The 144,179-nt window shown below is 41.4% G+C and overlaps 2 protein-coding genes and 1 long non-coding RNA gene across 4 annotated transcripts; 2 read left to right on the plus strand and 1 right to left on the minus strand.

The window, feature by feature from the left end:
• Nucleotides 1-13,632: 13,632 nt before the first annotated feature.
• LOC146363272 (uncharacterized) lies at nt 13,633-15,154 on the minus strand. The gene is made up of 2 exons (XR_014799306.1): nt 15,028-15,154; nt 13,633-14,925 (listed from the first exon to the last, which is right to left on the minus strand). It is a non-coding gene; the product is annotated as an uncharacterized LOC146363272 (long non-coding RNA).
• A 647-nt stretch (nt 15,155-15,801) lies between these two features.
• hivep1 (HIVEP zinc finger 1) lies at nt 15,802-82,299 on the plus strand. Of its 2 annotated transcripts, XM_084920238.1 has the most exons (9): nt 15,802-16,168; nt 17,179-17,319; nt 68,940-68,993; nt 72,144-77,920; nt 78,017-78,150; nt 78,238-78,413; nt 78,935-79,036; nt 79,737-80,260; nt 80,521-82,299. In XM_084920238.1, exons 2-9 carry the CDS (start codon nt 17,280-17,282, stop codon nt 81,616-81,618), a joined length of 7,905 nt encoding a protein of 2,634 aa, XP_084776364.1. In that variant the 5' UTR covers nt 15,802-16,168; nt 17,179-17,279; the 3' UTR covers nt 81,619-82,299. The 2 variants fall into 2 exon arrangements, with proteins under 2 accessions (XP_084776364.1, XP_084776365.1); XM_084920239.1 differs by lacking the exons at nt 15,802-16,168; nt 17,179-17,319 and adding an exon at nt 56,875-57,127.
• A 3,808-nt stretch (nt 82,300-86,107) lies between these two features.
• edn1 (endothelin 1) lies at nt 86,108-89,363 on the plus strand. The gene is made up of 5 exons (XM_084920124.1): nt 86,108-86,541; nt 86,746-86,896; nt 87,192-87,341; nt 87,509-87,613; nt 88,825-89,363. The coding sequence occupies exons 1-5, from the start codon at nt 86,481-86,483 to the stop codon at nt 88,961-88,963; spliced, it is 606 nt and encodes a 201-aa protein (XP_084776250.1). The 5' UTR covers nt 86,108-86,480; the 3' UTR covers nt 88,964-89,363.
• Nucleotides 89,364-144,179: the final 54,816 nt, after the last annotated feature.

Raw genomic sequence — 144,179 nt, forward strand, 5'->3', positions numbered from 1 at the left:
TTTTCTTTAAAATATCCAAGAAGGCTAAACCTTGTTATTGATTTAAATTCATCTTTGATATTGCTCTTTGTTTAACACCACTGGGGCTGCAGCTGGAAGAGTAAGGTAAAAAAAATGTCTTATGGACATCTAAGCAACATGTTAATTTAATTGAGGACAAAATTATTACAGTCGGATCCTGCTGTGTCTGTGATGCTGATACGTGTGTTACAAACACAACACAGTTGCCATCTTTTGTTGGCTTCAATTTTGGCTTCAAATCGGCTAAACTTTGTTAATACTAAGAAAAACACTTGAAGGACACACACATTCATACACTTTTCCTCTCGCCCTCACACAGCGCTGATTTGTCTGCAGCTGCTGTGTTGCTTTGAGCCTGTAGCGAGTGCGTAACCTTCATATTTTCCTTTTCTAATAGCTTTATCCATCCATTTTCTTCTGCTTATCCAATCCGGGTCAACGAATGTATTGTAGCTGTCATAAGGCAAAAGGTGGGGTATGTCTTGTGGACCACCGATCTACATCTTTGGGAGGGAGCTGGAATGCCTGTTGAGAATCTGTAAACGCCACACAGAAAAGCCCCAGACAGGATCCGACACAGGATCTTCTTGCTGTGAGGTGACAGTACAAACCACTGCACCACTACGTCAACCCTAACAACAAAATCAGTTGCTCTGCCATCGACAGACCTGCCTATGTTTCTGATTGGTCAGACGCTGCCAGTGCTACACCTTTATCACGAACCTGAAACCCCGGGTTGACTTCTGTTGTCTAATTTCTGACGTTAGGCCAAGTGAAGCCCCAGTCTTTGGTTTAGTGGTAGCTATGGCTCTGTTTACAAACACTTCTGTCAGAATATATATTTATTTTTTGGCTTTGAGTCCTCTAATGAAGTACAGCCCTCTTTAATATGTCTTTCTGCTTATGTTTGGATGGAATATCTGAGTGTCTTCTCCTGCTTTCCTCTCAAAATACTTTATATATACTGTCATCTGACACTCAAAGCATTTTTCCTCATTAGTACTGCCTGGCCTTCTTGGCTGCTGGGATTTTTCCCTCTGTGGCAACGTCACTGGAAATGTTGACACAACACAAGGCTTCTCCTGAAAACACTCTTCAACTTAAGGATCCAGGATTCCGGTCTGGCCTCCCTCACCCCACATCCTACTCGGCGAAGCCGCTGAGATGTTGTCACGGCCCCGGCTCGGTGTCGTGCGCCAGTTTGCAGGTTTGTTTCTGCAGCTGAATGGAAAGTCTGCCAGCGATTCACTGGCAGGGACTCAATAAAGGGCAACAAAATCCGAGAGAAGAAGAAGAAAGATGTTGGCCGCACTTTAAAGACTGGCTTAAAAAACATTTGATGTTTTTTTTCCTCTGGACTCATATGTGTCCAAGGGAACAGTGAAAAAGGAGAATTTATTTTTCCTAAGGGCTCTTTTTGCAGTTCTGTGGAGCCTGAAGAGGCCACAAATACAGCACTTACCTCAGCTATATATTTTCCAAGGAGGGCTGTGTTTAACGCTGGCTAAGGTGATTTCTTTGTCACCATGGATTAGAGCAGAGTGAACAATCTCTGTGACATCTTTCCACCATCAACTCCACATGCTGTACAACGCTTAAAGTCAGCGTAAAAGGTGGCTTTCACTTGAGGTATTCCCAGCTTTAACCAAGACGGTTTGCACAAACATTTAAATAGGTAGAGACGTCAGTTTCTGACCACAGTGCTCGATTACTCTGAGCTGTCTAGCTTTGAGACGCTTATCATGCAATCACTGCGCAGCTCAGCACACCATGATGGATGACATAGGTATACTGAGAAAAGTTCAACTAACATAAACTTAATTTTTAATGGTGAATATTTCTCCACAGAAGTCCAAAGAAACACATGTAGACTGCTTGGGCAAATTACCATCCGCCTTCAAATATTCTCAAGAGGATAAAGAAACTGCATTGTTGCTCCTGCATCTGAGGTTCAACTAATCAACCAAGGTTCAACACCCTTAGAGTTAGGGTAAAGCGCTCAGTCATTCAAAGGCTACTCTTCCACACTGAAGGAGAGCCAGTTGTGGTGGCTCGGCTATTTGATGCTTCCTGGGCGAGATGTTGTCGCGATGTTCTACTGGAACGAGTCCCCGGGATAGACCCAGGACACACTCGAGAGATTATATCTCTTGGCAGGGAACGCTTGGGTGTTTCCTCGGATAAACTGGAGGAAGTGGTTGGGGAGAGAGAGGTTTTGGCTTCTCTGTTTTTCATGCTGCCCCCGCAACATGGCCCCTGATAAGCAGAAGAAAATGGATGGATGATAAATATTTTTGGATCTGTGAATGAGACTTTTGGGAGAGTTCAATTAGAAATTGCCAAGAGATGTCTGCAAAAGCAAGACAATCCCAGGGTTAATTTCTGTTTCTGTGAGACAAATTACCTATATTCCACACAGGCCAAACAGAATATTAGCAGAGGAGAACTAATTCTAACTTGATGAACACAGCCACCACGCCATCCACCTCTGGTTCCTGTTATGAAGCCTGGAGCTGAGCGGTTTTGCCATTTTGGCATTTTGAAAACCAGACGAGTGAGGGATGGATACTCATGTCCACCTTTTATATACAGGCTGTATATTGTGTTATTGTCCCTTGTAAGAAACCTAAAGTAGCTTGGTAACACTTCATATTGCAGCCTGTGACTTATTGTGTAAATTCCCAGCATTTGTAATTCTTCTGCATTCGTGGTGCCATTTTCATTACAAAAAATTCCTGATGATGCTAAAGATGTAGGTTAGTGAGTGGGAAAAAAGGAATAACAACTGGTGGTTTGAAAGGAAAGCAGAAACAAATCATGCTCCAAGTATCTGTTTGAGTAATGAGTACCTTTTGGGTTGTTGGGTTTTTTTTTTTGTTGTTTTTTTTTAAAGGGACGGGAGTGGGGGTTTGCTAATTAGATCATAAGAAAGAAAGTGATGGGTAGTTTTGGAACATTTTAAAAGGAAGGACACATGCCATCTTTTTAGTGTTGGGACTTGAGTAAAGGAGACAAATGTACCTTATTTTTAAGATGTGTCCTCCAGCTGTTGGCAGCTGTGTGCCAAAGCCTACGATTTCGCAGATGTGGCCCTCTGAAAGTCTTTGGTATTACTATCGAACAGTCCACAGGCTCTAAACTTAAAGTTAATTAGATCAGTGTTACTGATTTTTATCCTCACGTACTCTCAGTATCAAAGTTGCTGAACAGATTGCTTCATGTCAGGTCTGGGGTGAATTATAGCCTCATATAGTGCTGTGAGTAACAGGAAAAAATACAAATCATGGCATGTAATAACAAAATAAAACTTCCTTCCTGCCAGAGTTTTTTTGCTATTAAAAGGGAGTTTTTCCTTTCCACTGTCGCCAAAGTCATTGATCACACAGGGTCATCTGATTGTGGGGGTCTCTCTGTATTATTGTTGGTCTTCAACTTCAACTTTAATATGAGGCGCCTTGAGGCGACTGTTGTTGTGATTTAGTGCTACATAAATACAGTTAAATTCTTCTAAACACCAAAAGGCAGCACAAGTTGTGGATGTAAAATAATCCATATTGATTAATAGATCAGTTTGCTTACAGATATCATTTTCTTATCCTTACATGTCTTACATTTAGTAAGTCGTTTCCACAATTTTTTTTCCTGATTTATAAATAGCTCTTTAGATTGCATTACATTTATTATTTTTCGTATACTTTTATGGTATTTTATTTAGATTTTTAGTTATTAAGAAGCTTTCTTTAATAAAATTTTTATTACTGAGAATTTTTTGCATTATTATTTGTATTTTTTGTTATAAGATGTGTTTAATCTGTTTGGCCGCTGTGTCACAGGAATTTCCTCACTTTTCAGATAAAATATATCTTATCTTTGCTGTGTCGGGCTACATCCTGGACAGGTCATTAGATTATCACACAGCTAAAACAGGGAGGAGGGAGAACCAGTTATGCTCACATCCACGCTTATGGCCATTTAACCAAACAGAACATCTGAAATGAGTATATCAGAGGGACCAAGAGGGACAGTCGATATAATGGACAAAAAACACACAAAGGACATGGAAGGAGTATATGCAGAGGGTCGGCGTGATCGAGGAGGAAGATGATCTGCTGTGGGAGTCCCCAAAAGGAGCAGCTGAAAGCAGAAGAAGAGGAAGACCATGATAGTGATTCTCAAACTGTGTGTGCTGGTGTGCAGACAGAGGACAGCCTCCAGAGTTTAAAAGTGAAGCCAACACTGAAGTGACAAAAACTGCAAAACTGAAAAAAAAGATTGAATTTCCATAGAGTCTAATGTTAAAAGTGCAACATCATAGCATTAAAAAGCATGTTTACAGCCTAATAAAAACACTTCCGCCTCTATGGAAAGTTTTCCCTTTCAAAACAACTCAGAGTTGCTAATCGACTTATGGGTGTGCCTTGCTGTTTGACAGGTCTCCTGACACACTGGCAAGTGAGCTGATTGGCCTCATTCACTGGATTGCTGCTGGAGCCTTTTGGAGCGTGTTAATGGATTATCTCACTGGTATTATGGCTCACTATGGGGAACAGACCATCCCGGAAGATTGTACTTTACTTTTGGTGAGAGAAGTTCTGGGATTTTTTTTTTCAGTCTAAAACTTGGCAACTTATTAACAGATATGTGTGTGTCTGTGGGTTACACCTGTACAGTTTATGAATGGAGCTGGCAAGTGTTAGCTGATATTTAAGAGCTCCACACTTTATTCCATATAAGGTAAAATCTACCTCCAAAAAAACAACATGCCGATGCTGAAGCTTCAAAATGCGAGTTCAAAACTGGTGGTTAATGTCACCATGGCTGTTTTTGAATACCCTCTCTTAAGGTTTTGAAGTCATATGATGGCTAATCACATGACCACTAACCATGTCATTGTTTAGACCCTCTGAAACCTTCAAAAATTCATCCACATCTCAACATTTTTAATTTATAAATTTTAAATTTTAAAACAGTAATTCAAAGTTTCAAGCTACCTCTGCCAATCAGGAAGCTCTATGAAGATACATCATTTCCTTGTTTCCTGGAAGAAGTAGGCTGAAAGCCTCAACTGTCCAACAGTTTGACATGAAGACATTGATCCACACGTTTATGCTGTTATGATTTGTTAGAAGGTATTCAAAGCTGAGGAACCTGGCACCAAGTTGTTCATGTTTGCTATGCATTGGTAGCTCGTCAAGGATGATTCTTCTATAAGTGCCCTGCTCTGCCTTCAAAGTAAAAGTTGCACATTTTGAAGAACACTGGTTACTGCACTGAGACACAACTTTTATTTCAGAGTTGAACATGCTCCGTTTGGCTGGTATTTGGCGAGTGTTTACAGAAAGGTCGACGTCTTCCATGCAAACTACAGGCAAACGCAGCAATCCGCTTGCAACCACCAGAAACTATTTTCCAATAACCACTTTTCCCTAGCAACTGGTTATTATGCATAACAATTAATTGTGTTCACATTTCAGCTTCCAATGAAATGTTCACTGCATAATCTACTGTAAGCTTTAAGCTCTCATTGTTTGTATTGTCACTGCTGCAGTCCAACATCGTCTCTTATTTAAATAAGCAGGAAGGCGATAAAATTACCAAGCCAAATCTCTCTGGACAGACACATTACAAACAATTTTTAAAATATGTCAGATGTGATCAAAACTTTGAGAAGCCCGACTCCATGGGGAGCGGGACCATTGTAACCTGGAACAGAAGCCTTCTTGCTGAACTGTCAGACGTGAATGGTGCTTTGAGACAGTGCTGAGAGCTGAGAGAGTACTCAGTGCTGTACCTTTCAACACAAAGAGACAGCTCTTATGTGGGGAAGTCTGTTATTGTATGGCTCAGGAAGCCAGGAGTGCCTCCCTGACCTTGAATTCATCTGGCTGAGCTGATTGCTTACACACAGTAATGAAAGCTGACACACACGGTTGCCATTCACCCACTGACAACACGCACATTGTACGGGTTGAGAGCTTACATCACTTTTTCTTTTCTTTTTTTTGTTCTGTTGGCTGTGCTCTGGTTAAAAGCCATAAATAACAGGACTGTTCCTGCGCAGGTAGTAAAATGTGGTGAATGTTTAATTTGTTTATCAAACAACACCGCGGTGAGCCATCATAGCGGAAAGATGTTTCTCCTCCGGGTGACTGTTAAATATCTCTTAGGAAGGAGGATTTCCAGCCACCAGAGAGAGGCCGTCTTGTTAGTAGCGTGGAATGCCATGGATGTTAAGTTGTGCGGTCCTGTTAGTCCAAAAAAGTGTGTGTACGTGTGCATGTACACATGTGTGTGTCCAAAGTCTGGTTGGGTAGGGAAGGGGTGGAGTCCTGCAGGTGTTGCCGTAGCAACAGCCTCAGTTATGTAATATCATATGATGTGTTGTAAACAAAGCTTCCAGCAATGTGCACACCCCACCTTTTAGTAGTGCTGTGGAGGATACAAACCAGTGAGTTACATTTAAAACCACCCTGCTGTGCCCAAGGATCCTGCATGGACACATATTAGTCTGAGAACAGGTGACATTACAGCCTTAAAATTTGCCTTTTACAACCATGCATGGCACCTCTAATTGAAAAATCCTGAAATGTAGATAGAATCATTTGCACTCTGCTTCCTGACTCTGTAATGTGCTCAAGTGCTGATATGTGTGTGACGCACAGCTTGTCTCCACAGGACAGCCTGGGTGCCAAAACCATTGTACTGTAGTTGTATAGGGTGTTTATGTGGAAATGGGAAGTGTACTGAGAAATGAAGAGGGGGGGGGGGGGGGGGGGATGAAAGGACAGCAACCTATAAATACTTCAGCGACATAAATCTTTATCCAAATGCCTCTCTGTGTGCCAAGAGAAATGGGACACTCAGGCATTCCCTTATGAATACGCTCTTTCTTTGGAAGGTTGCATTCAGTAAATATCTATTTTTGATACGAAGAGAAAGAAAGAAAAACATCTCAAGAAACCCCATGAACATGGGTTACAGAAGGACACACACAGCAGTGCCTTCCCTTTTCATAAGAGCCTATTGTTCAGGAGGACAGTTGTGGGCAGCTGTGCTTTTATTTATTTTTTTCTAGCCACTCCAGGATATTAATAGCCCTGCCGCCATTCACTAACACTGATACAGGAGCAATTGAAGCAGTCTTATTCTTTTAATATAAAGTGTAATCATCCTACTAGCCTGTCAGCGGTTGATCTGACTTGGCAGAGTTTGGGAATGTCAGGGAACTCAAGCTACTTTGGGCTGCTGCCTCATTCACAAGGGGTCAGCACAGCAGTTGGCTCAGCATGTTTCATTTGGCAGGATTTTATGCTGCCAAATGAAACCCCACAGCGAATACGGGCAAAAATAAATAAATAAATAAAAACTGTATTTGATAATTACATTCAGAGAGATGGAAATGAGACAGAAAGGGAGCCTGCTTGAGTCTTAGATCCTTCCTGAGTTGATTTGCATTATCTTTAAGGTATGTAGGGTCAAGTTTTCAAACTCTGTTTCCTTCTGACCTTCGATTTGGCTAAGGAAGGACTATCTAGCCGGTAGTACTGAAGGGCAAGGAACTGACATTCAGAGTGAGTTTCTTGTTTACACCATGATTCAAAGATTTCTACAGCCAAATAGGGTTGTTAAAAAAATCAATACTCAGTAACTTTTAGTATTGATTAGTGTCTATCAGATACTCATTTACAGCATTATCGAAACCAACACTGCTGGCTATGCTTCCTCCAGCAGAAGCACAACTTCCCTGGCCACACCACTCGCTAGCAGCTGAAAGTAACATTCACAACACTAAACAACACTTTATGAGAAATTTTGTAAAGTTCCTCTTTCAGCATCACTGAAGTATTTGTGAGGCTGGCTGGCACACATGTTACTGTCAGCCATTTAACTGTTAGCAGATATCCAATAACCACATTAGCCATCTGTTAAGTTGTCAGTAAGGTGGCAGCTAGTGATGTAGGAGTAAAACAGCCGGTAACAGCCCTGCCTTTTTGTACCATTATTAAATTAGGAAAGCATGTTTCTGCTAATTAAACATTTTTTGGCAACCCAAGAGTCAAAATGTCAGTTTGGTATTTAAACATGTCAATTTAAAAATTAAAAATTATTTTCACATTCCAAGTTGTGTATCTTGAAAATTAGACTAAAAGCCATTACACACTGAGTGTGTCGTCGAAAAGCAACACAAAATTCAGAAATTTCCAGATCAGATCTTTCTGTCGAATGTAAACACACACACAAAAAAAACCCCACTGTGATAAAAATGAAGTCAACATCAGACCACGATGAGCTCATCCTGATTTTTTTTTTTAAACAGGAAAAGCAAGAAACTGAGAATCTGGGTCCAATTCACAGGAGAAGGCCATTACTCATAAGTAGGTGCAAATTTGGAGTTACTTAGTCAGGAAGTTAAAATATTGAGATAAGACTTAGTTAAACCCGTTTTTCTTTTTTAAACTGCGTATACAAGCTTCCATAATAGGTGTTATTTTACCATGATAACACAATTATTACCCTATTTGACTTGCAATGACAGTTACACAGCATTACCTGTTTATTTTCTTAAAATTGTAAAATATCTTAACATATTTGTCACATATAATATACACAATCCTGTATTTTGTTCACCATATAAGGCAACATATGAAAACTGCTGTCATTGTTTGTGTTATTCTAGATTTTATAGAAGACTAGAACAATGCAGACAATGTGTGGCATCACACATGGTATTGAGTATTTTCTTGGGTTATGCTATCAAGTTTGAAATGCTACTATAATGACAACCCTAGAGCCAAATATGATGTCACACAGCCCCCTCTGTAGTTTAACTAACCCATGTGTGATCGGGTTAGATGGATAATTGATGCAGTTTTCACCTAAAGGAAGCATGTTTAACATAAAAAGAATCGGCCCCAACACAGCACCCTGTGGATGCCCATGATTAACTTTTGTTTAAGAGATGATTCTCTGCTAAACAATTGTATATAAATTGGAATCTATCAGCTAAACAAAAAGAATAGGAAACAAACAAAGCTGCCCATGTCATCATTTGCACATGCCTCAGTTTCTATCTGTCTAGAAAAGCTCAAACACAAATCTTGGCGTTTTCAAACAAAAACAGGGTCAGCGGCGCTCACAAGCTTGCTTACAGTCCTGTAAAAACCCTTTTCCTCATGATTGTAGGGCCTTTTTAAAGCGAATGAACCAAACAAGTCAATTCACACCTAATCAGATAGAACCTACGCTACAAGTAGATTTGCATGATGAATTTTAAGCTTTCGTGACAATACCTTGTAATTGTGAAACTGTGCCCCCTCAGAAAAACTGACTAAGAAACCCAAGGGGGGGGGACTTAGAAGCAGTTTTTCACTATAGCCAGTGCAAACCTCTGTCGGCACGATCAACTGTCTTTACAAGCAGATTACATACAGTTCAATATACTTAATCCAGCAGTCACAATTCATTCAGGTTTTTATTTGTTTAATAGGTCTGCAACAGCGATTTCTGCCTTCACCCGTTGTAATACTATAAATCTAAACAACCTTCCAGGCTAATAACACATTTCTGCTGATCTTTCGAGACACACGTGGATCGGCTCTAGCTACAACCACAAAATTATTATTATTTTTTATTGGATCCCTGCTTGCATTGACTTTGGCTAACACGGAGGCATCTGAGGGCTCAGTTCATAAACAGTTGTTCTACTCTTGGCGTTGGGTTAGCTCAAACCAAACAAGCTATCTTCTCAGGAAAACTGTGGTTATGTAAACACACACACACACACACACAATACCCTCCTCGCTATATTCATCTTGAGCTGAAAACCCCAAAACATTTCAGTTTTAATGAGAGTGTACAGACAGCAGTCTCATAGAGAAGAATGAGAATCCTTTGCAACAGCAGCCGCTGCCATTTTAGCTGATGTTAATTGACAAAAAGCCTTGTTGTATTCGAGAGAGAGGAACCGAATCACCTTCACGACAGCCCTCGTGCATTCACAGAAGATGAACCGCACAGAATCACTGCAGCAATTTTCAGATCTGACTGTGAAAAGACAACAATTTGTTCCTCTCCTTGCAGAAAAAAAAGTTCCACTATTCAAATGTGCCATTTTAAGTTGTTACAGTTGAAACAGGTGAGTCATAAAGCTGAACTGAGCCAGGAGTCCTACTCTGCAGACTGTAGGAAGCCTGTGATATGGTGGTGGGCGGCTGTCACAAAATAACTTATTAATGGGTAGATTTGCCTCACTGCAGCAAAGTTTCTTCGAGTGGTGGTGTGTTTCTCAGAGACTTTTTGCAGCATATGCAGCTACTGACATATTGAACAATGAGTTCAAGATGCATTTTATCTCATTGTCATCTTCTTTTTTTAAATACACTGTTGCAATAGGATGGAAATTATACCAGGAGGCTTCTTAGACGTAATCTTGCTTTCCTAATGCACTTCAAACAACTGGTTACCGGGCAAAATCATTCATTTTATTTATGCATTTATCTGAGAGCTATTTTGGTGCATGGGGTAAAAAAATAAAAATAGCATGACCTTTTGCATTCAGTGATGTATCACTGCTGGGCTGGACCAACTCACACTCACCGTGACTGTGGAGCCAGGAATACAGACATGAGATAAAAATAACAACACCAGTGCACCCAGGCAACTGCTGCAGAGCGTTCTGCTGCGGATCACGTTAAAACACCCACAGCCTAATAAATAATAATAAAATATATCATTAGAGTCGTTTTAACGGTTTGTGTTGTTCCACAGACCTCTGTGTGTGCCTGAGTGGGCTGTGAGAACATGTAGCATTATTGTTTCATGCTTATTAAAGGAAACTGAGCAAGAAGTAAAATTTCCCTACATGCTTGCAGGTTTCTCGTCACTTAAATGGCTCGCAGAGATGAAGCTGCAGCGGAAAATGTGAGTTAAAAGCTGTGTGTAAAAGAGAGCGTGGAAACACAAAGGTCATGTAAGACATAGCACATTTGACACCGTAGAGAGAGATTTGTACGTTTTGTATTATTTCTGTTAAACAAACACAAAGACAGTAGTTTAACTGACAGTTCCTGTCAGGTTCGGTCTCATTAGGTCACATTAGCTGTTATTGTTCATTAACTGCATTTAGTGAGGAATTTAACTCAGAAATCAACAAAAAATATTTATGGTAAGAATATTTTTTCATCTTCTTTTTAGTAATGCAGTTTATTGCCAATGTATATGAATTTGTTTAAAAAAAGAGAGATATTCCTTAAATCTCTTGGTTGCCTTCATTAGCTGGTGGACTGATTTCTATGCGACGGACATGGGTTGAATTTTATGCAAGGAATGTGACGCCTAGTGAACAATTCCAAGTGAGGTCCAACGAGCTCATGTTGAGGACGAGAAAATAAAAAACAATATGTATTTGGGTAGTTCTTCCCCCGTGATAAGTTTAGCATGCTAGGGTTAAACAAGAGTTCAGCTTTAGAAGGAAATGGGTGGCCAAAAACACAGGATGTTGATGTGGTGATGGGGTGTGCGCATTGACAAAAGGCTGGCAGAACTGGAAGATACAAACAGCCTTTATACAACAGGTGGGTGAGCAGGCGCTATCTCCTGAGGAAGCTGAGATGTTTAAAAATATGCAACAAAATGCTGGAGATTTTCTGTCAGGCAGGTGTGGAAAAGTTTTGAAATATTTTAATTTGTTATAGTTTTTTAAATTTAAATGTTCACTTTCAGTACCGTGCAAAAGTCTGATTTCTTTGTGTTATATTAGGCAGTAGCTTCATTTTACAGCACGACAGTGAGCCCAAACACAGTGCCAGTAGAGTAAAAGCATACCTGAATAGAAAAACATACAACGAAACACTATCAGTCGTGGATTGGCCAGCCTGCATCTCACCAGTACTGAAGCACTGTGGAGTCATTTTGACAGAAAACAGAACAAAAGGCAGACAAGATTCAGAGAAGAGCTTTGAATTAGCTTCAAGAAGCCTGGAGCACTGTTCCTGAAGACTACTTAAAGAAATGACAAGGAAGCTTAACTAAGAGCGTTCAGGCTGTGTTGGAGAGTGAAGGAGGTCATACCAAATATGGACTTTCAAGCTCATTAGGATTATACAAACTCTGTTTTTGCCTTTTATAGTGCATTTCCATTGATGTTTGTACATTAAATTAAATAGCTAAACCTAGTTCTCATTTTCCTGGTGAAAATACAGTACTGTACATATACTGCTTAAGCCCTGTTCACATATACATGGATAATTTGTTAAATTTTTTTTGGTGACCAAAAATTATTCTTCTTAAAACTCCTTCCAGGGTGAAGATTGTTAGAAACTTGGCATGAGGAAAAATGAAAGTGTGCACCTTTTTTGATTTATTATTATTTTGTTGTAATGTGTGTCAGTATTATTTGTGGGCTTCTGATTGACCAACACTTCTATACAGTTAGGGTTATATTGCCACCTGTTGCTTTGGCATGTTCTTTACTGTGCTCAACATCATTTTTGAGTGTTTAATGTAATTAGCAATTAAACAAAAAAGGCAGAAAATCTGTTTAAAAAAAACACATGTATGCATTATTTAAGCTATATGGTGTAATGGTTAACATATTCAGCTAACTTGCAAAAATTCCCAGTTTAAGACTGAGAGATATAAACTCTCCTGGTTTACTCCTAATGCTTGTCTTAAAGCCTGGACAAATGGGAGGACTGTGTCAGGAGGGGCTTTCTGTGTAAAATCAGATATGTGAATCCATCAGCTATGGTGACCCCTTGCTAATAAAGTTCCTTTGCTTTGTTGAATTGAATTTTTAACTCCTGTAACAAAGGAATTTCCGACTTTGATATAGCTAAGCCATCCAGCCTAAATATTATCTAATCAATTAGTGGTGAAACGCCTTCACGAAATGTAAAGAAGTCCAGTGCTTTCCAAGCTTCTTATTGGAGAGAACTACAGTCTACATCAGCGAGGGTTTAATGGAGGGAGCGTTTAGTTTTCAGGATCAAATCCAACCTTGTTTTTCTTTAAGCTAATGTTAGCTAATGCTAGCCCACCTGTTAGCTTTCCTGCTGACGAACTGCCGGCTAGCTCAAATAGCTAAATACAGTTTTGAGTGGATAATGTTGGGTAATTAATCCAAAAGAATTACTTTATGAACTATAATCTGAAACTTTAGTGTCTGAACTGAATATATATCGTGTCTGTAGTACGCATGTTATCGAGACTTTCTAGAGGGAACGCATCAATCCAAAAAAGAAAAGCGGTGTCACAAATTGTGATACATAGACATTACAGCATTAATTGGTTTGTTACGCTTGAAAACCCACAAGCAATCACATAAAAACAGCAAACAATCAATTAAACCCTGAATATTGAACAGATGAAAACCTCCCAGCAGAGATGAATTGTTTATCAAACTTTTCCCTGTCAGCTCAGGAGAACTGTGGTGCTTTTTTAGGTTACTGTGGAGGAAATCATAAGTCACATATAACAAGGGCCAGTAAAACTCTTACTGGCCCCTTCGATGCTACAGCTACAGACTTAGAGTACATATCTGGAGAGACATGTTCATATTTCAAACAGACATATGAACACTAACCGAAGGAAGGACACACCTGCAACCACTGATTCAAATCACATTTAACATTTTACTCACTCAAGTGCAGCAGCAGCACGCTTCCTGTTTTTACACAATGTTGTTTTAATTTTTGTACAGCAATGTCATTGTATTTGTGCTGCAGAAAAGGGGCCTTTAATGAAACCCTTTAATAGTTTTAAAATAACAATATGAAATCAAAAGAAGTCCTAAAAATAGATTTCTGCCCTGGAGTAGTATAGGACTATTTTCTTTATTATTTGTATTCGTCAGGAGATCAAGCACAAAAACTAACACTGAATACAAAATACAGATACATAAATATGTAAATATATTATATTTTTAGATGTTTTACATTATCGACACAAATAATTGAGACCCATCTGCAAAACAAATAAGAAAGACGCATACTAAAAAAATAATTTAAAATTTAAAGTATCTGTAACTGATAAAAAAATTGTACAGAGCATGCAATAACAAATAAAGCTTGCAGAAAACGAGTCACTATATATTTTAATTATATGTAGGAAAAGATTTTCCAGATTTTCTATCTTTTTGAGGCTTGTGGAAAATATTTAATCTATTTTTTTTATGTTTTAAATTACATAACAGGCTGAAACCCGATCTCCCACAGTTTCAAATCTGATTTAGGTTTCAGATGGAGATTCCCAGCCTGGGAATTAAACCCATATGAGGTAACAGAATCACTTGGTTTGTAACTGGGAACCCAAAGGCACCTGAATATCCACACTTTCACTGGTGTTTGTGGCTTTATATGTTAGTGGAGGAAGAAATCCCATAAAATAGGCCTTCTCGGTGAGTCATTTTGAACTGTATGCATTTCAGAGGCTGTTCGGCACCCGTGCAGGCCACGGTTTATCCCTCTCCTTTGTTTACCGCCACGGACAGCGGTCCTGGTGCACGAAGTCCTCCCACCCCCCCGTTCACGTCCGTGCAGCTGGATCCGTGCACGGGGAAGCCCGGCCGGTAGTGGCGGAGGGGCACAACGTGACCTGACAACAAGGAACCTCCGGGAAAACCGTCAGTCCTGAGCTATGTGCAGAGGAGAGGCTGAGTGGGGGTCCGGCAGGGGGGGTTGCAACAAGCGACGCGGAATGCGGCGTCTCACCTGCAGACGTGGAGGGAGCGAGCACAGGGAGGAAGAGGAGGAGGTGCGGCTCACTGAAGGGGCATCGACGAGGAGGCGTCGGGGCCTGCGCTAACGTGGCGGCCGTCGGGAGCCCCCCGCTGGCCTGGGAGGACACCCCTCATGGCTGGGAGGCGGAGACGGGACCCCCGCTGACGTCAGTAGGCCTGTCTGTTTCCTGCAATAGAAAGTGAGAGAGAAGGTGAAGGGAGAAAAAACAGCGGATCCCCTTCTTACTCTAAAAGGTGTGCTGCGGCCCTGACACGAGCCAAACCCGCACCTGTGAGTATCACCGCGTCCCGCGCGCTCTCTTTGCTCCCCCGCGCGCGTTTGCGGCTGCTAAAGGTCGAGCTCGGCTGCTGCAGCCGGAGACAGTCCGACATGCTTTTATAGCTGTGTGTGTGTGTTGCCCGGTTTTAGCCCGTCGCTAACTTTGAGTGGGGGGAGGAGGAGGAGGGGGAGGAGGAGCAGAAGGAAGGGGGGGGTCTGTTACTGAGAGAGGAGAGGTGTGAGTCTGTTTGTGCATTTATTTTATTATTTGTTTTTTGCGCAGTGTTGTTTTTGGACCCTGCAGCACAGAAAAAAAGAAAAAAAAAACTTGCGCTTGCCGGGGTCGCCTCTCTGCGCAGTGCCCGCTGTTGCACTTGGAGGTAAGCCAAGCAGCTACACCTGCTGCTCCTCAGTGTGTTTGTGTGTCCGCTGTTGCCGTGACAAACGTGTGTATTTGTGTGTGTGGCTGAACTGGAATCTGACTGCATTTTGTTGGATAAAGGGAAACGTCCCATTCGAGCGCTGTTGCAGCGACAAGCGAGGGGTTTTCCCTGGCTCCTCCCTCCCTCACAGGGCGTTCACGTGTTGCAACAGGCACAAAATACGCTATTCCCACGCATTGTTTTTGCTGACTTCATTGCACACAGTTAAATGCCAGTAATGCCCTTTTTTTCTTTTTAGCTCTGCTGTGCTTCTAATGACTGCACTGCATGAACCCGGAGCACACATGCTCCTGCAGCCCGCTCTGCATCTAATGCTTAATATTTCTCAGTCTTGTGATTAACGCACTCAGAGCCAGTGGGGGCTGCTTTTGCATTTCGCCCCTCAGGTGTGAAATCATCACTCTTTGGTCACCTGAACGGGACGCAGCATTGTATGTTGTTCTCCCTCGCTCTCGTTCTCTCTCTCTCTCTCGTGTTAGTATCGGGGTGTTTCCTCGCATATCTGTGCGCGCACAAACACACAGGCAAGCAGTCAGGCTGGCTGGCAGACGGACTGACAGACAGACGAAACGTCTCTCTCCTCCTGCTCCTCTAGCTCGTCCGCGCCGTCGACCCCTGCGCTCAAACACCACCCGGCGAGGAGCCCCTCTTCATGCGTCTACTGAAGCCGAGCTTGCATGTGTTTTTGTGCGACCTGCTGCAGCGAGTGTGAGTACCGTGAGATGATGTCATTGCTCTAGCGCCACATGTACCAACTGTATGGAGACAAAATATCACCATCATCATCATCATCATCCAGTTGTAGTAAGTGTTATGTAACATTGGTGAGGAAGAGAGGAGGGGGGAAGAAACAAAAGACTTGATTCCTGAAGCACTGCTGCTCACTGCAACGTGCACGTCTCCTGCAGGGGTAAGGGGGGTGTTTTGGGGACACGGTGGTGGAGATGATGCAAGGGCAAAGGAAGGCTAATGGTGCCATTAAATGAGAGGTTTTATTCATGATTTTTAGTGATTTCCTGTCTGCGCAGAGGGGGAGCATTTGCTCTGCGGTTGCTTGTGCATGTCAGGTAGCTCTGTGGGTTTGACATCTGGGTAACATTTAACTTGAACACCCACCTTTTTCTGTCAGCCGGAATTTGCATTGCAGCCATAATAAGCTTCTAATCTTCCATTTAGGGAAAGGTCATCGATTGATATCAGTGCGAAAACAATCGATGGAGGGTGCAGACCTGCAAGACTGAACTTTGACAGAAAGATCTCTGACACTTCTTTGCCTGATGCTCAGAGGGGAGGGGGGTTGTATAGTTTGCATGATTTGAGATCCACGCTGACGTTCGTTAAAGTGATGAGCAGTAACTCTATCATTTCTGTGTCAGCCTCGAGATCAGAGCGGCAGATAGCAGCCGCTGCAGGGTTATGTTGATATCAACAGAATGTCTTCACACCTCCTCCCCTCTGACGGCAGAGAGCAGGCCGAGCCTCGCCGCGCAGCACTGCACGTAGTTTCAAGGCGGCCCTGAAATGGGGGAAAAACTCCGACCCGGGCACCTGTTTGAGGAGCACGCTCAATCAGCCGCTCTGTCCTGGACTCCCAGACAGCTGCCAAGTGGGAGCAGGAGAGGCTGCACAGTGCCTCATTGATCTGTGGAGCTCATGTTTGGCCTCTGCAGACTTGATGTATTCACAGTATATGTGTGTGTTTGTTTATTCCCCTCTAGATGTGCCAAGACTGCTCAGGAGTCGACTCACCGCAAGGTTAACAGCCACTCCCCCCCCCCACCCCACCCCTCAAGATGCACCTGTGAACTGAGGCGGAAAGATGCCGCGCACCAAGCAGAACAACCCCAAGAACTTAAAAGGTGAGTTAGCGACCGTCCTGCTTCGAGGTTTCCTGAGATACTTTCGGCTATAAGACGCATTGGTTTGGATGGAATTTTTTAAGGGGAAGTGCTCTGTTGACTCGCCACCTGGTTGTATTTCTTCCTTCAAGATGTGTGATTCGATTGAAAATAGCATCTTTATTTCCTGAAATGTCAGGCGTAGAAGAAGAAGATGAAGAGAGGAGCAAGGCATGAGCTGAATAAGAGGAACTACAGCCTTGCTGGTTGTTACTGTGATAACATTATTTATGCTTATCTGAGAACTGAGTGTAGTGTTGGAATAACTCTCCAGTGTTTGGGTTAAGTTGTGCTGTTTCTCCTTGAACTCCTCCAGGAATTTTTTTTTCATGAGATGGTGAAGTAGTTTTGGTTCCTCCATTTGCTGTTATCGTCTTCGTGCTGCGTACAGACGTCAGTGCGCTTTGTTGCTGTTTTTCGGGCTAATACGGTCGCCTTGTGAGAGTTTAATTTACAGTCTTTGTGCTCATTTGCTGCCTAAAATTTGAGATTTTCTGCAAAGTTGGCCTGCTGACAGCTCGTGTACCGGAAAAGTAACCCTGATGCTGGTTTTGTGCTCTGTGTTTCTAGACAAACAAAATAACCTGTGTAGTTTACCAGTGCACACGTGGTACATATACCTGCACTCACAGCGTGCACAGGTCAGCAGTTTGCCTTTACACCGATCTCCTGATTTTCTTAGTAATGTTGCTCTGCAACCATCAGTGCAGCTGAACAATTGTGTTGCTTTGATCTCAACTTTGCAACTTGGCATTGGACGCGAGGGGACGTTAAACCCTTTAGAGCACTTCTGAAGACGAGGCTTTGGTGGATAAAAGGCTCAAAAGCAGAACTTCCTCCCGCGTGAGACTGGGCATTGTGTCCCGTGTGAAACCGAAAGCAAATATTAAAATTATTATTTTCAGATGTTACGCAAAAATATTTTGAGTTTTCAGTCACACTCTGGTTTAGCTGAGGCCACAAAACTACTTGGTTAGGTTGAGGAAACTTGTGGTAGGAAAAATAAACACACAGGTTTGATTCTGTTCATGGAAACCGCCACAAAGCTAATCTCGTAGGCTCCGCCCTGTGTTGGTTGGAGATCTCAGAGTATTAGTTCTTATTACTCAAAGATGAAAATTCTGCAGTAGGATATAGACTTAAATAATAAATAATGTCGTCAGTAAAATTCATCTTTAATTTTAATTTTGTGTATTTTTGTAAATTACATTAAAAGTAAAAAAGAAAAGGGACTAATCTAATAAATATAATAGAATTTTAAAATATTGTATGGTTATCTTTATGTTCCAGTGATATGATGATTGTGTTTCTGACTATCCCGGTTACCCTGATCAGGCCTTTTTCTTTCCTCTCTCCTCCACCTTGCTTTACTTCATATTATGGATCGAGTTTAAGGTAGATGATACACGACTTTTCAGTAGTGGCTACTTTATTGGAGTGCCCTCCCTCTGGTCACTGCAGCGAGACAAACAGAGAGGCTTACTTTATCGCCGGTTGGTTATCGGTTCACCTGAGACACCCCGGTGCTCCCTGCCACCAAACGCTTCATGTAAAACTTGTATCCCCATTTTCATTTTTTTATTTTAAATTGTGATGTGATGTATTTTTGCTTTCACATCTTTGTGTCCCGAGTTCATTAATGTAAACAGAGAATTGTGGCTTTTGTTTGCCTTTCAAAGCGCAGTATTAACATAAAGCCAGTGTTTTGCTTTTAATCTCCCTCAGTGGCTTTCATGTCCTCCAGGGCCTGTCACCTCTTACACGGTTTTTGGCGCTTGTGAATGTGCAGATATTTACTTGAATACATACATTTAACAAAGTTGAAGATTAAAGGCCTGATGGAGGCATGCTTAAGTCAAAGCATCCTCCCGCGGAGCACCAATTGGCTTGAAGGATTCCTTGTTATGTCGAGAATTGACAGATTTGTGTGTCAACAGACGTTTGCAGTTCACAGATCGACAAATGTGCAGCGTTACATGCTGGGTGTGAAAATGTGCATCACTGCCATTCCCCAGCAGTCAATCCTCACAGATTTGTCCACGAGCAGCCAGCCAGAGTCCCTCTGTTTATCTTATAAACACTTCCTCTGTGTGTGTGTGTTTTGTTTTTTTGCTCCTCGTGGTGCCTCTTTGGACAAACCACATAAATAATTGAGGTTTACAACAGTTCATTACTTTGCCCTACAGAGGACGATAGAAATGGCGGTCGAACGATACTCGAGTCTGTTTAAATGGTGTTGGTGCAGACGACGGTGCTGCAGCTGCTGCAGTGTTTGTGGAATTTGAATTTCAGAGTTTCAGAGGATGATTAGCAGAAATTTGATGAGCGCAGCTGATCGTTGTTTCAGGGGTGTGTTTAGAAGCTCTTGAACGGCCAGAATTGTTTTTATTTTTTATTTTAAGGAGTAAAAATGTGCAAAGAATGAAATTCTTGTCTTCATAGTTGTGTTTTGGCTTCTTGAAGTTGTCCTTGAAGCAGAAGGTGACCTGAACCTGATGTTTTTTGCACACGTATGACTCAGATCTGTTCTATCATGACTATTTGAACACCACAAACCACACCGAATCTGATATTTTTCACTTCTGATTAGGGTCGTTTTCATATGTGCTTCTTATATTAGTTGTATACAGAACACGTGACCTTTCCATCGCTCACCTGAGTGTTTTGCCACGAGTCTTGTGGCGGAGATGCTGACATGTGTGGGTAAAAGTGACCTTTCACTTCATGAAATTTTGGTTTCAGTAAAGCCATTTGTGTCACAGTGAAACCGCTCCCGGCTCCAGCTCCTCATCCACACGCAGCTCTATATGGGAGAAGCTCGTAAGTTTAAGTTGACTCTGTTTATCCTCTTTAATCTGAATCAGCTTACAAATGAAACCGTGAACGCTGGTTTTGCCTGTAATGCTCTATTATTGTGTGAGCTCAGGAATGTTTTTAAAAACAAAGGAGAGAAAATCAGACCGGAGCAGCAGTGTGAGGGTAGCCTGCACTTTTTTTTTTTCTTGCCTTGTTAAAGTTGATTTGTGGTTCTTTGTGTGAAAGATGAACTGATTGTGGAAATCTGAGCCGATACAGGTGCTTTTAAAGAAGCTGGCTCACAGCTGATGCTGATATTGATGTTTTTAATTGATTTGTGTCTGTGTGTTTTATCAGCTCTTCATTTTTCAGCATTTATCCAGTACAAATGCTGATGTTCGTTTTATCATTACTGCCCAGCTTTGTGAGCATATTTTTTATATTTTCTTTTAGGTTTTCTGATCATTTTGACTCTTTGTGGGTTTGTTTGATGTATTCAGCCCACTTTAGTTGATTCCCAAAGTTCAATTTGCTTTTTTTTTGTACAGCAAATGTATGAAATGTGAAGTTGTGGCTGTGATATTACAGAGATAACATTTGGCAGTGGTGCAGCTTTTCATTGTTTGCTAGTAAACTAGGAGGAGTTTCCACAGATTTGGATTGTCCTTATAGCAGATAGTTGTTGGTGTTTTGTGCATGTGTTGTAAGAAACATAAGTTTTCCTCTGCAAATATTTCAGTCTGAGCCCCAACTGCACAGTCTTGGGCTGCAGGTGGAGACAGGAGTCCCTGTTCTGCTCTGCAGCTTTGGTTAGCTCGGCGTAGCAGCGCTCTGAACCAGCCTCTCCACCTGCTGTAGGTTGTGGTCAGAGAGGCCTTCAAGCTCATAAATTAATCACATACGGTGCTGGTCTGAGCCTGCCTAGGTGAAGTCTATGTGTAATTTCTGAATGAAAACTATAGCCCAAGACGTTGTTTTATGGCAGTTTGCTCTAATAAACTGTACATTAGAAAAGGCTAAAAGGTTTTTACTTAAATGGAAATGTTAGTTGTTCGGTGGGTTTCTGTGGCTGCTCGGCTTATTTTTGTTCAGTAGGAAGAGAATTAACTGTTTTGACATTTTAATGTGGACGCAAGTGTAGAAACAACTGCGCTGTGGGAGAATTTTTACATAAAAGTGTGTTGAAAATTTACGATTTGGCTCTTTATTTTTGGTCAGATGTTCTGTTGTGGTGGTAAAATCAAACCTTACAGTTTAAATGCAACTCTTTACTCAGTTTAAAGTAAAAGTCTCTCTGTGTTTCTCATCTTTTAAATGCAGTACAGTGTCAGCTAAGTGCTGACTTATTTCCATCCTCCGTTCTGGTGACATTTCTGAACATCTTGTGGGGAGTACCCACTTCACTTCCTCATCACTCGATGACTTGTTGGCGTCTCCTCGTGCCTTTTGACCCAGTTCATCACCTCTCCTCAGGGCTCTGCTCTCAAGGGGTTTTCTTTATCAGACAGGAAGTGCTAATTGCATGGCGTGCAATCACATGCTTAAACACTGCTGTGGAGAATTTCTTTTTCTGGAAACTCAAAGAAGCCTCTTCAGACTGCCCTGAAGCTGTCACATGATGATGCTCAACGCCCAAGTTTTAAAAAACACCCTGCTGCCTTTAACACAGAATTTCCTTTGCATATTAACATTGCAGTAATTCATCAAGCAAGGAGGTGCTGTTTAATTCTTTTCTCAGGTCCTCTCTGCCTTACAGGCTTGGCAGCATCTGCCTGGGATATAAAAAGAAGCACAGTAAAAAATTTTCCTTCCAGTCAAGTGAAATCTGACTTGACAAACATTATACTGTTAGGAAATGAAGAACGAATGTTTTCAGAGTCTTGGTTACATTATTTCTGTTTTCTTAAAGTTAGTTTTTATTGTTTTAAGCCATATTTTACAGAAGTGTGAGCCCCGTGGCGAAGCTTTTAGTGGAAAAAGAAAAGCGAAGATCAGTTTTAAGCCTCATTAATTTATATTCTTCAGAGAGGAGGTGTTTTTTGTTTTTGTTTTTTTAAGGCTAAGGCTCAGGTGGTACGACATGCTTGCGACTAACCTCAGTTTAATGGTGGTTTTGTCCCCGCCTCTTCCACATGTCAAAACGTCCTTGTGCAAAAACCCAAACTGAATCCCAGGTCTGCTCTCTGTGTGTGAGAATAACTGAGAAATGTAAACTACTTTAAGCACCACGGAGGTAGAAGTGTTCTAAAAGTGGAAACCATTAATCATATCTGTTGCATTCCTTTGCGTGTTATCTTAAGGTTAAAATCTAAAAAGACCAAAGCATGAGGATTTATTTGAAAAAGAAACAAGCACACCTGAGAACAACATTCCTCCTCCAAGGCTGAAAATGATCCCCCAGCTGTGCATGAATCCAGATTAGTTTGTGCCAATTTGTTGAAGTTATGAAGTGGTGTTATGATGGCAAATGTCCAATATAGCCTTTTCTTACAGTGGAGATGAGTCCACATCAAGATCCCGGTAGACTGGCCCAACTTAAAAGTGATTAACTTCAATCTCTGGTTAAATCCATCCATAACTTTTTGAGTAATCCAGCCAAGCAAGCAACCCACCCACACACACACACAACCTTCTTGGCGGAGGTAGTTATAGCCATGTATCAGTGATGTTTTTCTGTGAGTGAGAATTACCCGCCAGTCGAAAAAAGATGATTTTTTTTCATTTTAAATTGTCTGTCAACTCATCTTTTCAACCCACAAATGTCCAAATCTTCAAAGTCGCAGTTTCTCTAGTGGCCACTTGAGGCTCGCTACAAAAATGAGCTTTTTCCCACTGACTTCTGTTTTAAAATGTCAAATTTGTTTACAGCAAACGTACAAAAAACAACCTGGTATTAACACGTAACGCCCTCTTAGAGTTTTTCTTGCCCTCACCTCTGCTTATTGGAGTCACAGAGCTGGACTTTTTGACTGTGTTTGTGCCTTTTGTAGTGCTTTCAGTGAAAATATCTGACCAATAATACGGCTCGCTGTGTGGTGCAGACATCCAAGAAGTCCGTGCTTTAGCGTTTGGCGATTGAAAGTTAAATATTTTATTGGTTTGTTACTTGGCGTGAATCAGCAGGTATCTATGTCTGTGCCGTGCCCATGCATAGATGTTCAAGCTAGCGAGCAATAACTCAGAGACTCAGAGTATGGGTGCAACTACCATGATGTCATCCGCTGGTTTCTGAATTTCTGTTATGACCCCTTTGAGTTGAAGGTTTCTGCTGTGGCCATATTGATTGTAAGAAACGGGACGTGACAATGAGGGGTGGGTCTGGGTTGGAAACTGCTTGCTTTTTGGCTGACAACTTGTGACTGACAAGTTGTCAGCCAATGAGCGAGTGGAAAATTTAACGGCTAATGCTCCTTAAAAAAATAAAACTGAATACTGAATAAAATGGGTTATTCAGTATGACCCCAAATCAGTGACTAAGCCTGCAAACTCAGCAGCAAAGTGTTTCCAGAGTTCAAGAAAGAGACATTTAATTTTTTTCAGAGGCCTTTTATAGGACCTGAAGTCTTTTTGCAACCACAGCTATTGCCATCTGGTGCCTTTCAGACAGAATGCAGGTTTGAGGGATTTTCACATTGGCTTAATTTTTCCAAGCAGGAAGCAACAACCATCTAACTTAGTGGTCTACCCTCTTGTGTGACATGACCACATGACCGCTCAAAAAAACCCCAGCATGCTAACTTTCAGTCCAGACACCAATGAGTGATGCCACAGTGGCTACATCCTACTTTTATATGCAGTCTCTGGCTACCACAATCTATTTTAAACTTTAAACGACTTAAAATGTCAGTTAATCATGATTTCTATTGGCTCATTGTTACTAGGATTTTATTTTATTTTTTTGCTGCTGTTGCCAGGAGTTCAACGCTGGTGTCAGACTGGACTTTCAGCATTAAACTGGATAAAAGTAACAACCAACTGATGTTCAAAGCAGGATCACTGATGCTTAATTTCTATAAATTACTATTATTATTATTATTTTTTGTAGAAAGAGAAAAATCTTTCAACACTATAAGGACAGGGTGTTCAGTTTAAGATGAATAAATACTTCCAGAAGCACTTGGAGGACCTGGAGTGACTGATAAACTGGTCACTTGGTGTTTAACTGTGGGACTGAATAAGAAACACGCAGATCCAAACAAACGGCCGAGAGGAAGGAACTGTGAGTTTGTTTTGTTTCTGTTGAATCTGTGGGCTGCTCTGGGAGAGCGTTCGCTGGCTGTATTTTTGTCTCAGTCATAACAAACCATCGCACACAGAGCATTTTTCCTCCTGTGAGACACAAAGAAGGAAAACCCTGGTCCCAGGTGAGCAGTGAATCATTTACCCTCATGGGAAGGCTTTAAGATTGATTAAAGAAGCTGAACTTCCAAACTAAATATTAACTTTTTAATTTTCTTTACTGCCAGGGTTGCATCAGGCTCCCTTCAGTATATAGATCATGTGTTTGTGTGCGCAGTCAGGAATGATCTCGTGACGCAGGTTGTGGGTAACAGTGCAGGAAGTTAGGAACTCCTGTCCTCCCTCCTCTGAGTCTTTGTTTACTTTTGTCAAACAGCTGCTCTCTTAGCTCTGCTGCAGTGGTTTCCCCTTCAGAGGAACACACACACACACACACACACACACACAGAGAGAGAGAAACGCAAGCAGCAATACAAATAACAGTTGGTGTGCTTAGTTTTGTTAACGTAAACAGTACAAGTGCATTAACCTCAATTTATCCACTGTGAATTTATCCTCAGCAATTAAAAGTGACTTGCATACTGGATTCATGCTCACAAGCTAACAAACTAAATGGAAGTAATGCCTGTGCACTTCTGCTGGGAGCTTTACTCACTTTTTTGTATCATGTGCACAATTTTCACATTCAAATTGGTCTGTGGTTCGCAGCTTAAATAGATGTTTTCAAACTGTGATACTTTCTGTTACATATCAGCTGTCACAGTGGGAATACTCATATTAAACATGGCCAAAATTTCAGCTAATCAAGTCATGTATAAGTAATCACTGTTAGTCATTAGCTCAGGCTTTAAACGACGCTAAAGACTCAAGTTTTCTTCTCTCTGGACTCTGTGTGATGTAGGTGAAAGCAGATGTCCCCAGTATGGTCACCTTGGGCAGCTCTGGGTTTTAGCACAGAAGCCCCATGTTTAGGCTTTCTTTTTTCTGTGGGGCAGCTAATCAGGAGACAGATCTAAAGAGAGAGTAGATAAAGCAGCTTGTTTCAGACAAATATTACCTCAGAGGCTCCAGCAAGGCCTGGTGTAAGAAAAATAAGGATTACTTTGAACTTTGAGTCATGCAAAGCTAGTCCAAACTAGAAATGAGCATGTATCATCTTTAAGCTTGTGTTTACAGTTGAGCGATGGCTGGTGAGGAGAAATATTAAAATTCAGAATATCATTTGAGCCAAAAGAGTTCATACATCTATAATAAAGTGCATGTAATACTAAAATGTTTAACATCAACCTACACCGACTGGCCTATCAGAGCTTATAGGATTGAATAGGACAAGCTTGGTAGCATCCAGTGTAAGGTTTCTGGTGCTTCAGATAAAAACAAATAAAAACAACAAAAATGTCGTAACTGTAAGATGCAGCTCGTCTCGCACTACGTTGAGGCGTCGGCCGCTTCACCCTTGGTGGTCTGTTTTGTTTTGTTTTTTTTCCAGACCTGGTGAAGAAGCACAGCCACAAATGTCCTTTTGATCCTCTGCAATGACATTAGCAAGGAGGGAGGTCGACAACCTCAACAGCGCCACAGCGATGAGGAAAATCCTGCACCATCTTCATGATATTTTTGCACTCATGTAAACAGTCGGGGGCAGCGAGGCTTAAACGAGCAGAGCTACGACTCCAACCTCAGACCTTCAGTTAAATCTGGACACTTTAGTTTAATTGTGCACCTATGAGCCTTCACTTTAATAATATTCAGATTTAGAAGCACAATAAAATTCTTAGTTGGTCATTAAGTTATTGCATTCGACATTCCATCGTATGTTTCAAGACAACTGCCTTTTATTTTTAAAAGTTTTAACTTTTAAGTTAGTTGCTTTAAAAAAAAACAGCACAAACAACGTTATCAGTTAGATTCAGGTCATAAAATGATCAATGACATTTAAGATACTAATTAATTAAATGTGATAGAGGTTTTGTTTTATAAATTTATACAATACAGTTGCCTTCAAACCCTTTATAATGTTGTTTCACACTGTGTACAGAGTGGGAACCAGGAAATGTGAATAGACAGAAATAGTTTGTGAATTTTAGCAGTTCAATTACAAAGTTAGGTCTCTGACTAAAATGTGATCTATACATAGCATCCCTTTCTCTAAAAGACATATGCTATATGAAAGTGTAGCACAAAAAAAACAAAAGTGTAGAGAAATAACAAAAAACATAATACAAAAATGTTCGTTTGCTTTGGCGTTTGTTGCACAGTGTACCTAAACTTGATATTTAAAGTTCAAGGAGGTGGGTGAGATATCCTGTGCTCTATACTGGGAACTAGGTTGACCGTCTACATGTGAAAGTACAGTTTTAAAATAAACACCTTCACCTGAGCGACAGCTGTGAATGTCAGCTGTGTTGTGCGTCTAAAATAGGATGTTTGACCTAGTTGCAGTGGAAAGTGTGGCCTTGAATTCAACTTGCTGATTGAGAATTATTATTATTATTTATTTGAAATCTTTCTGACGTTGTGCACCGAGCTGCGTTCACTGTCTGTCTTTAGAGTATTTATGAGCCATTTTTTAAAAAGTCTGAAAATATCTTAAATTCACAGTTACTAACAGAAACACCTCAGATTTTCTTACATTACATTTGGAGTTATAAATGTTCTTAGTCACGTCACAATGCTGAAGGTCTTGCCCGGGTTGATTTTAGGGTCAGTGGGCTGATGCGCTTTCAGTTCACTGGTGGAAACCCTGAAGATGAGTTCAGCGACACATGGCTCAATAAAAATAATACTCTTTGTATTTAATCTGCACTGTGTGTGCATACTATGAAATATTTTCAATTTTAATTTTTTACTGAAATTCTCATGTTTCACTTGTTTTGCATTCCATTGCTGTTTTCAGTTCAAGTGGTTATAAATGTTTATGAAGTGCAGTATAGGAAGGGTTTGCTCTTTTCCCGATTTCTTGGGATATTTGTCACTCTTACACATTTCAGATGTAGTCAGACTTAAATCACATTGAGATTATGAGGTTTATTTTTGTCTAATATAATTTTTTTTCAACCTTGGAAACAGTTGAGTGGGAGAAATTTGCAAAGAAAAAAAAAGAAATCAAGAAGGGGCCAAAATGTGGGGTACCTAACCGTAAAAGGAAGCTGAAGTTTTCATTCTGCGATAGTCTTCTTACTCTTCTGCATTCTTCTTTTTGTAATCTTTAAAGCTGCTGTTTTGTCTGATGATCATTTGTGTTTCCGTGGGGATGCCCTCATAATCGTCTTTGTTGGGCACAGGTTTCTGTCGCTTTCAAATAAATGACAGAAACAGGAAAAACCTTCTGAGAGTAACTTTCCATCAGTTTCACCCAGTCACCAGAAGTTTCCCAGTCTGTATTTGTAGCTGTACATCCTTTTTGTTTGTGGTATTTTTCAGCGTAGTCCACAAACATCTGTGTGGTGGTTTGTGGTGTCTTCTAATTTCCCCTCTCGGGGGAAGCACATGTAGAACTAGACAGTGAGGTGTTGACCTGCAGGAGACCCTTTCTTTTGCAACCATTTAATAAAAGCCAGACTTTAGAAGTGTGCTCATCTTACAGTGTTGGCGTTTAAAAACTAGAGCCAATCAAAACGTGTCTCAATATGAGGGAGAGGGGATTAAAAATGCTGTGTAGTCCCAAATAAAGAAGCACACCTGGTACCTGTAAGACCATTTTCCAGATGCTACCTTCCATGTGGTGTTTATCATCCGTCTGTGTGGTTTCTTGGGTTTTCACTCCCGTTCCTGGACAAGTCTGCCCCCGAAAATGCCCGGACTTGTTAGCAGCTTCAGTGTATATTGAACTGACTCTGCATTCCTCGTCTTATACAAAAAAAAAAGATCCTTACACCGAAGCCCTACAGGTTTGGTTTTAGCTTTAGCGGGCATCACACTGTGTGATTAATGGTAAACAACCGCAGTGAATGCGGGTACATTTAACAAGGTGGAAAATGTTTACCCTGTGAAGCTGATGCAGGGAAAGGGAGACGGTGTTTCCCATCCCTCGGTGTGCTGACACAGATATAAATAAAGCTTCTGCATCTTATTACTTTAACCTGTTGGCTGATTAATGTGTAATGTGTGAGGATCAGTGTTGGTCAAGTTACTTGAAAAAAGTAATCAGTAACTAATTACTGATTACTTCCCCAAAAAAGTAATCCCGTTACTTTACTGATTACTTATTTTCAAAAGTAATTAATTACTTAGTTACTTAGTTACTTTTTAAAAACACGATTTACAACCTGAATAGGTGATAAAGCGATAGATCTTTCAGCCCAATTCTACTTTTTCTACAATCCATCATACAAAATGTAATCAAATGGAAAAGTCCCTTTTTTAAAACTTGTTTTATTAGTTTTAATCTTTTAACTTTATGCATCAAGCAAAAATTTAATTATATGCAACATTCTCTGACTGGAAGAAATTTGTTTTAAACCTATTTAAACCTATTTTCTGCACATTCCAGCACATAAAATATTTTTTTTTGTGTGTTTACACTCAGTCTTTCAAATAGATGCAAGTAAAACACAGCAGAAAATAAATAAAGTCAAAGACTAGCGGTCCTTTTGCTCTATTTTCACCTGTAAAGCAGGAGTAGGGTAGGCGGAGGTTTACCCTGATGCAGGTGTGCCGCAGCGGTCAGTGGAAGAATCCGCGAGTTTCTCTGTGAGTTTCCCATTACGTTGTAGCGCTTGCTTGGAAGTTTAGGGGGGTTTTTTCGCTGTAAAAAGAAGTTTTCTTCCCACGCACAACGGACACTAATGTTTTTGTCACTTTTTATGGAATCAAACTTAAAGTAAGGTCAGTACTTCCACTCTTTAAACGCTGCATGCTCATACTCTCTCCCGCAGTCGATCCATTGTTGATCTGCACACAGCTGTTGTCACAAACGTTGCACTTGCTTACTCACTGTCATGAGACATTCTTGCAAAAAAATCACGGTTTTAGTAACGCAGTAACGCAGCGTTCCTACGGGAAAGTAACGGTAATCTAATTACCGTTTTTGCAATAGTAATCCCTTACTTTACTCGTTACTTGAAAAAAGTAATCGGATTACAGTAACGCGTTACTGACCATCTCTGGTGAGGATGGGGACTTTATTCCTCTTTAAGCAGATGCAAAATTATCTTTACAAGCCAAATTCTGGATTTGATTTGTCTTTAAACTTGTGTTGTTTTTTTTGTTTTTTTTCTCTTTTCACTGCTGCAGTAATTTGCAACAAACTGCCATCAGTTTCCCGTTAATGATCAACCACTTCTCTGACCTCAGTGTGGTTAAACATCCACGTCCAGAATCGGCTACAGCAGCTACTTCCCTTAATCACAGTGGGCACGCTAACCGACCCAAGGCCGACACTGAACACAGGAACAGAGTTGTTTGTTGCTTGAAAGCTGAAACAAAAGTCGAGCTTCTCTGGTCTCGCTGCCTTTGTTTTTTAGCAGAACTGACCTTCTTCTAACCCTCGAGAGTGTTTTGCGATGCCTCTTTGTCAGCTTTCTGCACTGGCCTTGTGCTTTGGCTTTGACCTGCTATGCATTTCCTTCCCAATCTCCCTTAATCACAGAGTCACACCAAGGTCAGGGTTTCTTGAAGATTTTCAACTGAATGTAAATCATTAGGCTTATCAAGTAGTTTCATTTTGCATTTAGACTCAAATTAAAAATAAATCTGATGTAAAATCTTAAAAAATGGTGTCTTGTATACCAATAGGAGGAAAAATAAGTTGGTATTAAATTATATTTTAATGTGAAATTGTGATAAAGAGCTTCATTTGCAGCTCAGATCATTATAGTAAGCTTTCTCTCACACTTTCATAGATTTGCTTCATTTTAAAGGTTTAAAAAAACACCCCTACAGACCACCTGCTCAGCACCACACAGCCTTAAGACACAATGAGCTGTTGAACAGAGTGAAGCTGGAGGCAATCTCTGCCAACCATTCCACTTCCTGCTAATCACAAATACAGAAATTTGGTTGCACAACAGGGAGCGCTCCTAAAATCGTATTCCTTAAATACGAGAGAATGGAGGAGTTGCTAAAATAATTATATAAACCTGCTTCTAGACAAACAAGATGTTATTTCAGTTTTCAAAAATAAATTGTCAGTATGTCCAAGTAATTCAGATTTTGTCCTGTAATTGTCCTGGCACACAGTCTTCTGTCCTGATGTTAATAACAGAGGAGATCTGGAGTTGCTGTGGTTCCAAACATTTTGCAATAACACCAGTAATAGTTGATGGTGGAACATCTAGGAGAGAAGAAACTGAATTATTGCTCTTAACTCGTTCTGTGAAGCACTTTGGGATACCTGTGGTTTTTTAAATGTGCTATATAAATAAAATTGCATTGTATTGTACTTGTTTGTAACAGAAAGCTCTTCTGTGAAAGAATGAGGTTCTAATTTTTGTAAAGGCAGTCTGCACGGCTGGTTGTTTGTCTGTGGCACCTGTTTGTAGACAATAACTAGACTTTAGAAGCGTAGTTAAACTACAACAGAAACTTTGATTTCATGCCTGAAATCAAATTGGCACATCCCGTAGAGTAGCCTACGGTGCTGTGGTGGCCTTTCTACTCAAAATTAAAATGTGAATTATCCAATTTTGTAACAGCTTTTTTTCAAAAATATTTTCAAAAATGAGGTTGACTTCACTCTGCACAAATACCTCCCTATGAAACTGGAAATCCAAAGAGTGGAAAACTCTAAACTTAGGAGTTCTTTAGTGGAGTGTTTAGATACTAAAAGGTCACACATTTGACTCAGGATGGGGCAGAAACCCCAAACAGAGTTAAGAGAAGAACAAACACAACTGCAGAAGAATGACGATATTGGTGTGTGTTTGCTGGATGTGTATAATAATAATAAGGGGGGTTGTTGAATTTAGAGTGTTGGCCCTTCTTTATCTCGACTGATCGATGTTGGGCCTTAAAGCAAACTGTGATTACTCTGGCGTTGAATCCTGGGCTCTGAATATCACTGCAGCGATATCAGGAGAAAGATGCATGAAGGGTAGGTTAAATGTTTGGCATGTAGGGTTTTTTTTGTCACTACACTTGTCTACTGAGTGTAGGGGATTTGTGAGCATGCACTTGGGTACTTCAGACTGCAGGAGAAGATACTGGGACAGAGCCATGATTTAGGGCAAATACAGCAATGAGTGTGCAGGTGACTCAATGTGAACACAGACTGATGTCTAGTGGGAACGTCTGAAGTTGCTAGCCCGACTAGCTTCTGTTTTCTTTGTAGAAAAGAGAATCTGGCTTCATCTTTGCAACCAATCAGGGCATTTATTGAGAAGCTCCTATCTAGAAAGCAAAACACAAACACTTAAAAAGTTTAAAAAGCATGTTTTTTCTTACTTCTACTACAAATGTGCTCACAATGAGCTTATCATAGCATAGATCATTCTCTTTTCTGACACATAATGACCAAAAATGTAAAAAATGAAGAGGATATTTTATTCGGTAGGACTTGAAATGAGGGCTTGAACCCTAAAACTCATCAGAGAAGTGTTTACAGAGGTTAAGTGTGAGGGTTGTTTTTCCTTAGACTTCCTAGTGCCAGAAGTCGTTGTGCAACCACTGGTATCCCCTCCTTCCCCTCCCATTAAGAGTGTAGATTTTAAGCACTTCCGCATTGGCTTCACTTTTTAGACATGGAAGCTATGTCCATCTGTTATACTGTCTATGGTAGATATGCCTGGCATCACATGTCTGAAATGGTCGTCAGCGTCAGAGCAAAACAAAAATTAAAAGTGTCCTATTTAGACTCTTGGCTGGCTGGGGTGGCAGGGGGTGAGTCAAGCGCCATCTTTGCTGTTATGAAACTCTCACGTTTTCATTCAGGGTTCGTGTCTCTCTTATGTCTTTAAATGGCACAGTGGCCTCTTCCAGCTGTGTGTCTCGGTGACACCTTATGTTTCATAGTGTTCATACTAAGTGGTATTGTGGTGGTGGTGGGAAACACTCTGATTGCACATTTGAGGGAAATACCAGAGATATTAGAGGTTTTCTTTTCACTTCGCCTTATTTTCAGTTAGTTAATAGAGCAGGTTTGCTCATTTCAGTTTAGTTTTATTACTGTCAGGGTTATAGTTTTTTGTAAAAATACAAGGTGGGCAGAAGTTAAAAGTAGATGCTGCCAGATAAACATCACCGTGTGGTAAAGGGCAGGACCTCCTGCCGCGTAAGGGTCGTGAACCTGGTGCAGTGCTGCAGGGAAAGGGTTAACATCCCGGCCTGAGAAAATGGATTTTTACATGTTGTGTCACGCTTAGGCAGCCAAACCAGTGTTTCCGTACAGTCCCTTCAAATTACAGTGTGCGAGTGCAGCGAGCTTCACACAAAGGGAACTTCTCTCCCAGAGGCAGGAATAAACCGGGGTTTTAGCAACAGTAACTACAACAGACAGGCTGCGACTAGTTCAGGGATGCCTGTTTAACTCTGTGGCAACCTTGGAGAAGGTTTCACTTTGACACTGGCAGAGCTGGGCCGGGGAGGAACCCACCGGGGAGGAATTTTTATGGCCATATATTGTGTGAAATTGAATATGGTGAGAAGAGGAAGGCAGCTGCTCCCTTTGCCATCCCGAAATGTGGGTTAATGTCTATTCCTTGTTTTTAACAAAGGAATAAAGGCTTATATTTTAGCCTCTCCTCACAGTGAGCGGGCTTTAATGGCAGACACACAGGCTCAGAGTTCAGATGCTGTGCAAAATGAATTTTTGATGATGGAAAGTGATGACTATTGGAGACCAGAGACTTTTGCCCTTTCTTCATTTGCTATGAACTCTTAATGTGAGATGAATCTCGCAGATGGCACGGTGGTTTTAATCACCAGGGGCTAAGTGGAGGGCGGTTTCTCCCTCAGGGTAATTACTCTGTGGCAAACCTCCTCAACACCTGGCAACATCTGTTTTTTGAGGAAGCCAATTTGTCAGTTAAGTTGTTAGGACTTGTTTATGTAATTTGTTGTTTTATAATTAGTTTTGCATGTTTTTCAGGGGTTTATGTCAACACAGTAATTCAGAAGAAAAACAAATTTACAAGTTAGTCAGTAAATGAAGACATTTTATTTAATAAATAGACTCAAATCACTATCTTCTAACCTGTTACGCCTTTATTGTGCTGGTCTGATCATGTTTAACACCCAAAAGGCTAATGTGATTTGGCATAAAAGCCTTTGCTGGGAAATTTAAGGATGCCCTCTTATGGTCTGCCTTATTTTCTGTCATAAATATGCTGCTGCAATGGTGTAAACTCATATTTAACATGGCCAGAGTTTCAGATGAGGTCATCTAATGGAGAAATAATCCATGAGAGGCAAAAGCTCAGCTTTAGACAGTTGTTTCTACTTTAGCCTGTATGATTTCAGCAAGGGGGATATGGCCAATGGGGTCATGAGGGGCAACCAATGAGAAGTATTTTGCCTTAAAGGAGGAGGAGCTTAAACAGAGGGGCTGTTTAAGCTCCAAGGCCCCGAATAGACAAATAAGGATCATTTTGCACTGTGAATCCTGAAAAGCTGCTCTTGTAGAGAAAATATGGAGCTTAATAGAACCACAATCATGGATTTATCGTCATTTATTTAAGTATTTTGATCATTGTTTTACTGGAAATTACTGACATTTGCACATTGTATTTTGTGTGGATTAAATGCTATAAATGAGAGCTGTGATTAATTATCACTTTTGATCTAACAGTTTCATGCCTGATTTCATATTAGATTAAATGTCTTTGTTTTTCAGACCGTGAAATATGGAGTTTTAATAAAATTTGTGCCCATAGTTTGATCTTTTGTGGATCAGCTATTAGTCATCCGTTATTTGAGGAAATAATCAGGATTTATCAGCTGCCACGTAATTATTTTTCAATTTTTTCTGACATGTCACAGTGCCCAAAGACACTTTTATGCCCTGTAGATCTCTTGTTATGAGCTGATATTCACCTCCTTGATAACACCTCCTTGTTAGAACAGCAGACATAATATGGAAGAAATCTGTGAATCGTAATAGAGCTGTTTAATTATTTAACTTACAATCACAGCTAGTTAAGCCCAGTCAATCCTATTTTCAATATCGATTTGCCTGCTGAATTTTTTTTTCTATAAAATGTATGTAAAATGCCACAGGTGATGCAGTCTAAACACAAAATTGTTCAGTTTTCAATCATATAAGTGTAAAGAAATGTGCAAATTTGATAAGAAGAGCTGGATGGTGGTGTAACTCCTCATTGTGAGCTTTAACTTGCAGGTCTGTTTCTGAAGGGTGCTGTTACAGTTTCATGGTTGTGCTTTGGTATGCTGATTTTTTTTTTTTCTGCTTCTCAGTCCTACTTCAGCTTTTCTTCCTCCCACCTCAGCTAAACCCATTCGCCGTCTGCACACTCTCAGTTTGAATGTCTGTCAAACTCCTGCCTGTTTACCAAACGTTGGTGACTAATACTGTAGCTAACACTGCCCGCCTCCCTGTGCAGAAAAGGTCTCGCATGTGTGTTTCTTCATTTGTTAAGTCGTGCACCTTTTTCATCTGCGCTGCGAGTGTTACTCTGCGGAGGCACACGTGTATTCTCCCACGAGACAAAATGATCAAAGCGTCATTTATTAGCTGCCTGTTAAAGTCTTTTCTTTTACCTGTTGCAGCTAAGATCCTCAGATCTGCCACCACCCACTTTGGCATTTACGTAGGGGCCCCCTGAGGACGGCTGACCTGAGTGTGTGTGTGTGTGTGTGTGTGTGTGTGTGTGTGTGTGTGTGTGTGTGTGTGTGTGTGTGTGTGTGTGTGTGTGTAATGGGCTCGTATCAGGAACTTCTGTCCAATCAGTCAAATTATTTGGCTTAAACTTTTCAAAGTGAAGGGCTCAGTTAAATTGGAGCTAACGAATGCTGACCTTCTCGGACTTGCTTGGTGCATGAGTGCACCCCCCCCGCCCCCTACATGCACCCTCCCACCTCCACAGGTGAGCTCTTGCAGCCTGCTGAGCGACTTCCTGGAAACTTGGTTGAGCAGCATTGATGTTGGCAACCCAGAAAGGTGAGCGTTGGCGTCGGAGCGGGAATGATGAGGGGAAAAAACAGGGTGGGAGCCGGCAGGATTTGCCTCTGCTCACGTCAGCACAGGGGCCCAGAATAGTGGAAGAAATTCTCCCTGCGGTGGCGAAAAAGGACCAGTGCTGGGGCTGCGTGTCACATTATTTTGGAGATATGCTCATGACACAGAGAGGAGGCGGAGAGCTCCTATAGACTCTGAGGATGTATGTCATCTGCAGAGAAATGCCCCAACAAAACCTGCCTCTGTTAGACGGGGGCTGCTGCCTCCCAGGGGGTCTGTTTTTATGATGTGTGGGGAAAATGTGACGCAGGTCAGGCTGCTGGAGTTGAAGTAAAAAGAAAAAAAAAATTATAAAAGCTTTGGAAAAACTGCTCAAATTAAAAAAAGAAGTCTGCCAGCCGGAAAACCCTTAAAAGGGTGGCTGTGTGGGGGCGATCTTCAGTGTGTGTGTGTGTGCGCGCGCGTGTGTGTGTGTGTGTGCAGCTGTGTGTGTGTATGCAGAGCTGGCATTGCTTAATGGTTTGCACAAGCAAAGCCCAATGTAGGGGTTGCCAGGGAAACAGAGCAGCATGAGTCTCGCTCTGCAGGTGCTGTTCTTGTGTCCGACTGCTGGAACCTCCTACGAATGAGGAGGGGAGGGGAAGGGGGTCAGGGAAAACTGCTAAAAAACACGTCAAATGGTAAAAAACAGGGTAAGTAAACAATATTAGGACTGTAACGTGTGACGAGAGCAGGATAAAACGAGAGTCTGAAGCGAAAATAACACCTCCTTATAGCTGTTTTCACACATAAACTTCAGACAGTTCTGGGAGAAACATTTTCTAAAGTTGTCCTTACTCAGATTTAGCACAGCAGGAAATAGTCAGATTCAGACATGTTTGCACTGGGAATGCAACATTTATGGTAAATTGAGTGGAAGGGAAGAAATTGGAGAGAATGATCAAAAAAAGTAGAAATGCAACACAACATAATATCATCGTTGTGTTTTTTTTGTTTTTTGTTTTTTAGAGCTTTTAAATGCATTTTTCTATAATCAGAGCTGGTTTAATGTGGCACTTTGCAGCACGTATAACACCGCGCGCACACAATGTTGGATTATTTTGGAGACTGACTCACATTACAACTGCAAGCCTTTTTTTTTTTTTTTAACATAGACTGTAAATAAAGATGCACATTACCACTGTGATGTCACCCACTGGTTTGTGAAGGCTCGCTACGAACATCCTCATTCCCAGAAATGTGATTGAACAGCCAATGCCCTGTCTATTCCAACACATCAATAAATATGACCTGAAACCAGTGACTGAGCCTCTAAAGTCATCACGAAAGTGTTTGCTGCGCGTGCAAACGTTAATTTGCTAAATACTAATAATACTAGACTATTTATCTTAGTTTGTAGCTTGCTGGTTTTATAAAGAGGAGTGCTGCCCTGCGCCAACGCTGCAGTCCTAGCTAGAGGGAAACGACTCCATAACTTCTTGGAAAATATGAGTTCAGCAGACTAGTATTTCTGGTCTTAACCAGCAAAATTTGAATATTTATTTGGTTATTAAAAAAAATATATAACAAAAATAATAACTAGCAATTGCTTACCTCACTTGCAACTGGCTCCAGGATAGCTTGTTAGCTCAGAAATTTAGACATTTAAATAGAAACTAGTCAGACATAATGAGGATCTCATGTGTATGAGTCTCAATCTTAGCTCAGCTCAGCAAAAAAGGAGGTGGAGGAGAGATTCACCAGGAAGGAGGTATCCTTTGCAAGTTAATTTATCCCATCCCTCCTGTGTTTGAACCGTAATGGTTACATAAATCCAGCCTGTTGAAGGGCGTTACTCTGAGGACTGTGGCCATTTTGCAGAAACCAAAGTCAGCCATGTGTCGTCGAGGGAGGTTGGAGGGGAAAAGAAGAAACGGCTCTTGTAGGAAAGAGTTTCCTGCCTGAGAGTGAAGTGGTGAGATTCTGCAGAGAAACGGGTAGAGTTCGTTTGGATGCACAACAATGGCTGATTCTGTGGGGAAAAGGCGCCATTTCCCCTTCTGCCCTGACGGTGACAGGCACGCGTGTCCATTCAGATTCGTAGCTCAAAAACAAGCTCCTCACCTTGTCATCATTTTTCCAGGCAGGCTGCTATCAGATCATGCATTGATTCATGAGGCTGCTTGGAGAGCTGCTGACTCTCATTTGCCTTTTATATGTTTATGAACACTGCTACACTGCTATTAGTATTAATGGAAGCAGTTTGCTGCAGCACTATAATACCTCACCGCGTAATTAATTCAATTCCAGTGTCTTTACATCCATCTGGGACATTCATTTTCCTCCCTGATTACACACATGCTGAATTTGAGCTCCATCGTTGTATTTAAGTTTGTCCTTGACTAGAAATGACAGGCCCTCTGCTGCTGTGCGAAGCAGATGTTGTGGTGGAGGAAGCGACAGGTGGGCAGATGGGTGAGAAGGCAGAGGTTGAGTGTGCGGTTTCCTTAAGGTCAGGCCGTGGGCTGTATTTATCAACACTGACACTTGCTGTTTCTCTGCTGCGTGGGTCGTCTGCCATCATCAGCATCGCTGCGGCACATCAGCCAATCAGAGCGCAGCTGTGGGCTTCTGCTTCTCGGGAGTCACATGCATCGGGCAGGGGAATGACTAACAAACAGGCCTCGTGGGAGCAGAAGCCGTTGCTTTGCTTGCAGGCGACAAACTCTGAAGTGACCCCCTCCCCCCTCGCTTTACACAGCACGTTAAAACTTGTCACCTGACATGTCCGTACGCTTTCTGAAAAACCTCCACGCGGCACGTCTCTGCTCTATTACAGATTATCCACCCCCTCGCTTCACTCGGCCTGCTTTCTGTCATCCAAGCCTGAACACTTTTGATCTGTGGAGAGCGAAGACGCCCATAAGAAGGCTGCATCACAACAAGCAATTCGAAATGATTAGAGAAAATTGCAGCAAGCGCTTTGTGGCGTGCAGTGAAGGATTTTTCCACTGTTTGTTTGTTTGTTGATGCAGCACTGCAGAGACAATAGCGGCTTAATGGAACTGAAACTGGGTCTGCTTTTACTTAAAACCAATACATTTTGAGTAAATGGTCACAAAACAAAGAAACAAAACCAAACATGATAATTTTACAAAATTAGAAACTTAAAAATGAGAAAATCAACATATTCAAGAAGCACTTGAATATGATGTGCTGACCAGTTTTGTATGACTTTCTGAAAAATTCTTTTCTGTTGGTTAACTGCTTGATTTGTTACCTGTTGTATGGAAATATGTCTATTTAAGAGCTCATTTTTGATTGTGTGACTTTTTGCCCAATGATGTCACGTTAGTTTGCTGCACGTGGCTAATGTTATCAGTGCAAGCAGCCTGCTTTCCTTGCAGGTTAACGTTCAGCTGTGCAGGGTGAGATTTGCTGCTGGGGATGCACGGGATCCCCCCCCAACCCCCTCTGGTCTATATGTCCCTGCCTCTGCTAAATACATTTTCATGCACGGTTGCGATAAAACTTTATTCCACACTCAGATTTTTATTGCTGCATCTTGAAATAATCTACAGCACAAATGTCAGCTTTGACTTTCAGCGCTCTTGATGCCATTACAGTGGAGATGACGGTGCGTAATGATCTGGATCGGTTCCGCTCCAATGTTTCCACAAGCCAGAAAGCATCAGTGTGAAGACTACGCAGACAAAATAAGAGCATGAAACTGATTCAGAGTGTCCGGAAACTCAAAACAAATTCTAGAAATACTGTGTGTCAATCACTTGCCTGATTTCTGACATCAGAATTCCCTACAAAGGCGAGTTGCAGCTTTTTTAAAAATTTTTTCAACTTGTTGAACTATGTACCGTGCACACCGTGCACCGTACCGTACCACATAATGGAACACTTTGCCCAATAGTCGGAGGTGGAAGCATACACTGGATATCTTTGTGAGGACATTCATTGACAAGTCTATGTCCTGAACCTTAACTTGGACAAAAGTCTAACTCTAAGCCTAAAACAAGTTAATGCTCACCCTGGTCTTTGAAGCAGGGTAGAAAAGGCTGACTAAAATGTCTTAACTTTTACAAAATCTCATCACTTTAAACGGCCAAATACACCCTTCACTGTTGCCCCCCCCCCCTTCCCCCCCGGTCGTGCATCTCTCAATAGTAGTGCACGATCGTGTTGGATTTAAACATTCCAACAATATCACTGCAGAAGCTCAAAGATTTCCAGATTACACAGATGCCTGAAAAGATGCAACTTTCTGGAGACATGTCTCTTCTTCCAGTTTTGACTTCTGCTCTTATTCCAGCGCCGATGTGTAGGATTTTAAGTAGTGACACCTATTGTTCAGGCAAATACTGCACTGAGTACCCATTCCCCTCAGTGAATGGTGATGTCATTGTTTGCATGCAATGAGACAACTATAATGGGACCTTTCACTGAGGATGTGGCATATGTTCAGTGTCCTGTTCAAGGTAGTTGTAGAGGAAAGAGCAGAACAGGTTTCAACACTTCCAGCTGGATGTCTGTGTTGACTTTATATCTTTTACTTGTACCTGAAGAGCATTAATAGACCTGTAGATCTGTTATGGAGGTCAAATGTCAGATAAGCTACCTACAAGTTAAGCAACTGTTTAAGAACTGTTTCACCAGATGTGTCAGCTTGGATGGAAAATTGTTTCCAAAAAGGGTTTTCCTCCTGTGGTCTCCATACAAAATTAAACAAATGTTATATAATTCAGTTAATTATTAGCGATGGCATTCCACATCTGCTGCCACCCTTCATCAGATATTTGCATGTTGGTGTTGTTCATAAGGGTCAAAATAGCAACTGAACCTTTCGTCTGTAACAAATTTCAGGAGTTTTCTTTATTAATTTACAGGATATAATAAATATATCATGAAGTTAGGTTTCCTGTTAGCCAAATTTAGGTTACTCATGTTGGTTCGCATTAGCTAACTTCTACCAGAAGATCTACTGCAGTGATGTGATTGGTCCGTTGCTATGTTGATCTTGGACTAGCACTGTTTTGATGATGCAGGAGGAACACCAACACAGTGATATCAGTGCAGTATCGTGCAGGCAGTCAGTGTGGGGCAATGTCAAAGCGCAGGGCGTGCTGCGTTCACTGCAAACAAACTCAAACTGATCTTCAGAAAGCTAGCTGGACATGTTGCATTTCATTTAGTTTTGCCTTTGGTTTCCTGTGACAAGTGACATCACTCACTCACTCACTGTTTCGAGCCATTTTCAAGAAAGCTGCACTCCATAATGTGCTCACTTTGCATGCTTTCAGCAGGAATAATCACACTCACACACACATTCAGTGAGTGTGACCCTGTAGCTGCGATGACTTAATGATTGCCCGCCTTTGACATGTTTACCTGTTTTATGCTCTCCCAGAACAACCTCGGCACTAGTTTATCAAAATAGTCGCCATTGCTCGACACTAGCAGGCATAGAAAAACTCTGAATGAATAAAAAGCAACAGAAAAAATGGCAAAATGTTGAATTTAATCAAAAGGTTTGTAGTCAGAGAAACTTGAAGTTTTTGGCTTCTTGGCAGTTTTGAATGCTTGCTATAAATGATCCCTAACCCTGCTCTGGTTCACCACTGAGCCACACTGCAGGTCTAAAAGTTACTCATGAATCCTTGTGACTGTTTGCTCTTACTTTAGAAATGCACACAGGCCTCAGCAGACAGTCAGCAGAAAGCAGGATGCTGAATAATGGAGCTGAAAGCTGTACAACTCCAGACTGTGGGCGTTTTATACGAATCGCTGGACCCTTCGCATGTCAGCAAACAAGTTCCCTCCGTAGGGCCTCTTAAAAAAAAACAAAAAAAAAAAAACAGGAACCCTGCCTCGTATCACGGAGCGCTGCTTGTTCATTCATAAACTCTGCTCTTTGTTTTGATTGTTTCCGTGCTGCTTGTGCAGGCCACTTGCCATCAGCAGGAAATATGTTGTTTCATCTGTGTGGTTTGTGTTTGTTCGACATCGACGGAGCCAGGAGGCGGAGGAGGCGTGGGAGGAAGTGAGTGCTGTGTGCCCTAAAGGGTCTGTCAGTATCAGGGGAGCAGGATAAGTGAAGGAGGAGGTCTGTCCTTGGGTGTCCGGACCCAGTGGACTGCAGCGGGTCGATGGTAAAAGATTGAAACCCCCTAAACAGTCACAAGGGTCAGCAAGGTCGAGTCGATATTTTAACGACATGCGTGCAGATATTTGACCGTTACTGTGTACGCATACGCGCTTTCAGAGAGGGGGCGGAGCTTACCATGCATGATCGGTACAAGAGAAAAGGTGTGAGAACTTATGTGTAGGTATTTACACACACTGAGCAACTTTGAAAAGCCCCAACTTCAAACAGCTTCTAAAACTGTTTTTGTTTTCACCATTATCCTGTAGTTTGTTCTCCTTTCTTTTAGATTCATACATAGAATTGCTCTTAACAACACAGATGAACTAGCTGGCTTTTTAAAAGTAGCCCAGATTCAGAGCTACGGGGATTATGGCTTTGACTTTTTAGCTTGATACAAAGATCGTCAGTAAACTGCTGTTTATATACACATGCAGCCGTTATCGAGCAGTTCTAAAATATATTTGGACTCTGTTCCTCACCAACCTTTTGCTTTGTTTTTGTTGTGTGCCAACTCCTGAGTGAAATATTCGGCTGAATACTCAACATTTTAGTTGTTTAATGCTCCATTATGGTTACCAGGTAGTTGTGTCATTTTTCGTAGTACTTCTCCATGTAGTGCACGAAATGCTTGTTTGTGCTTGCTGTCTGCTTTCTCAAATCGAAAACAGAAAGCCAGGAACTTACAATATCAGTGTTTGTCTATTACTGTCACACACTACCAGTGAAGAGGTTGGCAGTTAACAATACATAGTCAAAATTTGCTGTGGAAAAATGAAAGTAAAATAAAAAGTAAAAACTAATTAGATTTATTATAGTTTTGTATTTTCTGAGTGGGTGGTAGCTGCACATGCGGGCTGAGCCCAGTTGGACCTGCTGAGGTACCTGATGAGCCCCTCTCCTGGGGTAACCCTTTGCCGGACAATGTCACAGGGTCCAAAGATATTACAGCATTTAATGCCTTGAAATCATCAGTGCTGATAACACATGCTCTTCCTATTGTTTGAAAATTGTTTTGTGGACCTTTCTTTTTGCACGTAGACAGCAACATTTGAGGAAGAGAGTAGAGAGTTTGCACACCTTTGGGCAGTTGTGTGTAATGCACTCCATTTTTAAAAGAGAAATTTAGTTTGCAGACATATCTTGTTAAAATCATCATTATTATTTTACTGCAGAAAATCATTTTAGGCCTAGTTCATTTCTGATGTTACTCATATGCTTTTAACATCATGCATGCACAAACCACGATGCAGACGTACACCACAAAGATTAAATATAAAAAGTTTAGATTTTAACATCATATTTTATTTACTTTGTTTCAACAAAAGAAAAGAAAAATATTATTTAAACCCTTGATGAAGAGCATAAAAAGTTACTTTTTAAATGGTGGTTTACTGGTAAAATATCGGTCTATGTGGGAACAATAACTTTAGAGAAACGGTTCTGCAAAAAAAGGATCTGCTAGGAAAATAGTTATTTAATATAACTCTAGTTCTATGAGTGTGTGTGTGTGTGTGTGTGTAACTGTCCAATGGAATTTACTACTTCCTCCACCCCCGCATCATATAAGTACACTTTTGAATTTGTGACAATAATCAAGTGGAACGATGAACCATAACGGCAAAGTTTTAAGCAGTGAAAAGTGTGCCATGAAGCTGTGAACAACCACGCTTCTGTGGTTGTGGTTTGGAGAAGGCCTCAGCGAAGATCACCAAAGAAGACATCCTCCAGAAGCAGCAGTGACTGAGAATTTAGAATATCTTGAAGATTGTTGTGGTTATGCAACTGATAGGCTTATAGTGACCAGTGGCCCATGAGCTTAACTGTGTGTACTGGGATCCCTTTGTATGAAGCGGAACTAGCTGCTCAGATATGGAAGAATGGCTGGAGAAAAGATCAGGAGAAATTCTGGACAATGAGAGAACTTGGTGATTCTGGTACCGACACGGCCGGACTCGGTGATGACAGAGAGTCTGAAGGTGAAGTGTGCTGGGCTCAAGGTAATGGGCTAATGGCTTGTAAGGGCTCAGGGGTGAGTACATCTTAAAACAGAACATGGATGGGGGGGTGCTGCCTTGTTGGTAAATGAGAACAAGCACCCTGTAGTGTGAGAAGGCATAGTCAGAGATGTAGTCAGAATTGGTAGGGGAGTACTGGGGTGTGATCTACCTTCTAAGATAAATGATCTCCAATTAATGCATTATTATAACAATGTTAAAGTCTTAAACTAATTGCTGGCTGTAACTACTGCCAACTACTTTCTAACTCTGGGTGTCAATTTTAGCAAAACTTCACACCATCTTCTATTTTCTGCCTCTGGTGTGCTTTTCGTTTCAGGGATTATTGGTGTACATAGCGAGGCACTGAAAAAGTGTTATGCAATAACAGATCAGTCTTGTCTCTGCTTGTTTTCCATGCCATTGTTACATTTTAGTCAGTGTGACACACAAACATGTATTAAAGTTAATTGTGTGTGGGTTTTAAAAAAGGTCTTTAGCTTATCGTGGTGAACCCTGCAGAAACTTGGGTCAAGCGGTCACGCTGAGCCTCTGAGCAATTGTGTCGTACGAGCTATCAGGTCATTTGACTGTAGCACCAGCTTATTTTTTTTAAATCGAAAGCCGCTCAGGCGTGGAGCACCAGCAGCGGCGTTTCTGCAACTTTGGACGAAGATGAATGCCACCCACAGGGGAGTGAAAGGGAGAAAGAAAAGGGGGCAAAGCAGCAGTTGATAATGGGGAAGGGAACGGCGTGGATGGCAGCGTGCCAGAGTTCAGCGTGTGAAAGTGCGAGGGAGAAAGATGTCTGGTTAGGAGAGCAATGGGGATAAATGTAAAGACGGTTAATAAGGAGGCTGTGAAAATATGTGTAGGAGGGTAAGGAGGAGGAGGAGGAGGAGGAAGGGGTTCTGCTTACTGGCAAAACTTCTTCCTCTTGCGTAACATGGGCCATCTCTTCCTTTAGCTGCTGTTGCCATGGGGAGAGATGTTGGCAGTGGGGAGATTTCGGAGCTCCCGATGCCTCTCGGGTTCAAGAGTCTCTCGGGAATTCTAAACCACGATGATCCCCGACTTCCCTCCTCCTCGTTAGGGCGCTCACTGAGGAAAAGCTGGAGGAAAAGCCTGATTGGTTGTATTTTTAGACCTTGCTTTCAGGATGATTTAAGCAAATCTGCTCCCACCCCCAAACCCCTTTTTAGCTGGTGCCATGTGAAACTCTGCGAGAGGGATGAGAAGTTGTGTGCGGTGCTGGAGGGCCTCGATGTGTGACTCAGGCTTTAGTTCAGGTGTGCCTCGTGAAATGAAATGCAGGCATTGTTTATTACTGTACCAAGACTTTATTTTCCATGTGCACAGAATGACTAACTATGAGTCTCAGGCAGCGAGTACAGGTGTTCAGAGGAGAGAAGCTTATTCCCGGGGGTGAGTGATGAAAGAAAGCTTCTGTGGTGCTGAAATGATTAGTTAAAAAAATCCTTCCAAAACATTAACCCTCAATTTGGGTCATAACTGCTTCTAATCTAACTTTTTGTGGAAGTTGCAGTACCATTGACTTCAATCAGTGCATTTTCTACTGCTCATCTAGATATCCTATGTGGGGGTTTTGTTAAACTTGACTGAAACGAGACATGAGACTTAATTTGTCCAGCGTGTTCTGGGTCTACCCAGCCTCCAGGAGGCTACTTAGTCAGATACCAAAAATATTACATGGCTTGTTTCTACTGTTAGCCCCATCTAAGGTGGTTTGGTACCCTAAGCTAACATATCAACTGCCACATGAACTACAAAGCACCTGCCCCTTATCTAATCTGTTCTAATGATAGCGAGTGGAAATCTCGAGCAGACTTTGTATGTAGAGACATGACAAGTGGGGTTAACTGCTAGCTAGTCTCTTTTAAAGTTTATAAAAAGATTTATATCCTTGTAATTGTAGAACACGAAACTTTGTGGAGTCGCCATGTGAATGGTCCTCTCTGTGTTATCCCTGCAATAAACTGGTGGCTCCAGTTTAGGCGGGTACCCCGCCTCTCGCCCTGTGAGAGCTGGAGGCTCCAGTCCCTCCAGCGCGACCCTGGAGGAGGTAGGATGGATGGATGACCAAAAAAGTAACACTCAGAAAACACATTTTAATGGCAGAGGTTAAAGTCCATCTATAGGAGTATTGCATATATGTTTTTAGTATTTGAAACTGACTACTTTGCATTTTTAGATGCCTTTGAAATGTGTGAAAAGTGGATGTGTTCTGTGGTTTCTGGCCATTGGCATCAGATCGGTCAGGTCTGGAGACTCAGTGGCTCGCTCCCGATCATGTTGGGACGTATTGGTTTTGGTGGCCAGTTTAATGACTCGGGTTCTTTAGAGTATTCCTCAAGCTTTTTTTAGAGCAGTTTGCGCATTTTTCTTCCTTTGGGGACCGTTGCCAAGTCCACAGAGGGTGTGCTCTGTCTGAAACGATGTTTAGATGGGCATGCGTGTTTCAACGTAACAACCACAGAGAGGCCAGGCATTGTAATGAAAGCTCAGTGTTGTTCACATGTCTGCAATTTTGATGTTGTAACTGATCGATGCATTTCACAAAATTCTATCCTCCTGAAAAGACATCTCGCAATGTTTACATGGTGGCAGAGCTGCGTACGGTTCAGACTGAAAATGTTCATCACACATCCCGCAGACATTTGTGTTTCAGCATCTTCATTAGTCCCTACAGTCGTCTGCACAGATCAGATCAATGCACACATAGATAGATGGGTATTTATAGCCTCTACGGGGGTGTGGGAGGTTGAATGCCCAATGTAGGTTAGCGGATAATCTGATGTGGACTGTGTGTGTATATATGTGAGCCTAGGGGAATTAGGGACCTGTGGTGTTTATAGAGCTCCCATCCTGCTTTGTTTTTTTGTTTGTTTTGGGGGGTTTTTTCTTGCAGGAAGAGAGCACTGACACACAGCTCGGGGAAGTCAGTTCTCAGGCAGTGAGGGCTTTCCCAGATTTAGAGTAGGGATTAGAAAAAAAAAAAAGAAAGGAAGGAGAGCGAAGAGGGAGGAGAGGATAGGGGGGAGGAACACGAAGCCAGGCAGGGAGGAGAAAGAAGCGTGGTTGCTACACTGACAGTAGAGAAACCAGGCAGAAGTGAGAAGTGAAAGCACAGAGACACAGCTGTGCGTTAGTGTGTGAGGACAGACGGCAGCCAGACGCTCGGCTTTCCACTCTGCAGTGCCGATTCAGTCTTGTGCTTTTCTTTTCTCTTCTTCTCTCTGGGAGACGGAGAGAGCACAGAGGAATGTAAGCGGGTTTTGGTTGGGAAAGTGTCTGCCGTCTGGGTCGGAAATGTCAGGTGTTTCCCCGTAAGCGTGTCTGACTCCAGGAGGGAAAACCAAGCGGGAGCAGCCAGCTGCTCTCTGAGAAAGTCTCGACTTTCTTTGGTACTCTTCTTCCCTCCTATCAGGTATTGTGCAGCCGCTGCGAGAGCTCGTCTTTGTGCTGATCAGTTTGTATTTTATTCCTCGCTGCAGGCTTTTGTTTCAGTGTGGGCTGCTTCATTGTCTGCTTGTTTCTGTCTGTACCTTCCTACTCATTTGCTCATCTAACCACAGGTTTTTGTAGAAGTTTGTAATTATTCCTTAGTTTGTCTCCCTTTTGTTCTAGCATTGTTTCATCCTGATGTGTTGGGAAAACGAGTTTAACATTTATTAAGATTCACCTGTTTTCTTGTGTTTTCAAAAATTCTGCCAGTAGCTCATAATCTGCTCATTATTTTCTTGACACAATGCCAGAAAATAGCAGACGATATTCTCCATAACCTCCCCAGAGCTCAAGATTAGCTGTTGCCTTCACAAGTGCAACAAGTGCTGCATGGAAATGATGCATAAAAATGTTGAATTAAATCAGAAAGTCATCACATTTGAGGAGCTCAAACTTTCAAATGCTCTGAAGCGGCAAATCATTTCAGCTCTCTCTCTCTCTCTCTCTCTCTCTGTCCTTTTTTCTTTCGATGGTTAAATTAAAAGAAACTGAGTGTCTGAGAGTTTCAAAACTTTATCAGCATTTCATGACTGAAATATGATCCGAGTCACGACGACGTCGGTTAAGGGGTTTAACTCCCTAAAATCCCCACCAGCAACCCAGCTCAGACACTCCAGCGCTCGTCTGGGGCAACGAGTTCGGCCTCGGTGGCCGGACAGCAGCAGCTGACGCACAACATGAGCTAGAGGAGAGCGTAAGCTTGTGAGCTGCAGTTGGGGATGAGCTTGGAGGCGTTACGCAACAGCTCGTCCAGAGATAGAGTGAAGCTGAACTTAGACACTTTTGGCTTCTTCTTCTTCTTCTTCCACACAGTATGAAATCATCACAGAGCTCCTCTCCCTCCCCCGCTGAGCAGCTTCATGCAAGAATAGAAATACCTGTTGTGCTACCAGAGTGTTTAAGAGTTACCTGGAGATCTGTTTATTTGCAAGGTTTCCCCCCTTTTGCCTTTTTCTGCAGTAATTTTATTACGTGCATCATCTCGTTAGCTCTCCTTGAAGCACACGACTTGGCAGGGGTCAATACTCCGGTGCCGGACGGTTTCCTGTTTACCACACTTGCTCGCTATGTGTGTCCGCCAATATGGAAATAATCAAAATAAATGATGATTTACTTGACGCTGTGTCTTAAAGGTCCACTTAGTACATTAGGTTTGTTTCACCTGTGGTGTTTTGAAGCTACCATCTTGTTGCGTGATCTTTTTCTTCAGTGGTTTGATGGCAAAGACTGTTTTACAGCAGTGGATATAAACTGGCATAAACTTTTCTTGTGCATTTGATTTGATTTTTTTGCTTCATGCTCAATGGATGCTTGGAGAAAAACAATGCTGATAGTTGGCTCACCTTTTGAAATTAATTGAATATTATCATCAATGTTGTCAATAAAACCTAATTATTGGTTATATGCAAAGAAATCATTCTTATTTAGCTACTATTATACCACAATATCATAAATAAACAGAAAGTAACCTAGGTCATGTAGACAACCTGGAAATACCAGGTAGGTCTTATGACCGAGATGTTATGACCTTTAATTTGAGTCCACGCTCTAACCTCAAATCAAAACTACTGATCATTCTTTCGCTTGAGTCAAATGACTTCCTATTCATGTATAAAGTGAAAAGCAAAAAATACAAATAAAGAAATGAAAAATGAACAAATAGGAAGTGGATACACATTGGGAACTCCAAGCCCAAAACGTGAAAAAAAGCACGACTCTTTCTAGAAATAAAAAAGTCCCACTACAGGAGCTGCAGGATCAAACATAAACTCGTGCTCCCTGGTTGGACACAAAACGGGAGAAAAAAGCTTAGAAATGTATGGCAGATAATTCCTGCTGAGCTCCCACTGCCTTTTTCTGTGGGGATTTAAACAACACAAGAGAACAGGAGCTAAGTTTACACATTTGCAACAAGTTACTTTCACAAACACACATTTTGAGTTCAGCCACATAAACCTAAACCCAATAACTACCAAGGAGGACTAAATGCAGCTTTTCTAGTGAACAGATGCTGCAGAGCTGTGGCATTTGGGCAAATGTGGAAGACTGAGAGTAGAGGCAGCGCTCTTCTAGCAAGAGGCCAAAAGGTCAGTGTGCGAAGTCTGTTGGCTGAAATTTACTGGATTCAGGCTACTAGCTGCTGGAGTCTACTTACTGGGGATGTCTATGTGAGTATGGGAGTGATGACCACTGATAAAAGGCTGTTAAATGTCCATTAATGCTGGAAATAAGAGGTTTACTGATATTATTGGTCGCAATAACTCTGAACTTTTCTGAAGATTAGCTGTTGGAGGTGTGTGTGTGTGTGTGTGTGTGTGTGTGTGTGTGATTGTCAGCTGTATGGCAGCTAACAGTCTGGTGAAATTAACCTTCTTGAGCAGCACCATCGCCTACACCAAACAGAGTTGGTTTAGGCTGAAGCAAACTGCATCCTAACTCGTTTTTTACGGCACTATCTGGACTTTTTTTTTTTTTTTTTTTTTGGAAGACTTCTTTAGTGAGAAACTCGCTTGCTGCCAATCGTATTTTGACTCAATCTCAATAAAGAAACTCTCCAGAAGCTTCTTTACTTTATGAATTAAACTTCTATTGCGAACCCAAATTGAGGTATAGCTGACTGGATTGGTTCATTAATCAATTAGACGACTGAACTGTGATTTCGAGCTGTTCTGGTAATTGCTGATGGTTCCTTAATGTGAGAATTTGCTGCTTTTTCTTACTTGCCTTACATCGGAGTAAAATGGATGTGTTATAGGTTGGAATTTTAGGTTCAGGAGTTTTTCTGCAGCTTTCTCACAAATATCATTCGATTTACTTGGATTGATTGTGAAAAATTATTATATTTGAAGCCGATGGCAACAAAAGACAGAGGAGTGGGCAAGAAGCGGAGAAGATGATGCCGGTGGTGGTAGTGATACAAACAGGGAGGAGGATGGGAGGACAAGGTGGTAAAATTGAGGACTGAGAATGAGACGAGGAGGAGGAAGATAAAAAGACAGTGAGGGAACACCATGTCTCTTTCGCTTGGATTATGTAACATTACCTCCTGCCTACTGCCGATGGCAGAGGAAATGCTCAGAAAACAGTGAAAGGGGCGGAGGTGGAGGTGGGCAGCGATATCAACATCAGAGAGGGAGAAGCAGCAGTGGTGTCAGTCAGACAACCACAGCTTACCTAAAATAATGCTGGCGATCATTCAGTTAGCTGATTAACAGACGTGAATGTGACGGTGTCTTAAATGGAGGTTGTTCTAGTTTAATGTGCCTTAATGTGGCATTTTTATCTCTGAAAATCTTTCAGATATTGGACTTGTTTGACAAATCATTGAAAATATCTTATGGAGCCCTGTTTTTGCTTGTTTGTTTTTCAAACATGTATATCAACATGTTGAGCAAAAACTACCAACTGATTGAAGATTTGATGATACCAAGATGGTATCATCTCACATAGACGTTTTTGGGCCTTTCAGACCTTCATTTAGTTTCTGTGAAAAAATCGCCAGCCACATTATTAGGTACACTTGCTCAAATGCTTGTTAGAGCAAACATCTAATCGCATGGACGCGGCCCAATGCATTTATGCACGTAGATGTGGTTGAGACAACCTGCTGAAGTTGAAACTAAGCATTATGTATGCAGGAGATGTATTGTATTGTACATATACAATGCAGGAGATGTATTGTATTGTACATATACAATATATTGTATATGTACAATATATTGTGGGGGGATATTTTCTTGGCACACCTTGGGCCCTCTGTCGGAGTATTGTTGTTGACCATGTCACACCCCTTGTCACGAAGCTCAAACTGGTTTCTTGAACATGACAATGAGCTCACTGTACTCAAATGTCCTCCACAGTCACCAGATTTTAATCCAGTACAGCACCTTTGGAGTGTGGTGCAATGGGAGATTGACATCATGTGCAGCCATCCAATCTGCCGCATGTGTGCGATGCTATTGTGTCAATATGGCCTCAAATCTCTGAGCATTGTTTCCAGCACCTTGCTGAATTGGTGCTGTGAGGAATTACGACAGTTCTGAAAGTACAGTGAACTCATTGTCATGTTCAAGAAAACTGGTTTGAGACGACTCGATAAAGTGTCCGGCGAGTGTTTGTTAGTTTGTTTTTTTAGATTTTTAAATGGAAGTTTTGATTTGATTTGTTTCGCTGGTTGACATACACAGGGCTGTTTGTTGTGGCCTCTGTTGAGACATGTCCCTCTGTGTTTACATTCAGCACCAACCCCATATATGCAAGAACGTGTATGTGCTAAATGAGCTATAAAAGCAGATGGTTGTCTGGCGGCATCTGCAGATAGAGAAACCAGAGAGAGCCGCAGAGCAGCTGCAGGAAAGCCCTGTGGGAGTCTACAGCGCCGGCCACCGGTCTCTCCGGGCGAGCCGATGGCACTCTGTAAGGAACAAGCACACTTCTCGGTATGTAAAAAGACTGCAGCTGTGGTGTCGTCACTGAATATGTTTTCAAAAAGCTTTGGCTCGAGAAAGCCTTCGTAGTCTTTATCTAGTGGCTTCTTGTTAAATGGTTTTGTACTGCTTTCTCTAGAAGTCGTCGTGAGTCAGTCAGAGATCACAGAAACTTGCTGTGACATGTTGGTTTCATGTATGATTATGAAACGTGTGCCATAAACTGAGAGTAAGGCGTTTGAAATGGGTTATGGGAAATGTGGGCTCAGCTTCTTCAGCCTCTGGTTTTTCAAAATTATTTTCTTGCAGTGGATTTATTTTGAATAATGAAAATATCTCAAACCACCATGTTTATGTCTTCTAAACAATAATCAAAAATCTGGATGAACATATTTATGTATAAATGTTTGCTCCACATGGCTTTCCTGCATTTCTTTAAAATTCAAAACTATCAAAAGTCCTGAAAGGACCTCAGAAGAATTGATTTATTGTAAATATGCAGATATTTACATATGATATATGCAGCATTTTAGACTTGAAGATTTGTTGGTTTTGGAAGGATTAAGCAACGTAATCCACCAAATAATTTGTGTACACAGCAGCAAATATAAAAAATTAGTTGGGCTACAACTAATATTTAACCTGACAGTTGTTATCACTTCATAAAATGTCAAAATAATAATAATAACAAAGTGAAAGTTCCCACAGCTCTACACGATGTCTGTAAATCTCCAAACGCCAATAATGTAAAAGAGAAAACGACAAGCAAAGTAAATGTCTGGCATTTCCACTCAGCCTAAACAATCACAGATCGACTAATTGATTAAACCTTTCAGCCGCACACTGGGTTCAAACTGAAACAACAGCGGCCTTCATCCTACAGTCAAGAGGAGATTTGTTTAAATTAAATCATAATGGATTTTCATGCCATTAACATGCCCCGTGTTTCCACATCACAACAGCCCTCATTAACATCTCAGCTCCTCCCCTGAGGGCAGCAGTGGGAGGCAGCGGGTGGAGGAGGGTGTGATGGTTGAGAGACGAGTCTTGTTTTTCAGTATGCGCAGCAGGAAGGAGGGGGGGAGACAAAAAGAGGCGAATAGGTGAGAAGAAGCCTGGATTCAGAAGCCGAGCCTGAGCAGGATCCTGCTGCTGTTCTGTAACACGATCAATGACCTTGCATACTGTCAGATCCCGGTTTCCTGCACGCGCTCACTGGCTTTTGTTGCTCTCTCTGCCTCTCACTGTACTCAGCCTCATAAGCTCCAGATCTAATTAAGACTTGTCTCTTTTCCTAGAAGGCTTGGCGGCTGTAATAGTCTCTCCTCCTGTAGCGAAGATGGCACTGTGATTAGATTCAGAGATACGAGAGCAACAGCTGCCAGCTGGATGAAACTTATTGGCCTGAATCGCGTTAGATTCCTCTGATTGGGACCGCGATTGTGTCAAAGCCTCTGAGTTATAAATGTGTGTTCAGAAGTTTTTCTACATTTCCTCAAAGATCAGCCTCAGCAGAGGGGTGGAAGATGTACTCAATCAGTCGAATCATGTTTTTGTAGTATTTTCAGCAAATATACTTAAAGTTTCAAAGCAGTCAAATTACTCGTTGCAAAGCCAAGAGGATCTATTATGGGCATTTCCACCCTCTGCATTTATAGTCTTGGACGCTACTAGAGCAGCTTTGCATGATGTGCAGTTCAAGATAATCCATGTTTTTCCTCATGCAGTCCTTTACTTTATCTACTGTATGAAAAATAACTATTTGTAAAACAGAAGATTTGAATAGCAAGTGGGCGGGGCCAAAAGCCTCATTATTTTGGCTATATGAACGTCCACCACAGTCCTTGATCAGTCAGTTTCAGGAATGTTTTCAAATCTTTTACGAGGTTTGTTAGCACGTGTCTGTGTTGCTCAGTTCTGTAACTTCCTGAAACTACTTAGGTCTCTAGTTTTAAATTTATTCCTTGACATTTTTGGCATTTTTCCGAACACATTGTAACACAGATTCATACTCTATACACTAATACGGTCATCTCAGGCACACAGGACTGACTGTGAGCACAGAGGCCACACCCACCTGCAGTTCAAACCCCCTTGTTTACGAGGGGCAGCCAATCATGAGAAAGTAGACTTGTTTCAGACAGTGGATGAACTGAGCAGTAGGTGTAATGGAGGTCACTGTTTTGGATTTTACATTTTACTGTTTACTCTGAAATATCTGAAAATATGAATCATGAAAAAGAAAAGACAAATATCCGTTTAGTGGAAATAAAAACCACTAATCTGACATCTCAACCAAGATAAGTTCACTGGTATTGGTAGTATAATCTTAATGTTATCTATGTTTTTCTTTGAGAGCAAAACACAATATTTGCCTGCATAGTGTGGTGTGGTGAAATGAAAGTAGCATAAAATATAAGTATATACAGCGGATTTTGACCCTTTTGCCAAAAATCTGCTCGTTTCCAATGAGAGTGTGTGAACGTGGTTTTTGTGCTCGGCTGAACAGATTTCTGATCGCGATGGTATGCATTTAAAATTCGAAGATGAAGCCAAGAGAAGAAATTTTCAACGTGAACTCCCCAAACAGAGAAAAAGCCAGAGAGAAGAAAAGCCTCCCAGCTCTGTGACTGCCCTGCTCACGTGGTTTTTGATTGGTTTCAGTTTGGTATTTGGAGTATGAAGGGTCAGCGTGGGCGACCGCTTGTATGCAGCATGGATAGGAGACTTTTTGGCAGTTGAATTCGTGGCTGTATTGAGCTGAATGACTGTGGTAACCCTGATTGTGCGAGTGTTTGTAGACATCTTAAAGCTAATGGACAGCCAGCACACACACACACGGGGACAGTATTAGAGGTTAGTAGCTGGATTACTTCATTCAGGCTGTGCTGCATTATCACCAGCTCAGCTGTCATTAACTCAGATGTTCCCACAGAGATGAGGCGCAGTGTCCTCCACTGCTCCACTCACACACAAAAACACACAGTGATCCCTCTTTAGGTCAGTTTTAAAGACAGAGGAGTTCGGGCGCTTGGCCGTCAAAAGTGAGTCACTGCTTATTTTTGCTTTTAACATGCCAACACCAACTTTTTATGCTGCAGCTTTGGCAGGCCTAATTACAGTGTGCCGTGTTGATCCTGGAGTTTTTGCCTGTGAACTTTTTATCATCTTTACCCCGGCAGTGACACTGCAAAAAGTGCTTGGTCACGCTGCATGTTGTCCCTGACCTGGATAAATATTTATCTGATTTTCTGAACCTCTTTTGCGGCCAAACTGTAAAACCCTGAGAATTCCCCATAATGACTAATACAAAAATAAAGCAGAGGGAGCTTCCTCTTTTTTCCCAACCAGACCACAGTACAGTGAGGTTAAATGTGCAGGCTGGCGTCACTTAGGGAGACACTTTTGTCATTTAACTGCCCGGCTCATCGCATTTATGTAACGCAGGAGGCCGAGCACTTGTTGGAAGTCTGCCTGCTGTGAGCGGGGTGAATCTCCTCCTTTAACTATTGACTCTGGTCACTTTAAAAGCTCGGAGTGAGCCCCCCCACAGCGACCTGCAGGCTGTTTCTCACTGCGACCTTGCAGCTTTATCTCACCCCCTCAGTGTCAGTCAAGTCAGCTTTGCTCCGCCTTTGGGGAGCTTCAACTGAGCAGCACAATTTGTTGTTGACTTAAAAAATCCTCACAAGATTCTGCAGTTTTCACGGCCATTTTCAGAATCTTGTTTTTTGTTTTTCGCCCACACTCAGCCTTGAATATCTCTTTTTTAAAATTTTGGAGTTGAAAAGAAAAACGAAATTGCCGCTGGGTGCCTCTGAGAGCGGCAGCGGTTTGCTGTTGTTTATGGCAAAGTAGAGGAGGCTGTATTTATAGCTGGGACACTTCAGGCAAATGAAAGCAAATCACATTTGACTCTGCTCTCCAAAGAGGGAAACTGACCATCAATCATTTCAAAATGACATTAGGAAAAAAAAAAAGTCTAACCCTTATCCCTTCAAAAACCATCACTTGACTTCAATAACTCATGATGGCAGAAGAAGGAAAGTTTCTCTGTGCTCATACGTGAACATACCAGGATGAATTTCAGAGGCCAGTCGACTATTTGAGCTGATTAGTTTAGATTTAGTTTCGTATTTACAAAATTGGTGTATCTGTCATAACATTTGAGGAGCTGAAACCAGAAGTTGCTTAAAAATGCACACATTGTTGATTCATTTCCTTTTAATTCGATTGTTTACTTTGGCTTATCCTGGAAACCTTGTAACAATATAAAGTCCTGTATCCAAAACACAAAAATATTGGCATATGTAATGTTAAAAACACACATTAGACAGCTTGTTTTTTCTGTCTGAAGAGAATAATGTATTAGGATCTTTGTTAAATATCATCAAATGCATACACACTAAGTATTTCCTGAATAACGTGTGCGTAAAAGCAGAAGCAGTCTCTGCACAAAAAATTAAAACCATGGTGTCCTCAGATAGGAAAAAAAGCTCAATTTAAGACTCATGTAATACTGCTTCAAATGAAATTTAGGATTAAACACTTCAAAAGTTTCCCTCAGCGTGTTGATGTCGGTATGAAAATGAACAGCGGTGTGTGAATGATATGCTTTTTAATGTGAAAAGGGAAAAAAAAAAACACCTCAGACTAACGTGCAGCCTCATTGTCAAAAAGGAACTGAAAGACGAAGGCTTAAGATCAGCAGTGATGTTTAAAAAACAAAAAAAGGGGGGGAATAAAAGCAAAGTCCTCTGGTAAACACCTCAGTCTTTAGCCGGTGAGTGAGCTGTTAGGCAACCAGCAGTTGGCACGACGCTTTAAATTCCTCCGACACAAACAGAGAGAGGGAGGGAGGCCGAGAGAAGGATCCCCTGGAGGGTGCCAAAGCCAGTTTTAGTGACGTCAGCCGGCCTGCACTGTTGCTCTGTTTGGCCGGGCCCTCCCTTCCTCCTCCCCCCCTCTCCCTGGGCCTTACAGGAATTCCCCTCCTCGTCACATTATTCTGAGGAAACCGCAAGCAACGCCCCGTGCTGCTGCACAGCCACAGCTGATAGGGCGGAAACGCAGGCTTGTGACTGCTTGTGTTGACACAGACTTAAGTATGCACTTGTTGTTCTCTGCAGAGTCTCCTTTTGTCTCCTGAACAAAAGGAGTTCACATCAGCAGCGTCCAGCAAAGAAGTGAGTTTTTGTCCCGTGAAAGAACCCACTCGTCACGCTCTCGGGGATTCTCTGCAGCGTTTCCTGTTTACCCTCTGAGGTCAGAGGTGTGAAGTTTAGCTTTTGTGGGGGGGGGGGGGGGGGTCGGCGAAGGCTTGTGGGACACCTTTCCTCGAGTCTGAGTCGTCAAAGCGAACGGCATAGACAGGAAGCAGTCAGTGAGCTGTCACTCATTCACGGCGCCTCAGTAATCAGCCAAAGTTGGGCATCGGGGCAGTCGAGCCTGAGGGATCCAGAGTGTGTTTGAAAGTTGTTTTTATCTTTGGATGTTGCTGTGACGGGAAGCAGCGCTGCCATCGGGTTTGATGTGCCACACTCTGTGCAGGATTGCAGGAAACACAGCAACAGATTGATGTGTAAGTCTGTGATGAAGTTTCACTTTTTCTTAACTTTGAAATATAAATATGTCATTTCTAATCTGCGCTTAACTGTTTTGCATTTATGCCGAATGAAACCAAGTATTTATCTGACATGTTTGCTATTATTTTGGCTTTTCTCCCCCTCCTCATCATTGTTTTGCCTTTAGTCAAAAAATAGTGAAAACCCTGTACCACAGATTCTGCAAACTGGAGGTGACGTCTCTTTAAAGTGGTTAAAAAAATATTCTGTGGATTTCTTGTCATCTGTTAAGTAAATGATGGCTGTAACGTGCTTGCACCTTTGTGCATTTAGTTTGGTTATTGATAAGCCTCATTTAGCTTCCTGTTGCCACGTGGAGGTATAGTTGGCGAATATGTTTATTTACTTTATTTTTGACAGGTGTGCGTGCGTAGTAAGCATATACACCTCGAACCGGCAGATGCTTGGCTTAGCATAAAGAGCGAAAACAGAAGGAAACGAAGTGAATCCGCATTATCACACCACATTATCACACATTATCCACCGTAAAAACAAGCCATCGCGAAACAAAGAAAAACAGACTGCTGCTCATTCTTCCTCTGCAGGACCAGTAACGTCCTAGAGCCTCTGCTGGCTGCAAATACAATATAGCTTTAGTGAGGATAAGAGGTGGTTCAACCCCAGTACACTGAACCCAAGTTTTCCTCATTGCATTCATCACAGTAATGTTTGTGTTTGTAAGAATGGGTAAATGAACCTTGTAGTTAAAAAGTGCTCAGTGAGAGTAGAAAAGCGCTTTATAAGTACCAGTCCATTTATTATTTACTGCTGACTGTACCAGCATGATTTGGAGAGGACGATACTGGTCCTGTGTGGAACTAACAATTATTTCCAGCTTGTTTTTCCCACTATAATTAGAATTAACCTCATACTAAGATAACTACCTGCTCACTTCAGCTTCAGATTTACTGTCCAGATGTGTGAGAGGTATTCATTTTCTTACTGTCACAACATCATCAAAATATTCTTTCATTTTATTCCTCCTGTTGATGAAATGCTCCCCTGCTCTGAACATTTGCCTGCTAATATTTTGTCCAAAAGTAAATAAATATATAATGCTCGGCATTAGTTATACTAAGTGAGTGTTTATGTCAAATATAAGTCCATAAACAGATGGGAAATCTGCAGTAATAATGACAAAGTAGCTCAAGAACAGCTGCTAAACTAACTAATATTCAGTTTTAATTCATTTCAAGACAAATTTAAGGAAGGATCATATTTGAAAAGCTTAAATTTGAGGTAGTGTGGTCTGCTCTGAGCAAAAAAAATCATAATGAGAATTGAATTAGGTGGGTTGATTGCATTAATCTGAATATTAAATGCCTTAAAGGTCTTTCAAAACCTCAAATTCTTATGGCCCCCCCCGCCTCCTACCTCCTCTCCTCCTCCTTGTTGCTTGTGTGACGCACGGAGCTCACCGTACGTGTGCAAAATTTCTTTTCACGCTGAAGTGACTGAAATGTGCTTCCTGTCCCACACGGCCCATCGAGGCGTCGCTTGACGCCACATCGGCCGTCAGTCGGCAAGCTCAGTAAAGCGGAACCGCCGCAGCGTTGTTTCTTCTGTGTCACAGCCCCTCAGCAGCCAGGGGGAACTCGAGACGCTGACTGGATGCAGTTTGACATGCAGCTTGTTTTTACTTCCAGTTTCTTCTTTTTTTAGACTCCTCAAAGAAAGAAGTGGGTGTTTGTGTACAGTTGAGAGCTCGCTGCTAAATTTCAGTGACTGTTTCACGTCTTATGTGAAACTGTCGGGCTCAAACGGTGACATCAAATCCAAACTGAAAAGTTGCTCACAGTTCAGTTAAGGGTTTTTTAGGGTTTCTTTTTCTCACAGAACAGGAAATGTGTGCTAGAGCTGAAACAATCAGGAATTGATTGATAACAGTTTGATTTGATTTTGAATGATTGAATAAGCATTTTAATATCTTTTCAAATGAATAGTTCAAATTTTACTTCCATATTTAAGAGTTTACATGGTGTCGAACATGAGAAGAGTTTTGTTGTTAGTTGGGGTTTGAGTGCTCTTATTGTGGTAGATCACTGTAGCTGCAGGGGGAAGCTGTTCCAGCTGAGAGAGCTCGGTCGGCGGCGAGAGCCAGACGGGAACTGGGAATACTAAAAGCTGCTGGTCGATGGATCGATGGATAAATAACCCGAGGCGAGCCCGTGCATGTGTTTTTTATGTGACGAATAATATTTTAATACTAATTTAATGCTGATTAACCAAATCGCTGATGGTCCTAACGCTTTCTGCGGCTGATTAAATATTTCTTGATTTCAGCTTCTCAAATGTTAAATGTTTCCCTCGGTGTATTAAATCACTGTAAGCACGGTGTAAAGTATTAAGCTCTGGATGGCTCTAATGGACATTTCTCACTAGTTTCCGATGCTTTCAACCCAACAATTAAGTGACGGATTTAAAACCCAAATGAATCTTTAATAGAAACAAAATGAAATAATTAGTCGCAGTCGTGTGTAAAGTAGTTGTTTCATTGAAATTAAATAGTGGTGTTATATTGAGAGTATGTTATATATAAACAGATTCAGCATATGAACAACAAAGTGGAATTTGAAGGCATAAGACGTGATTTTTGGTACTGGAAGTCTTCTGAATAGGACCGACCAATCAGCTTTGACTGAATGCAGGTGAATAATTTCTACAAACAGACGTTGGCTGAAATAATGTCTTTAATCATTGGGCTTATTCTGATGTTGATTTATCTTTTTTAATTTTATCTGCTTTCATGGTTGGACTGTAAACGATGACAGGAAGTCTTGGCGTGTGCATCAGGCATCCGTTAACCAGATATGTGCTGGCTTCAGCAGCAAAACTTCAGCTGTTACCCCCAAACCTGATTCCACTTTTACTTTAGTGCTAGTACTTCTATTCAAGAACCCTAAGTCTTTGTGTACGGCTCTGCTGTTTTTTTTGTTTGTTTTAAAACTCTGTAAGTTGAATATATTTTGTTTTTTGGTCTGGTTTTGTTTTAGTTCTGACACCTGGTTAAATTTGTGTTTCGATGCAATTTTGACTTCACATTTTGGTTCAAGGGTTCAGGAACAACTTTTCAAGCTTTGACCAACAGGGAAACAAATCTGCAGAGATCCAGAGAAATCACAACTCTGCACGACTCAAATAAATTTCTTTTTAAGATTATTTTTGAGCTTTTTATCTTTTTTGACAGTTTGGCAGCAAAGAGGGAGAGAGTGCATGGTAAGAAATGCAGCAAAGGGCTGCAGGCCGGACTCGACCCCTGGCTGCTGCCCCACAGCCGTAAGTCATACAGGCATCTGCTCAACCAGTGAGCTAAACTGGTGCCTGTATCTGTCAATTCTTTCTATTCGTTTTAAGGAAAGCCCCCGTAGAAACTACCTTGATTTTTTTTTTTCCTAAAGTAAAGATTAGAGGAAATTATTGGAATAAATTAGAAACAAATGATAAATCTGGGATATTAACTGCAGCAGTATCTTAATTTTCTTGGGTAGCTTGTTAATAATTTTTCTACAAAACAAGCTTGACGCCTTCCGTGATTTGCAGCTGCGGGAAGGAACGCATCATTTATCGTGTCTTGGCTTTGCGTTTGGAAGTCTGGTTCTCTCTCGTTTATTTTGGTGCATACAGTTTTTTGGGGGAGAAGGTTTTTAATGCGTGCGTGGACCGAAAAAGATGGAAGAGGATAATATTCACGTTCACGTTCATCTCCGCCCGCACCATTAAAAACCCCTACACATGAACACAAACACGCACTCTTCTACCCACCCGGTAGGTTTCTCGTTATATCAATTTTTCACAAGGGTGCCCACGCGGTCCCAATAATCAGTGGCCTCCAGTCTGCTGCTTCTTCCACCTACAGTTTCCTGCGGAGGCAGCAGTACTGTACCGATAGCGCACCAAACCTCTGTCTTTCTCTGTGTGCAGGAGGGAGGGTGTGATCTATTTTTCATTTGTTGACTAGGTGTTTGCAGCTTCATCACTGTGAGGATGGAGCAATAGCTTTAGCTCTTATTAGCATTATTTTTAGAGGTAACTCAGACAAGTGCACCTCTGTCACTGCATTGTTCAGCTTGTGTGTGTGTGTGTGTGTGTGTGTGTGTGTGTGTGTGTGTGTGTGTGTGTGTGTGTGTTTGCTGCCCTGTGTATAAGATCCTCATCTCTCCTCTCTTGATGGTGATACATTATTAAAAGCTGCCCGCCTGAAGCTCCAGTTGATGCCGGGGTTTTTAAAAGATTTTTTTAACTCTTACCTGCCCTGCTGCTGTCACTTCCACTCAACACGCTGCTCATAAACAACACGGTAAACAGCTCGACTCCTGCCTCCCTTCATCCACATCCCTTCCACCTTGTCGCCCCCGCTTCGTGGGATGTTTAGCAGACAGCAGCTGATCTCCAGGCTGCGGGGGGGGGGGGGGGGGGGGGTGCAGGATGAGGATCAACAACCCTGAACCACTTTTCCAAAAAACTGATGGCGCACTGCGTAAAATGTAAACATGAAGAGAAAATAATGATTTTAAAATATTTATTTTTATGTTAAAAAAAACGTATTTGTTCAGATATAAATGGGGTTTGCAGAAGTAAAAAATGAGAAGGAGTCTCTGCTTTGACTCTGAGGGCAAACAGTCCCAGCAATTAAAACATAGCATTTCTCCAAGTATTATGCAAATAACAGCCACGTATCTGTGGTACGCAATATAACTGAAGGAGTCAGAAAATCAGAAGAAATCTCTGTAAGGGACAAGTCCGTGCAAGCACTGGGACGGCTTTACGTTTGTAACCTGATTCTGCGGCTCACTCAAAAACCAGTAACACAGTCTGTTTCTGGATCTTTTCCTTGTTATTTGTTTTATTTGCATAGTAAACTTTTACTTTGCATGTGTGGATGCAGCAGCACAGTTGACCTCCCTGTGCCCCGGTGCAGGCACCGTTAATGCTAAAGGGTTCTCTGCTATTCAGATGAGGTTTGGTTTGTTTGTTTTTTTCCATAAAATGACTTACTTATTACAGCAAGACATTTTACATACATCACAGCATCTGTATTAAGAGTTTATGTCCAGCCCGTAGCCCAGACCCACTGAAAACATTTATTAGAAAAAAAAATAGAGCAAAGGAGGCAGTGAGATATTAAATAGTCAACATTTTGCATCTAGATGACTAAAAGCATTTACCTTTATGAACTACATTCATCTACATTCAAACAATCGAGTCCAGTCTTTAAAATTTTGTAAAATTCGTTTGTTATGAAATATTTCTACTTTATCATAAAAATAGGCTTATTTTTAAGTTAGTGTTCACCTGAGGCAGATCATTTTTAAAATGTATATACAAAAATAAAATTATATACATTTATATAATATATGTATATTTATAATACATTTATAACACATGCATTCAGTACATTACTTTCTTTTAAATTTCCTAATTTTAAAAAAAGATATATATCTCGTAGCCTTGCACTCAACGATCCTAGTAGTCTATCCCACTTGGGGCTTGCTACCCAATCTCAGGTGGGAGTGATGATATCTCCCCCCTGACCTGTCGTCCTGGCTCCCCCTTGCCATAGCATGTGTGTGCAGTAGGCTCACCTGGGGGGGGTCTAGCCTTAGGACCCTTACTGGATACAGATGCCCCAGGTGGGAATCAATTTTGCGACGCTCTAGAGGCGTGTAGTCTTACCACTATGCTATCCAGCTGCTATATATATATAGTCCAATGATTAAAGACTGAAATTTGCTTAAATTTTTGGAAACCTCAAATATTTAACTGGTGTATCAATATTAACGTGCCAATAACCATAATTAAAATAATCAGTCCTAAAAAGAATGAAACGTATTGCACACGCAGTATCACGCTATGCAGTTGAAAGGTTTATTTTCAAAGACCTGACTTAACGTCAACAGAGGAAACTGAACCTTCTTCAAGTATAAACTAAGAATCCGTCCAGAAATTTGATCTCAGAAATCAAGCAGAAAAACACTTTAAAGAAATTTTAACCCGCATTAGATTTTAGATTCGATTTTTGTCCCGAGCCTTTATGCTCTCTCCCTCTTCATCGGTGTTAGGTGTTCCCATCATTCTCTCTGTGTCTGTGCTTTTGTGTTGATTAGATTTGATAAAGTGAGAGGGAGCTAATGCGAGGAAGGGAGCGGGAGTGGCAGTCACCTCGCGCTGAGCTGACTGATGATGATGATTGACTGCAGGGTAATGGGACACTCTCAGTGCGATTGGGGATTCCTCTGCTCTTCCTCATCTTTTGTTCGGTCACTCAGGAAGCACAAGCTGTACTTCCTTCGAGTCGTTTCAGTCTCAGTTCTGCATTCAGATTGGTTCACCCTGCTCGAGACCGCCGGCAGGCTGTTTTCACGGGTGTGTCCGCGATGATAAAGAATGTGTCACGCACTGATGACAACCCTTATGGACACTTATTGCACCGGTCAGCTGCTGAGGACAGCAAAAACTCAGTTTCTCCTCTGGAGGAGACAAAGATAAGATCGACAGACTGCCTTTAAAGGTGACGGCGAGTTCTGCACAGCTCATGCATCTGCCAGCTGTTGTTATGAGTATTGTACGAGGGGTTGCCCATGTTTAATAATAGCATCATTGTCAAATGAAGCCATTCAGGAAGCAATCAGGATTCTGTAGAAGAGAAAATATTGTTGCCTGTACATCTGTCATTTAAACTATAATTACATAAAAGAACAAACCGGGCGTTTATCAGAGTTGAAATGGTTCCCTATTTGGCTGCAGACGGCTTTATTTCCTACAGCTGGTGCAACTGGCATGATTTCAGCCTTTCTGTCTATTAATCCTGCTCTAATCAGAGGGAACCAAATTAAAAGACTGTAAGGAGAAGCTACGTACAGCACAGCTGAAATACTAATTTCATTAATCTGCTAAGTACTTTGTTGATTAATCTTTTTTTGCAAGTAAAGTAATAGTAATTAAAAAAAGATGTTTATGTTGCCAATTTTTCCTTAAAAACAGTTCAGGAACCCATATTGTTGGAATTGGTATCAAATGAGACACAACTGAGAGCAGATTTCTAAATATTTTATGAGGAAATAAAAAGTAAATTGTGGATTTTGTCCGTTATCTAATCAATTAAAGGACAGAGAAGCTTTGATTTCTACCGTATATGCCTGTTTTATCTCTCACTTAGTGCTGACAATCCTTTAATAATTTTTGCCAATAAATTGATTTCTTGGCCCCCTGAGCCACATGTGAAACTGCCAGATTTCTTTTAAAAGCTGCTCAAGACAAACAAAAGCAGGAACATTATCTAAACAGCAAATGTCTTACCCACAGTTACCTGAATAGGTTCAATGCTTTAGTGCTGTTTCGAAGCAGGACTGCAATAAATTGTTTTTATTCTCAGTCAATCTACTGTTTCTTTTAAATTTTTATTAATTTATGAATTCATTTACCTTTTTTTATATTATTTAGTTAATGATCTGTAAACAAAGCAGAGAAAACCAGCTGGAGGAAGGGAATGTGGAGTACCATATATTCCTTAATAAATGACTTCATTATGCATAAATGATCAGTGTGCTTTATTTGCTAATTAGCGTATGGTTGCTCAACTAATTATCACCATCGATTGCCCATTTTTACAGAGTTGGAAAATGTCCTCGTCTGTGAGTGAGCGCATGCATCAGCTAGTGTGAGGGTGTCTTTGATGGGTGTTTGATGGTAGCGTGTGAGTGAGTGTTTGCACAGAGCCGGGTGGGTACGGCAGGCTGGTGGAGGTGCTCGAGTTACATAATCCCAAACTCCCTCCCGCGCAGTGACAGCGAAGAGGGGGGCAGCTGCCGAATCCCATCTTGTCATCTCCGCTCTCCTTCTCCTCTTCCTCTCCTCTTTCCCGTTTGATCCAGCAATAAGCGCCCGCTGTCCTCCTGCTTCCTGCTATCATCCACACATCAGCTTCAGGCACTTCAGTCCACCTATCTGGATCGAACTATCACGGACACGACACCACCCTTTTCCACAGAATTTGTTCTAATTTAGTACCTCAGACGTGATTAAAAAGACGGCTCAAACTATGGTCCAGCAGCAGTTTTCGGGCTTCTCGTTGGTGTGCTGGTGTAGTGTCGCGCATACTGATGACACCTCAAACCCCTCGCAGATGCTGTTTTTGTGAAAAACAATTATCCCCCTCCCCACACGCACACATCTTTGATGCTATAACAGGGGAAGCTGAAGCCAAACTGTTGGGGCCATCTGAAACACGTGAATTCTGTGCATATGGCTGCCATGAAACGCTGCCACAGTGCTGTCGATGGCCGCCATTTGGCTCAGCGAGGCCCAGCAGGGAAGGCTGTTGAGTAAAATATGAATTTTTACAAGCTGGCAGTGACGAGAGGAGGGTGTATGAGCCTGGTGGTTATTTGTTGGCCAACAGGCAGAGGGACTCTCAGCGGGGATCCAGTGCCAGGGAGATGCAGTTGTGATGCTGCTCGATGTAGGGTGAAATGTAATATTATTATTATCCATTAGGAGGGTGGGGATCTAGTTTGACATAGGTTGTTTTTTTTTAGAAGTTTAGATCATGTTTAGATCTGCAGCTCATCTGTTTGGATGGGCTTCCCCTCCTACCCAACACTCCTCCCCCCCACCATAAGTGTAAGGTTGTAAACTCACATCAGGTGGGCGCTGGTATCGAAAGGTGTGAACGTTTTCTTTGCCGTTACGTCATCTTCGCCCTGGGGGTAACGGTAATCATATTTCCTAGTCATCGTAGACAGCACAGAGAGAGGAGTGGGCTGGAAGATGTCAAGCGGGGGGGGGGCATTAAAGATTTGTGGTTGTCATGACAGCAACCATAGAGGAGATTGACTCCCTCAGCCTAATTGACATGCACCCGCCCACTCAGGCCTCTCCCAGCCTGATCATATCCTGAGATATCACGTTTTATAGATCAAAGATCAGGAGTCGGCACCCTCGAGACTGAGGGCGAACTTCCATCTGCGTTTCGCTGCTGTCCTGTTGTTTTATTTGTAGGAGAACAGAACAACCTGTACATCTCTTTACAGTCATCAGCTGCACATCAGACTCCTTTGTGATTTAAGTAAGACAAAGTATTACCACTGCATGTTTAAGTTGCATATCGATCCATGGTCCACTAAATTATTAAAGCCTCTTGCTTACAGTACAGTCTACTTAAGCTCACCAAACTCCCAGGGCAGCAGCCCAATGTGCTTTGTAAGGGCGATGATCATTTTTTTTGCGTTTAATGGTTAGAAGGAGCCAAAAGAATTGGAGTATGTACAGCACAGTGTTTTTAAAAAGCAGTTCAAGGATCCTACAAATAGTTTTTCTTCCCTTCTATGCTCTGTTTAAAACCACACTTGTAAGCAGTTGTGCTATAAGTGGCTCTGTCTGACTTTAATGTCCTCAAACTGTGTTGTTTTTTTTGTTTTTCTCGCTTCCTTCAAATTTTGTGGTCATGTTACACAATGCAGCGCTCTGCTTTTCATCACCACTAACATTTTGTATGGATTCCTTTGTGCTGTTTTTCCTGCGGTTATGGTACAATTACACCAATTTTTTCTTTTAGATGGCACTGGGATGGTCGCAAAGCTCCGAGGTGAAACATGTAGCCCTCACCCACACTACCTCAGCAACCCCAGCAGCCATAATGAGGCAAATATGAGCAACCCCATAATAATTCCCTGCTTGTTTAATAATTCGGGCGCTCTGAGTAGAATATTTTTCTCGTCCTTATTGAGGGTAGTGCTACCTCGCCCCTTTCCACTCACCCACGCTGGGGTTTCCTGATCTTTTCCACGCTCCAGAGCTCGACTTCATGGGTGTCATTCAGCGCGAGGGGGTCGTGTTTGCGGCTTGTTATGTAAGAAGAAGAATATGCTCTATGATAGCTTACACTGCGCTCTCCTAACATACACAACCACTAATAAGATTTTTGGTGGGCAGTAATCACTTACGCCCTTCTTTGCCAGCGCGCTCTAATACGAGACATATGTATATCACGCTGTGTAGACTATGAAGCATATGCTCTCTGAAGTCTACCTTGGAACCTCCCGACCACTAAAATAAGCATTTTATTATCTCAAATTGGTTTGCAGCAGCACAGATATTTACACAAGGAAGCCGTGAGGGTGAGCCGTGGTAGCCATGACTCTGAGGGAAGCTTCGGGATCCTCTCTGTTTGGAGAAATACCGTGCCGCCTTCGTTGCCAGGAAGACACAGCAGTTCCTTTGCCTTTGGATGCCAAGGGTGTTCACGTGGTCATTTATATGTAAACAAATGCGTACCTCTGTCTTTGCTCTCTCTCTATCTACCATTTTGTTAAAGATGTGCAGATAAACAAACGCTCTACCCTCTCCTCGTGTGCCTCGGTTGCTGTGTTTCTGCTGGCAGGGTGCCTTTGTTTTGCTCTACAGCAGCGCAGGGGTGGGGACGCATTATGTAATTCGCGGCGTGTGCCTGGGATATAGAGAGGGAGAGAGACTGAGAAGGGTGTGACTATAGTAACACAAACACACAGAGATGATGACATAATCCCTGACCTCCTCTGTGGCCTGCTTGTGTCCTCCCCTCTGAGTATTCCCGGCATTGGACTGTAAATTTGGGAACCACAGAGGAACATCCTCTTTCACTCTCCATTAACATTTGTGCAAAATTACTCCCACCGGTCCTCAAGGACTCCGCTTGCACTCTAATGTCAGAAGCAGGGCATAGAAGTCTTTGTGGGTTTGTTTTTCCATCCAGTTTCCATGGATGGTCTGGGAAGGCACGGACATGCTACAGTAGTGGCCAGGCTCTGGTATTGTGTGTTGCATGCAGAATTTTACATTTTGCTTATAGAAGCCTGCAAAAAAAAGTCAAATTACTGCAGTATGAAGGAAGCAAAGCTGTCAAAACAGCTCAGAATATGTTTTGCATAATAGAAAGTGAGGAAAAGAAGAAAGAGCTGCTAATGGTCCATCAGATTTCCTGAAAGTAATGACTTTGCACTTGCATTTTTCATATGCATTTTTTTATTGTTATGGTTTTAATGAATAAATATGTCTGCCTGTTGCTTAAACTTGGAGAAGAAGTCAGAGTTTTGAACATAAATTAGAAATAATGAGTGCTGGACACGTACTTTCATATTCTGTATCCTTCCTCACTCCCACAGCCAGTGGCAGTGACCTGCAGGAGCAGGAAACCAGACGATTTAACTCATCTCTTTGCCTCTATTCCACTGTGTATAACCCACTCACGCCACAACGAGCCAGTCTATATAATTAATATTGATTACAGTACTGCGTCACCTCCCACACATCCATATGGGTCATACAAAAACAGGTTCTTAACCTGCTGGATGTGGGTGATATGCTGTGACATATAGAAGAGCTGAATTGAATACTCTCGTGCCCCCCGAGGGGCGTAAACTGCAGTTAAATATGCAAATTGATCTGTGGGTTAGAGCGCACACTGTGATAATGACAACGAACCCACCTTATAGACTTGTTTGCAAACTTAATCTGTGTATCAAACACCCTTGTACTGCTCTTTTTTTCTGTAAGTGGGTGTGCCTGCATGATTGTGTTTTTGTGTGTGCCCCCCTTCATATGATTACAGTAGTTTCCATAATGGAATAGTGCACTCTCTCTGCTATGGAAGAATGTCTGTTTTTCATTTGAAAGACCTTCATCCTGCTGCAGCCGTGTGGGAAGCATCCCCAGAATCATTAGTTCATTCTGCACTGCCTCGACTGTCGAGCGCGCTGCTCTGTGCTGAAAATGGTTTCTGTTCTTGTGTTGCAGATAAAATCGAGGAGGCACAGAAAGAGCTTAAAGACCCCAAAGGCTCACAGAAAGGTAAGAGATCTCTTATCAAAACTTGCAATTTCCAGAGAACTGCGAGGAAAGCTTTCTCTTTCATTTTTAATGTAGAATATCTTCTCTTTCACCACCTCAGGGTTTAAAGTGAATTAAATAAGTAATTTAACTTAAAATAAAGCACAAGCAAAAAGCGCAAAATAAATGCAAAATCACTGATGTGGAAAGGAAAGATTATTATTATATCGGTCACATCAGTGAGGCACGGCAAGCACATTTCACCCAGAGGAAATCCAAAGTGCTTCAGGGTACGCGGGCAAAAACACTAAAAAAAAAATTATAATAAAAAAGTAAAAACAACAGTGATTTACTGTTATTAATATGAATAAATCCTGCATTAAAACAGGCAGACTCATTAAGGTTTTTATGGTAATAAAGTGCTTGAACTCGTGTTTATTGTAAGGGGTACAGCTAATGTTAGAAAGGCTTGCAAACCTGATATTATAAGTACTGTATTTAAAGGTAAAAAGAGAGCAGAGGTAACTGCCCTTATAAACATCATGTGTGGGTTTTTTATTTTATTTTAGTGAAGACTGTTGATGCATTTATCATGTCTTCTGAGCATGAAAGCAGATATTAGTGGCAGATGTTTATGTGGTTGCACAAAAATGTCCCATTTAAATTTTAAGGTTTTCTTTAAAAGCAATTAGATATTTAACTACCAAGTACTGTAGAGCTGTTGATGCTTCCAGGTTGGTGTGAACTTGTAATTTCTACCTGGTCTCCAGTGAAATGTGTGATTTATACTTCTGCAGTGAATCTATGTAGAGCCTACGACGTAGCCTTTCACAGGTGTGTGACGCTGTTGCCAAATTCAGCCCCTAAACCACGATAGGCTGCCAGTGATCTGGTGGATGGAGTTTATTTATTTTTTTGTTCACGATCCATTCATAATCATGTGATAATGCTGCAGTTAAATTGAAATTTAAAAAAATATATAAATTATTATTATCCGTCTCCTCTAAAGATGAACCTGGCAATTAAATTGGAGAATTGCGTCATTTACTAATCAGAAGATCAGGGTTTGATCCACAGCTCCTCTAGCCCTCCGTGTTGATTTTCTTTGGGCAAGATGGTGTTAGAGCGTGTACGTAAAGGGTAAAAAGGGCTCAACGGCAAAGAAGAGTGCGCTGTGTGCGCCTAAGAGGACGTTAAGTGCTCAGTAAGAGTAGAAAAGCACTATATAAGGACCAGTGCATTTACCATTTAATGTTTCCTTTGTTTTGATCTGTGTGCATAAATTCTCAGTAATCTTTCCATTATGCCCTGACTGAACACATGAACAGTTTCTTTGATAAGTGGACTGTTGTGTAACTACATTGAAATAGAAAAGCCAGTTTGACCAAGCTGTGCCTGAGAATCAGCCTGCTGTGCATTTTCCTTTTAATGACACTCAACCTTTGAATGAATCATCCACTGTAAATGGGATTGGGTGGTGATTCTAAACAGGGTATAAATATCTCAGTCCACCTCTTAAAGTACAGCAGGTAGTTTTATCACTGCCAGCAAGTCAAAGGGTAATCCCTTTGGCAACCTGCCTTATGAAGAAGTATGTCAATTGCCCTTGGTCTAGATAACTAAAGGATCGCCTTTATTTTACATTAAATATATTATTTTAATGCAGTTACAGGAACATAAGAGTGTTTAGAAATGAGGAGAAGGTTAACAAAAAGGGCTTCTTTTATCTCAGTGACTGTTAATGATGGAAAACTTGTGGTGAAGTCATGTCCCTTTTTTGAGAACTGGTTTGTGTAGTTTGGATGAATAAATATCGCCTTTCTCATGTCTTTTAGCTACAGTTTGTACAAAGATTGTTTTTAAGCATCAATTAGAAAAGGTTATTTTAAAAAAACAGGGTTTGTTCAGAAGACCTTGTTATATTGATTGCACGGCAGTTTTAAAGCCTCTGTAGTTGCATGGTTGCGTGGAGAATGGATTTAGTTATGTAAAGGGAAGCCCTTGAAAGAACCCTGAAGTCATCTTGGGAAATACCTACACAGGCCAGGAAACTGTGACAGGCTGTGAGACTGCTACTCTTGTGCAACATGCCCATGAAAACACTTGCCTCAGTCATTATTATGGGACACCATTGCATGGGTGTGCCCTTTTTAAAACAGTGCACCTATTATTATAAGAATGCAGCTCAGTAAGCATGCAGATGTACTTTGTTATACGCTAGTTATTTGCACCATTTTCTGATCAGCCGAGCCTTCATAGGTCAACATTTCTTATCAACAAGGGCAAGAAATGACTGTTACTTGCATAATAAAGCGTGGGTCTCTGTGGTATTAGTCACACAGCTAACGAGTGCGAGGGCGAAGTATCTTCACTGTAGTATACGTCTATCATTATCTAAATAAAACAAATTATCGATAAGCTGATGGAAAACAAAGTAGGCTGCAGAGAAGGCTTCCACAACTGGAATGTTGAAGCTCTCAAAAAGCTGTTTAATACATATTTTTATATATAACAACCACAAATGTTATGTATTCGTTTTACAGTTGGATTAAAATGATAATACATGTAAATGATTATCTTGCTATGTAACTGTGCAGTATGATCCAGAATAGTGTCACTAAATTTGTCACTGGAGATAACACAGCTTATATAGTACAGAATTAATAGTAAAAGTAGTTAATTTATTTAAATAGTGGGAAATAAAGCAAAAACAGAACAGTCAGTAATTTTAATAGACTGCAGTCTACATGTTTTATTGTTTCCAGTTGGAAGATGGTGCCGGTATTTATATTATTGTCATATTGAGATCAAAGTGTGTTTCAAACATTCTTCATGTGCAATAAAGGGGTAAAACAGAAGCACTGTAGTGCGTGAGCTGTTGATCTTTTTCTTTTCCTGTGTGCATTTTTGTTTTAGTTTCATGTAACAAGAAGAGTTAGTTAGTTAGTTAGTTATACGAAAAATATGATTTTCAAAATGGCATTAGAGTTATTTCCTGTGTCCAATAGAGATTACATTTAAACTCATTTTATAAGCCAAGGTTGTCAGCAGTAGAAGTTAATTTTTTCAATAATGTCGTTTGTGCTAACTCTTTGTGGTAGCACTGGAAGAGAGGAGATGAAGGAAATGGTTATTATACCACCTTAATTATTGTTGTCTCTGTCTCCACAGGGCTATCTGACAGCAGTCGAAGAAATGCGGACAGCATAAAGGGTCTTAAGAGGAAGAAGGTTGTTGCAGAGAATCAGCTAAAGAAAATTCCAAAATCTCCAGTAAAGAAGCCCCTGCAGTCAAAAACATCTGCTGAATCTGCTCTCCGAGGATCTTCGTCCAAGGAAACTCCGCATTCTTGCTCCTCCTCCTCCAACAGTCCTTCCCACAATCTTTCAACATCGCCCAGTGGAGAAAGTGACCAAAAGTATGCTCAACCAGTTGCAGCGTCCCCTGACAAGGGGTCATTTTCTGCTGAAGCTGAAAGGCTGAAGCAGGAAAAATCATCTTCTAGGCCACCATCGCTTGAGCTCACAGCTGGTGAGGAGGACACTCTGATTACTGCTAAAGGAACTCTAAAGCCTAAAGAAAGCAAAAGCCAAGACTCCAGCTTTGACGGAGATCCTTACGCCAACAGCGCTCCACTTGATGTTCTACTTAAGGCCATGGAGCCTGATTTTAGCACACTGGCTGAGAGGAAAGCCTCGATGCAGGTCACAGCCATCGGTAAAGCCAGTGGTGAAATCACAGCAATGCCAGGTGTCAATGTTGGTCTCCAGACCCAACCTTCCCATATGCAGACCTATTATATTGACAAACAGGGCAATGTCATTGGCATTGCAGCGCCAATACAGGGAAATCTACAAACAGCTCCACAGGGTACCGCTTCCCTTGCTACACCGCATTTTATGCCCGTTGCTTCCAATCCAGAAAATCCTAGCTTGCACATAAACTTTAATGCAGGACCATCTACTATAACTCATGCTCCTGTTCCCTCTGGCTCAAGTGCTTTGCCACAAAGCCAACCACCAGTTGTGCACACGTGCCAGTCCCTCTCAGCCAGTGTTCCCAGCAGTATTCAGGTCCCAGTTACACCAGGCAGCAACCAAGTTCAGATGACCACTGTTATGACCTTTGGTGCTGAACAGGTTTCCAAGGACCAAAAGCCTAAAAAACCAGGAAAGTATGTTTGTGAATACTGCAACCGGGCATGTGCAAAACCCAGTGTGCTGCTCAAACACATCAGGTCTCACACAGGAGAAAGGCCATATCCCTGTGTTACTTGTGGCTTCTCATTCAAAACCAAGAGCAACTTGTACAAGCACAAGAAATCACATGCTCATGCCATAAAACTGGGTCTCATTGCACGCTCCGAATCAGGAGGTGGATCGCTATCTCAAGAGTCTGACAAAACCACAGGAACACATTCAGAGGCAGAGGAGAGTGGAGACAGCGATGAGGAAGGTAGCACTGCTGACTTAGACCCCGACTCGTCACAGAGCAGCGTGGCTGCTTTGTCTGAAAACAGTTTACAGAGTGCAGGTGGAACACAAGCCAACCATGGGGAAGTGGACTTATCCGGTGTTTCTGACTCAGTCAAATCATCCCCAGCTCAGAGAGCTCACGAGCCTAAAGTAACAGCTGCACTCCCAAAAGTTGTTGTGTACCCAGTTAATGTCTCCCCCCTGAGGGCGGATAGTCCAAGAGTTACAGGAGCAGCACCTGAGCAAGCTGCTGCACAACGACAACGAGACTTCCAGACTGCCAGTCTGAGATCGAATATCACAGTCTTGTCATCTCTGAAAGGGGTGGATGGTGCAAATCCCTTACTAGAAACCGTCAGTGAAGATGAAGACCAACACTGCAAGTCTCCACTGTTAAGTGGGCATGCTCAGCTTCAGCGGCAACAAGCAACAGACTTTTCTCAGCAGCAACAGCCTAAGTGTCTACTTAGTCCACGTAGTTTGGGAAGCACTGATTCAGGTTACTTCTCACGTTCTGAAAGTGCTGATCAGGCCATGAGTCCACCCAGTCCATTTGTAAAGATAACTCCACCAGTAGATGTTGATATTGCCAAGAACACTCTTCCTAATGTCCCTCCTGTGGTTGCCTCAGTCATGCATGTAGCACATGAGCAGAGACCAAGGGCGATAGACGGACAAATGCGTCCACGATTAGAAGCCAGTGCACGCTCTTTAGAAGAACGAATTACAAAGTTGATATCTGATAATGAGATAGTAGTTGACAACAAGCAGCTGGACAGTGTAAAGCCAAGGAGGACCTCTCTTTCAAGGAGAGGTAGCATAGACTCCCCGAAGTCATACATATTTAAAGACTCTTTTCAGTTTGATCTTAAACCAATGGGAAGAAGGTCAAGTTCCAGCTCAGACATCCCCAAATCTCCATTCACTCCCACAGATAAATCAAAGCCAGTATTTCTTCTTTCTGTACCCCCCCAATACCCACCGATGGATTGTTTGCCAATAACAAGGAGCAACTCTATGCCTACTACACCAGGACACACTGCTCTTCCCCTTAATGTTGCTGCTGTCCCCCATCCTTTGCGCAGCAGCCAGTCATGTGATGACAAAATTAGTGCACTAAATGACGATGTATTTTCATCAGCTCCATCAACACCAAATCCTGCAATGCATTCTCGTACCTTGGTGAGACAAATAGCAGTAGAGGACTTTTCCCACAATGAGAGACATGGCCTCCCCTCTGTTCGCTCCATGGATGAGGGCTATATTGGACAAAGCAATTCTGCCGAGCACATGCAAAGAAGCAGGTCTTTTGAACACAGTCAGGAAAGAAACAGAAAACCTCAACAGACTAAAGGCACGATGTATGAGTGTGAAACGTGTCGTAACCGGTACAGAAAGTTAGAGAACTTTGAAACTCACAAGAAATTCTACTGCTCTGAACTTCATGGTCCAAAAAACAAACCAATGGCTGCCAAAGAAACTGACCAAGATGTTTTTCATGTTAATTTACAGCAGCCCATAGCAGGAGCAACCACAACTGGGCCAGGGGTACTTGATCAACAGACATCATTCAGGAAGAGGAGGAAAATGAAAAGTGTTGGTGATGAGGATGATCAGTCTCCAACTGATACTAGTGCACCTTGCTCTGTTAGTTTTGAGCTACCAGCAGTTCTGGCAAACAGGAATTTTCCTCACCATGCTGTAATAGTAGATATACAACCCAAAATCAACCAGCCAAAGCTACCTCAGATACAGCTTGTAGCAAGAGGCATTAATTCTCCAGATTCCAGACTTTCGCCAATACGAGAGACCCAGATCAGTACCCCTGCTAAAGGAGACTTGCAAAGGCAAGGCAGCGGCACTTCAGTCATCAGACACACCAACTCTCTCAGCAGACCCAATTCCTTTGAGACAGAGTCTATTGACAGGATCTCTCCTGTTGATAGCATGGAGAAGGATCCCCTGAACAAACCCAAATCAGATGTGACATCTGGTGTCTTAGCTGATGGTTACCATGAAACCATATCAAAACCTAAGAGCACGGATTATGGAAAACAAAGAAAGGAGCAGTGCACTGATAGGACAGTGGCACCAGTTGGTGAACACTCTACTCCTATCCATCAGTCCCGCCTTGTTCGTCAAAATAACATTCAAGTTCCTGAGATTTTAGTCACAGTGGAACCAGACAGAGAACATGAAACACAGACTGCTGAACCAGCAGATAAACCTGCAGATCAGTTCAGCTGGCCTCAGAGAAGTGAGAGTTTGTCAAAGCTGCCAGCAGAGAAACTTCCCCCTAAGAAGAAAAGAATTCGTCTGGCTCAAATGGATCATTCATCGGGTGAATCCAGTTTTGAATCGAGCCTCTCACGAAGCCTCAGCAGGGACAGCAGTCTTTCTCGCGGCTCCAGCATCTCAGCCTCTTTTGACAGAGATGAGCCATCTAGATCGGAGAGTCCTTCTCGAGGAGAGTGCGTTGGTAAAATTCCAGAGACTCAGTGTTTGCCAACAGCTTTCAACACCCTTGGTGTGCCTGGAATGATGAGGCGTGCCGCATCTGAACAGATCACATGTACTCAACCCTCTGTGGAGATTTCATGTGACTACCGCAGCAAATCCTTTGACTCTGGCAATGTATCTCCAAGTAGATCTCTGTCACCTGCTGGACAGCCAAAAAGTGGACAACTCTCCCAACTTTCCCAGGTGCCACTAATTGAAAGGAGACGGGGGCCATTAGTTCGGCAGATGTCTTTAAAAATTGGACCTGAAAGTCAGCAACCTGTTAGGAAAGCTGCCGCACCTTTAGATAAACCTCTCATTGGAAATGTTAGCTCTTTCACTCAGAACAGACCCCAGCAGATTCACATTACTAGCAGGCGCACAGTGCCTCAGCCCTTTGTCCTGCACACAGAAGAACCACCACTGCAAAAGAATGAGCAAATGGTGCAGAGCATTAATTTGGGTAGCCCAACTCAGCAGCCTCAAGTCCATGGCCTTCCACATCCTTGGCACCAAACATCAAGGGTTCAAATTTGCCAAAAGATACAAAAACCACTAAACCAGATCTTGGTTTGTCGAGAGAACATCCAAAACAAACCAGCTGACACAGAAGAAAAAAAACATTTTGTGCCCAAATACCAACTACAGTGTCCAGCTCTGAGAACAGGCCAAACCTTTTCCTTCTCTGGCACACAGGGAGCTCAGATAGCCCTGCCAGTTTTAACAATACCAATTGCCAATCCGATTTTGAGCATTTCAAAATCATCTGATGTAATCCAAAATTTGTATGTAGCTCAACCCAGTCAACAGGCTGCAGACAGTAAAACACAGACGGTTGTCTTGTCGGGTGAACAGCGAAGAGAATCATTTGATCAAACCCAAGGAAGTGCTGTACCGCTGCCACAGATCTTGATAACTCACGAGCAGATCCACCCTGCTCACTCTGTGCCCACTAAAAATAGCCTGTCGTCGACTCCCAGTGTGGAAAGTGATTTTCGTGTTGTAACAACTGCAAAGAAAGATAGGACTCAAGCTCAGACAGGAGGCCCTCATAACCGCACTGTAGAACAAACTCCTCTTGGGTCTTTACATTGCACGCAGAAACTGGCATCAGTAACACTATGCCCGCAGCAGGAACCCACTGCATCAAGCAAACGAATGTTGTCACCTGCAAACAGCTTGGACATCTACATGGAAAAGCACCAAAAACGAGCTAAAGATGAGCATGGTGTGGCCTGCCTCACCGATGGACGATCAGTCAATTATCTTAATTCCAAGATGTCGGAGGTGACCCGGCAACGGAAGCTGACACTCGTTAGGCAGGTGTGCACAACTGAACCAGTGGACAGTCCCATTGAGACGGAGGCCCCACCTCTGCCCCAGGTTAAGTCAGATGGGGAGAAGGACTCAGAGGCTACTGATGATGTTAAACCTATGTCACCTGATGGTGCTGGGATAGAAAAAGATACAATAACTGTTATTCATGAAGAGACAGGCCCTATCCTGAATACTACACTTGGTAGCCAGGGTACCTCCATGCCAGCCAACAACAATCTGAAGCCTCAAGAAAAAGCTGAGGAACAGAGGTGGACTCCAGCCAAATCCCCAATTAGGCCCTCCAGTTTCCACGGTGGTCAAGTGAAATTGACCACATCTGTGTCTGTGGTTAACACAAAAGACAGCCACCGCCTGTCTTTCCCCAGCCTGAAGACCACCACCACTTTCACATGGTGTTTTTTGATGAAAAGGAAACCTCTCCATGTTCAACAGACCGACCTGAAGACTTCAGCATACGCTACCTGGACAGCCAAACCCAACAACCCTAACCCACTGGGGTTGCCTACCAAGGTGGTCATGTCTTTGTTTGACTCCAAGCAGAGCTCCAAGAAAATACACTACACATCAGCCATAAAAACAAGTGGGAAATCGGACATCTTGTCTTACTCAGGCAAGCTGAAGGATGTCATGCCCAGGGTAAGACTAACTTTCTGCAAAGTCTGAAATATCATAATGTTGTAATGATGACTTGTTTCTTGAGTCACATCCAAAAATATCATATTTTTCCTGCAGTTGCCAGTAACCCAAAAGTCTGTATCAGTTGAAACCAAAAGTAAAGTGCAGCCAGAGACTCAAGCCAGCAACGATTCAGACAAGGACTTGGTCACTACAACAGAACCGAGGCGAATCAAAATATTTGATGGCGGGTATGAAACGGAACAATCTGATTATATTCCAAACGTTAGAAACATTATGTTAGATTTTGTGCTCATGGTTACATTTCAAACCCACAGGTACAAATCTAACGAGGAGTATGTTTATGTACGTGGCCGTGGGCGAGGTAAATACATCTGTGAGGAATGTGGAATTCGCTGCAAGAAGCCGAGCATGCTGCGCAAACACATCCGCACTCACTCTGATGTCCGGCCGTACCATTGTGTCCACTGCAATTTCTCCTTTAAGACGAAAGGTGAGTGTTAAAGCCATGTGATTATAATTCGTACAATGCAGTTGAATGAGTCCCTTTTAAATGCAGTACATGCATGTATGATTTTTCATTTGCCTTGTCTTTTGATAATTAGTGCAGCCTCGTATAAACAGCAACAAATGTAGTTCTGTTAATGTCTTTAAATGTTATAGCGCTTTCTCACGCCTGATTTTGCAATATCAAACTCTGTATCTGTAACACACTGGAACTGAAAGAATTTACTCATTCCTTTTACAAGCTGTGAAATTAAAAATGTTATTCCACCATCTCTTAAACCAAGACAGTATGATTCACCATTCTTTATCGAACTTGCCTACCCACGCGACACTGCAGAACAGTACTTGGTGTCAGCAACCCACGTTCATTTAAAAATGTCTTTATCAGTTACTCACCCTTTACATAGAGCTTTCCCAAAGACCGCATACTCTTACATAAACTCCTTCTGTGCTATTGTTCAAGCTCTACCCACCCGTAAGACCTCATTGCCTCCTTTTTTGTTACAGGCAATCTGACCAAGCACATGAAATCCAAGGCCCACAGTAAGAAGTGCATGGAGATGGGGGTGCCTGACGGTCTAATTGACGATCAGGATGCTGAGGACTCTGGTACGGTGCTTTGCTGCTCAGGGTTTTCCTTGAGGGAATTGCACAAAAGCCATAACTTCTATAAGATGAACAGTTTGTCTGTAAAATATGAGTTTTGTATTACTACATACAGTTGCATATATAATATTGACTTAATTCAGATTTACTTATACAGTCAGCTTTGATTTCTAACAGCAGGATTGCCCTTCTTTTAATAGTTTAATGGCATGAAATATAAAACATGGAGTGTCCCTGCTTGTGCTCTGTTGCTATGTCGATCAATGGCTTTGCCACGGTCTAATTAGAAATTCTAAATGCAGCTTCTTCCTCTTAACTCAAAGCGCATGTGGGCGACATGCACAGCGTTTAGAAAGAGGAAATTGCTGCATCTAATTTTAGAAAAAAAGAGAGGGAGAGAGAGGCTGCCTGAAAACATTCTGTGGTCCAAGTCTCTAACAGCTTATTTGTTTTTCCTCCTCTGCCTGTGATGGAGCTCAGGGGCGTATGGTGGTGTAGGGTGTGAAACACTGCAGCATCAGTACAAAACATCCATGAGTAGCGGGATTTTCAGTGCTGTTTTTTCTCACTTTAAGAAAGAAATCTTGGATGATAATCAAAGTTATTTAGTGAATGAGTTTTTTTTCTAGCTGTGATGACGTGTATGTACAGCAGAATTCAGAGACAAGAATTCAATTTTTCTTCTCACGTATTTCCTCGGCAGGAGACCGCAGTCAGGTGAGCAGTGCTGACCGCCAAGATTCAGATGGAGATGACTCCGATGGTCCTGATGATGAGGAGAATGATGACAACGAGGAGGAAGAGGAGGACAGCCAGGCAGAGTCGGGACTCTCTACCAATCCTTCTGTGTCTGCAAGCCCGCAGCACATCTCTTCCAAAGAGGCTGACGTCCCTCCTAGCGCACTCCTAGCCCAGATGTCGATCAGCTCCATCTCCCTCCCTCTGTCCCAGCCTCCAGTTCCCGAATCCCACACAACATACTCCGAATCTGTCCCCATGATGAGTCCCGTGTTCCTGAGCAAGCATTCGGGGTCCTGCTGCAGTCCAATGGCTTTCCTTCACTCTCCTCCACCTGTTGCCACCACATCAGAGTCCTACACCTCAGACACAGAGTCGGTGCACATGATGAGCCCAGTGTCACCCTGCAGGCAGATGTCCATCGACTACCCAGACTTTGATGTGCCCCCTAGTCCCCCAGTGCAAGGCAAGGGCTCCAAAATAGGCCAGGTGAGACCCTTATTTTCTCACTGTGTCCCCCTCCATCCCTCCCTGTCTGCCCCTCCATCCCTCCCTGTCTGCTTCCCTTCTTTCCTATCCATACCCTTACTTTGACTCCTGCATGCAAGGCACTTCCACAAAACTCCTCTGAATTCTCTGAGCAAAGGTGAATAATCCTATAGGTCTACTGGACTCATCCATATATCTTCTAAACTTGGGTTTTGCCAAAATAATGTCAAGAAGTGACGATATTTTTTTTCCTTTCACAGGACACCTCTGCGTCTCCTGCTGTGGCAACCAGTGAGTCAAGTATACCAGTGGACCGGGGCACACAGACTTCCTCCTTTGGTTCTCAAGTTCCTTCACACTTCCCCCTACAGGGTGTATCACAAACACCGGGAGCAGAGACCCAGACTCACCTGTTTAGTCACCTGCCCCTGCACTCTCAGCAGCCGTCTCGTTCCTCTTACAGTATGGTTCCAGTTGGGGGGATCCAGCTGGTCCCTGCTGGCCTGGCAGCTTATTCTACCTTTGTGCCAATCCAGGCGGGCCCCGTCCAGCTCACCATCCCAGCTTTGAGCGTCATTCATCGAAACACGAGCCCGTTGCCAGCTCCCAACACTCCACCCCAAACGGAGAGCTTGCCAACTCAGCCACTTGTGGTCCAGGAACCAATCAGCAGTGTCGTACCCTGCTTCCCTCTAGGGCAGGTTACTGGCCTGCAGGCTCAAACAATCCAGCCAGTGGGTCTGGAAACACTTAACCTCATGGGACTGACCAATACAGGCCTGGCATCCACACAGCTGCTGCCCCAGCAAGGCCTCACCCTCAATGCTGCCCTCGGAGTGCAGGTTTTAGCTGCCAACCCCACCTCCCAAAGCAGCACTGGGCCGCAGACACATGTCCCAGGCCTGCAAATAGTAAATATTGCCCTGCCTGCCATCATTCCTTCGCTCAGCCCTCTGTCCACCCTCAGTCCCCTCCCCGGGTCCTCTGAGAGGCAGGGAAGCCCTGAAGCTCTGGGAACACAGCCACCTCATGGTGAACACAGGCTTGGTTCACCACCCACCCCTTTTAAGGTCAGCTCCTCTGCAGAACTGACCTCAGGCAGCAGGGCTAGCCCCGGAGGTAACAGTGGAGCAGAGCTCACACAGACTGTGGTGAGGGATGAACGAGAAAAATCCCTCCAGCAGAATCCATCACCAGCTCCTGAGACTCAAGCAAGCAGCCCCAAACAGCCTGCAGCTGAAGGAGCTGGTGATCCTGCACCTCTACGACCGCCACCAGTGACCAGCTGGCAGAAGGTAGTTGAAGACTATAACGAGGCCTCCAGTGACGATGAAGACCGACTGGTCATTGCCACCTGAAACCCTCAAGTGGAAACACTTCTTCTTCTCCTTTTGTAATTCTTGTCACTTTGTAAGACTGAAAACACTTTTCAGGGGTTTGTTTCTCAGCAAATCACCTTTCAAAGCACAGATGCTGACATTCATATTGTACGTGCAATCATATGACAGTTATGATGATGATGATGACCAATCATTAAATTTTTTTTTTCCAAATTGTCAGCTCCAGACAGTTTTTTTTTCTTTTTTTTTTTGTACATGTTGTATAGACAATTGTGCCTTTATGGAGTTTCTTGTTTAGGAATCTGTACATAATTCCTTATAAATTCAGTCAATGCTTGTGTTTAATTCAAAAAAATAAAAAAGAACCATAATACTGGATGATATCAATTTTATTCTGGAGGATTCGTCATTCGTAAATTTATGGAATTATAAATGTTGTACTTGTATATGTACATTTCTATGGATTATCGGGCAATGTTTCTGTGTACAGATGTTGTGTTCAACTATTTATTATAATCCATCTAGTGCCCATTATGACCCATAAGTCCATAGGTATGTGCATTATGGTAGCTTTACATTGCTGTATCAATATTCTTAACTGTATCAGTAAAAAAAATTGTTTATAAACCTTTAAACTGTCTTATACTTGATTGATTAAACACTTACTGCATTAAAAAAGAGGCTATTCGTCCCTCTGAACACCTGCAAACCTCACTCATTTCCAACAGTAAACATCAGTTTACAGGCTGTGCTTTTATATACTGGAAATTAATGGAAATGAGCCAGAAAAACACACTCCTGTCATTAAATGTAGACTTTAGTTTGCTTCTCCTCTAATAAAAGCTACTTTCATCACAGCAGGTAGCTCCACATGTTTGATTTGGCAGATTTATTCATTTATTTAACACCTGATCCCACCCCAGAGGAATTTGGAGCTTTCACGTGTTAGGCAAATGTGTAAACCACTACACTATGGATGTATAGTTAATGAAGCCACATCAGAAATGCTCCAGTTAGTGAAAAATGGATCTTAACGTACACTTTACACTTCATGTTACCCTCATCTTGCGGGTGAATCAGTTACATGAATTATTATTGGTCTTCTCAGACTTGTAGCCATTACTACAGCAAGATTGTCATTAGACAATTTTTGTGTCAGACTTGTGAATCGGTTACAGGTGGAGTGTTTCAGTCTAACAATAAATCAATCAATTACATTTCCTGGAAATCCAGTTTAAAACAGAACTGGATTTGCAATGATAAGCTTGGTTTTTAGGGTTTTTCGACTTTATTTTTAAAACTCGGAAAGTTTTACAGACCAAACAGAAAAAGATCTGAAAGATGAATTAATGAGCAAATTGTTTGTTACAGCTGCAAATAAAATAACCCACTTGCCCAAAGGGATTTCATTACGAAATGAACACATTAATTGCGTGTCATTAATATCTGGTGCCCCAAAGCAATTACATCAAACTGCCATGTAAAGCACACATATTAATCTTAATAGTTTAAACCATGAAAATATGCTCTGCAGAGCCAAAAATGGAGCTTCTTAAATTACAAGTAGGTGGTTATGTTTGTTTTCAGTGTTCAGACTTTAGTTTCTTACCTCTCACAAAGATGATGTTGCACACGTTTGCTTCAGCACTGATGTTCTGTGTTCTAACCTTTGCATAGACCTGAGCAGAATGAAAATCAGCATGCTCACTGGGCTGTGTTAAATGATGAAAAAATACTGCAACAATCTTGAACCATAGTTCAATCTTTTTTTTTCTTTCCTTTTTTTTTTTTTTAAAATGTATCACTTACTACCACTGTTTAATGATAAACATTCTCTAAATATTGCAATTTGTTGATTTTAACGAGTAGAATTCAATCTAAACTTCAAATTGATTTTATTTTATACAAATTTTAAAAAGTGATGATATGGAGAGCTCAAACATGGCAAACTGGCCTCAGTGAGGGAAACTTCCCTGTCGTCTTAAGAGGTTTTCAGTGATAACCTCCTTGTTCTTCACCATTCAGAAAGGTGACTCATCCATCCACACTGAAGACTAATCCTCCCACCCCTCCTCCCTCAGGGTTGGCTGCTGTGGGTGAAGCTATAGCAAAGCAAACAGAGACCCCTAGAGGTTAAGATCTGCTACACTGATGAAGCGAAGAGCCAAAACAGAAGAAAACCTGGGCTGTTTCTAAAGGCTTAAGCACACCATGCATGATTTAAACTTGAGTGCCAAAATTTTTAATCCAAACCTTACAAATCTGCTCGTGGTGCAGCTCCCCTGCTTTGTTTATTTCCTGGACAAACTTGTTTTCCCAGCCAGTGGAAACTCTCGAGGCCAGTTTCTGAGTAGGGGCATCAGAGCACGACAGGATACTTTACCTAAGACTTTTCCACTATGGGCATGCACACACATGCAAACAAGACCAATTTTCCACTGCTGCCCACAGCAAAGTGTGTCTGAAAATGAAGTACCCCTCGGTTTCCACGGTTTATTACAACTGGTGATGGAGGGAAACCATCAGATTAAGGAGCTGCTAGGGAGTCTGCTCCAACTTGTGATCGCAAGGGGTGACGCAAGACAACAGACAATCACAAAATACCCTACATGCTACAAACATTAATGTCATATGTGGAATTCGACTACAATTAATCTGTAAATAGGACACTCCATTTGGCCCATACTTATCAGCTGAGATGTTTAATCTCCGGCAAAAATCATGACCAAAGGGACCCCAGAAAAAGCTGTTTGCATCTGTTATGTAATGTATTGTTTCAGGCAAACAATGCTGTGAAGAACAGAGAGAATGACTCACATTAAACTCACTTCTTTTTTTCCAGCTCATGAACAAGCAGACAAACATTTTGATCTGCAGCAGTGCAGATTATACAGAGAGTGGACGACACGAGTCCCAATACGAACACATGCTGGCTTCTTAAGAAAATGCTGGAATATCTTATTAGAAGCTGTGATTAAGTGGATTCACAGTGGACAATACTTTGTACTGTTTCACAGTCTTAGATATTGATATGTGTATTGAAGTAGGAAATGAAGTAAGAAACAAATTGCATTGTGCTGTAGAGGTCTAATCGGGTTCATACTCCAATTAAGCTCGCTTTGAGTTTATTTTCCCATCATGAAACAATACGTGAGAAAGTTTTTCCACTAAAAATGATCATGCTGCTCTCTGTTTTTCACAGGTTTAGTCAGTGAGTGGGTGTATTCATGGTTAGAGGTTTATAATGTGTATATAGTCACTCATTGTAAGGTAATTTTAAAAAGGTATACTTACATTTTTAGACTAATTTTTACACTAATAAAAATAAAGTCGAATTTTTTGGGTCTTTTCTTGCGCTTTAATTTGGGTTTTTTCCCCCCAATGTGTAGATCACAGGTCAGATTTAAGACACTACAATTCTAAAGAAAAGTTGAGATCATTATCTAAGTTCTGGTGCTTTTTTTTTGTAGCATTTATTGGGGAGGTGCAGTAAAAAGAGTGCTGGAGACTGAACCAACTGCTTTAAAGCCTTTGTGCCAGTATGGATGGCACTGCTTTTCTAAAATTGTGTCTTTAAGCTGTTATGCTGCTGTAGTTTGAAAGAATTATTTCACTTGACTGCAGACACAATACGGTGCATTCGTTATCAATAGAATGTAAAATTATTATGCCTGTTATACTTTTACTTGACAGCGTTTTTGCCAGCTGTTATTTTTAAAGCTCCAAAACCATATAGTTTCTCTCCATTACCTGAATCTCTGATCCTGCTGAAGGCACATACCTTACATACCTACACATACCTTTCATGATGGTTTCTAATTAGTCTCTACCTCCCTTTGGCTCATGGGTAATCTGCAGGTACCTGTTGTCTGCTTCACACAAGAAAATGAACCACTCCTTTTCCCCTTCACAAAGTTTGCCTCCTTGTCACCATCAGTTGCAACCGTTGTTGCCTACAAATAAGATAAAGCTAAAAAAATTAATTCATCCTCTCATTAAAAAAGGGCATGAGGAACTTTTAAATTCCACTCATCACTTTTTGTGCAGATAATGCACAAAATGGTATATTTAGTACTAAATACCAAGTCACGTGTATGGGAACCAAGGCCTTACTTATTGTTGTTTATCAAAACTTCCATTATGTATTTAATTGTTGAGTATATTAAGCCTGGCTGTTAACATGTTTTTATTATAATCCTGGGGACATTTTTTAATGTTTCAGAAAAGGCTAAGGCATCTTTATTGAGGTTTATTTTTTTATGCAGGAAAAACTGAGTAATTTTCAGAAAGAACTCATGCTGATACACTTTAAGTGAAGCATCAACATTCATTGTAGTTCTGTGTGCTTCAGCTATATTTCTGCTAAATAGCCCCAAGTCCCCTCTGACGCTGATGTATTAAACGTCTACAGTGAATTTGAATTTGCAAAAGCAGAAATGCTGTCACTAGACTGCCACCTGCTGTCTAATCAGAGCACCACTAGATGAGTAAGGCTCAGGTCGCATTTACTCGCCTGGAGTCTCCCCCCACACTCCACACACCCCCAAACTTGGAACCTAAGCATCTCAAACTCCTCAACTTGGCCTGCACGGCCCCTTATCAGGGACCAACTGCTAACAAACATTATTGTCTGGGTACAAGCCAAAGGACAAAACTGTACAGCGCTGCAGGGGGAGGAGGGGAGGTGGGAAGCACTTGTACTATAAAGTCAAAGGGCTGCACATGTGGGCCCACACTGACAACAGAGACTGTAGACCGACGCTTCTGCGCTCCTGCGCGAATCTCCGAGGACTCTCGCTGAAACGCTCTGAGGGATACACGCTCGTTTTCTCACCTCTGAGGGATTATTCATTTTCTTCAGCACTACTTTACTGCAAACTATGGATATATACGTTTGGATTTCCGTGTTATCAGTGATGTACTCCTGGATTTCCTCCACAGGTAACTTTTGCGAGATTTTTTCCAAACACTTATAAACTTAATTTTACGTAAATTCCATAAACACCGAGCAAACCACTCACCATGCTGAGTGAAAGCAAATCAAATCAAAAACGTCCACAGCCTGCAGTTATGCAGATTAGTCTCAACTTCTCTTTACTTTAATAGCTTGTAGATTGTGTTTTGATAACGACGCTGTAATTACAGTCCTGTCGGCCCCCGCCGGAGACGCGCTCACTGCCTCCACCGTCAAAGAGGGGCGCCATGTGCGGACCAAACGCTGTTCCTGCGCATCGTTCCAGGACAAGGAGTGCGTCTATTTCTGCCACCTGGACATCATATGGGTCAACACACCTGAGTAAGTATTTTTAAGTGTGGTTAGTGGTCTCCAGCAGCGTGTAAACACGTGTAAAGAGAAAGTAAATCGCTTAGATTGATGTTTGACGAAGTTTTGCGATGGTTTGGGAGTAAATTAAGCGTTTTTACTCTCTTTAAGCAATCTCCGATTATTTGTATTTCTGCACGTGAAAGCGAAACAACAAAATTGAATCGCATTCAACAGTCTTCTGATATGTTTTTAAGCATGTTTAGTTTTCAGTTTTTGACTCTTTGTTTTAGTTTTATGATTCTAACTGTGTCTCTGTCGCATCCAGGCGCGTGGTCTCGTACGGACTGGGCAACGCTCCGCGGACGCGGCGCGCGCTCACGGACTCCAGCGCACCCAGGAGCGTACCTCGCTGCCAGTGTGTCCGGGAAAACGACAACACCTGCCTGAACTTCTGCCGGCCTGAAAACCGCCTCAGGTGCGCTTCACACAGCCAAATCATATTTACTGACAGTGACACCAAAAGACGCTCCCAGTCTGTCGTTCTGCATTGTCTCCATCACATGTGGCGACAGGTTTTGTGTAGAAAATGAATAACTGAAATGTGATCCTGTTCTCATCGCGTGTTTCTGCTCCCGCTCTCAGGTATGAGACAACGGCCGACGTGGTGATTCGCTCCCCCGGGGGCGACGACGGTGCTGGGGCGCAGCGCAAACACAAGCTGGCAGCAGACACGGACAGGATTAAGAGGTAAAACAACACGCTTGCACTAAAGGGATAAACACCGCAGTATTTGCAAAATAAAGTGGCAATTACAACCAGGGGCATTAAAAGGATTTTTTTTTTAAATAGGGAGGGACTGGAAGGACAAAGAACAAGGCAAAAGAAATCAAAATATTTGATTTGAAATCTATAGAGGGCATTGTTCTGATGCTCCCATGTGGCCCTGTGCCATAACACAGGACAAAGTGGCACAGTGGAAACAAGCATTTGATCTCTTTACTTAAGAAAAAGTCACAATCTTACTTAACATTCTCAAGGTTTTAGCATCAAAATATACTCAAAGTAAAGTACTTCCAATACAGAATCATATACATGATACTGTGGGTTATAATTCTTGTTTGTTACTTTCATCCTGCAGCTGGTGATGATTTTAAATCATTTAAATACTTCTGGGTAGTTTAATTTATAATAACAGCAACATTTCTTAGTTGATTCATATTTAAAAATCACCATTAGTTAAATTAAAGCTTTGAAAAAAATGACTAAATAGAGTAAATAGTACTATATTTGTATTAAAAATGTAGTGGAGTAGAAGTAAAAAGCTGTAGATACATAATTAAAAGTGCTTTAACACTCTTGTCCAATTCTAGTTCAATAGCACTTTTGATGCTGGTGGGGCAGCAGGGGGCCGTGCACCACCCCATGGCCACCCTCTATACTCGCCCCTGTACAACCTCACAGCAACATGGAGGTCCCTTTGTAGCGTGAAATATGTCAGCTCTTGTGAGCGTAAAACCCCATGAGCCTGCAGGATAAAAACAGCCAACACGTGTTTCAGAAGCAGAAATTTAGAGATTAACCCCCAAGCGAGGAATTCCTTGAAACTTATGATGACTGAGCTGCGTTATAAATTCCATAAAACTCCTAGGATTGTGTGGAATTCACCTCGAGTAAGCGCTGCCACTTTACGTCGCTTAACCGTGGGAGCCGTGTGGGTAAAGGAGCCGCGTTCATGTGCTGTCATGTCTCAAAGTTTGCGGTGCCACATGTCTGTACTTTCTCACTTATTAATAATTGGAATCATAAAACTCCAAACATCCATCTTCTCGAACCACTCAGGAGTAACAACTTTGTTTTGAATGTGTTTGACTGACTGCTCCAATTCACACACCTGCTTTTTACATAATCTGCAAAGTCACCGGTTTGCATGTCTAATGGCTTTATGCCTTTATCTACAGGTTGAAGAACAACAGTGATAAACGGGCACCGCCTCCAGCGCTCAGGGCTGCGCTGAAAACCCGCCTGCTCCTGGAGAAGTGGAGGGTGAGACAGCACCACAGGGCGAGAGCATGGGAGGGCGAGAGCGTGGCCTCCTAAAGAAGACTGCTTTCCTCTGCACTTTGTCATACAGAGGCAGGAAGGGGCTTTAAACCTTCTCTAAAGCCAGCGGGGACTTCTGTGCAGCAGCGCCCCTCAGGAAGGAAGTGGGTAGCCCGCATAAGGCCGGCTATAACCGACTCCATATCGGTTTCACGAGTGCAGCAGAGCAGAGAGCACAGACAGCTCGACCGGGCTGCACTTCTTCAGACGCCAGAATGACGTTAGAGACATTACAAGGAGTTCAGGTGAAAGGAGACAAGCTGAAAAAGAGAACTTGGCCCCAATCTGCAAAAATCAAGGACACTCATTGATCTTTTCAGATGTCACGGTCAGAGACTCACGCTTATGGACTTTACAAACAAACAAACAAACAAAGCAAAAAAAAAAACAGACACCAAATAACATTTCATAAACCTGATATTACAGAGAGGAATGTACTCAAATCTTTCTAACAGAATAAAAAAAAAATCTCTGCTGTATATTCTGAAAATGCCATAGTTTCTTTTTCCTAGTACACAACTGCAACAACAGATCATCTGTCAGTAAAAGGGATTATGTGCCTTGTATCATGGCTTTGCTCGAGACATGTTTTCACTGACTGAAACTGTATTTACCTAACAGGGTGTCTCCTGTGTGTCAGCTGCTGGGAGCCTTTTTTTGTATTCCAGATGTTATCACTGATTTCTTGCCATTCACTCATCATAATTTATGTTTTCAGTAACTTTGTTGCTTACATGTGCTGCTCTCTATTTATTTATCATTTTTACACATTGTAATTTGATGGCCATATTGGTCGATCCTTTGTTTGTTTGGTTTGCCATTTCTGCGAAATGATTGGTCGCCAACGTGCCGAATTCTGGCCAAACTTTAATAAATTTGATACGTTTATTTAAAAGCGATGGATCGGCTCCTTCATTCTTTTTGTCACGTCAAAGGTTCATTTTCCGCTGAAGAAAGAATAAATGTGGGATTAAAGTTTCTGAACTGGGACTAAAGCTGCATGTGTTCAGTATGCAGGGCTTTAAGTTGGTAAATAAAAAGAAAGAAAGAAAAGAAAGTGTAGTTTATTGATCCCCGTGGGGAAATTTCTCTCTGCATTTAACCCATTCACTGAGTGAAGCAGTGGGCAGCCATTGGGCGCCCGGGGAGCAGTGTGTAGGGACAGTACCTTGCTCAGGGGTACCTCAGGGTAGCTGTTCAGGGGAATCAAACCCCCGACCTTCCGATCATGGGGCCACCACTCTACCTACTGAGCTATCCCTGCCCTGACTTTCCCAAAAAAAGGGAAAGTCAGAAAGCAAAGTGTGAGTAACAAGATAAAGACAGACAAACTGAGAGGTAACAAGAAAGTGCAGGCAAAGAGCAGTCAAACGCAGCTAAACATGCCCTTTCATCTCAGCAACAAACCTGTGTGTACACTGCAATTTCTAAACGAGCTGAAAGTGGACGTCGGGTTTCTTCCAGCAGCTCGCACATCCAGCATGCGGTTTATGTTCAACCCTGTGAGATGTGTCTTTTATGTATCCACCTCAAAGTTTCCACATTTTACCACCAAGTGACTCAGCAAAGTACAGCGCGTGTCACTCTTACGTAGTTCTCATTCCAACCTGCCACGACCTCCCGCCTCACCTTTAATGATCATTACACATACAGGTCATTATGTACGCTTGCTGTCTCCTCGTCGACCTTTACCACTCCTCCTCCTCCAGGGGCAACTGTTCTCCTCTCAGGAGCTTCCGTGCATATCTTTTAATTTAATCTTGGCTCGCGAGTCAACTTCGTTTTATTTCAGTAAATCATTCATCCAGCTATTATCACTGCTGTAAAAAGAAACCCTAGAGCCATGGAAATGTCAGCTTTGAAGGAATTAAGAGAAATTAGTGTATGAACTTCTGGGCTAGTACTGATACTGACATGAGACTGATATCTGACATTTAAAGTTTCAGAGTTCTTCAGCTCTTCGTTACAGTATTTTTAAACATTTAGCATGACCAAAATTGACTTGACACAAATAATAAGTATCGGCCACAGAGAGTGGGGATGCAGATATTCAGCAATGTGCTGGTGCATCGTTTAAAATTAAAATCGGTCTCAAATGCTTAGAAGACAGATGTGGACTGTGGACTGTAACCTTCATCATCAGCTGGGAGTCTCCCACAGACAAGCAGGTTGGAAGAGCACAAGCCAACTGCAGCTGCATGGTTCAACTAAGTGTTTAAATAGAGGTCATAAAGAAAGCTGACTGAAAACAAAAGTGTTGAAAATATGTTACTCTAGGATCCATCCATTTTCTTAAGTGCTTATCCAATTTAGCATTGGGTGGGCACTGGGCTCTCTCCCAGCTGTCATAGGGTAAAAAGAAGGGTACACCCCTGTGCAGGTTGCTAGTCTATAGCAGGGCTAACACAGGAATGAACCCAACATCCATGTCTTCAGACTGTGGCAGGAAAAATTCAACTGAAAAAGACCTGTTACCACAGATTTTTAAGCCCAGCTCCTGTATAATTTGGAATACTTTAGCTGTTTATCCGTGGCACGGTGGTTAGCACTGTTGCCGCACAGCAAGAAGGTCCTGAGTTCAATTCCACCATCAGGCTGGGGTCTTTCTGTGTGGAGTTTGCATGTTCTCCCCGTGTTTGCGTGGGTTCCCTCCGGGTACTCCGGCTTCCTCCCACCGTCCAAAGACATGCAGCTTGTGGGGATAGGTTAATTGGATAATCCAAATTGCCACTAGGTGTGAATGTGCGAATGGTTGTCTGTCCCTGTGTGTTGGCCCTGCGACAGACTGGCGACCTGTCCAGGGTGTACCCTGCCTCTCGCCCTATGACAGCTGGGATAGGCTCCAGCGCCCCCCGCGACCCTGAAAAGGATAAGCGGAAGCGAATGGATGGATGGATAGCTGTTTATCCCCATTTCCTTTCATCAAAAATGGGTTCATGACAGCCACCTTTACCCCTCAGTGAACATCTGAAGGGCCGGACACATCGCTCAGGTCCTCTGCCTGGTCTTTTCGGGATTTGCATGATTTGATGTAAATAGTTTTTTAGGTCTGTCCTCTTTTCGATCTCTACTAATCCAGTTTCCTCAAATTTTTTAAAGACACACTGCACACCATGCAGATATATGCATATAAGTTTTTGAAATCACGTTTTTGGTACAAAACAGCAGGTTGCTAGTGAACAAAGCACTTAAAGATACAGTTTAAAATTGGTTCTTTCTTTGTTGTCTGTTACATTTAGACACAACGCTGCTTCACCCCTTGACTTAGGTCTGCAGACTCCTTGGAAGGAAAGTATAAAGAAATAATGGGGAGCTCAAGACTTTTGAACAGCATTGGCTAAAAACATCCAGGAAAAATAATGCTAATTGACAAAAAGCAACATTTCAGCCCATCTTTACTCACTTTCACGACATGTCAAAGTGACATGATGATAAAATGTAGCTTCATTAATATCCTAAACTTATAGTTTAAAAAAACGCACCTGATTTTTTCCACATTTTGTCGATTACCTCTGGAATGACCCTGTAACCTGACGCCATATATGCACATGCATGCATTAAACTCAGTAACAAAGCAAAATTTTGCTTCGTGTCTAGTGTGAACACACCATAAGCTTCACAGTAATACTGGACAGGACTCACAAAAACAGCTAAACCTACAGTTATATCATACATTAAAGATCTCCAAGCACTTATTCTTGCAAAGCAGAGATTAAAACGGCGTGAATCTGCTGGATTAATCTGTCAGACACGTCCCTGCTCTTTAATGAACGTGATACAAGTTGTTCTTGGTTCGGCTCAAATACTGGCATGCCCAGATTGTTCCGCCATCACTCATCAGAGAGCTGCTTGAACTAGCAGCTAAAAAACAATCCAATGCAAATTGGGTGAAAAGTCTTATCTATCCAGCCCATTTAGCAAACAAATCCGCGGTGGTTTCTGTGCCTCGGGCGTGCTGTAAGAAACACTGCTGTGTTCTCTGAGTCCAATCATAACAATGCTGAAGTCACATTTTCCACACAGACCTGCTGTTTGTTTGCAAAACAATTTTGAGGCATGTCTGCTGCAGGAGACAGTCAGGACCAAAGATTCAGACAATAATGAGAAAGTTTAGATGACACGCAAAAAAGCTGGACTTAATCCCAGGTGCAGTGGTCAGCACAGCCAAACAAAAATCCTGTTAATGGAAGCAGAAGCATGGATATGTCTCTGTGAAATAAAAGTACTTATGTGCAGACAAAACCAGGCTTAAATCTCTGACTCTACAGGCCCTGGTTAGCAGGAAGCAACAATATATGCAAAAAAACAACAAATGAAAGAGCACAGCAGCACAGCTTAGGTTTAAAAAGCTCAATTTGAACAAACCACAAGACTTCTGGAACAATGTTTTAGACAGACGAGACAAAAGCCGAGATCTTTGGCCATAATGCACTGCAGCATCACAGTTGGAGAAAACCAAACACAGCAAATCAGCAAGCACAACATAAATTAAGCACGGTGGTGGAGGTGTGATGATTTGGGCTCATTTTGCAGCCACGAAGAACTCGTTGCAACAAATCTACAACAAAATGTTTGAAAAAGTTGTTGCAATCGCCCAGTCAAAGTCCAGACATCGCCTCGACTGAAATACTGTGGGAGGACCTGACGAGAACTGTGGATATGCGATTACCTGAAACAAAAATAACAATGTAAAGAAGACTGGGCCAAAATTCCTCCACAATAATGTGACAAACTGATAAAGTCATAAAGAAAACAATTTGTTCAAGTCATTGCTGCTAAAAGTGATTCCACTAGCTACTGAATCCTGGGGTGTACTTAGTTTTTCACACACCGCATTCTTGCTTAGCTTTGGGTAAATAAATACCGACACACTGTCATATTTCATGTATTGTTGTTCATCTGAGGCAGTATTTACCTAATCTTAAGACCTGCTAAGGACTAGATCATTTTTACCTACCTTTGAGCTAAAAATTAATTTTGAAAGAGAGACGTGGCCAAACCAGCAGCTGTACAAACTCTCAGCATATTAAAAATGGAACAAATACAATGAAACTCAACATATATGCAGACAGCTACAACAAAAAACACACGCTGTAACAACCGCAGGCCTTTTTTACCGCAGTCTTTAAATTCAACAATAAGCATGTTTAACTTTAGATTAAGTTAAGATCTCATGCGGCGAGGTGAGCAATATCTGAATGCTTCTTCCACAGGTGAAAATGAACAATAACAGCAATCCATTAAGGCATTCTTCTACATGCTCAGTCAGGTTAACGAATGTAATCCATGACATAAAGGTGATGCACAACATCAGTATTGGGTGGTGGCAGAAGGATTTGGATTTTGTAGTTGTGCAAAAGTGGCTACATCACAGCTCAGAAGGAAAACAACTGGAATTAAAATGTATTTAATCGTCTTTAAGTATTGGTATGTATGTGGCCGTCGTTAAAACATAAACTTAAATTCTTATTACATTAATGCTGCGGTTGGTAAAAATGGAGTAAGGTAAAGTAGTAAAGTAGTAAGCTCACCGTATGCTTTGATGGTAAGATAACACTATGGAAAAATCAAGTGCTAAAGTACTGACAATATAAATATTAACAGACTTCTGCTGAAAAATGCTATATCACTTTGGCTCTTTTACAACAGTGACTGTACAGTTTGTTGTCAGATTACTTTTATCAGCGTGATTGTTGCATGTTTACTTTTATGACTCTGTTCTTATCTCCTCAGCCTTTAAATGCCCTCGATTTTACACCATGAGTCAGCTGTAGCTTTATTACATTTTCAGGCCTGCAGGACAATTGCTAAAAGGAGATGCCTCACTGTACCTGCACACTGATCAGGTTAAAAGCATGCCAACGGACAGGGGGGTCTGAACACAATGGCACTGAGTCTGTGCTACGCAGCTCTGTGCAGAGAACTCCCCTGAGACATTAGCTTTTGGCATAACTCATTAGTCTATTCAATAGAGCGAGCACAACATAATAGCCCATTACACATGAAGGAATCTCCTCGACTCGACAGGAATTCTCGAGCGCGGGAGCCGAACAATAGGAGCCTGTGCGAGGAACGTCTGGGCAGGGCATGGTGGCCTCTGCTTCTGACGTGTGCCCAACGCTTGGCTCTCCCTCCACACGCCCTGTTTTTCCAACCAACACTCCCAGGTGTGCGGAAGCATCACGAAACTCGGCTGCGGCCCCACCAGAGCGGATTAATTACCCTGGCTGCCTGAGCCAAACTCAGTGTTTGGCTGAGAAGGTTATCAGGAGTGGGCCGCTGGATGATGGAGCAAATGAAACCAGTGTGGGAGGTTGAGGCTGAGGATTCAGGGTTGGGTTTGTAGTGGAAGATGTTGGCCTGTGAGGGTGAGACTGGAAACTGGCATGCTGAAGTGAGTCTCGATTTGTCATCACATCTTGGCGAGGAGGCCCGACACACTTGGGCTGATTATTGGTATCTCTCAGCACTCCTGTAATCCCACTCTTAGTCCTGCCTGACCCTCCCTGCCTCCCTGCCTGGCAGGAGCACGACAAACACCGAGGAGCATTTTCAGAACATCCCTTAGATATTCTGAAAATGCTCTGCTGCTGACAAGTATGTTTGTGGGGATGAGATGAGTCGGCACTTATACCTCTGCTCTTCCATCACGGCTTTATTTAACCGTGCTGCGCCTGTCTCACAGTGTCACACACATTTGAGGAGGAATGCTCAGAACGCAAAGAATTATACACAAACTTTCAGAAACCAGCCTCGGTGTGAACTCCAGTGTATAAAATTAAATCAGTCAAAGTCAGTCGGCGATGAAAAACAGATTCGCCACCAGAGTCTAAACATATACAGATGACATAACATGTACGCCCATCCGCCACAACATTAAAACCAGTCACAGCTGTTGGGGTAAAGCAGGAGGGCTGAGACAGCGATGAAGAGCAGACAAGCCGGGTGAATATTTTTGTGATAAAACGATGAAGCAAACTAAAAACATTGCTGATCACAGGTACGCCTTTACTGTCTCGTACTGAATGATCTGCGTGCAATACCACTGTATAACTATTAAAGAAAATGAAACTCATAAAACAAAGATTAAACATATTAAACTTTATGAACATTAACATCTACTAATGGCAAAAATAATTAACTTTACATGTTTCATTACAGTGAGTTGTTGGTATCACATGTGTATTTCTGTTATGAATAAATACTGAGCTTAACTTCTATTGTAAATTCCTTGGTTAGTTTATGTTGTGATGCTCTGCTATTTTCCCTTCAGTGCAATGCATGATGGTGTGCAAAGCTTGGGTAGTGACCATTGGTTATATACCACTTTTCATGAGGAGTTGTGGGAATCTTACCTATAGTAATACTGCACATACTACACATAGACTACAAACTGACTATACAGTGAGCAGTGATTGATTTCAGACACAGAGTCCAGGTATAATCGGACACCAAACCCTCTCCCAACCCACTTTCACTGTGTTTGTCTCACTTGTTGTGGACCGAGTACGACACATCTAATATTTAATCTGTGCCAATGGGAGCTTTTGATGTCTCGGCCACGGGAAGCACCAGCACGACGCTGGCGATGCACTGTTTGCTTGCCAACACACAAGGCTTTATTGTATTATTGTACACAGTTTGACTGATCACTGTTGTACTGGACAGCTCCAGCACTCATTGTGATTGTTGGGGTTTCGTTTCTTTACTCTGCAGTAGAAAAGGCTTTAAAGTGACTGTTGCTATATTAAAAATAATGCAATTCAACTGAATTAATAACAAAATCATTAAAGAGTGACTTCACACATGAGCTACACTCATATGAAGAGGGAGGGTGTAACAGCTGGACTGAATCAAGGCCAAATGTAATAAACCCAGTTAGTTATTAAAAATCATTAAAATCATTAAATAATTATCTAATCATTCAAATATTTTCTATTGGCGCAACCAAACCTGTAAAACTGATCGGTGCCAACAGAAAAAATTTGATCGATCAATAAAACAGTTCTTTCACCCATACAGGAAGTCTCCCTGTGAGTAATGACAACGACCTTTAACCCATTAGATAAAGTGAATAACATTAATCATCTTCTTATAATTCAGTGTTCTGCTAAATGGCTTTGAGCCTGAAGCCAAACTTGACAGATTTTTTTAAAATAGATGTTTTCATTTGAATGTGCTTTTAAATGTTTGTTTTTTAGTTCATTTTTGCCTGTTTCGGTTTAGTTTTTATTGTTTAAAAAGGTTTAGTTTCAGTGTTAAGCTTTATCGTTATGGATTATAGATGGATGTGTTTGTCAGAAGGGTAAATTTTTAGATCTCGGTTGGGTTTTTTGCCATTTTTATAAAATACTGTTTAACGTTGTCTTCACTTTTCTACTCTGTCCACTACAGTTTCAGTTAACTAAAATGTTTTTCATAAGCAGTTTCAGTTTCAGGGAAACACAACACAAAACCTGCTCAGGAACGGCTCGAGCAAAACAAAGAAAACTCCTCAGTGCCCAATCTGAGCCCCACCCGTTGACCAACAGGCCCAAACGATACGGCGCAAAACACTACAAAACATCCTCAGCAGAGCAGTTTCCACGCAGAGGTGCTTCTAATGCTGCATCTGATTGTATGCATGAAGCGACCAAAGTTAAAAACATCATGAAATTTCATGCATACAAAGTTAAAAACATAATAAAATATTTTATTATGTGGGAGTTGAAGTAACTGTTTGCATTTTTCTGTTTGCGTGGCTAACAGCTGTTAGTCTGAGAGCATTCCTGATCCAGTAATTCACCCACCCAACATTCATCATCCTGGCTGACAAGACTCCGCCTGAGGGCGAGCTACTGTAGAAGAATGGCTTAACGTCAATTAAAGCTTAAATACAGAAACATTTTCAGTTATTTTTAGTTTGGCAGCACCATCGCTTTAGGCATGGCAGTGTCAGCCGCTAAGACCACCACTTTCATGACTCGGGTATGTCGACAACAACAAGACAGATTGGCATGAATGTTTTTACTTCACTACCCAATAGGACGAATTCCAGTGACTGCTGTGTTCCTCTCGTGTTTTCCGAGTCAAGGTTTTTACCAGTAAAATTAGGAATTTTACCATCTTCTCAATGAAATGTTGGTGAATTCATGGTATCCAGAAGATACATCCCAACATTGAATGTTGTTCAAATATTCATAATCCCCTAAATATGAATTGTAAATAGGGAGCACCACATTTACACCAAACCATAGCTATGATCAGGGGTGCACATAAATGGTCCGCAGGTGCGCATGCGCTGTCAAAATAAAAGACGCGGACCAGATAAGAAGTTGCGACGCGCGTTTGCGTACATAAGATTTTCTGGAGGAGGACAGACATTTGTTTAGAACTCTTAAAGATGTTGAAGAAGCAAACTCCTTTAAGCAAGTACTTAGGTGTTCCTCCACCTCCAAAGAAATGTCAGAAGGAGTCCAAACCGCAAAAGAAGCGCGTATTCTCGGAAAAGTGGTTGCAGGAGGTGAGCATTTGTTTGAAGCCAGCGTTAAGAGTTCTAAACAAATGTCTGTCCTCCTCCAGGAAATCTTATGTACGCAAACGCACGCTGCAACTTCTTATCTGGTCCGCGTCTTTTATTTTGACAGCGCATGCGCACCTGCGGACCTGCGGCTATGATAACACGAAAGCATGGGAAGTCTATGGGAGAGTTTGACCGTGATGGAAGCTTTTAAAACCTTTATTTTGGGGAAAAGTCATTACACTGTTATTATCATGCTTGAGTGGTGAGTCTAAAACAAGCACTTTTATGTCCGTGTGACATCTGAAATTAAAGTTAATCTGGATAATGCTTCTAAATAAGTGCCCAAACAAGTTTCTGAAGGTGTTTTCAAGAGCCTTTGCTTCTAGAAGGGCTTGGATTGAATATCGAGTTTATCACTGGACTAATGACACTCTCCTCAGCCTTACTTGCACTTTACTTTCTGCCAAATGTTAGCATGCTATACTAATAGACAGTGTTAAGGATGGACTGATGTCGGATTCCTTCAGTCATCATCAGTCTGAGGTGGGAGTACAGTCTCTCCTGAGCTGAGCATGTTCCAGTTGCAAAGTTCTAAAGCAAAGAAAAACAGGATTTGCTTTGTTTCTTAGCAAAGTAGAGACGTAGAGACACAGCACAGTGCTTGTTTTTGTGTTTAAAAACACGTAACATGTAACATGTTCGCCAACAGAGGCTGGTCAGTGCTCTACGTATGGCTTGATTAGCTACTCATAAATACACAACAGTGGCATCGCAATAGTTTTACAGTATTACTAATGTTTATGTGTACTGCCACGATCAGAGATAGTTATGTGGGGGGTTTACGGCTGTTCCAACCTTCAAAGTCTGAAGTCAGGCTTAATGGAGAGTTGCAGTTGAAAATTCTCACTGGGAACTCAGTAATTTCAGCTCTGCCACACCATAACATTATCCACTGGCTAGTGAGGTCCTGTTAAAAAGCTTCAGGATGAGCATGTTTGTCATTGGGATCTTGGTGTTTTGAATCTAGATGTGAAGAGGGAGTAATACTGCATGCTCATTGGCTAACTCGCTAATTGACAAGTCGATAGCCACTGAGCATGCCCTAGCAAATCTACCTTTTTTGACTCGAATAAAGATAATTTATAAGATTCATTTCATTTCTTTTTCAGTACTGCTGAATAAGTAGTGTTGGAGTCCATTTTGCCCCAACTGGTTTAAAACTATGCAAATTTCTGCACTGCTTTCACTTGTCACACAGCTGGAGCATCTCTTGCAATATCCATGTTATGATTTTCCTATTAAATGAAGTATTTTTCCTGCAAAACATCAGCAGCTCTTAGTCAAACAAGCTGATGTAAAAATATCCTTTTCATTCATTTAATTTAGAATTAAACTGATTCAGGTTTATCTTATACTACAAAAAAAAAAAGTGCCGCTGACTGACTCGAGAATTTTAACCCATATTCCTCTCACTGCTATAAATGCCAGCAGCAAAGTGCTGACACACTGGCCCCTGGATAAACCTTACATTATCAGCAAAAAACACTCCCCTGAGCTGACTCTGCAAACAGACAGATAAAGATCTGATTTCAGTTACGAGGAATAACCTGAAAGAGAAACGCATGAAGAAACGAGGACATTCACTTACAGTATCAGTCCTGGTAACATGTTATTAATAGCATCTGCTGTTTGTTTTGCTCTCTTTTGTCGGCGTGTTTGCTTACATTGCTAGGCAGGTGGAGATGAAACTCTTATTGTGCCTCGTGAAGGACGCACAAGGTAAACGTTGATAGATGGGAACGGTGTGTACAAAGCAGCGAAGACGATGCTTTTGTGTGTAAACCACCTTGAGAGAGACATTTCATCAACAATTAATGCCATTACCTCTGTTTTCATTTGTTAATACATTTAAAGTATCAAAGCCTTCAACATACTTCAGAATAAAAGCCTTTAAAACACAAACAGCCTTTTTTCATGTAAAAAGATTTTCATTTGGATTTACTGCATGAACACTTTTCTAACACATTATGACAGCAATCAAACATTACCATAAATTCTGCAAAGCACCGTGCAGAAAATACCTGCAGAATAAAACACATTCAGGGCTAAAACTTGAGCAGAAAGGCAATCGAAACAAGTAGCTTCTAGTTGTGAGTATGTGCTATAAATAGCTTTTTTTCAGCCATTATTAATGCCCTGGGACTGGTGTTTGAACTTGGCTTTGGCTATATACATTTAAAGTCTACATCGAGCATGGCCTCTGCATAAAACCTTTCCAGTACTTCAAAATGTCAGTAACTTGGTTCGATGTTTAAATGCCTTAAAAGCACAACAGCAGACGAAAGCGAAACTGAAAGGACAACTTTAGAAATACTTTAGAAGCTGCACATCATGTTTTGTTATTTGGACTATTCTCTGGACAATAATACAGGTTATATCAGGAACCTTTAGGAGTGTAGGGGGTCTGAGGGTCGAGGTGCTGCACGAGCCATATGTGTGAATGTAATGATCGAGTGATCAAATTGTTAATTGCATAAAAAGGACACAAAATGAGGTCAGTGTGTGAAGAAGTAATTCCTTTGAACCTAAAGCTCAGGATTCAGACTGCTATCAAAGTTGTTTCAAGTAGTGTTTTTCTGACTCTTTGCCCTGAGTGAGGATATCCCACAGTGTGTAAACACAGAAGCTCCACCCACCCTGCTTGTTTCAGAAGGTGGAGCTACTAAGGGTTTGCACCAGGGGCCAGTTTAAAGATTATTTTGACCTGTGCATCATGCAAAGCTACTCTAGTAGGGTCCAGCAATATATATGGAGCTGGAAATAAGGATGTTCCCATTTAAAAGCACTGCAAAGCTAAAGCTTGGCGACAGTGAACTGAGGGTGGCATCTTGAAACCACAACTTTTTGTTTTCACACTCTGAATGCAACAGATCAGACACAATGTGTTAATTAGTGAGCTTCAGAGATGCTGGTAGGCGAGTGCTGTTACCACTGGACAGGACCAGACTAGATGTTTCCCTCCGTTTACATTCTCCAGCCCAAGAAAAAGTCAGCATTTCCTGGCTTCAGCATGCATTTCTAGTAGGAGTTCTAAAATAATAATAATACATCCTAATTTTAGCTTCACGTGTAAAGCATAGACACAACATTGATAATTATCTTTTCATCTCAGCTTAGGTAAATAAGTAAACGGCTCAAAATATTCTGCTTTCCCCCCACCTTTTTTTAACTTTAAACAGAGCCAGACCACCTTTTTTCCTTTTGTTTACAGTCTCCATGCAAAACGTGGACCAACGAGTCCTGACCATAAACACACCAAGCCCACTCATTTGAGGTGAGTGACCTGAGCGAGGGCTGAGCGCCTCGCTGCCATCCAGCTGCCAGCGTCGGCTAACCTGCGCTGGGACGAGAGCACCAAGAGTCTGGGTTGCTGTTTTGGCAGGATGGGTGCCAAGTAATAAACATCTGGGTTGGACTCATTGTGTCCGGTCTTTTTATATACTCCATCATCATCATCCTTAGCTTAGCTTTTCATTGTATAAGTGATGCCAAGATGATTGTTCATGTTGGAACTTGTCAACAAAAAAGTTTGTGGCTGAATCTGACAGAAATCTCAGCCATAACAATAACACATGCTGCTGCCCATTATCTTTCAACTCTGCACTTGAATTAGTAATATCTAGGCATGCAGATTTACAACCTCATAAATTATGATGAATATCTGTACAATGCATTAGCTCCTAAAAATATTTTAAAAAGCAAGCAATCACAATCTAATCGGGTGCCAGGGAGTGACAGGTAATTTCAAGCCAATCAGATTAGATAACAAGCTTGTGGTTTCGCTTTTGTTATTCCATCCGAAGTTTGATGCAATGTTTGAAGCGGAATTAATAAAACAAATCAGCAGATTGCTGCGCCCTTCATCAGAAACCTGTCTCTCTGATGCGTCGGATCGATACAGTTCAGCTGAAGTTCAGAGATTTAATCCCATCGTGAGGCGGCAAATAAGGGACTTACAACAATACGGGAAGAGCCCCAGAATGCACTTTCTAAATACGGGATCTTGCAGGAATGAGGAGACTACCGACATGTGTGCACTGGTACAACATGGATGCAACCCAGGACGTAAACATCCAAGTTCTTTGAAGTGAACAGGCCAACAGGTCGGTGCAAAGTGCATTCACAAGTGTCGGTCGAGGCAGCCAGCGGTGATGAGGGAACTGCTGTCTTTCACCGTTTTGAATCTGATTGCGCTCAGTGCAATCAGCAAGATATCATCAATCCTACGATGAGCAAAACATATGATATGAGAATTCATCCACTTAAATGTAAGTATTGTCACGAAAAGATCTCTCCCCATGAAGCGTTCTGCTCCTGATAAAATACAACGGGAACCGTGAGCTAATTTAGAAGAGGATTTTTGACGATACATAGTAAAAGTTTATCATGTCAACCTTTTTTTAGGTAAAACAGTCGAAACATCAACACTTACATGTCCAGACTTAACCAAAGACCGAAGAAAAATAACTGGCAGATACTAATCAGATCAATTTGCAGGCAAAAAAAAAAATGTTTTGTAGCATATTAAATTGGACCTTCACACAAAACAGTTCAGTTCAGATATTTAATTCAAAATGTTTGATTTTCTATATTCTTTAATATAAGTTCATCCATCCATTTTCTTCAGGTTCGTGGGAGGCTGTGGCTTATCACAGCTGGAAGATGGTGCGGGGTGGGGTAGTCAGGATATCAGTTTATCGCAGAGCTAGCACAGAGAGGCAGACAACCTTTCGCACTCACATTCACGCCTACGGTCAATTTACAATCTTCAGTTCATCTAACACTATGCCTGTCTTTGTACTGTGGGAAGGAGCTGGAGTATACAGAGAAAACCTACGCAGAAACGAGAACATGCAAACTCAACATAGAGCGGGCTCAGCGAGCTCTTCTTGCTGTGAGGTGACTGTGCTGCTTTGTTGCTCTGGGGCGGCAACTTCCCAACTTGTGTAAATCTACAGTTCTCCTTAGATCTTCACCAAGTTCCTGGGACTTTTCCTTTGGTCAATCCAATGAGTCCTGTCACTAAAATCCTCTTTTTGCTGCCACGATCACTAATGAGAAGTTAACAGTCGAGTGAAAGGATGTTGTGGAACCTTCAAATCCACTTATTAAAAGATTCAAGTCAGTACATATACAGGGAGTGCAGAATTATTAGGCAAGTTGTATTTTTGAGGAATAATTTTATTATTGAACAACAACCATGTTCTCAATGAACCCACAAAACTCATTAATATCAAAGGTGAATGTTTTTGGAAGTAGTTTTTAGTTTGTTTTTAGTTTGAGCTATTTTAGGGGGATATCTGTGTGTGCAGGTGACTATTACTGTGCATAATTATTAGGCAACTTAACAAAAAACAAATATATACCCATTTCAATTATTTATTTTTACCAGTGAAACCAATATAACATCTCCACATTCACAAATATACATTTCTGACATTCAAAAACAAAACAAAAACAAATCAGCGACCAATATAGCCACCTTTCTTTGCAAGGACACTCAAAAGCCTGCCATCCATGGATTCTGTCAGTGTTTTGATCTGTTCACCATCAACATTGCGTGCAGCAGCAACCACAGCCTCCCAGACACTGTTCAGAGAGGTGTACTGTTTTCCCTCCTTGTAAATCTCACATTTGATGATGGACCACAGGTTCTCAATGGGGTTCAGATCAGGTGAACAAGGAGGCCATGTCATTAGTTTTTCTTCTTTTATACCCTTTCTTGCCAGCCACGCTGTGGAGTACTTGGACGCGTGTGATGGAGCATTGTCCTGCATGAAAATCATGTTTTTCTTGAAGGATGCAGACTTCTTCCTGTACCACTGCTTGAAGAAGGTGTCTTCCAGAAACTGGCAGTAGGACTGGGAGTTGAGCTTGACTCCATCCTCAACCCGAAAAGGCCCCACAAGCTCATCTTCGATGATACCAGCCCAAACCAGTACTCCACCTCCACCTTGCTGGCGTCTGAGTCGGACTGGAGCTCTCTGCCCTTTACCAATCCAGCCACGGGCCCATCCATCTGGCCCATCAAGACTCACTCTCATTTCATCAGTCCATAAAACCTTAGAGAAATCAGTCTTGAGATATTTCTTGGCCCAGTCTTGACGTTTCAGCTTGTGTGTCTTGTTCAGTGGTGGTCGTCTTTCAGCCTTTCTTACCTTGGCCATGTCTCTGAGTATTGCACACCTTGTGCTTTTGGGCACTCCAGTGATGTTGCAGCTCTGAAATATGGCCAAACTGGTGGCAAGTGGCATCTTGGCAGCTGCACGCTTGACTTTTCTCAGTTCATGGGCAGTTATTTTGCGCCTTGGTTTTTCCACACGCTTCTTGCGACCCTGTTGACTATTTTGAATGAAACGCTTGATTGTTCAATGATCACGCTTCAGAAGCTTTGCAATTTTGAGACTGCTGCATCCCTCTGCAAGATATCTCACTATTTTTGACTTTTCTGAGCCTGTCAAGTCCTTCTTTTGACCCATTTTGCCAAAGGAAAGGAAGTTGCCTAATAATTATGCACACCTGATATAGGGTGTTGATGTCATTAGACCACACCCCTTCTCATTACAGAGATGCACATCACCTAATATGCTTAATTGGTAGTAGGCTTTCGAGCCTATACAGCTTGGAGTAAGACAACATGCATGCAGAGGATGATGTGGACAAAATACTCATTTGCCTAATAATTCTGCACTCCCTGTATATAGATATTTAGCCTCCTAGGACCTGGCGTCCACATATGTGGACATCACTACAAAGGCCTGATATCCACTTACGAGGACATTATACTGACACTGTTCTATCAAAATTTGAAATGAATGTCCTCATATGTGGATCTTATTTTTCTCAAAAACAAAAATTAGGTAAAAAAAAAAAAAAACACCAAATAATTGGGTAATTCTTTGTTTTTACATTCTTTAGGTCCCAATGAACCCAAATAGCAAAGAAAAATTAAAAATGCATGCCATGAAAGAGCTCTTAGGAGGATAAATATAAATCAAGAAACAGTAAAGCTCAGAATACCATGACATTCATGCCCCTGATGAGTGCATGCAAACTTCTGACCACAACTGTAGCTGGCTAACTTAAGTTGCTGAGTCTTGCTCACTGGTAAAATCATTTATTTAACTGGTATGTACACAATCTCCCCTCTGCAATCCAAAATGAATTACTGATCTTAAAGGCTGCACATATTGTAATTATGGATGCTTAGTTAATATTAAAGGAAATTATCTGCTGGGCTCTGGTGTGCTAAACATCCCTGATAACCCGAAAGATTACTGTAACCTTTAACCATCCTTTTAGCTCGGTTATGAAAGTGTGTCCTGTCTTTTTTTTCTCTCCACTACATTCCAGACATATTTTCTCTAAGACTTTGTCCCATTTCCCAAACGGCCGTCAGTCTGCAGCGAGGCCCCGCATGTCCCCACTCAACGCTGAATACCACAATCACAGCGCTGCAGCTGCACTAGAGTCTGAAGTCTGAAGATCCAGAAGTCCCGTGACGTGAAAAGGTGCGAGATGAAGTGAGGCCAAAGTAGATAGTCGAGCAAATACAGGAAAGCAAAATGTATGAAAACCAATTTCAAGCTGCAAACACTTTGGTGATGTGAAATAAGAGAATTGCTGCAGACCGTGTGTAATTCAAAGCTTACCGAAAGCTGACAGAGTTCTTTAAAGGGCATGTTTCAGATTTGCAGAGATAGATTTTAATAGGTGAAAACCCCTGGACAAACAAAGGGCTCATTTTGTGCTATAGTGCAAAAGCCTGCACCTTTTACAGCTTCAGGTTTTCTGTTACTCAACTACGAATAGGCTAAATTTCTATAAACATCCATTATAGTCAGATAATTTGACAATGTGACTGTCTGTCTGCAGTGGTCCATGTTTCCAAAGTGTTGCCATAATCCAGCAGATTGCCTAAAAAAAACCCTGCTTTTTAGGGCATTTACTCGTTTCTATGTCTGAGCATGTGCCTCTTAGGGTGAAAACTGCCCAATAAAGACGACTCACAGCTACTGACTTACAGACACACTCACAGCTGAAAGTGAACAACACAAAAACTTAAAGTGTTTACGCACTCGCTATCACTCTATCACCCCGGCTCTCAGTTAAAGTCAAGCTGTCTTATGTGGAGCTCTGATAATGTCGCTTTGCCCTGTAGCTGAATAACACATCCTCTCCTTCTCTGCTTTTGGTGTTATCTTTCTGAAACTAAACACGATTGTGTGCACCTGCAGCACTTTGAGAGAGCCGTTCCCAAACAAAACGAAAACTGTCAACAACCTCAGATGGCATCTTCAGAAACCTCTAACCCAAACAACACAGAAGATTACAGCCGTCCAAAGAAATGCTGCCTGCATCCTTAGAAAAAGGTGTCATTTAGATTGACAGTAGAAAGGATTATTGAATAACACGCTTACAATGAAAAGCGGATGTGCGAAGCAATTTCATTCTCAGGCTGGACGATTAACTACATATTCATTTCTATAACAAATTTATGAAATCAAGCTAAATGGGACAAATCAGAAGCCCTTGTTTTGCCCTGCGCTATAAAGCACATGTTCTTCCCCCCAAATCCCAAATTAACTCATAATTTATTTAATTTACTCAAAATGACAACAATAATCAGTATGTACAAGTAAGATACAAGATTTCTGTAGATGAACCTCTAGAATGACCAAGAACAAGGCAGCAGGGATCCACAGGAAATCAGAAAACTAGCACAAAATTAGCCCAATCAGGTTGTTTACAAGTTATTTAGCACCAGGTTCTCCACAAATATGAGTGCGCGATCGAAGAGGGGCGACCGTCGTCGGGCTCAAAAAGCGGCGTCGCTATGAACGCTTGGCCGGCACAAGCCAGTTATCCCTGTGGTAACTTTTCTGACACCTCCTGCTTAAAACCCAAAAGGTATGAGAATCGTGAGGCCCCGCTTTCACGGTCTGTATTCATACTGAAAATCAAGATCAAGTGAGCTTTTGCCCGTCTGCTCCAAGTGAAGTTTCTGTCCTCCCTGAGCTCGCCTTAGGATACCTGCGTTACAGTTTGACAGGTGTAACACCCAAGTCAACTCTCCACCTGCCACTGTCCACGGAGCGGATCGTGCCCGGCACGAGAAGCGAGAGCCTGCTCGGGGCTCGCCTCCCTGCCGCACCGGGTAAGTGGAAAAAACACTAAGAGTAGATTTGGATTAGGGATGTAGTATTTAAAAAGAGCTAGAACATTATTTTGTTGTGATTAAAAACAAATATTTAAACCATTTATTTATGTAAAAGTCATGATCCTATGTAGGTTTAGGCTTTAAGATTATTTACGTAGCTAAAGTCATGATTGGATCCTATGATTGATGAAGTAAGATGTTTATATAACTTTAATGTTGCACCTGGAGATAATTTTATTGCTTACTGCTGGGTCATTTTATCTAGAACAACAGATAACAAACGCTTTAAAACAACTAATTATTGGTGCACAAAGTACAGTGTTTGCATCCAAGATGCAGCGGAGCAGAAGCAGGCAGCATAAAAGAAATACTTCAAATACAAAAAATTTAAAAATACAAGGCCTTTAGACCTGTACTGATATACTAAGTACTGCAGTAACTATACTAGATCTGGACAAACCCCTGCCTGCAGCTGTGAAGTGAAGGAGGTGTTGGTTGTTCTTGGAGCGGTGTCTTCTATCTACTGTACATATTTCACATACAAGGACCAGCACTACACGCAGATTCATGGGTTCCCAGTTCTCAGTGGCTTATTTATATATGGAGGAAGTGGAAAAGAGGGCTATGATATCCTGTCCTGGAACAACACCGATCCATTGGCATGTGAATGACAGAAAGAAGTGAAAGCCAAATCTCAGGCCGTACCACAATTCACTGATCTCATTAACTTGATGGGCAAACAGATCAGATTCACCAGGGAGGATATGAAATATTACAGTCTAGTGTTCTTCGACTGTGAGATTTCACAGTAATGGGGGACATTTGAAAGCTTACGTGCACCGCACACCAATCCATACAGATCAGTATTCATGGTTTAACTCTCATCATCCACTGCAGCACAAACTGGGTGTCATCAGGATGGAGAGCCAACACCATCCCCACAGACACAGCGGCCAGGGAAGCAGAAGAACATCAAGGCCATGAGTAAATGTGGTTATCCCACCTAGCTGTTTGTATCTTTGAATCTCAAGGCCCAAACTGGTCCAATAATTGGGTCCCCTGGTATAAACGGAGTAATATAGTACATACGTTTTTAAGTTTTAGTATGTTTGCTGTGAATTATACATCGAGGAAAGCATACAACTTCTAAGTAGATGCCACAGCACAGAAGAGCTGCCTCATCAGTCCAGGACACCAGAGTCACCTACACCTACATGCCGGTGGCCACTCGTTCAGTGATGGGAATGTACTGTACAGGGAGGAACACTGGTTTTGAATGAGGAGTCAAGAAGGCTATTTATGTGAAATGGGAACAATCATCATTGGCCAACTCTCTGTGAATGGTACTCATCATTACTGAGCCACAGTCACTACAATTTGCATATTAAAAATCAAAAAAACTGAGCTTATGGTTCATAGATACACCACCGTGCTGGGTTCAGTCATTATGCAAAATAAGGTTTATGGGGCTGGGGATACCTGGATGAGTTCTGAAACGTTTCTCCCACTGAATCCATATGAATAGAATTAATATTGGTTGACTGTTATTTTCAGCTCTTAGTCTTTCTCTTGAATGTTAGGGAAGGAATCTTTTCAATTTAACATTTGTCTTAAAAAATAACCATGTTTAATACTTGATTACATTTATAAACCAGTCCTACTCTCCAAGCTTCTTCAGCTTTTTAATATCTTAGTCTGATAAAGCTATTTGCGGCCACAGGAGATCTTATTAATATAATTTTTTTGTTTTACACAATCATGAAAATGAGTTCATTTTTTTTTAAAAAAAGTCAGTTATATACTAATGGAACGGTGGGCTTAGGCTGATTTTCAATCTTCTCCCTTAATCATTTCTTTTTCGACCTCATGTTTCCTAATTAGTGTGACTGCTGGAGGGTCAGGTCTCTCAAATCTCACCCTCTTAAAGCACCAGGCTTTGATGTGCTAAGCCCAGCTTCATGTCAGGGACCCTTGTGTCCTACCTGATCCCCACAGGGGTCCTGGATGGACTGCCTCCTTTATGATGGCTGTCTGGCTCGTCATTCAGGTCCTGATGACCTTTCCTGCATTGACACTGCCTCAGGACAGAGAGGGAGGTTCACGGAAACAACAGGGTGAATAGCTTCCACTAGAATAATCTTCACACATTGAGGAGAAAGCGAGTTTGAGGCACTTAAAATAACACATTAAATTACACATTACATAAAAATGCTTTTGTTGCAACCATCTTTAAAACAGAAACACTTCACCTTGGTATGCTTGTACACAGATAAGTCAGGATCAGTATAATGAATGTAGATTGACATTTCCACCTTAGATAATTAATACTGGTTGATATGACTTTTATGGGAGTTTTATGGGAGTGCCACGTTGATACAAGGGAAGGAAAAGGCAGCAGAGCCCAGAACAGTGACAAGAGTTACAACACTCAATAAGTCCCAGCATGGCACAAGGAGGGTTGCAAAGTAGCTTGCAGATGCACAGCAACTCTGGGTAGGCTAAAGATGAAAAAATAAAAACAGCTAGGCTTATTTTTCCCAGTCTTTGCAAGCAGTTTGTTAGTGGCTCCATATATGTTGGAATGTGGTATATATATTTCCATAAAGTGCTGTGTCAGTCATTCCCTCATTCTTTATGAGTTTGTGATGATTTTTTAAAAAGACTCCAGGCTTTCTGAAGGTCTTCCAAGGTTTTCGTTGGTTATCAGCTGGTATAGGTAGTACGTCCTCTGACAAGACTGCACATTCACAAAAATTCACAATTCACAAAACACTAGAAATTATGTGATAACTGCAGATAACATCTGATGGTCTCTAACAGATATCAGATGTTGACAGCTGAAATAACAGTTTTATAGTATATATCCTCTCAACACTCCGCATACACGGCTTTATAGTTTTACACTCCATCGGTACCATATTTCTATTTACATCTTTATTAGGGCCACTAAAGTTACATAGTTAGTGAGTCAAAGAAGGAGGCTGAGGGTGGAGCTAGTTGATATACAGGTGCTATCAAAGTGGATCAAACCATGTGACTGACAGCATTGGGGGGCATTCTGTCTTATTTGGTCACTTTTTGTATTACAGCTCAATTTGACCCTTTTGTATTTTTTAAATGTTATTTTTGATATTTTAACATAAAATACAAAAAAAGTTTCCTGAACCAGAAACATGTCCCTGTGTGTCATTTCACTTCTTGCAGATGGAACAGCATCAAATCAAAGTAACTGCTGGTCCTGTAACCTTCAAATGTAATATTATCTGTGAATTTGACATGAAACCAACCCTTGATTAGTGCTAATTATAAAATCAGTTTATTAAAAACAAACAAACAAACAAAGGGCAGAATACATTGTATGAAACCCAATATCAGGAATATATGCAAAATAATCAAAAATATATTGAGACCACCGACTTAACTTCTACGTCACTGAGCTAATAGGGCATAGCTCCAAAATTATTTGCAAAGGAAATGAGCTGATGACATTTTAGCCTTTATTTCCATAATAAACGTCAACTTTTTGAACTGGGGCATGGCAGAAAAAAGAACTACTGCTCTGAACTTAAAGCAGTTGTTCTGGACACTTGTGGCTGAGCTGGAGCAAAAAATTATAAATCTAACTTTGAAATCAACTATAAATTTGACAGAGAGCCAGTGAAGAGAAATTAGTGCCGTTTCAGTCATCAGTGGTTGGAACAGAGACCAGACTGATGGACATCCAGCTACAGTGCGTCGCTGAGAGCGAGAGTGTGAAGTTCAAGTTCACTGCTCATGTTTAAGCTTTGGTCTGGTGTAAAGTGAAGATGTACACAGCTCTTGTTTGGGTGCTGTACTAAAAGTAAAATATTTAACGTAAAATATTATGGTACGTTGCACACTGTACCATAATAAGCCACCTTCGGATTAAACCGAAACACAAATCACTCTGCGAACAATGAGCAGCATGTTCCAAAATATTTGTTTCTACGAGTGCATATAGTACATGCAGTACATAGAGACTGTCTACATCAAGTGAGCTCTGAAAGAAAAACTGCAAACCAATTACAGTATTGAAAAAAAAACAGTCTCTGCTTAGCATCTGAAAGCGAAAATATTCAAAGAAACTAACTCTGCAAACTACCAGCTGGTCCAGTAATACTCAGCACGTGCAACAGCATTTTATCTGTGACTCTTACATGAAACTGACTATAGATTACAACATTAGAGCTACTTATCTCTGTTCGAGGTTAATGTTTTGGTGTGGAATAAAGAAAAGATGCACACGGCTCTTGTTTGGGTGCTGTACTAAAGTTAAATATTGACAAAAAAACCAAAAAAAAAGAAATAACGCTTTGCTTAAAAAGTCTGACATCACACACTGTACCAAAATACATTTCACTTTGACCTAATAACTCACTGCTTCTCTGCTTGTGACACTGGGCAGCATGTTCCATAATATTTGAGTTGTTTCTGTGAATATAGTACGCACAGTGCTCCATAGACTGTCTGCATCATGAGATGGCACAGCAAGTACATTATGCAGCTATGAAAGAGCTCAGTCTAAATAAGAAATGGGAATTCTTAGAGATCTGACAGCAGCCCCGTGAGGCTGAGGTTCATTTAAATCCAGATTACAAAGACAGGTTGAGTAAATTATCAATGGTGCTTTCAGCAGGATTTGAGGTTTTCCATTTTCCCCCAACAAAACATGCAGCGACAGAAGCCAACACACATTAGAAGACAAGGACTCTTTTATTTTTAAATGATTAAATGCTTTTGTTTATCTTTTTTAACCTTTTGGTTCCCTTTAAAATTCTAGCTTTGGAAGCTTATCAGTAGATTTTTAAAGCACTTTGTGGCTCTTCAGTGATAATCAAAATAAATATTTTGGTTGGGTTTTCTCTTGTTTGTTTGCTCTGCTGTTGTTTTATTTGAAGAAAGAAAAAAAAATCAATACCAAAGGTGCTCTACCAGTTAAATACAGACGCATCATTTAAACAGTTTATCCAAAAATCCTTCCTCACGGTCATCAAATTCATTATGAACTGCCCGCTGTGGACCGTGATCCACTGTATCAGTTTATGAGGCCATCTAATCTCTGTGAAAGTATTTCATTGAGCACAATAACTAAGCGCTGATGTGTTTTCTGTGGCCAAACAGACACTGAGCTGTTTGTTTGGCTGTGTCGGATAGTTTATTTAGCGATAACAGCAAAGACAGCTGGCTCTGCTCTTTGTCTCGCTTTCAGTCGCTGTACTTGTGTGACAGAGATCAACAGCATTTACCTTTCAATATGACCACCATGAAACTGATACCAAAAACAACAGGCCAAAACGGAATAACCTGCTATTTTAGGCATATAAGTCCTATGTATGTGCACAACTATTCCACTCGAAGTTTAAACAATGCTTCATTTACTAATCAATGCCTTACATAGTAGTCGGTAAACAAGGTTTTTTTATTTTATTACCTTAGAACGGTAGGTAATGCTTGCTACGATTGGGGCTGCAGCACTGACCTGATGATGCCAAGTCAGGTTTACATTGCTGTAGATTCAGAAAATCAAACAAGTATCAAAATAATTTAGGTTTTCCAGCATTTATGACAGTGAATACTGATCCGATAGAATAATTCACTTTATTTGGCTAAAACCAGATTTGCAACATCTTCAGTTTGATACACTGCCAGGCTAAAGATCCATCGTAAGGAGCATGTGCAGCTGTGACATAAGCACCGCCTCTCTCCTGTTATTAGCACACGATTTGGGTTTTGTCGTAAAAGTAAAAAATCCGATCCTACAGATTGAAATACGCAGAGGAAGCATCAAAGCACATTCAGTCAGAGAGCTGATACCCACCATCGTGATGGCCATTATCTCTCACTAGGATTTGAGATTTTAATCAAGCCAGCTAACAAAGAATTAAGCCTGGATATGTTGAGCTTGCTCTGTAGTGCAATCGTCTTGCCAGGTTTATCCTGACAGAAGACAGTGGTAAGTAATCTCAGTAGGACTTTTCTGGTTAAATAAAATTTAAATAATTGGTCTAGACAGAAGATCCATGTGCCTTACCCTCCATCGAGGCGATTAAAGCACAATGCTCGCTCACTTCCAATAAAAAATAAATTACCAAGCTGGTTTAACTGGTTATAAATTACACCTCGACTGACGTGCATCGTATCACCTACTTCTTTCAGCTGACGTAGGATCACCACCACTGCCTCTAGTTTTGTTGTACTCTGCTTTAAGACGCCGGGTTCAGGCTTTACTCTCCTAGCCTTAGTTTCTCTCCTGAACACTTAGCTGGGTTGTGTAAATCCTCAGGACTTTATGGTGTCCCCCAAAACCCTGCCATCCACTTTCAGACCACACAGACTGCATCCAGCGGCAGTAAAAGAGTCAGGAACATAATGAGTAAAAGCCGCACAATCTCACGGCGGGTCAAGCAGCTCCTCGGTAGTTCCATAAATACAGGTGCGACCTTAGTAAGACGCTTTCTCATAGTTTTCTTTTACAACCACTGCCTTCAATTTCCAAATGGGAAATAAACAGGATTAATGTAATGGAAGTAGTTAATATACCAAAGACTTTAATCAAATTTAAGGATGAAAACTGGCAGGAACAAGAACATGTCATCCTGCACTCATTCAGATAATACAGAAACCATCATAATTATTATTCTGATGAAAAGAAAACAAAGTAACTGCACATTAACTCCACCCAGTTTATTGTCTAAGCTTTCTAACACAAGCCTTTGTACACATTACATGAGTTACATTACGCAAAAAGTTCCAAAAATAATTCAACAAACGCATTTAAAATTGGCTCCATTGTGGCTGCTGGCAGAAACTACATTCTTACAGTTGTTTCATGGCACGGCTGCAGCTTTTCCCCCTCTTGGCTCATCAGTTCTTTTATATAACACGTTATAGCCCAAAGGTGTGTTCAGCGTGAATGTGAAAGCACATTTCTGCTCACAAGCAGGAAAACATACTTTGGTTCTAGATTCCAGCTGGCATCAGTTTTTATTTAAAAAAAATAAAGAAATAAAGCCAAAATGCAAGCTAAACTTCTATGACTCCAACAAATCGTTGTTGGAAAAAGGTTTTTGGATTATGTTGAATTTGAAGACACCACAAAATACATTTGACGTTTAGTGTCAAAGCCTAAAGTACAGCAGCATTCCCATCTGACATGTGACAAGTGATTTATGTGATGTGTTCACAATCGCTGCTGCCAGGTTGAAACTGAAAGCATTCGCACCGACGGTGAAACGCAGATATTTGAGTTCACGGTGGTCAGCTGTGCCTCATCTGATAGATGAAGAGCATCTGTGTGAACGTGTGAGTAAACCCAGTTTCATTTAAATAATCAAACTCCACAATGTCTCGCACTGTAATCCTTTCATGTGTTGAATTTAGGTCAGTAAAGGTGGTGGCTCGTGCCATCGAGGGAAGAAAATTTACTACAGTCAAACAAACTTTGACTGAATGGGGGTTTGGACTTTTAGCAGCAGCACTTGTTTAAAGTGGGCTATAAAGCCCATTTTCAGCTCTGTTTTTTTTTTTTTTTAAATTTTGGGACTGTAATAGAGTTTATCTTACACTAGGCTTTGTTGTCGCCTTTTAGTTAATCCTCTATCTGAATCAAGCCCCTTAAGCCCGTTTCTCTTTAATAAGCCAAGTTTTTCTGATTGTGAATCTCTCACAGTCAGTTGAACAGTATGGTTGGAGCTTATGTGCTCACAGTCTGAGCTGTGTGTCTGATGTGACCATATTAAGGATTATGACATACAGAGCCAAGAGTAAGCAAATCAAAAGTCTACTCCACTATTTATGGTGGCGTTCCAATTTCAGGACACTTGACTGGCACTGTGTGCAAGTTGACATTCAACATCTTTAATAGAGGATATTTTGGGAAGTTAATGAACCAATCATCACCTGCCTACAGTTTCTAATCACATCACACACAGATATTTCCAACAAGGATTTGCATGTGGCTTCACGGCTCAGAGCAATGGTGATGGAGTTCTTCCTCCATCTCAAAATAGGCCTCTGTGGGGGCACACCAAGGTTTTCCAATGACCCATGAGAGATGTAATCTCTCTAGGGTCTCCATCCTGTAGGACGTGCCCAAAACAATAATTGTGCTAAAATGCTGGCGACTTTTCTTTGCCTCTGGCTAAAGTCTCATTGGGGTGGCGAGAGTTTCTTATATACAGGAAAAACCCTGACATCTATTCTGTTATTAAAGCTGCTGACTAATTCGGCAGTCTGAATCCATCCATCCATCCATCCTTTTACCCCTTTTCCAACTGGAATTTTGCAAACATGTCCAATATCCGTCTTACTGTCTGGATACTGAATATCTCTGGGCCCAACGCCACCAATAAAACTCACAACAATGATCTTTTTAAAGGTGGAATGTGTATTATTAGAAAACAGCATGTAAAAACATGCACTCTGCCCTTTAAGACGGAAAAAAACATTCAGGTTTGGCATTCCAAGATTAGAAAAGGGGAAAGCACTGTGCCGTCTGTCAGAGTGATAATGGCACCGTTGCATGTTTATCAATGCACCGGTCATATCTGTTTAGCCGAGCGCGTCCTGTTCATTCAGCGTTGCTATGCTCGTCAGACTGGTCCGGATCTTTTATCTACTTAGTAAAACACCTCATATCAATGTTCCTGCTGCTGTAATGCAGACATCCGCACAAGTCAGTGTAAATTTCCCCATCACGCTCACTGCACTGCAAACTGGCTGTGTTTTTGCGTGCTGCGAATGAGGGTGCAGGACAGATCGCTTTCTACACTCTCTTAGTCTGTTGACCTGTTATCTGCCTCAGGAAGTACAATGTGAGGACGGCAGCAGCATGACGAAACGGCAGCCTTTATAAGTGGAAGTGAAAAACATGAGATGATTTATCTTGGCAGCTTGTTTGTTTTTCTTAATAAGGCATTTAAGGGACACAGAGGAGGAAAAAACATTGAATGTTCCTTTTGTAGATTGAAGCATTTTTAACAAGAGAATCAAAAGCGACTGCTGGGAGGAATGCCGCAGGACACCAGCGTCTCGCCTCACCTGAGTGACTTGTGTTGTTTTTAGAGTGGTTGGAAAGGAAAGGTGAGTGATGGTGCGACAGTTTGGGATGCAGAAGCAGGCTGGTGCTAAAGTGGAGGAGATAATCCTCTCTGTGTCACCGTAACTCTTTGTATCTGTCAGCGTTTTAGCTGTTTGCCAAACAGACAGTTTAACATCAGTCTATATCAGCCCGATAACCAGACAAATTCCTTTTCGTTTATGCAAGTTCATTTAGCTTCTGATCTTTCTTCGTGCTATCCAGCCTCTTTTGTTGTGCTTTCTCCTAACCAAGTGGCTATGAGTGACGTAGCTAGTCTACTGCCATCAGTTTCAGCTGCAGTTTTTACTCTGTGCAGTCCTGTGAAAAATCAAGTACACCCTTATTTCTTTCATAAGAATTAAGAGGGTAGGAAGCAGCCAATCAAATACATCCCATTATAAGATAATTAGCAAGTGGGACCACCTCGGAAAAAAGAAAAAAAAAAGTTTGGCGCAAAAAGCTAAATTTATCTTGGCGTCTTGTCTGGTGCAACATTCTTTCCAAGTATGAACATTCCAGCAAATTTACCAAAAGATCTGATCGTGCAATGCTCAGAGAAACTGGAAAACAATGAACAAAGGCTACATCTCAGACCTCCGTTAACATGTTGAAGTGAATGACAGTACCAAGTATGGCAAACTGAACGATAAACAAAACATTGCAGCGCAGCTTAGATTTGCAAAGTTGCATTTGAACAAACCACAAGACGGTGGTGGAGGAGTCAAGATTTGGGCTCCACATGACCTGGAAATCGTGCAGTCACTGAGTTAACCATGAATTCTTCTCTTATAACAAAGTCTTACAGAGTCAAACTTGAGGCCATCTGTGTGATAGATGACATTTGGCTAAAACTGGGTCATGCAACAGGACAATAATCTCAAGCACATCAGCAAATCTACAGCAGAATGGCATAGAAAGAAAGAAATCAAGGTGTTGCAATGGCCCAGTCAAAGTCCAGCCCTCAACCCGATTGATATGCTGCTGTGGGACCTTAACAGAGTTGTGCATAAACTTCAATGAACTGGAGCAACATTGTAAAGAAGAGTGGGCCAAAATTCTTCCACTGTGACGTAAGAGACTGATAAAGTCATCCAGAAAATGATTACTTAAAGTTATTGCTGCTAAAGGTGGTGCTACAAGCTGCTGAATCACGGGATGTACTTAGCTTTTATAAGACTGCTGAAAGCTGTGTGAAATGTTTCATTTTCACCTAGTACTTAGAAGTGGATATTATGTGATTCTGTAGTGCTGAAATAACAGAATTATCACCGCCACCAACTCTCTGGCTTAATGGAGGTCTACTGTTAAGCTGCCAGCTTTACTTTTGCTTTGGTTTATTCTTATCTTGCAGCATTGCTCTGCAGCACAAAGCCACTTGGAGAAGTAAACAGTAAACTGCTCAGTACCAAACAGGAGACAGCACAGTTTTAAATGACCTGGTGTACAAATGTTGGCCTTTAGGCTGCAACAGGAAACCAGAGTGCCTGGCAAAGGGAGGCACGTTTAAAAATAATGCAACATAAACACACTTTGGGTATATTTGATTGTAATATTTACTCTTCTTTTAGCTCTGAGAAGTAGCCAGCGCTTTAGCTCAACATGCTCCATTGTGATCGTCAATCAGTCTCCAGCTTTGTCCCTTAGCCATTTGTGCAGGTAGCTTAATGAGCAGCTGTCTGCCACTGGAAGAAAAAGCAGTGAAATTCCTGGGCCATAAAACAAAAACAAAGAGATGTAAGGAGTTAAATGCTCTGCAGAACCAAGAGGACCTAAATAGTCAAAAGCTAATTCCATCAAGGTTCATTTCACATTATGCATAGTAAATGATTTATCATTTACATAAAAAAATATTGGTTAGAGTAGCCTTACAAGGATTTTTTTACACATTACACATTAACCCGTGTCATGTTTGCAACACGTGTGCCCCGCTGATGTGTTCTTATAGTGGCAGTCATTGCAATAAAGTAACTAAGTGTATCAGGCTTTACTTTGCATAGACGATACAAATGAGTGGGATACATTTTTTACTTATGACATCTATGAAGAAGAGGATACTAAAGTCAGATTAGAAAACCTTGTTGGGAAAACAATTCCTCTCATTTCTGTTATTTACAAGCTGGAAAGAGTTGGATTTCCTACACACAGGAAGCAAGCTGAGCCCATTTCTCAGACTCAAACCATTGTGCTGGATGATTGTTGGTCACTGAACCTGAAATGAGTAAGCTGTCCTGAAAAGCCAGATTAAGACAAGAGTCAGGGACAAAAGGCTGAAAGAAACAGAGGAATGAGGAGAAGACGACAAAAAAAAAAAAAAAAAGTGCAGAAAGGTTAAAGTGCAAAGCCCCAGCATGGGGTGAAGCAGAGCTGCAGCAGGCTGTTACATTACCAAACGTTTCCTCTTAACATTGCACAACATCTGCACCTAACGATGATCAAACTTACACTGAGTGCGCTTGTTCCTGTGTGGTGTCACACTCCCTAATTTGCCGGATTACTTTCTACCCGGATGCGGTAGATCATGGACTCGAATCCAATTATCATTTCAACACATTTTACTCTGCTGATGTTATCAGCAGAGTTACCTCCTTACCGTAAACCAGGATGAGGGACCGCCTCCTCTGATGAATGCCAAAAATACCTGGAAACCACCAGTCACTGCCGCTGTCTGCCTCTCGGATGGTGAGAAGATAGTGACAATGAATACCGTCAGTATCAGATGAAGCTGTTACTCCGAATTATGCTTCAATCCAATCATGTCTGCAGAAAGCAAAACTTAAAATAGACAGAAGCAACAAACTGTTGTTTCTGTGACACACTCATCGCAGCAAACTGCACCTCTTATGATGTGATCAGAGTTATTAAAGTATTATATTTTCTAATTATTTTTTAATTTTTATTTGCTTTGATTTTTTTTTGCTTTTTATATTAGTTTTGTTTCAAGTTTTCTAGATTCAGTTTAGTTTTTATTGCTTGAAGATATTTTTAGCTTTAGTTATTATTAGTTTCAGCATTTTGTTCTGCAGACGCACGTTAAGAGTCAACTTTAGGGAAAATCACAGTAGATATCTTTTGAAAGCAGCTGACTCACATAAACATGCCCATGAACGCCTCATCAGCTATATTCCAATACCAGACTGACAACTACCACATTTTTAACCTATTAAAATTTCCATCTATATAAGTTTTATTTTAGTTAAGTAATTAACTTTTCTTAAAACTCTAGTTTGTATTTTTATTTTAATTAATTAAAATGTTTTTTCCCCAACATGTACTTTTTATTTTGTAGTTTAGACCCAGACTCAGATCCAGCTTTATTGTCATTCAACCATTGACATGATATGAAAGGCCGCAGTATTGCAGCGTGCTACCAAACAACAGGTAAAACAGCAGAAATAACTGTAATCAATACAAAAATAAATACAAAAACTAAGTACTAGAATTTAAATAACAGACCCTAATAAATGTACAGTTAGCCATAATCATCTTAAATCTAACATTTACTATATTTACTATATATATTTCTGATATTTGGAACCAATCCAGTCATTGCACATATCTGTATTCACCGAGTGTCATCTCTTCCAGCTCATTTAATTCGGTGAATAGAAGCTGATGCATCCCTCTATTCAAAGTAGTTCACCTGTAGATAGTGAAAAGATCTCTGTTGGCACTGTTCACATGTTTATTAGTTACCAGAATCCTGTATGGAAGTTCTACAGAAGTCCTGATTTAATTCGCCCTTTTCATGTGGGAAAACTGTGATGAAACATCATATTCCTTCTGCATATAAGTCTCTTTTGTAAAAGAGATTAGGTTTTGCATGTACGTGAGAGTATACTACTCTACATTTTCCTTGTACTACTAATGCTGCCTGCATCTTTCCAGAGTTTACAGAAGTAGATTGTCTACCAGCTAAATCCCATTAAACGCTTTCTTTTTTAAATGTTTTTTTAATGTTTTTTTGCACTGAAATTAATAATAAGAAATTGAGCAATGTCTAGTAACCAGATAAATTAGTGCAAAGACAATGTGTGGTAGTGTCAACACCTCCTACAGAAGCCAAAGCCTCACCACACAGTGAGTTAAAGTATGAAAACAGCCAATCAAAACTAAACTTATTGAAGATCACAAACATGACTCAAACCAGAAAGAGAACCTCAGTGATCAGATGATTGTCTATGAGCACTTGGAGACAGTGGGGAGAAAGAACTCCCTCTTAACAGATGGAGACTTGGTTAATTGGACTCTATGTTAATTCAGTCCTGACTCAAATAAGCTAAACTGACTCTCAGTGATAACAGACAGAACCGTTAAACTGGACGACGCCACCTGCAGCAGCGGTGCACCTGTTGCCAGCCAGAGAGCTTTGCTTTATTCTGAAGTTTTCTGGCACAAGAAAAACGGTCTGAAAAGCTCGGCCAGCTTTGATGATGTTTTCCCTGACAGCTTCTCTCTTTTACTCTCACTCTAGCCACATAACACAAATATGTTGTGAAGCCTTTATTGGATGTAACCGCAACAAAATGCGTTGATGTCAGCACGATGAATGTGAGAGGCTGATCTCACTTTGAGAGCACAAAAAGGAGAAACGAGTATAAATGACAGCAGTATGTCGAAAAGAAACTCACATTTAAATTAAGTTTAGTCCTGTTTTGTACTGAAAACAGTACTGAAGCCAAAGTTCTGTATCATTTCAGAACTGGGGGAAATTGAATCAGTGCATGCCGAGGAGGGAGATCGGGCTGAACCAGGTTCAGGAAGGGGCAAAGTAAAAGAAAAGGCATGAAAGAGGAGTGTAGAGAGATCATAGACAACAAACGAGAGATATGATTGTTTAGTCAGAGTTGGATAAAAACCTGCATTTTAAAAAAGCAGATCCTTGTCTGATTCTTCATGGGTTCATGTTATAATAATACACAAACAGGAAGACATACAGGCTTAAAAGATATTTTCGCCCAGCCAGCGTCATTAAGTCTGTGTGGTGTTATTGTTGGATGACGGAAAACATCAGCACGTCCCTGTTCACACCTGCTAACAGAGTTTCTAGCTCAAAATGACTCAATTTTTTAATTTCTATGCAGGCAGATCCACAAAAACAGCGTTATCCACATTCTTGATCTGATGCTGGTGTCAGCGGCAGCTCCCCCTCCTCCACCTTCCTCATTGCTCTCACTTGGGTAACACGTTTTGAGAAAGCCTGGTTAAGCATGAAATATTTTGGCAAAGTGCTGGTGGCACCACCTGTTTGTAACTCTCCTAATTCCTGACCCGTCCCTCTGTGGTCCCCGGCAACAACAGCCCGATCCCCCCCGAGGTCACAGAGTTCAGGTCCCTGGTGGGCTGATTAAAGCCCTCAAAGATGCAACGGAAACAACAGCTACACAAACACATGCTATAAACTTTATAGTTTTTCCCTCCCTGGCTACACTATGAAATATTTTCTCGTGTTGCTATGGCTAAACAGAAAAGCTGATGGCATGCAGCGCGTCTGAGGTCACCCAGTCATCTTAAATAAGAGGAAACAGCCCTCTCCTGTCACGCTAATCCCAAAGCCATGAGCCTGCAGCACCCTGCGCTGCCTGACAGTTACACACCTCAAAACAGTCCTTACTGCTCCATTACCTCGCTGCCACGGGTGTCGATAGACAGCTTCTTACTGGTTAATCCTGAGGCTCTGAGTGGGTTTGGCGTGATGAGGGAGAAAAAGAGTGGAGGACAGAGTGGGGGAGGTTCAGGATGAAAGACGTTTGAGGCACCAGTGATGCCCACGGGGAGAAAGGATGACTGACACCTCTAATCTCGTAACAGGTTTTACCCGTGTACATGACTCTTATAATAATAATTACGCAATAATCTCCTTAATTTGTTAATCACATTGAAGAACAGATGCACAATCTGTGACCAAGGAAGGACTTTCGTGACATTTTATCACTATCCTGCAGCACCAAATGCACATTAATCCACAGCTGGAAATAGTCCTGCTTAAGTAACAGTGTCCAGCTGTTTCAAGAGAATCGTGAACCGATAATAATTCTATGTTTATGATTAAATAATAATAAAAATTAAAAACTTTTATTGGTGAGCATGTGGACACATTTTAGTCATAGCTGAAAAGCATTATGGATAGCAAGAACAATATCTAATCAGACTGATAAGAAGAGCTGCTAATGTCTGTGACCCTTAGTTTAAGTCTTCAGAAGGAACTAATGAGCTTTAGGCTGAGTGAGACTAATTTGAAGTATTTTTGTGAGATTTGCTGAGAAAACAAACAAACAAAAAAATATATAAGTAACCTGGGTGCTAGTATAGCTCACCAGGATAGGCAAGCAACACATTTTGTGCAAAGGTAATGCTTCACTACGTGTCATCCCGCACACTCTTCCTGTCTTCTCTCTGCTGTCCTATCCCACAATAATATCAACAACTGTTCAGCTTCTGGTCCAAAATTAAGTCTTCAGTAAGAACTTCCAAAAGATGGATACACCTTGAGCCAACTAGAAAGAATGGTTCAGGACAGAAATCTCTGGAGATCTAGCTTTAGCGGCCCATACCCTGGAAGGGGTGACGGGCAGTGGTAGTAGTAGCAGTACTACTAACATTTAACTGTAGGATTCCCCAACAAACATATGACTCGCTATGAGTGAGCACTTTTGTGACAGTGGGAAGAAAAACTCCGTTCTAACAGGAAGAAACCTCCAGCAGAACCAGGCTCAGGGAGGGGCGGGGCCATCTGCCGTGAGCAGTTGGGGGTAAGCGGATAAAGACAGGACAAAGACCATGTCCACACCAATATGTTTTCGTTTGAAAACGCATCCTTTTCTCTGCGTTTTGGCCTTTCGTCCACACTGAGATGGCGTTTTTGGTCAAGGGAGCTTCAACAGAGCTTTTTGAAAACGCTCTCCAAATTGGATAAATTTGAAAATGCAGTTTTTGCGTCGCAGTGTGGACTACGAAAACGAAGACACATTTTAGTCATATGATGCAGTCATGTGACCAATTCAACTAAGACGGCGGACGGCATTTTACAGCAGTTGTTTTGTTTGCTCTCAATATTGACAGCCGTATTAAAGATTAATATCAGTTTGTAGATCCTCCAGATAGCTCCAGATAAAACTCTGTGCTTTTCCTCGACATTTTGTTTCGAAGAGCCGGAAAGTAAATAAACAGCAAATGGAAATGACGCAGGTCGAATCGTCTTACGTTTTACGCAAGTACAGAAACATAAGCGCTTTCAGTGTGGATGAAAACGATTGAAAACGTGTGTGGACGCAGAGCGATTTTAGACGAAAACGCCGTTTTCAAATTTATCCGGATTAGTGTAGACGTAGCCAAAGACATGTTCGGGGTGAACATGGGTAATTACACTGCTTTTTTTTTTTTAAATTACGCAGTTTTGTTTCTTATGGTAACAGCTGATTACTGAAAGTTTTAAGAATAAGATATTCCTGAACGTGAGAAACGCTTTGTTATCAGATGATCAAAATTATGATTAAGCTCTCTCGCATAAAAAGCCACCTATTCATTTGATACCCAGTCTCGGTGACAGGAAATCCCCAAACAAGTCCAAGCCAAACACAGACTTTTGATCAGAGCAGAAATCAAGAACTAAAGTCAACCTTTGCAAAGTCTACCTCCCATTTCTCAGCCGGGAAATGTTGACAGAACAAGAGGAAGAGAAAAGGGAGGAGGAGAGAGATGGCATTGAACTACAGGAACTTTGACTGAAATGCCCGACAATGCCTGGCCTACTGACTGGAACTTAAGCAGTCGCACAAGCAGACCGGCTGTGAGGACGGAAAGGTCGATAAACAACTCATGACTCCACTTCATGCAGCTTGTGCGGTCTGTCCACTGCAGGTGGCACCTGGTGTCATTCATTCACCACCAAACTGTGTACAGCACCCCCTTCAGCAGCCTGCCACCTCTCTCAGCATCATCCTGACACACCCAGGGTTTGTTTGTTCACTGGTGTGTTGCAGACCTTCCCACAGGTCTGGAAAATCTCCACGAACTGCAGAGTTCAGGTCGAGTGAAATCAGCTTAAAAACTTGAATGGAGTCGCTTGATGACTCTCGTACGCTTCAGGAAGATTTTTCACATAGCGGCTCGACATAATGAGCAATCTGTTTTCCATATTTTAAAGAATCCACTTCACTTCAAATGGCATCTGGGGCTGCTGAACATAACACAGTGCTGAACAAGTCAGCCTGATTACAACTGTGCTTTTTCAGACATGCTAGGAGAGCACAGGTACGGCAGATGAGGACTGAAATTACCAAGAAGTCGAGACTTGCATGATATCAGGGCACCATAGTCTCCTTAGGGAAGCTTACATGTACAGTTAGCATGTTTGAAAGCACCTGCTAAAGATTTTAGCAAACAAAATTCCTCACATTCATGTCCTGTGTGCTCAGCAGTGACCCCTCAGTTCAGACACCAGCATTCCCAAGGTGCTGGGAGAAGGAATGATAATTTCTTTCCAGCTTCACTAATGCAACGAGCCACAGCTTTCGTCCTGCACACATTCCTCTCACACATGGAGCAGATTAACGAAGGCATGACAGCTGATCTGAGCGCTGTGAACATCTCCGGCTGCAAGCGGCAGAGTCTGTGATGGAAAGACATTCAATCAACCAAATAATTGCACACAACTGACTTTGATCAGCACCACGGAGAGACAAATGATCTGGTAGATGGTACAGTTACTTCAGAACAGACAGAGCGTGAGTCTGAACACGACACAGCTGGCTGCAACTTTATCGTGTGGTGTTTGTTCTCGCTGTGACCACAAGTTTTCCCTCAAAAAGAACAAAGAATGGAAAGTGAAAATGTCAGATTTCTTTTAGGTTCAGCTGACAACAAGAACTAAGATTGTTTCTGGGGAGCAATTTACTAAAAAAAACTACTAAAAGAAAAGATAAATCACACAAGTCAACAATTCTAAAAGTCACTAAAAGTTCTGAAAGTTTAGTCTATTCACTGCCTACATATTACAGTATATAAACTCCACCGTTTATGTAAAAATGATTGGCTCAGACAGAAGCAGTGCTTATACCTGATTTACATTCTTGTCATTGAAGCTACCCCCCCCAATTAAAATGACTGTGGCTAGCATTAGCGGCTACAGTGTACTTGCAGGTTAACGTCCACACAAATGTGCAAATGTGGCTTTCCACTACTGAAACCCAGGTTAATCATGTATGGTGCCCTTTTAGCAACCTTTTAGGTTCAACAGTTACCTGCTGTTACGCATTATTATATAACTACTAACTAGTGTTTCAGATGCTAAATAGCAAGAGCGGCATTTAAACACATGGCCTAGTATTCCTGTACTTCTTTGTTGAGAGCAGGCAGCAAATGAGATAGAGGCAACAAGAGATAGAGGCAACATGAGATAGAGGCAACATGAGATAGAGGCAACATGAGATAGAGGCAACATGTCAAACAGCGAAACAAAACAGGATTACAGGATTACCGTCTGAGAAAGTTGCATAGTGATGTAGGTTGAAGAAATGCTCATTCCTTATATTAAACCTGGATCGGTTTGAAAACAACAACAACAACAACAACATTGCGTGTGAACACAGGCCCTAATGGACAGCACTAACATCACCTAAAGTTGTTATCATACATCACTTCACAACCCACTCCTTGCACTGATTTCAACGAGATATTTTCAAGCACGAACATTTTACATAAGATAGCTTCAAACAGAGACAACATGAGGAAAAAGGCAAACTGAAATTAGTTCAATGCTTATTTTTAGAATTTCTTCCACCAATAAGGGACCTGTCACAAAGGTCAGAGCATTTTAATGTAGCGCCTGTAGGCATCAGAATATAGAGCTGGTCATAAATAATAGTCAGAACTATGAGAAATAAATTCATATCAGTTTGTTTTATCAGTGGATGCATTTCTGAAACAGTGACGTCTGTGTAGACTATTTTCTGTAAAGATTGCGTGAATTAACCTGATCTACAAACAGAAACAATAATTCCACTGATATCATTGAGATTACATTAATATTAAATCATGCATTTAAGCAATCTCACTGAGATCACGTGACAGCTGTATATAGAAACATATGGAAGATATACTCTATCCTACCAAAGACATGCCACCACACATCAGGTTCATTATTTTTACCATAATAATAAGTCCATGTATTTTCTACCACTATGGAGAGAAAAAAATACTGTACTGACCTGAATCTAAATCAAGGGACACGATTTTTCCTGCTTAAAGGAACTTCATGAGGCTTTAGCCACATGCAATGGAAAGTTCCCCGTTGCAATGCCATAAAAAATTTTATTTTTGAGAGTACTGTCAATTTAGGCTACAGTAACCAAAGAATAAAGCTCTATTGCTTTACAAATTCACAGAACTAACCAGATGATGCATCCATTTCTTTTAAATAACCTAAAAGTCCCATTGTCTTTAGCATATGCATGAACCAGTCACCAAAGGGTGATTCTTAGCCAAAAAACCCACTGTCATACATTTTGTGACTATACAGATTTGCCTTCAGGAGAGAGCGTAATTATGGTCTTCAGCAGAGTAACATTAGGGAGTGCTTATGAGGTGTTTGTAGCCTTGATGTTGCTAGGCTAGCAGGTGTGTTTATAGTAGTAATAAGCACTAAAAGTGTTTGGCTTGCTCCGGTTAATTTGCAGGAGTAACACGTTGTGCTTCCACAAAGGAAATAAATTCATGACAAGTGAAAACAAGTTTTGAGCTTCTCACAACATCTTTGCAGCAGAAATGAACCGGGGAGAAAATCCAAATTAATCAAATCAAACAGCCGCGAACTGCAGCTGTCACAGATGATGAGCTCAAAGTCGGTTTAAGTCAGAGGAATGAGAAGAGCTCCTGCAGATGGCTGGTGGCTAAAAACACTGAGAAAGTGACCTGCAGGTGTTCATCAAGCAGTCATTTCAGTAAGTAGTTAAATTCTGATTAACCGTCAAAGAGAACAACATCAAATTTACACCCAAGAGTCACCACGACACCCGAGACTTTCAGACAGATAACCCAGATTCATATCTATCACAATTTAATAACTCTGTGGTTTAGCAGCGATGAGTGTGGTGAAAGAAAGTTGATGAACTTGATTGGCATGACATCAGAGTGTCTTATTTTGTTTGTTTAAAAGGAGACCTGTTATGCAGCAGATTTGCATTCACTGATTCATAGTTCAAGATAAACCTTCTCTTAGTGCGCCTCCGCAGAGCCCCACAAATCATTCAGCGGTGCGACACGGTGCAGCTTGGAGCATTTTTATTGTTAACAACAAAAAACTGGTATGTGAGACCTTCTGAATGTTAGAACTAGGGCTGCACGATTAATCGTTAGAAAATCGCTATCTCGATTCATACTTATGTGCGATCTCATTTCCAAATGACAACGATTAAAAAAAAAAAAAAAAAAAAGACGACGACGACGATTGTACCGCATTTTGATCCGGGACGTAATCTTCATGAAAACAAGCGCTCACTCTTCCTGCTCAACAAATGACCAGGGCGGAGCCTTATACCACGTGATACAGAAGCTGTGCCGTGTGATGCTAAAATTAGCAGGGAAAAAACAACGGAGAGCACGTCAGGGATGACGAGAAAGTGACAGGAGAAAATCCGACCCGGTCAGCCACCCAAACATCAATAACGGGAACCTTATACAGCGCTTCCCTATACACGTCGAACTCCCGCAGGCACAAAGAAATTACGGAGGCTATCACTTACCACCTGACCAAAGATATGGCTCCCATCAACACAGTGCAAAACGAGGGATTTAGGAAAATGATCAACAACCTAGACAAACGCTACACAGTGCCGTCCCGCAACTATTTTTCTATTGTTGCACTACCTGCTGTATACACGCAGTGTCGAGCAACGGTGGAGACGGAATTTCAAGCAGTACAACATTTTGCGGCAACCACAAAACGTGAGACATTTGTTGTTTTTATGTTCAGTCTCAACTGTTACGAAGTTGATGTGCAGTTAATAAGTGCAATAAATATTTATACTGGAAAAGAAAATCGTGAGAGAATCGTGATCTCAATTCTAAGCCAAAAAATCGTGATTCTCATTTTATGCAAAATCGTGCAGCCCTAGTTAGAACCCTAAAAACTACTATTTTAAGACAAATGTTTTCTGATTGGCTGCCCCTCACAAAAAGGCTGTTTGTAGAACAGGTAGTGTAGCATCTTTGTTTACATCCAGCGCTATGTGCTTTACTGTAATGACAGGGATGTCACATCTCATTTTACATCGAGGGCCACATACAGTAACACACTGATCTTAACTGGGCTGGACGAGTGAAACTTCACTTTCTGTCAGCATAAGCACATTTAACTACACATTTAATCCCCGAGATATCTCCACGCAAGATAAAGAAGTGCAATTTCAACATCGCATCTCAGTTTTTCTGCATCATAAATGTTTAAATTACAGAAAAAGGCCTGGTAGCTCACTGCCCAGACTGTCCTACGTTTATAAAAATAAAGTTTTTGTTGATTGAGGAAAACTTTCTTTTAACCGAAATGTCCTTAGTAGACAGTGAAAAACAGAAACTTGTCATTTAACTGTTTATCTATTACTTAACCACTTTGGTGAAGGTCTTTATCAGGAAGAAAAGCTATAAAACTTACAGTTAAGTTAAAAAAACGCATGCCCTCCTTCATATTTAATTATCCCGTGGGCCGGATTGGAGTCTTTGCCAGGCCGATTCCGGCCCGTGGACTTTATGTTTAAAAAAGTCACAAAAAGTGGCTGCATTTCCTGATAATGGATTGCTACTTATACAGTGCTTTTCTACTTCCTGAGTCACAGCCACCCAAAAATAAAGGAAAGGTGCTTCTGTGTTGATGTTTGAACCTGTTCGGAAACCTGTGGAGGTAAGTCACTGCCTTTTAGGGCACTATGTTTACATAAATATGTCTATATAGACATTTTAACTAATTATAGACAATTACAGCACATTATTCAAGCCTCTGAACTCCAATTGTTTAAATTAGATTTTTGAAAATTAGCCTGGTAATGCTGTCACTGTGTCTAAAATGCTGTTTTTACAGACTTTGTCGTAAACTTCGCAAAATATTATGATTTTAGGAAACGTTGCTGAGCGGTTGGTTCACCTATTTGTTTAGGGTTGGCGTATCTGTGTGTAGCTGCAGGAGGTCTCTGCTCAGCGTCGCGGCGAGAACAGAGAGGCCCCACCTGGAAGTACTTCACTGGGGTCAAAGGTCAATACTATTGAACCTGAGTGACAACATCTATGAGTAAACAGAAAACACTGAGTGAAATGAGAGAAAGGTTCACAGGAACAAAGGAAAATGTCTTCTCGTGTCACATGAGACTGTCACTGCTTCGAAAATGCTGTTTTTACACACTTTGCCGTGAACTTCACAAAATATTATGATTTTAGGAAAAGTTGCTTTAATTAAGTTTTCCTGAAAAAAGGAAAGAAACGCATATTTTTATTTCATTTGATCTTTTAAAGGTCAACTGTTAATATCTGAAAGGGGAATGGGCACAGCTCTAATTACAAAAATAAACTGGTTTATCAAAAGTAGTCAAATATAACAATTTTCTATTACTTGATTAAAGCAAAAATAAAAGATTTGCTTCTTTGATGGTCTTAAATGTGACACATATAAAGTGACTGTAGCACTGCATCACTAAAGGGGAAACCGTTCAGTGAGCTGCATTTTTCAGACACAGTTGTGAGACGTCTTTTAGAGCGGTGGCCTCCATCATTACGTTGCCTTGATTGTATTTATTCTTTTAAAAAGCAGCTTAAGACTCATTTATTTACATTGGCTTTTAATTAGATTTGTGCTGAACGTTTGACTGCGCTGGGTTGTTTTATGTATATCTGTTTTTATATTACTGTGAAGCACTTTGTGGTTTTTATCCTGTGAAGACTGCTATGTATATATTTTTGCAGGCAGTGGAGTAAAGATGGCAGACACTGCCAACATAGGGAGGTTGCTCCTGATTCTGTCACTGCTTGGCTGTTTGTGCAAAGTCCGTGTCTTTAACTGTCGTTTCCAGTGTTGCGTCACAAATGTCTTTTATATTTCCCACTATGTTCACTCATAGACACTCAGCAGTATTTACTTCCGCTTAGCGTAAGCATCACATTTTCTATATGAATATCCTCCTTAAATTGCGTGAACCAGTCACCATTCCCTCCCCTAACACCGGTTTTGAGTTATATAAATTCGGGAACTGCATATCCCATAGTAATAGCTTCCTAGGCTAACACTGAGATCATTTAACCTTCCCATTTAAAGAATGTCACACACAAAGGCCGATTGATGCATCTTTCTTTGTGTGTGTTAACTTGTAACAATCGAGAAATCAATTATAAGCCAAACGTCTTTTTTCGTCTTTGTAGCTTTTCCCTTTGTGTTACCGAATTGTTTCACACAATGATGGGAAGCATTAAAGGCTTTAATATCAGGAGGGGCATCTCTCCTGACATTGTTTATCATGTGTGCACGGAGCAGAAAACTGACAGCTACAGGAAGGCCTCCGCCAGCAGAGAAGAATAGGTGTCATTTTGTTTAGCAGCTCTGCTGGAGGATGCCCCTAACCCAATATTAGAAAGTCCCCGATTAACCCACAACAATGCCAGCTATGCCAAACTAATATGAAGCCTGATGAAGCTCAGGAAAGCCCCGTCGGACTGGAAACAACAATATCAACAACAGCGCTTGTTCCCGCAGACCGAGTCCTTCGTTCTCATTGTCTGCTGGTGGTGATAAGACACATTTTAAGAAGCCGCACTCCGCTGTGTTTTTATTCTCTCCAAAGAAAGACAACGCGACTGATAAAACAGCTTTTTACTGTGTACGAAGGAGGTCATGAGACTTTTTCAACTAGTTGGGGAAAAAAAAGCCTGGAAAACACGAGCACGAGGAGCACTTTGACCCACAAAGAACAAGAGTCCATATTCGACCAAGGTCACCGAATCATCTCGGAGAGTATTTAGTCTATTCGGCGATGGCTCCTCATAACATCCACAGGGGGTTCACAGTCTTCATGTCTCTGCTTATCGAAGCATGCCAGACATTCCCTGCGCTGTGTGTGAACGTACGCTTGGATGTGTTTGTGTGTGCATGCTCTGACCTGAGCACAGACATGAACATAACATGTGAATTCACCTCCTCAAAATTCCAAACACTTGTAGCTACCACGAGCCAAAACAAGGGGATGGTTTCCTGTTTTGTTCTCGGCCCTTTTGAAAGGAGAGACTCCCACCTTTCCACCGCTCACCGACCACCTAAAAAAAAAAAAAATCCTCCCTCGAACACACAAAGCACATGCACACACTTCACTCCTCGGTCTCATAAGCAAAGGATGGAAACTCTGGAAAGGAAAGCTGAAAAGCTTTCAAAGTCTCCGTCAGTAAGTAGTTTTCCATTTCAGATGGTGCTCATGTGGAGCGATTTCATTTGCAGCTTTTGTGTCTTATCTCGCTCACAAAAAAACGCTACGTAACCATCTGTGAACTACCTGTTCCACAAATACCCAGCACAGCTTCCTGTTGTTCACTCCAAGATCAAGTGCTACTACCCACAATGAGTGTGTTTACATGAACATGAATGCGCTGCTTCTGAGGCTTATCCAATTTTTGATCATATTCAGGATATTACACCTCCATGGGGCACAGAAAATGCCTGTGTACACGCTAAACATTAGTCTCCGTGTTACTGATTAGTGCATTTTGTTTGTGCGTGCAGCCATAACTATACAAACACAAACTGTGAATTTTATAATGGGGAATGTGACATTCCTGGAAAAGTCACTGGCTTCAGCCCTGGCTAGTTCTTTAAACAGGAGAAAAAAACCCAACTGGTGGACTGGACGATACTAAATGTTCTCCAAACCAGTTATTACTGCACTCAAGAGCCCTCTGAAACCATTAATCACATTCTTTGTGATCAAGTCATATTTTAATTCCTGCTAAAATGTGCAGGACTTTGAGCTATGTGCGTGTTGGATACACACGATGTCAGGTTAATTTGCAGAGTATTAATAATGTTAGTAGTGCAGGTAAACGTCCACACCCCTGTGCAGAATGTGATTACCCATTGCTCCAGTACAGCTTACTCTGACCGTGCCTTCATGCGCTCACTTTCTTCAGAACCAGTCTGATTCATGTGGTATCAGTAATACTTTCACCTTCCATGTTATAACTTCCTGATAGATAAAAAGGGAGGGAAAGAGAGATAGCGCAAGGGGCGCTGAGGGTGTGGCTTCATAGACCGAACCATTTGAGTCTAAGAGGTATTTTTGTTGTGGCAGATGGATGATCTCCCTGAGCCTTCTTCCTTTCAAAATGGAGTTTTTCCTCTCCACTGTTGCCAAGTGCTTGCCCATCGCATCATTGGGGTTTTCTCTGTATTATTGTAGGGTCTTTATCTTATAACATAAAGCACCTTGAGGTGACTGTTACTGGGATTTTCCCTTCATAAATAAAACAACTGAAATAACTGATTCTGTGTATTAGTAACCGACTAGACAGGAAACTGGTCTTCAACTGTTTTTTTAATTACACATATTCTAGCTGGGATCTGGTCTTCTATCTATGTGGCGTGAGACTACAGTGAATCTGGATTGGTCCAGACAAACAGTGTAAAAGATGGATGCAGCCATTGTGACATCACCCATTGGACTTTCATTCTAAAGTCTCTGTGTTAACATTTATGTGAGAATGTGGAGTTAGCAGGCAATCAAGCAGCAACCATTAGCAGCGCGACTGCAATCCTCAGAAACACTTACCTGCTAAATAATGCTAACAGGCTAATAAAATATTACAATTTCACTCAGCAAAACTAAAACACAGACATCTTGGGCTGTTATTAGTCAGATAACTTCGACTTAAAATGCTTCAAAAGGCACGAAGAGCACAAACCTGCCAGAAAGATCTAATTAGCAGAGTTGAGGCCTAGAACTCTGCTGATCAGTTTCGTATTCAGGACAGCCCCAACTCTAGTAACCTGGCAGATCAGTTATAAAAAAAAGTACTCTGGGAGGGAATCTAAGAGATTTGGCTTTTGGAGCGAACCTCAAGTGGACATTAGAGAAACTTCTATTTTTGGGTTCTTTTCAAGCTTTCCGTGTGAAACCATCACTTCTAAATCTGCAGAGTACTTCAACCTGTAAGAAGAACCTGCCTTTTAAATTATGTTCACTATTTACTCCACATGAACACTTCAAAAACAAATATAATGGTTTTGTCATTTGATAGTCATTTGATATTCAACATAAAATGCCAAGTAGGACAAAAATGACAATAAGAAATCTTGCATAAAGCCAGTTCAGATACCCGTATCATTTGCAGGTATAATCAATGGCAGGCTCGATTAACAGACTCTGCTGACTAATTTTAGATCTTCCCATGTGAGAGGGGTTAGATATGTCAAGACTCTGTCCTGAACTTCAGGATGAGGCAGAGCTGGGACTTTGCTCCCCTGGATGACAAACAATATCCTCTGACTGAAGAGTGGATGACCGCATCCACATAAAGAAAAATCACCTCTGTCTAGGAGACAGATGACAGTGAGCGCACTAATTGTTGCCTGGCTGAAAACATGTCTGCAGAAAGTTTAACTTTTGTTTTTTTCCCTAAACATAACCTTCATGAAGTTAGGATTTATGCAGGACTAGACTACATTAGCTTTAACCTTAGACTGTATATAAAAGATGGACAACATAATGTCACCCACTTGTTTATGAACTCCCAAAGTGAGGCTTATATTTACCGAAGAAACAAACACAAAAACATCCCGGTGAAATAATCTAAAACAAAATTTTAGTTCGGTTAGCCCTGTGGTAACGGTTCAGACACCTTAAAACCGTCTTAAAAGCCCAAAAAATCAGAAGAACCTTGAGGCCCCACTTTCACAGTCAAGATCATGTAAACATTTGCACTACTGCTCCACGTGAGGCTTCTGTCCTCTTTGACTTCACCTTAGGACACCTGGATTACAGTATGACAGGCGTGACACTTTGGTTAAACTGGCTGCATGCCACTGTCCCAGACTGAGTTACCTAGAGGTGCTGCTTACAGCTCACCTCCTCAGATAAGGGATAAGCTCCTCCTACGTGACCCTGATTTGAATAAAGATCGGTGGATGCTTTACTAAGACTTTTGGACTCTGTGAAACAGGTGGATGCTGACCTGGATGCTGTTTGATCTTGGATCCGTTTCAGGTCCATCAGTGTATCGACACACCCGGCTAACCAAGCTTGTTAGTGTCATCTTAAAAAAAAAAAAAAAAAAGTTTTTGACTTTATTAACTGGAGTCACCAAACTGGATCCTCTACACCATGTTTGTGCTTTTTGGAGATATCTTAAATAAACCCCATTCCATAATTTTATCACCTTGTTTTGTACCATGAATTGAGAGGTTACTTTTTAAACACAATACTAAAATGTGAGTTTAATTTGGGAATCCAGCAGCACTGTCATTATAGACAAAGCTCTGCCTGGCAAGCACTACGAAGGAGGTGGGACTTAGCCAGTTACATTAGTTACAGAGGATTCAAGTGAGTGCACTTCAGTGGAGTAAATGCACAGAACCATAAAGGCACTATGGATGTGCTGAGAGTGCAATCTGCTGTAAAAACTTTGAACATATTCATTTTACTTTAGTAACCAACACACCTGTACTGCAGTTTTAAGATGCCCTCATTCCAGTTTTACATAACACTTTACATAAAGTTTTAATTATTGATTAACTCGGATGTGCTGCTGACAGCTGTCAACACCACAGGAAATTCCTACTTCGTTTCACATCATAAAATGGAAAAGCTAGAGGAGGTTTATCTGCCCCAGTAAAAGTAAGACTGAGGATCTGAGAGTTACATCTTTAGAGGATTCCTTGCTGTAAATAAACAGAAGAGAAGGGGGATTAAAGGGAGGGGGTGAGTTGTGCAGGGAGGGAGGGAGAAAGGGAGGCTCTTTTATTGCCACGGTTGATTGTTCTCAGAGTCAAAACAACGCACGCTCAAGCCACTGTGGACTGGCATTGTAATAACAAACAGTCTTTATTTTCTGCCATTGAAGTTTATACAATCTGAATTTTCTTGCAGAGGAAAAAGAGCCCGGCCGCAGCCAAAGTGGGTGCAAGTATCTGCCTGCAGGCCGGGGGATCGCAATAACAGGAACACGCACAGCGACTCCTGCAGCGCTGCAGATAAGAGCCATGCTGAATGAGGACCTCGGGCCACATGAAAAGTTCCAGTAATGAATAATGCTGATAATATTCAGCTATTTCAGACAACATAGTACCTGGAATCTAAGGGACAAAGCCAAAATGGAAATTTTGGCTTTGTCCTGCATGCATCAGACAATGTCACAGCTCACGATAACGTGAAGTTGACAAGATGCATTTGTCTCCCTAATTGACTATGTGCACGAGACAATGCTAACTTCCTGGTTTGAGACCGGATGTGGGGTTGTGCATTTCCGGTAGCTTTACTTTGCGGTCAATCGCTACTGCGAAGATATACTCCAAAATCATGTCCAAAACTCGAAAACGGAAAGATTGCGTTAAGTTACAAAGAGCAGAAGGTGGGAACACTCACCGCTGTTGTGTCATAAAAAAATCTAATGATCAATTTTGACGTTTAAAGCGTTTAGATCGATCAGTTGTTTACATCACTCAACACAAGCAGAACTGCATTACTGCATGCAGAAGACACATCGTCCACATTCAGAAGCACATCTCTGTATAATGACTGGTCTTATGATTTAAACAGGCAAATGTTCAGCATTCAAACTACAGGTGAAGAATAGTCAAACCAGATGTTTCCCCAGTTATGTCGATATCAGCTAGTCAAGTACACACCTACACAGCATGTTAACAAACCGTGAAAAAAGCCACACAAAAAATGAATGATTGCTGGTAACGGTTTCTATACATTAGTATTTACGAAGGGTATGTTGTGACTTACCTTCAAAATTACAGCGATCCCTCCTATAACGCGGTTCACCTTTCACCTCGCTGTTTCGTGGATTTTTTAGTGCAAGTTTGCATGCTTTTTTTTACGTCACATTGTGTCCTGCGTCTGGATCGCTGCAGACGATCTCGTCCGTGACGTCTCTCCTGTACAGTACAGAATCGCTGCATCGATCGCTAGCAGTGTGACTCTGAAGTGCAGTACTGTATGTCCACGAAACGTTTTGCACAGTCAAAAAATAAAATTGGCTACTTGATTTCACCTATCGCTGGTTATTTTTAGAACATAACACCCGCGATAAACGAGGGACAGCTGAGAAATATAACATTTGAATCCCTTTTCTCTTTTGCTCTGAGGCGCGGGGGAAAAATATCGACAAGTCGATGAACATCATTTACAGATATATTGGGTAAATGCCCAAGACATCTATAGAAATGTAAATCGCCGCTTGATTCATTCATTTGCTTAACTTGTTTTGGACCGTAAACCAGGCGCGAATAGGACACCGGAAACAAAGCTCCCCACAGGAGTTTCCGCACTGGAAGTAGCATATGCTAACGTGCACATAGTCAATTGTTAGTTATTTTCTTCTATTTATGTCTTTTACATGGCGCTGGCGTAATGGAACACATAAATGACAGCAACTTCTGGAATGCAGCTCTCTTTAACTGCTTTTCACGCCCCTCTGCCTTCTCAAACCATAACACTCAACAGGAAGTGGTTATGAATGTAAAGGTGGAATAATTGTATACAACACACTGCTTTGCTGTATACTGTTTTGGACAAGAATCCAGGACCACTTCCAGTTAATGTCAAACATCTTCGCTGTCGGTCTCTGTGAATGAAAATATTATGAAACTACTAACCAGTATTTGAAAAACAAATAGGCTTATCAGCTTTTATCATCAGCAAACAGAAGAGGCCTGAGGAAAAGAGCTTCCACTGTGTTATGCAATTCTAATAAAGAGGCATTCGTGGTGCTAAAATGAGGTCAGGAGTTCCCTTTATTTTACATCTTGTTTACCATTTAATACAAGTTTGCATGCCCTGGGTGTGCTCCTCCTGACAAACTGCAGGAGTGAATGTAGACGCTCCACTCTGTGATTATGAAAAGCAAAATGAATCTGTTCCTTCGAAGGGTATACTTGTCTTAAACAAACCCGTAGTTTGCGCAGAGTTGCGTTTCGAGGCCTCGTAATCATCACAACTTAGATTAATCACTTTAAATATAGATACAGGCTATTGCGTACAACTTTTCTCATGGTGGAGGTGCACAAAAATAACATCACAGAAGAGGAGGATATAAAAGGCGTATCTGTCAATTGCTGAAATTGGAGGGTAAACAGTAATTAGAACAGAAATTCAGTTCAATCTGAGATTTGTGACTAAAACTGTGGAGGGTCACGCTAAAAACCCCCGTCTGCAATAAATTACATTTATACGCTGCTAAACTGTTTTTCCAAATACATTTAAATGGAAACATAATTACTGCCTGGAACACCAGGAATTCAGTTTAGGTATCATTATGTTCCTGAACTGTGTGTGGTTTTGTGTACGCAACAAACCTTTGGCTCAATTAATACAGAATAAAATTTTGTGAGATAGTTACATGTAGTTACACACTTTCGCTTGATCACAAAGACTGTATATAAACATGGACACAAAGATCTCAATTGCCTGATCTCGAGCCCCTGGTGGCTTGTTACGGTATAAGCTCCACCCCCTACCACCTTAGCAGAGTTCAATATACACAGCCAACTCGCATACAGGTAAACATTCAATGTGTAAAGGACAAATGAGTCGTATGAAAACTTTATTTAAATTATTTTGCCTTTCTAACGAAGCCCTGGCCTCATCTGGTTACAATGGAAACCCCCAGATACTACATCAGAGTGGAAGTTGGGCTCCCAGATTGGTTGATGAAACAAACGACACAAAAAAAAAAAAAAGAAAAACATAAAGTGCATTTAAAAAATAAATAAATAAATAAAAAAAATCACCAAATATGGTCATTATGATAAACACTTCATATGAATGGGTATTGAAACAAACTAATGGTCTTCTATTTAGTGTTATATCTGTCCTTAGTTCTGTCAAATCAAAACTATGTTTTAAAAAATGAATGTATAAAACAATTCCAAATATATATATTTTTCTAAATATGCCGAAGACAAATGCAAAGACTGAATACATATGAAAATCTGTGGCTGAATTAATACAATTTGAATGTGGATTCCTTAGAGAACAGCAAAGTGATGTCTCCCAAATTTTTCTATGCATTTGTGAAGCTTTGCCAAAAATGTCCAGTTTTGCTCTGTATTGCATTCCTGGATCCAGATTCAAATCCCGATTGCTTTCAAAACTTAGTCATATGCTAAACCTACCATTAAGTAAAATTTCATGCAAATTTGTCCATAAAACTTTGAATAATCCTGCTAACAAACACATAAACAAAGAAAAATAATAACCCGCCATCTTCCAGTATTTGTTAAAAATAGGGCTACTGGGACCAGGAACCAGTCATGAAAATCAGAAATGACAACCACGACAAAGAACATGAAACTGTGTTTAAAATTCAGCAAGTGTCACCCCAGGTCCCCATTTAGCCACCACTTTGTGTCTTTTAAGTGCTAATCAAAGAAACCATGTATAACTAGTACTTTCGTGGCTACGTGACCCTTACAGTTTCAGACTACAACTAATAAATCAACAAATAAAGAGCACATTAAAAAAATAATAAATCGCTGACATGCTTGAGGATTTAGAATGAATTAGGTGCCATTTTCCCAACTACAATTCAAAGGTAAAATACCCAGCAAACACAGTGAATAACTGTCGGCTCGTTGTCCCTTCAAGACGTTTAGTTTTGGTTCAAAAATAGCTCCAAAACCAAAGTTGTGCTAATGTTGAAGACATAACTTTCCTGAACAGCACCTGGATGGCCTTCTCGGGCTTTCTAGCAAGGGGAAGTTTGTGTACAGTAACCATTTTACCTTTATTGATGAGAACAAACCATAAACATTCTCGGTTGTAAAAAAGAATTTAAAAAAAATGAAAAAGAAACTGCTGCACAAATGAAAGTCAAGCTGTTGATGTCTACCTTTATTGACATATCAGAACAGATACAAATTCATACCGCATAACACATTTATGTTTATGTTTAAAATACACTCTCCCAGTAATAGTGGTTTGTGCACTTGAAGTGAACATTGTCTGTTCTATTGATTTATTTAACGTCTTTAAACTTGCTTTTTTCACTGCAAAAAATGTGAACAATATTTCTTCTTTTTATGAGAAGGGCTGACTGAATTACTATTGTCCTTAGAAACAATGTCAGCATCTCCATCGGCGGTGCTGTTTCTGTTCTCATACTGTGACCAGTTTTGACAGGAGTTATAACATAAAGGGACGGGTTCAGTTGCTCAATGTAATTTTAACAAAGAATGTCAGATTAACTTCCCGTTTCAGGCTAGTAGCTATCATTATGTGTTGTGTAATAAAAGGACACAAACGTATGAAAGCAGTCATTTTGACAGTCTTCCATTAAACTCTAAAGAAGCACCTTTTTAATACTGCCAGTCAGCCATTAAGCTGCTGAGAACTCAATCTCTCTGAACTATGGATGCCCTGAGGACACTGGCATGCGAGCCAGAATCACATTCTTGCCACTCCTTACGAAGTATTCCCAACCAATCAAAACAATTAATGTGCAAAGAGGAAGTCGAGACGAAAGACTGCTTCAAATCGATGGCCTTCGAAGAATTTTTGTTGAAAAAAGATAAAGACAGGTCCCCAAAGCAGAAGCGAGAAACGCGAGTGAAACATTGTCCCTTCAAACACTTCAAAACAAATTTGTCACCACTGTCCTGCACCCTACCTCTGCTAATGTTTGCTGGTTATTCAGGTTAAACAGGAACAATCACACATTCATCCTCACTGGGGACAAGGAACAGTGCCAGGTAATTCTGATAGGCGCAAAGGTTGTGTTGTGCTCGGCGTTTGCTGCTTTCTGACTTTGATCTATTAAGTGCTACTGTATTTCTAATTAGTTGTGAGAAAAAATGTTGCTATGGGCGAAAATGTTTCTACAACAAACCACTCCCTGTAAGTGCTGCAGTTGAGTCACTTAAGCTTCAGTGCATGTTCTTCCAAGTCTTCAGTGTTTTGAACTAATGTAGCCCAACTCCTTTATGCCAAGTCTACAATTCACAGCCCACAAGATCAGATTTATCATAAATGCTTTGGCAGTTCTTCCATATGTAATTGCAATACCACAAAACAGGTAACAGTGGACACCCTTACACCTGTCCCACTATGTTTCTCACTACGTTCGGTAGAAAACATTTAGGAAAGACTCTGAAAGAGTAAAAAAAAAAAATTTTATATCTCTGTGTTTAAAAGGAGAGAAATAGGAAGGAGAAAAGCTAAAACATAACCCATAATCATCAAAATGCATCCGCACATTAGTAAAATCCATAGGCTTCTTTAGATGCCATAGCTCACATGGTTAAGCTTGTGACCCATGACGTTTTTGCCAAAAGGCTGCAGAAGCCTGGGTTCAAATTGGCACTCGACCATTTCCTGAATGTCATTCCTCCTGATACTTGTTTTACAGTTCCGTATTTGTGTACATTAAACCTAAGCAAACTAGGTGAAGATCTGCAAAGCCCATCACCTACCTACTTTCCCGTCTGTTCTCTACTATCCTGTCAAATAAAATATTAAGATGATCAAAAATGTCAATTCAATTAAAAAGTTTTAAGAGTAATCTTAAAAGCAGAGAGATTATCTCTATCCAAACTGGGAGTTGGTCCCACAGACAAGGGGTTTGAAAGCTGAAGGCTCTGTCTCCCCTCCTACTTCTACATACAAAGTAAAGTACAAGTAAGCCAGTAGTCTGAAGGCGGAGCGCACTCACTGGACAACATGGTACTAGGAGGTCTTTAAGATGGGGGGCTGATTATTCAAGACCTTGTATGTGAGAAGAATTTTAAATTTTAAACTGGATTTAACAGGGAGCCAATACGGGAGAAATATGCTCTCTCGCTGCAGCATTTTGGATAAACTCGAGGCTTTTTAGGACATCCTGATAATAATGAATTAGAATAGCCCAGACTAAAAGTCATAAATGTATGAACTAATTTTTCACCATCACTCTGAGACAAGATGCTTCTAATTTTTTAGATATTGCGCAAATGAAAGAAAGCAGTCCTACATATTTGTTTAATACATGCATTGAAGAAAAAAAACATGACTTTAAGATTCCTCACTGTGTTACTGGAGTCCAAGGTAATGCCATCCGGAGTAAGCATCTGTTTAGACCAGGGGTCGGCAACCTGCGGTTCCGGAGCCGCATGCGGCTCTTTAGTCCTTATAGTGCAGCTCCGCGTGGTTAAATAAATTAAGAAGTATTTAGCTGAATTGTATTTTATTTATGTTAGTTCTTAGTTCTAAATTGGAAGATTATTGTGATATTGAAATATAAAAATAAAATTATATTCTATTATTTTTTCATCGCTCAAAATAAGTGTCACACTTGCGGAAGCCGGTGTACCCGCCGAAACGCCGTGCATTTATCGAGACTTTCAACCCCAGGTAGGCCAATTATGGATCTTCGGATCCACATTATGTCAGCAGCTGTTCTCCACCGTGAACTATGTTAAAAACAAACACCGCTCACGCCTCACAGATGACAGCTTACAGTCCTGCGTAAAGATGAAAGTGATTTCTTACAGCCCCGATCTGCAGATGCTGTGCGCAGGAGCAGAAGTCCCATTGTAAACATATCACGGCAGACCAGGGGCGGAGCGTGGGGGTGGCTTACTGGGCTTAAGCCCGGGTTGTTTTGTCAGAAGCCCGAGGTCTTTTGGAGTGTAATTTTTTCATAGTTAGATGCCTGGCTGACAACTGTATAAAACAAAAAGTGCAAGCAATATTCGAAGCACATAGTGCACACTGTGGGAATTTACGACTGTGCGTGAATCCCCCCTGATATTGGTATGATCCGAGCTCAGGCACTAAGCAACTGAGCGAGAGGGCGGGGCAGCTGCTGCCTGTGAGTGCGCTGTTGGAGAAACGGAGCCAGCCATACTAAGGAGAGCTTAAGTTTGACCAGGTACCAAAGCAAATCATTGGTACTGTACAAATAATGTAAATATGACGGTGAATCACGAAAGATTGATATCAAACTGATCACTTGACCAATATTACGTTACTTGCTGTTCAAGTGAATCAACAAATGGCGAAATGAAAAGCCGAACAAATGCTATTTTTTTTAGAGAGTCTTAGCTTACGTGTGTTTATTTCATATTTTCAGTTCTTACCCTCCCCGACTAAATCGGTTTCAGTTATGTACTGAAATATAAGAATGGACATTAGAGGGTTCTTTCAAAGAAAAAACTCAGGTAAATGTTATTTTATATATTATGCTTTGTATGTTGTTCAGTATATTTCTATGCAAAACAAGAGGGATTTCAGTACACAGCAGGATATTCACATTTGTAACCAGATATTTACATACACTTTAGGGAGAAAACATTTTTACTGTACAACATCAATTTAGAGTAAACTTTTGTTTTAGATAAATATTGAAACATCTTTTGAATTAGTTAAATGTCAGAATAAAGAGAGACAGAGCTTATATTTTTTCATCACTTTGATCAAAATTAGGAGTACATATACACTAAGTTTATTGTTAATTAATAAGAAAACTCCAGACGATTCCATTCTGAGCTGAAGAAGCTTCTGATAGGTTAGTAGAGTCCATGTGAGTAAATTGGTGGCACACCTGTGGATGCATATAAGGCAAAACACAGAGCCTGTTTCTGTGACATGGGAACATCAAGAGATGTCAACCAAAACACCAGGAAGAGAATCGTGGAGCTCCATAAGTGTGGCTCAGTTTGAATACAATTTGGTGCCATTTGCAATTAAGAAATACAGATAGTTTCTCTCTTTACTCTTAAAGTTAACAAATATGTTTTTTATATTTATCAATATAAAAAAAAATAAACATTTAGTCTGATTTGATGTTACAATTAAAAAAGTGTTTGTTTTGATCTGAAGAGTTTGTAAATATCTGGTTTCAACTGTATATTTGATGATTGTCAGCACAAAGAGGGAGAGAGAGGAACAGAGAGGGAGATGGAGAATGAGGACAGAACAGAGATGGAACAAGAGCAGGTGAGACACACGTGTTAGTCAAATGGTCGTTTACCAAAAGTATCACCGTATCATAGGTACTCATGTATCTCGTACCTAGTGTTTCTTTTTAGGTTTGCTATTTTTCAAATTCTACATTTATTAAGTTATGCAGGCTTGTTTGCACAACAAGGCTAAATAATTATATAAACTTTTCTCAATCTAAATATTGTACTTTGGTAGAATTAAAAAAACAAGTGTAGTGCAGGTCTATGATG

The sequence above is a fragment of the Perissodus microlepis genome, chromosome 22 (assembly GCF_051167445.1).
Source record: "Perissodus microlepis isolate ML-2025 ecotype Zambia chromosome 22, ASM5116744v1, whole genome shotgun sequence".
In the NCBI taxonomy this organism is placed as follows: domain Eukaryota; kingdom Metazoa; phylum Chordata; class Actinopteri; order Cichliformes; family Cichlidae; genus Perissodus; species Perissodus microlepis.

Excerpts from the sequence above, each read along its gene's own strand:
- hivep1 (XM_084920238.1), top strand. The coding sequence starts at position 17,280 with ATGCCGCGCACCAAGCAGAACAACCCCAAGAACTTAAAAG. Across the intron at positions 77,921-78,016 it reads TGAAGGATGTCATGCCCAGG|TTGCCAGTAACCCAAAAGTC; the intron begins GTAAGACTAACT and ends TTTTTCCTGCAG. Across the intron at positions 80,261-80,520 it reads AGGGCTCCAAAATAGGCCAG|GACACCTCTGCGTCTCCTGC; the intron begins GTGAGACCCTTA and ends TTCCTTTCACAG.
- edn1 (XM_084920124.1), top strand. The coding sequence starts at position 86,481 with ATGGATATATACGTTTGGATTTCCGTGTTATCAGTGATGTACTCCTGG. Across the intron at positions 86,542-86,745 it reads CTCCTGGATTTCCTCCACAG|TCCTGTCGGCCCCCGCCGGA; the intron begins GTAACTTTTGCG and ends CTGTAATTACAG. Across the intron at positions 87,614-88,824 it reads GACACGGACAGGATTAAGAG|GTTGAAGAACAACAGTGATA; the intron begins GTAAAACAACAC and ends CTTTATCTACAG.